Genomic DNA, 144,179 nt, shown 5'->3' on the forward strand with positions numbered 1-144,179 from the left:
GTTTACACATGTGCTGCACTGAGTGATGAGCTGCAGTCATCTGGTTGCTGCTTTAGTGCGCATACACAACCTCTGGAGACTTAATTTAGGGTCTGGCTGTGCCCGTTGCATTGAACAGCCTTTAGTTTTCTTTTGTGCCATTGTACATGTGCAGGGGCTGTGATGCTACTGATTGTTTTAGTTGTTTTTTTGTGATCAGTTAAGCACGCTTGAGAATTAGGTCAAGCAGGAGCTTGTGCTCTAAACCCTGGCTAGGCTTTGTAGAGAAAAATGGCTCATGAAAAGTTGGTCATGATCAGAGAAAAGGGACCCTGCAGCAGTTATTGCTAGTTCAAAGATCATATAGGGTAGCTTTCAACCCCTTGCTTGACGTATTCCTTAACATTTGCTCCACTACCAAGAAGTAGCCAACCTGTGTTCTGTGAAAATGTCTGCAGCCATATGCTAGGGCTGTGGAGAGTGTGCCCCATCCCACCCTTTTCCCCGCCGTGTATCATCGGTGAGTTGCATGTAGCTGCAGTCATGAACATGCACTTCAAACTGTTACAGGGTCTCTCCAAGAGGGTTTACCTTGCAGCAAGCTTGTCGGGCAAGCGCCGATGTGGTTTGTGAGTCGCATTTTAAAGGGACACTGAGGAGAAATTGAAGTTGGCTTGTATCGACAGAATACCAGCTCCTGATTACAAAAACGCCACTCATACTGACAACAAAGCTCTTGTAACGTAGAAAAGAGCAAGAACCAAAATACAGGTATCGCCTCCACAGGCCAAACTCGCAAGTACAAGCGTGATGAGATCATAGAACAAAACAGTGTTGCTAGAACGAATGGTTCTAGCAACACCAGGAACCGAGAAACCATGCATCACTGAGGCGCAGCCAATGCATGCGCAAATCTCCTTGACGTCGCCAGATGGCGCCACGTGCCCGGCTGCTACGCGCGCTCCTGAAGCATCGGGACAAATCAGCGCCTGTTTTCCGGCGGTAGGCGGGCTCCCGGTATTCCGCTAGCGGTAACAAGGTACACGGTATGCTAAAGGTGTCTATTTGCGAGAACTTCGTTGACGACTTCGAGAACGAGGTCCATCGTAACGCTGGCAAAACGCCAGTGCAAACGTAATCGAAGCGACTGTAGCGACGGCCGCAATAGCCGATAGATGCCTTCAACGTGCGGCCGGCGGTAGCTTTCTTTTCGGCTGCTGCTAGGCCGCACTGCTGGCAGCCAGAAATCACGGAGTCTGCGTTACATCATGTGCACGTCATGTTTCACGTCTCTTAGTCCTCTGTCGTCATAGACGAATCCCAAGTTTGAATCAGAGCGGCGGGAAAAACTTTTTCAACTTCGAATCCAAATTTCTTAGAAATAAATGCATCTTTCGCTGCCGGCCAAGTGGCAACAAAGCCATGACATGCCGAACTATCTGATTTTACTATAAAAAAAATATTAATAGTGCTCTCCTCAGTGTCCCTTTAAGTAAATTGTAGTGAAGGGGGGGGGGGGGGGGGTCAAGGCAAGGGAGCGGGGTTAATACACATTACTGGTGCCTTCATTCAAAATGTTAGAGCACCTGCGCCTGTGGCCGTCACGTCGTATTTTTTCGTTGCATCAAAGTGTCTGGTTGTGTTTCCTCTTGTCAAACTTACGGGTTGTTTCTACTGCTCATTTTGTTTGTCGCGCCCCTGGTTAATCGACGTTGTGCTAGAGCCTGGAGAGGGCGCGCTGCTTCGTTACTGTAGCTAAGCAATAAGTCCCGTCGGTGAACAGTGTGCTCGGCACACTTGGCGACCAATGCGGCAGCTCTCTTCACGCATAGCACGAATAGGCTCATGGGCGTTGACGCGCCAATTAGTTGTTGAATGGAAGAAATTGCGCTTCGAAGTGTGACGTCTGGGCATCGGCTCTTGTGCGCATTTCTTCGTTATGCATTTTATTTACTCCAATAGTTAACGAATACGAAGATTTGCGAACTGGGCCCTTGCCACTTGTCTCGCGATGTGCATTGCGACGGTGTGGTTTGCCGGAAGCTCAGTGAATATTTTGTCGCCGGCGTTATAGCCAAGCATTCGGCAGACGTCCGAAACACCATTGCTGTCACTTCATTCCGTGTTCCGGGTCTTCGAATGCCCGCAAGTCCCATCGCCTGTGCATACAGGTGTGCTACGTCCAACGGATGAAGGTTGGGCAAGTGCGCGAGGCTGCGTAGGCCGCGTGCTGCTAGTACTGCAACTTGTGATTTAAGTCTCGGGGGTTTTATCGTCTCCGTGTGTCAGCTTTAGAGTTCTCGCACGCTGTGTACTTGGTGTTGGCCAGTGGCGGTTCTTTTTGAGCGTCACTGGGTCCATGTCGTAGAATGCGCATGCCAGCGAGGTGGACCGTTCGATGCTGGCGTGCCGATGTTTCGGCTGTCTTCGTGTTACACAGGAGCGTCTGTTGCTAAGATAAACCCACACTTGTGCCGTCGTGTCTTGTGTGACCTACCTTTGTGTGGTCCTCCCGAAGTCGGAAGCGCTTGAAGGGCTAACTTCGCTGAAGTTTCGCGGCCTGAAGCAGTGGCACTGATGTGTTCAGGCCACTGCGCCCTGTGTACGTGTTTCATCTCACGATTCAGAGGTGGGGACGAAGAACAAACTTGGTCTCAGCACCGGGATCAGCCCGTTGACGGTGGGTCCGGTGCGTGCAGGCCCTGAGCGAAGCCCTTCTTAACGCGGCGCTGCACTAGTTCGCTACCTGCTGCTCTTATCAAAGTGATGTTGCACAGCGGCGATCTTCGAAGGCCGCCACAGAAGCATTCATAGAAGCCTCTTTTTTTTTTTTTAAGGTTCTTGAGCTTGAGCGCCAGATACCCCACTTCGTTTTCCTCGATGGCGCACGGGGCTGTCTCTCAAGCAGTGTGTGATTGCCGACTGTGCATTGGTGTCCGCCGGGGGCACATTGCAGTCTTCTGCTGCTTCCTGGCGGTGCCAACCCCTGCTGATTGTGCCGCTCCGTGCGGGTTGAGCTACTCTGCTTCCGTGCAGATTCCCGAGGGAGCCTCGGCAGATGTACACTGTTGTCGATTGGGGGGGGCTCGATTGTTGTGCGAGATGAGAATAAAAGTGGCATTCTGCTCTCTCCTTGTGGCTCTTTCCTCACGACTTAGGTTTTGTGTGCTGCAAGCTGCCCACCTTGAGAGCCACATCTGCTCATACGCGCGCATGTGCCATGCAGCTGACGTGTTCTTTTGGTCGCCACGGTGTATTTACAAATTTTGGTTGGTCCAGCCATGCCATAGCCTTGTGGATAGTTATTACCGCCAAGAAAAGGAGCGTTGGGCATTGCATCATTTTTGTGCTTTCCTACTTTCCTATTTGAAATGTATATCAGAGGTGCTACGGTAAAAAGCAGCTGCATCACTTTTTGAGCGATATTCAAGGATTCAAGTTCTATATAAGCTGTAGGTTAAGCATGCAAAGTTTTTTTTGTTTGCATTGGAAATAGTGACGTAATCGATGATTGAATCTTGCAGCATTGGAGAAGCTCGGTGATGACGTCACGGACAGGGAGATTTCAGATTTACGCTGCCTTTGCCCACAACCAGCCGTGCGTCGTAGGATGCCGCTAAACAACGTTACGTAGGCGCTGCCTTTGATGGCGTTTTTTTTTTTTTTTCCTGTCAAAGAAAGCGTTTCTGAATAGTAAATGTAGCGGCACTGCAGATTACATCGTCATGCCCCCCCCACCTGGCGCTTTGCGCTGCAGAAAAGCGTGACGCTGCCATTTTAATCGGCAATTGATGAGAACTCGAAATGACTTTGCATGCTTTACCTGCAAGTTAGACATGCGATGCCTTTAAGCTGGTCGAATTCTAAAACTTCTTCAGTTACCCTTTAAGAGTCGCAAAATGAAAACTGCACATAAAGTGACAACTTGCTGAGCTTGAGAGGACGTACCGTTTTTCATTGGTTTTGATTGCAAATCGGCCGAGAGTGAGGCAGTTGGTGTTCTTTTCAATTCTTTAACGTCCTTCACTGCCCTGTGAGTCCCCAAGCCTTTCCTTCATATCCTCCTCAGGATGTGCAAACAAAGCAGACTTCTTGCTGATGAGTGGCGGCTGTGTGTCGATGGAGGCGAAATGCAAAAGAAGCTTGTGTGTTGCGCGATCTCAGTGCGTGTTCAAGAACCCCAGGTGGCGAAAATTAATTTGAAACCCTCCACTACGGCACCCTTCTTCCTTTGTATCCCTCCACCTCTTCCCCCATGGCACGCTTGAGTTGTCCACTGAAAGAGAGGTTCTGCGCCTTTCTTTTCCTCAACCAATTTTAGCATGTGATACACTCACCACAGTTGACCGCTACAGTAATTGCCCGAGTACAACCCAATGTGTTTGTTCTTTAATTACTGAATGCAAGACTGTGAGATCGACATGGATTTGCTTCGCATGCCTGCTAATGGAGTGTCATGCTTTGTTAGAATTGCCTGTGTGTAGTAGGATACTATTAAAAATTAAAAAAAAAAAACTGCAGTTTGATAACAGTAGCCATGGTGTGCAGTCTTGTATTACTCTGCTGATCAAACACAACAGTAAGTGAAATCTGCCGCCGCGGTGGCTCAGCGGTTCTGGTGCTCGGCTGCTGACCCAAAAGACGCGGGTTCGATCCCGGCCGCGGCGGCTGGAATTTCTTTGGAGGAGAAATTCTAGAGGCTCGTGTACTGTGCGATGTCAGTGCACGTTAAAGAACCCCAGGTGGTCGAAATTTCCGGAGCCCTCCACTACGGCGTCTCTCATAGCCTTAGTCGCTTTGGGACGTTAAACCCCATAAACCAAACCAAACCAGTGAGTGAAATCTGCTTTTAAGCTTTAATAACTGACTGTATGGTCGCGGAGGAATTCTCTGGTGGTCCTGAAAGTGGGTGGAGCTTCACTGCAAGCTTGAGGTGCATCCGACTATAGCCATTCAAGCTATTGGCACAGGCATTGCAAGTCAAGTGCAGTTTGCAATTATGTATGGGTGACTAAGCTGTTTTGTTGCACCGCAAGGGCAACGGGACTCGTCTGTTAAAAATAAACTGCGGTTCTTTTCCGCTATTCAGTTGGTTAATCTTTCAGTCGCTGTTATCTAACCGACAAAAACTGCACCCCTCTCTTGTTGTTCCTCTAGTCTTCGTTTTGTTCTGGCCGCCACGGTAGCTCAGTGGTTATGGTACTCAGCTGCTGATCTGAAAGACTCTGGCTCGCTCCCAGCCATAGCGGTCGCATTTCGATGGAGGTGAAATGCTAGAGATTCGTGTACTGTGCGATGTCAATGCACATAAAAGAACCCCAGGAGGTCGAAGTTATCCGGAGCCCTCCACTGCGGCGTCCCTCACTTTTAAACCTCATAAAACCAAATCTTTACTTTGTTGTCTTTTTGCGCCCTGCTTATTATATTGTGAACTATTCTGCCGATGAGTTATATTGTTAGTGCCATCGCAGGCGGTAGTCTATGTATGCTCACTTTTCTGAGGAACATACTTTTTCTGCATTGACCAGTGACAGCATTTTTACTTTCTGACCCTCCGGCTTTGACACATCGGCCTGCAATCGAGGTCGGCTTAGATTCAAGTAAATACGGATTTCTGAGATGCGAGCGCACCTCGTGTACAGCCAATGCGTAGTCATGTAGCGGGTCATTGAAAACAATAAAAAAAAAACGGAGTGGGGGATTAAAGCAATGCCCGTTCCGCGCTGTTGGGACAAGGCAGGTGGGGATGCACGTGTTGGCGAAGGAAAGACTCGTTAACTAAGGAGGGGACCACGGCGGGTAAGTAGGGACAGGTTTAATGCTTAATATCTCTATTCTAATGTTTAAATATGCCTATTTGCTGCCTCTGGTGGTGCGCTTTACTAGGGTGTCCTGGTGTTTGGTTTCGCATGGCATCCTACTGGGTACCAGCCAAGTTTTGTTAATGGGTGCCCGTGCACTGCTGCTCTCAGTCAAACCTTCACATCATGATTTCGCGAAGTGGGCCAACGGCAGTGTTCACAAGAACTGGCCTTTTCTATTGGAGCAGTGTTGGCTGGAGTGGGAAAGGTAGCCTACTGCCTTCATTGTGTCCACAGGTTGATGGCAATGGTCGATTCTATAGATTTCTGTTCGTTACAATTTTGCTAAATGGATTTGCGCAATGGATCGTCAAACACCGAAATGCAAAAGACTCCTATGTGCTGGGCAACGTTGCTGCACACTGAAGAACCACAGGTAGTCTAAATTATTCTGGAGCCCTCTTCTACGATGCTTCTTTCTCCTTCACTCCTTTCATGGTGCAGGAGAGGTGTCCGCCAAGAATCAGTTTCTGTGCCGTTTCTTTCCTTACAGTAACCAATCGGCAATTTTCTTAGACGTGTGTTAAAGCTGCATTTCAGCTTATCCACGAAAGTTTGTGTTCACATACGGTGCATCTTTCGCTCAAAATGTGCGTGCAGTCTTAAAAATTGCCCTCTATCTAGGGAAGTGTTTTGCACGTTATACGTATATATCTCCGCCTCCCTAACCTGCTTTCTGATGTCCGGTGCTGGAAAAATGTAGGAACAGTAAAAATACTTGCTCGGGCATTAATGATGGTTGCTCTTTACGAATAGATTCACTTCATTTGGAGTAATTTCGCCATGCGTTTTATTCTTAACATGCGAACTGGTTCCATGAAGTCCTTCAGTGCGGTGCAGTCACGTGCACCTTGGTTAGCTTCAGGGCGCCCGTTCCTGGCTTGCGCGTCGTCATTGGCGTGAACGCTAGAACTATAACAAAGTGAAGAGCACGGCTAAGGATGAAAGTAGGGCGATAACTAATATTCGATTCGGTTTTTAGCTACACTATTCCTATTTTATTCGGGAGTGAAGCAACGCTGTTTTCGATTCGGTTTGGAAAAACTATTATTTGCACACCCCTACAAAAATACAATCCATACTGAACATAGTTATTACACGCAACATGGCAGCTGTCGTTATAATGGTTAATAAAACAAAACCTTGAGCAGCCGGCTTAAAGTCAGCAGTTCCCGTTACGGAAGTAAGTGATGCGGGTAAGTTATTTCACCCTTTGCTAGTCTGGGCAGGAATGAATATGAAGGTTTGGTTTAGTTTATGGACTCCATGCCCCAAAGTGACTCAGGTTATAAGGGGCGCCGTTCACCCGGAGTTCAACGTGCACTGAGATCACAGTAGACGGGCCTCTAGTATTCGCCTCCATCGAATTGCGAACGCCGCTGCCGAGATCGAACCCGCGTCTTTCCGGTCAGCAGCCGAGCACCATAACCATAGCGCCACCGCGGCGGCTGAATGAATATGATGGTTTGGTTTATAGCGACTAAGGCTATGAGAGACGCCGTAGTGGAGGGCTCCGGAAATTTCGACCACCTGTGCACTGACATCGCACAGTACACGGACCTCTAGAATTTCGCCTCCATCGAAATTCAGCCGCCGCGGCCGGGATCGAACCCGCGTCTTTCGGGTCAGCAGCCGAGCGCAGAAGTGTAAGGTGGAAAGTGGAGAAGGGTACGCTGGGGGCAGCCGAGTGGAGGTCGCGCTATGTTACGTAATGACTTCCTAAATGCGTTTAGAGACGGCCGTCATGCTTATAACGTGCACCACAACTATCTGCGACTGTAATGATGCGGTAGCAGGCAGATACCCCACATTTGGAGAGTTTATAACCGCGGCGGTTCACATTCCTCCGATCTCGTCATGCCCTCCGCCTACCTTCCACAGGTACCACCAGGCGGGTGGTTACCGTGGCTACTTCCCACCGGTTACGCATACTACTACTACTACTACTACTTCTAACTACTATACTACATCGACGTGAAACACAGGAACGGGCGCATAACAGCTGTCGCTGTAAAAAACCAACGCTGTGCCTGGAGACGGGAGAAGTCGCGGCGGACACTGCGTACGTGAAATGGACGCCTGTGTTTCGCATGTATAGTGTGTGCGTTGGATCGGAAGCAAGCTGCACAGGATTCACCATCCGCAGTATGCGCGGCGTAAAAATCACAGCCAAACAGGGGCCAAGTCGAGAGGCAGCAGCAGCATCATCTATTTGTTGGTGCGCGATCTGCGGCGTCGTCGAGCTCGTTGACGCCCTCGGGCCATAGCCCCGGGCGCGGCGCGCGGCGGATGGCGTCGGTAAGCAGTTTCCTGAGGCCTGAGATGCGCGTCTTAACAGCGTCGTCGTCGAGCACGTAGCAGCCGACGTCGTAGCTGACGATGACCTCGCGAGCGATGACTCCCTCGAGGCGCACGCAGCCGTCCACCTCTGTCCGGTGGTAGGTCATGTTGTAGAAGCGCACGCACAGCTGGGCCAGCTGCTCGGGCCAGCAGACAGGCGGCGGGTTGCGCCCTGCGAGACGCACGCGTTTTCAGGCTCTACACAAGCGTGAGTCAGCGGGTTGTAAGCAAGCTTACCGTACCGACCAAAAGAGGATTTTCAACGCGCGTGTTCGTGCTGCTAATGTGTGGTAAACAAGTTTACAGCTCTGCGACGGACACGCAACACGCGCAGTTTCACATTATGTTACTACAAGGTTTCACCGGAGTCCGTTAGTAATATTGAAAAATAGGTTTTCGTGACGCGTTCTTTGGTGCAATATTGTCACTGGCGGCCGGGAAACAGCCATCGTAACCAGCAAGCTGCTATATTTTTACTTGCTACAGTTAGGCTCCTTATTATAATTTGAGTCTTGTAGCCTGCTCTTAGTAATAAACATTTCAGTTTTCAGATGTTCGAAAAAATTAGTCTGGAGGGGCGCTTTGCTCTTACTAAAGCCCGCGGCCTGGTCAGCGCGCCTCTCAATTGCTGACGCATGAACACGTAGTGCGCGGGCCGCGGGCGAACGGACCGTCGTGTGAATCGGCTTTACTGTTGCATGCGCGGGCAGCTGCTAGGGTGGGGTCGGAGCGGTTGTTGTTGTTCTCTGTGCGGTGGTCGGCGCTGTTGTGACTGAGAGAAGGATGAAAAGGAAATTGCACGGGCCTGCCTACTGGCTCGAGCCAAGCCACCACCGCTGCCACGTGCAGAGAGAGAAGAGTTAAAGGATCAGAGGAAAGAGAAAAATGAAAGAAAAGACGCGCGTCGCAGCAACAACTGCGTCCGCCGGAGTGGACGCTGCTGAAAAAACAGATAAGCGGCCGAAGCCGCGCTCGCGGTCCCTAGAAATACTAGCTCCATATATAGACTGGTGATGACGTCATAGGTGACGTCACGCGTATGCGCAGTACATTCCGGTTACGACATACTACGCCGTTTGATGACGGCATTAGGCTTTATTTTTTGTTTTTCATTTTTTTATTTTATCTTTTTAAAATTCTTTTATTTGCATTTTTATTCTATTCGTTATTTTTTACGTTTTTCCGTTAATTTTTATTCCATTTTATTTTAATTTACGATGAGTTCAATGATTTTTCTTTGCGGCGTATTACACCACTGATTACGTCATCAGATTCTAGATACTAGCGCCACCTAGACGGGTTCTAGGTGGCGCTGCGGCGTATGGCATTCTAGGGCATAGAGTTCTAGGGTGCCTTGATGTCCGCGCGCCACCGGCGCTGGCCATCGAGGCACCTTATGGCATTCTAAAGCCCCTCAAACTTGGGGCTTTATGGCATTCTGGTGACATACGTGCCGCCGGCTTACGTGCGCCCATCGACGGTGAGGCCCGTGTGCAAAGCCAGAATTATATGCACTGCAGTGCCACGGAGAATCGCGTTTTCAAACTTCTAAGAACTGAAATGGCTATTTCTAAGAGCAGGCCACAAACATCTAGTCACAGTGAAGTGCCCGCTGTAGTTAATCAAAATTTAACCATTAGATTTTGTTAACAAGCTTACTAGTTAATGTCTCGTTTTTTCCCCCAAATTCTGCCGCACAAGAAGGCGGGCGTTCTTTTATTTTAACTCGGAATATTTAAAAATATTGTTGCCTCTGGCGCTGCGGCCCATATATTGACTTGCTGGTGGCCGTAATGTGCTTCACATATCAACGGCCGTGTTCTTTTTTTTTTTACCCATGGTTTAGCGTAGGCTGCGGTGCTGAGTAGCCACCAAATCGGTACGAAAATGCTCTTGACAACTATTTACTTAGTTAACGTTAACTTTTGACCCACTGCACCCCCTGCACGTAAAGCTTCATTCGCAACGTTTCCTGCGAGCGAATATCCGAAGTGGCAGCGGCTATTGCACGCTGATAAAAGGACTGCTGCTGCACGGCTGGCGCTCGCTACGGCAGCGGTTAGTAAATGTTCACCGCCATGTTGTTCCAAGTCAGTGCTGGTTCCGCGGGAATCTTGATTTTGGCGCCCATTGTTTAGAACATGTTTACGCTCTCTGAATAAACCTGCTATTACAAAAAATGTCTTGGGGGTGGTTTCTTTACTCTCTGCAACTTTTACAGTGAAGGCTAGAAATTTCGAAGTTTAGTTGGTTATCCTAATCATACTTCCAGGTGTGCCACGATGCCGCCAAAGTACTGCTTCATTTGTAATGCAGAATGTGCCACTCGCTTTCAGATGCTTCCGATAGCGTAAAACATCCTTCAAAAGCGCTGCAAGATCTCGTCTCTTGTATTCTGCAGGCGTCATCCGGCGCGCGCCGAGCGACGCACCAGACCACATACGTGTCACCACCTCACCTGACAGGGTCCGGTTGAGAACGACGCTGTCGTCGATGGAGATCGTAAAGCTCAATGCGTACTGGTCAGGGTAGTAGGTCAGGTTGCTGCAGGCTGCAAAACAGCGCCACAATTGCTAAGCAACGTAAAGGGCGCGACCAACATCCATCTTGTATGGTCGCCTAGTGCACAAGGCAAGGTTTTAACGAGTTAATTCAGACTGAGCGACCGACTTTTCAAGTGCTGAGAATGTGGGAAGTGTGAGTTTACAATTAGCATAATTTCAGAATACCTTACCTTTATTCAGCGATTTTTTTTTCCCCCGGGCTTTCGGAACCCAACACTGTAACCCAACTTAGGTGGGCCGTGAAAGCGGCCCGCAAATGGGCGTCGTCAGGCGGGCGAGTTTCAAAGTAGGTGCTCTTCTGCAGGTTTAATGATGCGCTTCGTTGGCAGAGTGGTAAAAGATGAGAGGAACGTTGAAGTTAACGCTGTGAAAGAAATTATGCTTTCAGGGGACCTTTGTGACTCCTTCCTACTCGAAACTTTTCGCTCAACCCTCGTGAATGAAACTTGAGTTGACGTTTTCATTAGTTCAGGAACAAAAATTAATGCTAAGCGCTTTATAGTGGTCATATGTAAGTAAAATAGCGCTAGATGTACCAACTTACATGTACTTACATATGATGTACCAACTTGCCCAAGCCTCCGCCTTAACATATTATAGTGGTCGTCCCACAGCGTTGCTTTGTGTTATTGTTATTCTATGCAAGGGCACCAGTAGTAGTAGTATAAAGCTTTATTCCGCAAAATGGGACGGGGTTTAGGGGTTGGAGTCTTGAGCAGCAGGTGGTGTTCCTAGGTACAGGATCCCATTGGTTCTTGCTGCCTCCTCGGCCCGCTCAACCAGCGCAAGCTGATTTTGGAAGTTATGCAAGGGCACCAGTTTTCTAAAATTCTGAGGACATGCTTATGTGGAGGAATGGGAAAGCATGTTTTGAGGAAAGGAAAGGTCTCGGAAAGCATGCACTTGAAGCTGCATATGTCATTGGCCCGAACCCCTGTCGTAAGCTAGCCTTGACTAAAACATGTAAGCCATATGCAGACAGAAATGCTCTGACATCACCCGAAATGCTGTACGACGAACGGGTGCTCAAAATTTTGGTGAATGTATTCGGGGATACTGCCACCACATTGAGGTCAACCAGTCATGACATCACTGGGATTTCGTCTGCACCTGCGATATCTATTGCTCAAACCAGCGTGGTCGCTTCGGCGGACGCGTTTTTGCGCCGCGCGTCTCCTTCCATCAATGCTCCTCTCTCCTGTCTGCACGTGGCAGCGAGAGCCTATTTGAGAAAACCCACGTCCACGTGTCAATAATCATAGCCAACAATTCTGGACAAAAGCATTTTTGAACGGGAAAGAATTTGTGAACGCAATTTTTGCACAAGGGTTTAACTTTAACAATCAATATATCCGCAGATCTTCCGTCGAAAGGCTTAATTTTTTTTTTGCTATTAACGTTTTTTCTATCGTCAAAAGCATTCCCCGATGGTTTTTTTTATGGAAATATTTACTCGATGCGAGCGACAGAAAAACTTTCAAAGAAAGACTTTGCTGCATATCAGAAGAATGGACCATTACCTTCAATATTTCTATAACAGTGTCTTACAATTTTCCAATATTCGAAACTTTTGTCCAAGAGTGTTGGACGTGGACCAGCATTTTGGCAGACCGCTTTCTTCGAAACGAGACTTTTTCAGGTGACCGTGAGATAGTCTGTAGTTTTTCATCGGATATTTCAGCGCCGCGGTCTTTACCTTTAATAATATATTTTCGTTTTCAGCTTCTAGCTTACGTAAGCTTAGCCAGCAAGCTGAAGGGATCCAGGTGCAACGATATCGGCGTTGTGCGTAGTGGAACGATTGCCCTTCGACTCCTCCGTAAGCAAAATGTTAAACTAATAACGAGCGCGACAGGTTTCTCATTGGAAGAGTGAGACAGAGAAAGAAAAAGAACGCATTTTTCGAGAACGAAAATTCGAAGATCACCACGCCTTGCCAACCACGGCATCTCATCCACGCCCCATTCCAATCTACATAGCGTGTTCTCAAGTGCCGGGTTTTTATTATTATTATTATTATTATTATTATTATTATTATTATTATTATTATTATTATTATTATTATTATTATTATTAACGCGAAAGCATTATATAGCTCAACCTTGTCAGCAGAACTTGCCCGCACGATGACGTCACTCCAGAAGAATGAATGAGTAAAAGTTTAATGATAATGAGGAATAAATTGATGAATGGTGTAATATGCCATGATGAATAATTATGACTTCGCACCATTATTTAGTAAAGTTTAGTTTATGGGGTTTTAACGTCCCAAAGCGACTCAGGCTATGAGAGACGCCGTAGTGAAGGGCTCCGGAAATTTCGACCACCTATGACATGCACTGATATCGCACAGTACACGGGCCTCTAGAATTTCGCCTCCATCGAAATTCGCCCGCCGCGGCCGGGATCGAACCCGCGTCTTTCGGGTCAGCAGCCGAGCGCCATAACCACTGAGCCACCGCGGCGGCTATTTATTAAGATGAGTCAATTAGTAAAGTTCAAAATTACAAAATAAAAGTGATGACATCAACACTAATTAGTGTGATAAATTAAGCGAAGTGCGTCGCAAGACGAGATGGTTTGCAAAAAATGAGTCGCGTGTCAATGTGATGACGTCATACAAAAGCCACGTGACAAGATGACTTGCAAAAAAAAAAAACGAAAGCCACATGTCGAGGTAATGACGCCACCCAAAAGTCACGTGACAGGATGACGCAAAATTTAGAGAGTGATGACTTCAATTGGTTATCGCAAAACGAACAGCCTTTATCAAAAACATACAGCCCAAGGGGTTGTCTTCTCAGACTTGTGGCGCGGCTGTCTTAGCATGCATATTTGGCAGTCCTGTATAAGATTGGGAGGGTTCAGGACACGAGTTCCTCCCGCCTTGGAGAGGTTATGTTCGCGGAGGGTGCTAAACGAGCCACGCTGCAGGGCTCCGAAGTGAGCCCGTAGGGCTGTATATTTCTGTCAAAGGCTGTACATACAATAGCGCCCTTCAAGGTTGCTGCTATTGCCAAATATATTCGGTGTGCAACGAGTTCAATATATGTGCGGGTGATTCAGAAGCAAAAAAAACAAAAAACAGTAACACTGAATGGGGCGTTAAAAGGGGGATATTTGTATTCGTGCATTCTCCTGGAGCAAGCGCCCTCCATATGATGGCGTTTTATATTTCTGAGCCTTGTATACTATAATCTCTGCCGCCGCGGTGGCTCAGCAGTTCTGGTGCTCGGCTGCTGACCCGAAAGGTGCGGGTTCGATCCCGGCCGTAGCGGTTAATTGCATTTCGATGGAGGCGAAATGCTAGTGGCCTGTGTACAGTACGATGTCAGTGCACATTAAAGAACCTTAGGTGATAGAAATTATCCGGAGCCCTCCGGTACTGCGTTACTCGTAGCCGGAGTCGCTTTGGGATGTTAACCCCCCCCCCCCCCCTTCCCCCCCCCCAAAAAAAAAACAAACAAACAAATACTGCTAATCTCTACGGAAAGGAGGGAATGATCCCAGCGGATCCACGTGTCGTCAGCGTCACAAGTTTTCGTCAGCCGTTGTAATCGAAAGGTTGAGGGTCCTAAAGGGACTATGTCCTGCTGCTAAGGCATTTCCCGTACATCGCAACTGCCCATAGCTTTGACACTGGACTCAAAACTACCGCTTCCTGCTAGCAGCTGATACTAATATCCTATTAATATTTGCCTAATATGGTATCTTTAGTGACCTGATCAGTGCTGTGTGAGGTCACTGACGACCCTTACAGGATACCTGCAGGTGTACTCATCACGGGCTGCATCTACGATTCCGCTTCCCTGATCACGACTTCCAGCTGAAGCTGAAAACATCGAAGTTTCTGCTTACTCTCCGTTACCTTCTCCCGTGGCCATGAGCCTTTCTATATCCAATAAAAGTCTTTTAACCCAACTCAATTCGCAAGCGCGCCGTACATTTTGTCGCTCACCTTTCTGCTTGATTCCAAAGCGCGGCGCAGAAATGTTGAGACAGCAGCCGCACTCGTTGCCGATGCACTCGCATCGGCGGCCGTCGCTGGGCCAGACCACGGTCTTGTTCGCCTCCTCTCCTCCTCGTACTTCCTCGGCCTCCTCTAGCTGCGACGAGAGGCCGCTCAATGGGTCGGCTCCCCAGGCTGTGGACGCGTTCAGTGGGGACAAAAAAAAAAAAAACGCGTCAAAAAGTTAATTTTCCTTTTCCTTTTTTTTTGCGCCGACAGACTCATGTGGTGCAAGCTCGGTCATCGGCTTGTGTGGAGAATCAGCGAGGCTGTCTGTGGGGTGATCCGTCTGCACGGAACGGAGCAGAGTCGAAGGCGCACTGCTCCTCTGTCGGAGGTCTCTGGCCTGTTTGGCTCATTTATCCTTGCATTTTTTGAACGCCGAAATTAAAGAACAACGATGATGATGATTAGTTTTAATGGCGTAAGGGCAGACTTGGCCAAAAAGTGCCATGGTGCAAGGTATTTTTCGAGTATATAAGGTGAGGTCATTGACCCATTCCCTAAGCATTTCGCCACAGGGAAGCCGAGCACCAGGTCAGGGGTAAGCTTGTACCCATTGTATGGTACCTGCCGGCACTGAGGATCGAACCCCGAACCTCCCGCAAACGAAAGAACGCCTGTAACTGAATACCATGCCAAAAATTCTCTTCATGCCAATTTTTTTTTTCTGTGCCTCTGCTCTCTCTACCGGTGCGCGATCCTCAGCTTTGCGCGGTGGTAATAGAGATGGCACGCGAGGGAAAGCAGAATCACCCAACAATACACGAAACACACTAACGTAGGCCTGCAGTCCAACATACCCAGAGAGTTCCAAACACGTTACCACGCCACACATTGCTCGCTGATATTCCAACAATTACCAGGGACGCTTAGAAAACCGCTGTGCGGGGACTACTTTGTCACTGATCACGCACTCTGGATATGCACGCAGAACGTCAAGCTCCCTTTCGCACCAAACCCGAGCCTCACGACGCGTGTGAGGAAGCTGACTGGCTGAACGCGCAAAAATCCCGATAGCTATGGGCAGTACAGTTCTTTCGTTCATTCCTTCGGCTATTGACGCCAATTGGTGATGCGTTCAATTCCTTGCTGTGGCTCCTTGCGGCATCCCTGCAACGAGCTATCGTTGATGGTGTTTGCCGCCACCGCTATCATTTAATGGTGGTGCTTGTACGATAAAGAAGTAAAGAAAATGATGCAAGACTGTATTGGTACCCTTTGAGGAAGCGTGCTGGGTCATTTCTACTGAGCTCCCAACACACGCCGCTGCTGCCACTTCTTTCGCTCCTGTGCAGCCTTTCTCACCTCATAGCAAGGAGAGCACGTCTTGAATGACTGCCCTTTAATCTCTTGGCTTTCGTATATGGTGTAGTACGCCCCTAATGTGCTAGAAAAATGTTTCACCAAAATTGTTGCGATGCTACGAAAAACTAGTTGCCAGTGGCCCAAGAACGAAAAAAAAAATTTTAATGTTTTACTGAAAGTATTTTACTCATGTTCCCACTGCCCGCGTTTTCAAGCATCTGCGTTCGGTATTTCAGCTCTTGTAGAAAGACATAATTTAGTTAGTAAGACTCTTGTTTGCGTAAAGGTGCGTTTTTGCTCTTAGGATGCAAGAAGACTGGCTGTCGCTTGCAACTTTGCACCTCTTGAACAAAATTGCGAAGTGCTTTGTTCACGGAAGCACTGACGACGCTATACTTTCTTCCCTAGTTGTCAGCTCTCAGAGGATGGTTTGTCAACCAGCTGTAGGTTTCTACTTCCAGGCGTTCAACCGCCATATGTTGCAAATCCGCGACAGCCAGCCAGAGAGGTTAACTGCGACCAGGAACCTCTTGGAGGTAATGGTTGGGGAGGGCGGTCCTGTACAACGCGCATATCTTGAATTTGCTTCGTAAAATAATAATAATAATAATAATAATAATAATAATAATAATAATAATAATAATAATAATAATAATAATAATAATAATAATAATAATAATAATGTAAAATAACGGACCAATTTGATTTTTTTTCATGCAAAATTTCTTGTAAACAAACACATGTAAACAGACGCTGCGTACTCCCCCCCCCCCCCCTCCCTTTCCTTAAATCTGCTCCGAAGCCAACGAAACAGCTTGAAAATTGAATACATCACTTTTATATGTTTACAGGTGGTGTTCCGAAGCTTGGATTGGGAACACTTGGGATTAAGAGTTAATGAAGAATACTTAAGTAATTTGCGGTTCGCTGATGACATTGTCTTGCTAAGTCACTCAGGAGGAGATGAGCTGCAAAGCATGATCAATGAGTTAGGCAGAGCAGAACGGTGGGTCTAAAAATGAATATGCAGAAAAACAAAGTAATTCAACAGTCTCGGAAGGGAACAGCAGTTTACAATTGGTAGCGAAGTGCAGGAAGTGGTAATGTCTACTTAGGGCAGGTAGTGACCGCTGATCCGAATCAAGAGAGTGAAATAACTGGAAGAATAAGAATAGGGTGGAGCGCATTTAGCAGGTTCTCTCAGATCATGAATGGCAGTGTACCAAAATCCCTCAATAGAAAAGTACACAACATCTGTATCTTACCGGTACTCACCTATGGGGCAGAAACGTGGAGGCTAACAAAGAGGGTTCTCCTTAAGTTAAGGACAATGCAGCGAGCTATGGAAAGGAAAATGATAGGTGTAACGTTAAGAGAGCGGAAGCGGGCGGAGTGGGTGAGGGAACAAACGCGGGTTAATGACATCCTAGTCGAAATCAAGAGGAAGAAGTGGGCTTGGGCAGGGCATGTACGCGTAGGCAAGATAACCGCTGGTCCTTAAGCGTAGCAGGGGGCGGCAGAAAGTTAGGTGGGCGGATGAGATTAAGAAGTTTGGGGGGTACGATGGCCACAGCTGGCAAAGGACAGGGTAATGGAGCCCTGCAGTGGGCGTAATCAGGCTGATGACGTTTATATTCACATCTGTGGATCAAAAGGTCGAGGATGACTGAGAGACGATGCTTTTTCGTTGGCTCAGGAGCAGATTTAAGGGTTGGGGGCACGCAGCGTCCGTTTCCCCGGGGCGGGGGGCTCATGTTTGTCATCCCTCTGTCGTTACGATACCGTACGCTAGCTCCGCACGCGCCGTGGCGCGCCCCTGCCGCTGCGCGTGCACAGCCAGCGTACGGTGATACGGTATACGCCTACGCTAGTACGTCTTCGCTATGCTAAACGTCTCTATTGTGGCGTGTACGGCCGTTCGACCTACAGTGGCTACGGCGCATAATTAGATCCCTTTGCTTTGGACACCGCCATAATTTGGCAGCGAAGGCAACGAAGTGCCACCGGCGATGGCCACCTGAAAACATAGCTGCATAAAGGAGCACTCTGACGGTTGCTTTACTGCACTACGATACAGACCTTTAAAAATAAAACGGTTCAAGGGCGCCTCCATATTGTACGTTAGGCTGTGCAAGGCAGCTGCGAAAACCAGCTCGTAGAACAGAAAAGAGCTGAGAAATATGCCCCCCCCCCCCCCCCTCATAAAAAAGGTTGCTGAAAGGGTCAGTGATTCCCTCCTCGCGAACCGCTCAAAATACCACTCTTCCTCCCTCTGTAATTGACAACGGACTGAGTTGCTGTCACGCAGGCAGTGTGAGGCTCGCATAACTCAACGGCTTACACAGTGGCATCGAGCGCGAATCTACTCCGGAAGACACGATTTGATATTGCTTAGACAGATGACTTCAAGTTCCTCGCTATACATCATGGGAACCCATCTTACGTCATTTCGCGTATGTGGGTAAGTTGTTAAAAGAATATTGCGAAGTCTTCATTGCATAATGCGATATTTTACCGATAGCATTCGTGCCAGAATAAAAAGGCCTGTACACGTCTTTTTTTTTGTTTGTCTTTCATGTTGGGTACAGGTGCTTTACATATATCTTATGCGCATGCGCCATTCCACACTCTCTAATACGCGCTGAATGGCGCGAATTTTTTAGAGCTGCAATCTTTGATAAGCTAGGTAAAAATTATCATGATTGAGATTGCCGGGGCTTATAAGGGAAAACCTCCGAATACTATTTCCAGTGCGGGCAAACCATCACAAGGCAGCACAAACGACATCCCCTTCGCATAACAAGGCTCTTCTTGACCGATAAAAAGCAACGATACAAACCACGTTTCGCCAAAGAAACGAAATAATCTGAAAAACACCCGTTCGCACAAAACACCGAACCGGCATCCGGATACCCTTGCAGCCAACCCCGACGACGAGATAGGCGAAAGGCGCCCAATTCGTGCCCACGCACCACGCGGCCCGAGTCCTGCGGCACGCGTCTTGGTTATCGTTCTGCCGTAGGCACCATGCGAACGTGCAGAGCCTGCCGTCAACTGTATTCAAATACCCAGGCTTTCGTTTTCGCTTCGTCAAAGCTCAAAGATGTCGATTTCAGTCGCCCCACACAACGCTTTGGGACGCTGTCAGTGGCGGCGACCGGCGAGCTTGAAAAGGGCAACGATGACGCCTGTCACCGCGTGGGGAGCCATTCCTCTTGCCGCCTGCTGAGCACAGGGTAAGCGGAGAACCCTTGGTCAAGTGGTCGCCGCTGCTGTGCGTCTTTCACATGGCGCAGCACCACTCGCAATGGCTTCAAAATTAAACAGCCGCGGTTGCCCTGGTGACGGGCGAGTGGCTGTTCATCTTCGGCGGGACCTGTGCACCACTTACAGCGACAGCAGGCGCTATACTTCTTACTGGCACACTGCAGAAAGTTTTTTTTTTTTTCGAGAAGTCTGCCATGAGGCATAAGTTGAGAAAGGGGGAGTAGAATGTAGGATATAGAAAGTTAAAAGAAGGGGTGGAGACCAGATTCGCCAAAGTAGTCGCATAGGCTGCTGGTGAACTGATTGTTCATAGTCCATTTCACATAGTCTCCTTCGCGGTTCCACCGCAGGCCCACCTCCCCGAGGAGCCGTTATCGAAACGTCCTGCAGTTGCTACTGGTCCTGCAGTGTTGTTGTGGCAGCGTCATTAGCAACATGGATAAGATAGTTCAAGGAGCCGAAGAGTGCTACACAAATCTGTACAGTAGCCAATGCAGTCAGTATATTAAAAGAGCGGCAGTAACACACAGCAATGGGTCATCCGTAGTAATGAAAGAGGAAGTAAATAGAGCATTAGGAACAATTAAAAGTGGGAAAGCAGCTGGTGAGGATCAGATAAGAGCAGGTCGGTTGAAGGACGGAGGGGAGATTTTTGCTAGAAAAACTATAGCCACCCTGTATACGCGATGCCTTATGACCTCGAGCTTGGAAGAACGCTAACATAATCTTACTGTCAGTTACCTATAAGGTGTTCACTAAGATAATCGCTAATAGAGTCAGGGCAACCTTTGATTTCAGTTATCCAAACGATCACGCAGGCTTTCATAAAGGATACTCTACAATAGACCGTATTCACACTATCAGTCAGGTGATAGAGAAATGTGCAGAATATAACCAACCCCTATATATAGCCTTCATAGATAACGAGAAAGCATTTGACTGAGTCGAAACCTCAGCAGCCATGCAGGCATTACGGAATCAGGGTCTAGAAGAGTCTTATGTGAAAATACTGGCAGATATCCGTAACGGCTGCACAGCTACCATAGTCCTCCATAAAGTCAGCAATAAAATTCCAATAGGGAAGGGTGTCAGGCAGGGAGACACGATCTTGCCAATGCTATTTACCGCCTGTTTACTGGAGGTATTCAGAGGCCTGAATTGGGAGCAGTCGGGGATAAGAGTTAATGAACAATACCTTAGTAATCTGCGATTCACTGATGCCATTGCCTTGCTAGGTCATTCAGGAGATGAACTGCAAAGCATGATCAATGAGTTAGACAGACAGAGCAGAACGGTGGGTCCAAAAATTAATATGCAGAAAACCGAAGTAATGTTCAGCAGTCTCAGAAGGGAACATCAGCTTACAATTGGTAACGAGGTGCTGAAAGTGGTAAATGAATACGTCTACTCAGGGCAGGCAGTGACCGCTGATCCAAATCAAGAGGGTGAAATATCCGGAAGACTAAGAATGGGGTGGGTGCATTTGCCGGGTTCTCTCAATCATGAATGGCAGTTTACCTCTATCCCTCAATAAAAAAACAATATAACAGCTGTATCTTACCGGTACTTACCTAGGGGGCTGAAACGGGGAGGATAACGAAAAGGGTTCAACTTAAACTGAGGACCACGCAGCGAGCTACGGAAAGGAAAATGATAGGTGTACCGTTAAGAGACAGGAAGAGGGCTGAGTGGGTCAGCGAAGAAACGCGGATTAATGACATCCTAGTCGAAATCAAGAGAAAGAAATGGGCGTGGGCGGGGATTGTAATGCGAAGCCAAGATAACCGATGGACCTTAAGACTAACGGAACGGATTCCAAGAGGAGGCAAGCGTATACCAAGAGGCGAGAGAAAGTTAGTTGGGCGGATGAGATTGAGAAGTTTGCGGGGAAAGGGTGGCCGCAGCTGACACAGGTCAGGGTTAATTGGAGAGATATGGGAGAGGCCTTTACCCTGCATTGGGCGTAGTTAGGCTGATGGTGATGATTCCACATTCATGTCCTGCGTCAGTCTTTCTTGTGTATGTCTCTCTGTAGCGCTATTGCCTTTTCAGTCTCAAATAATGCACCATCTAGCCCGAATTGACGTCCTTTTAAACCATCTACCACCGCCTGCGATATCAGGCTAGCAGGTCCACGGGGATCGGCCAAGGGGGTGCGGGAAAAATTGGTCGGGGCCATTGGCTGGCGGCGTTTCTTTTTGGGGCATTTGCAACTTAGCTCTTGACTTGTATCCAACTACAACAGTAATGCAGAGCACCCCACTCAGTTCAAACAGCTGCTCGATATTAGAGTCGACGCCGGGCACAACTTCATCGTCGCCGGCATATCCAGCGAGCAGTGGTACCCGTTCCGCAAGGTTCGCATTACCATCATGGATAGGGTGAGCACCATCTCGTGCTGATGGTTCTCCACCATTCTTACAAACGACTGCCACGTTTCGCTGCTGCTTGTTTTCCTGGTGCAGGTGATAAGCTCTCACCACTTTGTGTTCACGTCGCCAACGAAAGGACTCGCCGGAGCAGAAAACGTATCGGAACTCCTGTAAGGTCGAGTACAGGCTGCTGCTGGAGGTCGCTGTTCACAAAAACCACGGAGTTAATCTACCTGAAGCGCCTACACCACCCGGCCTCTTAGGCGTTGTTGTGCCAGGGCTTCTGGAAAGACTGCTTTTTGTGATCGTTCTTCGAGTAACGCCGGCTGGGGTACAGGAGGTTACAAATGCCGTCAACCAACGCGACGGCGTGACGCCATCTCCAGACAGAGGACGGAGGCTGCGGTGGCGTCTCCCCTTTTGTTATGGGAAACAGGGGTTCATGACACTTCACTGGGGTTCGACAATCGCTTGAGACTGCGACTGCCAGACGACACCGGGGGAAGACTTTTAGAATAGGATGACGGCATTATTGTCCTGCGTCTGCGCACTGGCCCCCTGCCCTATTCCTCTATGCCCCTAACCGATAGCGTCACCCTAATCTAAAAGGCCCTAAAGTCTTCATCTTCCCTCTACTGGCACCGGTGGAGGAAGCGGAGAAAGCGATTCTTTCCCACGCGGGGCAGTAGTAGTGGTTTAATAATAAAAAAGGCTGTGGCTAGAGTTCCGTCTAGACGGAACTACAACTTGCGCTAAAGTTCCGTCCAGACGGAACTGCATGTAGCGATGGGGTTCCGTCCAGACGGAACTGTATCTGACATACAGTTCCGTCCAGCATTATATGCCACAAGAGTTATGTCAAGACGGAATTAAAGCTGGCGTTAGGGATTTGGAAACCAGTTTGCTTGCAGACTTTTGCATGTCCATTTAAAAAAGTGGCAATCCTGTTCCGCCTAATGTGTGACAGGATATCCTGTTGCATCATTTTATTTTCCAAGCAGTCAGTGAGAAATGGCAATAGATCGAGTTTTGGCTTTGGTTTGTTGGTGCGTTTGCATAATGCTTGTTAACCGTTTGTGTACGTCTTAGTCTTTTTCGCGCTACGTGATCTTGCAGCACAAATAGCGACAGGGCATCGCATCACTTCGCGAAGAGTTTCTGCACTCTGCTTCTAACAGTGTCATTTTCCCGATCCTGCATGCATGCACGGAAGTTATACCTTCGAGGATGTAACTAAGCGCAGTACGCGGGCAGATATTTTGGTGACGTATACGTGCGTAGAGAGAACATCTGCATACAGCTTTGTCAACTGGTTATTCCAGAGGCAAAGAAATGCTTTATGTGGGTATAACTCACCCATTTTGTATAGTATGGACCGCACGGACGATAGACAGTTTTAGATTTACGTACGCAGAACCTTCACGCACGTTAACGTGAGCAGTCAACGTAGCGTACGCTCGTGTCGCTTCGTAGTTTTAGCTACACGTGCGGGACGCAAACTGTGTAGATCTGCCATAGAACCTAAAAAATGCGCTAGCATGCTTTGCCGCGTCATCTAGTACAGATAAAGAAAACTAATTTTGCTTAGACGAGCTGCTTGGAGCGGAGCCAGGCCAAGCCACAGTGCGGGCGGTAAACACTTTCCCCCTTTCTTCTGACAAACGTTGAGCGATTTCATTCCACCGAACTGTATGTTGCATGTTATCTTCAAATGGATTGCATTCCTTTACGTCCCGCATCATATTTAAATCATCGCTTTTCGAGAAGTGAAGGCGCGCTGGTGTCCCACTCATGTCGACGACGTCTGCGTGTGGAGCCAAGACGTGCACCGTTTTGCTTCTAGCCTCTGTAGTTTTGCTTTTCCCGTTGACTGTGCCGAGGGTCTCGCGATATCCCGCGAGGTTTTGAGCTTCGCGTGGTCTCGCGAGACCGTCAGCACACTCGTTGCTATGACGACCACAAACGCTTCTCCGTCAGGCTTAGGAGCTGTTGAAACGGATTTCTGTCTGGAAAACAAAAGCTAGTTCTCACCTAAAACTTCATGTGAGAGCAAGAATGGACGAACTGAAGGCAAATACAGCAGTTTACAGCACGATACCACGCCGAGAGATTAGCGACGAAGCTGTTATCGTTGTGAAGCGGGCGGGCAGGGCGTCGCCATCTTGCCAACGCCACGTACGCAAGCAACGTGAAGACCGCAACGCAAAGATCCGAATCTCGCGTACGTCCGTGCGACCCACACAGACACTTCACGTTCTGCGCATGCGCACTGGTGACCCGTAAGCGCTCTACTTACGTGAAGCTTCTGTGTACGTGAAACTAAAACTGTCTATTGTATGGACGGAGCTCTAGCTGCAGTAAATATTCCGTCTGGACGGAACTGCAGCAGCAGCAAATGTTCCGTCTGGACGGAACGCTAGACACTCCGAATAAAAAAAGGCATAAAGGAAGGAAATGATGTTGCCAGCCGCGACAATTGCTGTCTGATAGCTAAGGCAGCCGAGCTGCTTTTGGCGGAAATAAAAGGACAGGGAAACGATAACAGGTAGAAGTACAGAGGGGAGCGATAGCGAGAAAGGACAGGGGAGAGGTTTTTACCCTATTCATAACATTTACCAAAATACAAAAAGAAGTGAGCAAGTTTACGCCGCTCGCTCACGAGTGTCCAGACACTGTCCAAATTACAATCGCGCGCGAGCGACTACTGCACATATTTACAGCATAGAAACAGTGTACATACAAAGCCGCGCGCACGTAGCGTCCTGCTGTTAATGGATCGCGCGCGGCGCACTGCCCAAGCGGCCTGGGTGGGGCCGGGGGGCGCTCGGCCGCATATCCCACGCGTCATTTGCAGAACATGATGTTCTCCTCGTGGGCGGGTGACCTTCCTGGAAAGGGCCCACTCCAAACTGACCCGGATCATCGCCCGATTCCAGTGGAGATGCTTGGCAGTGAATTTCCGCCGCAGCGAGAAGTGCTGCATCATCGTGGCCCCATCGGCATCGGCACTGCTGCGAGAGAGCACCGGAGTCGCAGCCTGCAGTGGGCGGTCCCGGTCCCTGCCAGACATCACGTGCGTCCAGCCCATTGGACACTGGTGAAGAAACTGTTGTCCCCATCTAGGGACCTAGGGAGTAGATCGGCTTTAAAAAAAGCATGCGTGTGTTCAGCGATTTCTCTCGAGATCTTGCCTCCCTCATCTCTCTCCTCTCATTTTGACTTGTAATATGATTATAAATGGCTAGTATAACGTTTTCTCGTCTCCTCACCCTAACCACATCTCCAGCTTCCTCGCCTCTTCTCCGGCCCAACCACGCTACCCGAGTCCCAACAGCGTCAGAGAAGACGAGGAAGAACTTGTGCACCAGCTTCTGGTTTTTATCCACGCCTGAACGTTGTCCTTGCAGGAGACAATTACTGTTGTAGCCGCAGCGGTGTATCGCGTTGGCGTGTTGTCCATGTGCTTGGAATGAGCACATATCGCTACTCCTCTAAGGTTGGGAGGCGAAGGCTGGACATATGCAATGACATGGATGATCCCACTGCGAAGCACGCCACCACCTGCCGATGCCTTCACTAGGGTCTCTTCGAGGCTGAAGCTGAAAGACGAATTCTCGGTCTCTTCGTCTTTCAGGAGATATGGCCAGCGCTCAACAAAAGCCTTCTGTTCCTGGCACTTCTTTATCCACGACACATCGACGATTGGCATCCCTTTGCAGATGCACCGTCCTTTGAAACTTGTGAGCCCCGAGGTGTGTGCAAGTCGATGCAGTATAGTTGCAACAGCTCCACCCAGCTCCCTGACGCCCTGTTCCTCGTTAGCGCATCCGATACCCGTCAAGAGAGTACTGAGCCTGCGCTTCAGGGTGTTTGTTTGGCTAGGTGATGATATTGCTCTTCGTGGCTTCGCGGGAATGACATCAGGCCAGTTCTCCTACCGCTTTTCCCGCCTCGGTGGTGCCTCCTGGACAACTTCCTGTTTAACAACTGCTTCTTTCACCGATGCCTACTGGCACGCATCTCAAATTTTTTTAGTCGCAAGAAGTGAGGGCCGATGCGGTTTTACCGTAAAAATTTATCATTTGAAAAGAGGGGCCATAGCCCCCCCCCCCCCCCCCCCCCCCTCCTTCCACTGCTCTGCGGGTAGCTCAAACAGCTGACCTGTGGACAGAGCTCGCCGTGAAGCACAGGCCCGCGGACTCTTGGACAAGTGGGAGCCCACTCTTGAGGACCTTTTGTTCCTTTGTTAAAATTTGTTCCTCCTTCTCCTCCCCACTGTCCTCCTTCCTGACTGCACAAGGCGATGATTACATTGTCACTGTATAACAGGTACGGTGGGGATGCAACAAAGAAGAAGCAAAGCGTATAGCAGCGAGATTAGGAAGCGAACTTATCGCTCTACTTGGAAATCAAACCTAAGCTATGCCCGGGCAGAGTTCAGCTGATTAGAGCGTTCTGCTGTCGCGCAGTTGAAAGCAAAACACGGAAGCGCAGTGCTGCTATCGCTCGAAGCTGAGAGAACACCCTAGTGCAAGACACTTTGGTACGGGAAACAGGTCCTCTTTATGGTCGTAGGTCGTGTCTCCAGAACTGCTGCAATTTCAGTCGCATGAGAACTAAACACATATGAGGATTGTCTGCTGTGCTAAAAAGAAAAGAAGTTCAAGAAGTGACGCAAGCAAGCTCATGTATATACGAGGTCTGTTAGAAAAGTATCCGACTTTATTTTTTTTTTTTACGAACACCTGATGGATTTGAAACAAGCACGCTTGCCTACCTTGAACCTTCGTGCGCATGCACAAATTTTTTCTCCCCTGCTGATAGCGTCAGTCACTGGTACGGAGCGTTTGAGTGAGACAGTGCGCAGTGCTCTCGTCGGTTTTTTATTGCAAGGAAAATGGCGATGCGACAGGAGTAGCGCTACTGCATCAAATTTTGCCAGAAACTAGGCGACAGCCAAGTGGAAACCATTCGGAATATTCAGACGACTTGCGGTGACAATGCTACGAGCAGCACACAGATTAAGCAGTGGTACAATTGGTTTAAAGATGGCCGCACATCGCTACAGAGAGAGCCACGCTCCGGTCGGCCATCAACATGCCGAAATGACCAGGTCATTGCCGAAGTGAACGCTGTGGTGACGCGGGACCATCGTGTGACTATCCGAGAAATTGCGGAAGAGGTGGACATCAGCAATTTTTCTGAACATTCCATTATCACCGAAAATTTGGCAATGGAGAAAGATGCGGCGAAATTCGCGCCGAAGCTGCTCACGGTGAAGTAAAAGCAGCTTCGTGTTGAAGTCTCACAGGATATGCTGGATTCCACAAACAGGGACCCCGATTTCATCAACACCATAATCGCTGGTGGCGAGTCTTGGGTGTACAGGTACGACCCGGAAACCAAATCCCAGTCGTCACAATGGCAGTATTCCACGTCACCAAGACCAAAGAAGGCCCGCCAAGTGCGCAGCAATGTCAGAGTGATGCTGACTGCTTTCTTTGACTCCCTCTGTGTGGCACACCACGCGTACACACCCCACAAAGTAAACATTGACCAAAAGAATACTACAGGGATGTCCTCCGTCGCCTGCGTGGTGCTGTGCGGCGCAAGAGGCCGAAGTTGAGGTCAACAGGAAATTGGCGCATCCATCATGACAATGCTCCTGCACATTCCTCGCACTAAATTCACACTTTTTTTTTGCGAAAAACCAGCCTGTTGTAGTCCAACAGACTCCTTACTCTTTTAATATGGCCTCCTGTGACTTCTGGCTGTTTCTCAAAATCAAGGGGCCATTGAAAGGAGCGCGATTTCAGACAAGAGAGGACATTATGGCTGCAACGACAGCTGAGCTAAACTTCATTCCGAAAGGGGCCTTTTCGGAATACTTCCAACAGTGGCAGCACCACTGGGAGAAGTATGTGGAGTTCCAAGGAGACTACTTTGAAGGTGATTAGGTTTCCAACGCTCCAGTTAAGCCAGTTTTTTTTTCTTTGGCAAAAGGTCGGATACTTTTCTAACAGACCTCGTATAGCTAACACACAGGTCCTGCATGTCTAGGTGACGGCTGAACACAGGTCGCTGTAGAACGAAGTATAATAGGCATAGCAAAAGTACTATTTCGCTTTGATTCAGCCCTGCAGATATGCATCCGCATTGTACAATATCTGAGCAATTTAGTCATTAAAATGAACTCAGATCTCAAAGTAAACCGACTCCTAGGACATATATAAACACTGGCAAGCTTCGGTCATGATCAATCATCTGTCTTCTTGCCCAGCGCGGAATGGCAAGCCCGGAGACTCGTTCTCGAAGCTGCCCACTCCTACTTTCTCGGTATACGTGATACCCGCAGGCTTGGCATCTCCGAGAAGAAGAGGACGGCTTAGCTGGGGTCAGCGTGCAACACTCACCCTGCTCATGCGCCCGCGCCGAGCCAACCAGAACGGCTGAAGAGGCTAGGAGGGCCAGCAAGAGCACTACAGCTGATAGTGCCATGATGCCGGCGCGACTGTGGAAGACGCGCGCTGACTGTGGATATATCTAGCCTGTTTTCAAGCTGGCTGTTGCGCGCGTCTATCTATATACGTGCTGGGGGCTGCGAGCTGGGCGCCCTCACGATGCCCGTGTATCGGATGTCGCTGGGAGCGAGAGCCTTGGCCCTCACGCTCGAGTGCTGATATGGGGCCGCCGCTGCTGCCACGCGCGTCGGACGAAGCCGGCGGCGGACATAGGGCCTGTGCTCACAAAGAAAAACAGTGGACTCCCCTTCCGTGCCACTAATCTGATTGCTTTCAGGTTCGAGAGGAGAGCCACTTTGAAGCATGGTGACTTACCGGCTCGTCACGCACTCTGCCTGTGCTTCACCAGGAACATATGGAATCGTCGCTGTGTGTACCGGCGTCCAAGCAAGAAAGGAGAAACGCAGTGGATCACTTGCAAATACCCTTCACTGCTTCACCTCGCTATCTCAAGGGCTGTCGTAGTCAGTGGAAAGGCCCTACTGTTTCGATGAACCAATGACAATCTTTTCTGTTGCGTTCCACCGTCGCGCTGTCATTGCGCCATGTCGCCTTCCTATACGCGCAGCATCTGCGGTGTTCGGAACACTGGACCCGCAGTGGGGGCTATTGACGGAGTGGGCGACATCTCAGTGCTTTTCAAGATACCGTACCAGAAAGTGGGTTCCTGTTTTCTTTTTTTTTTGTTCCGGCAACGGCATGACATATTATCGAGTTTAATTGTTGGGGACTACAGCAGAGGCAGATGTATAATGAAAACGGCGCGACGAACGAGGACAAAAGTAGAACGCAAGCGACAGGGCCTGTGTTCTACTTTTGTCCTCGCGCCATTCTCACTAGATCTTCAAGCATGCATAGACCAGCTAGCCAAAGCAAGATTGGTTTGGTTTAGTTTATGGGGTTTAACGTCCCAAAGCGACTAAGGCTATGAGAGACGCCGTAGTGGAGGGCTCCGGAAATTTCGACCACCTGGGGTTCTTAAACGTGCACTGACATCGCACAGTACATGGGCCTCTAGAATTTCTCCTCCAAAGAAACTCAACCGCCGCGGCCGGGATCGAACCCGCGTCTTTTCGGGTCAGCAGCCGAGCACCATAACCACTGAGCCACCGCGGCGGCTAGCCAAAGGTCGGAATAGCTTTCGGAGATGCAGCCTCCCCCTTGAATCCCCGTCTGACACGCACACAAAGTTTAAGCGCATTTACTTCAGAAATAATTCCAGCCTGCTTCGCATGGCGTCCATCATCCCCTCCTTCTTTTTTCTTCAGATATGAATGCCGAGATTCTGACTATGCCTCTGATCAAGTAAAACTCTTGAGTTTTACTTGATCAGAGGCATAGTCAGAATCTCGACATTCATCTGAAGAAAAAAGGAGGAGGGTAAGCCATGCGAAGCAGGCTGGAATTATTTCTAAAGGAAATACGCTTAAACTCTTACGAAATACGTAAAACTCTTGAGTTTTACTTGATCAGAGGCATAGTCAGAATCTCGACATTCATCTGAAGAAAAAAGGAGGAGGGTAAGCCATGCGAAGCAGGCTGGAATTATTTCTGAAGGAAATACGCTTAAACTTTGTGTGCGTGTCAGACGGGGATTCAAGGGGGAGGCTGCATCTCCGAAAGCTATTCCGACCACTACTAGCTCCCATACCTTTCAGCACTTCTGATAAGCCGCGTCTACATGAATGCGACAGACGTGCATCACATTTGCGCACACACCTCGTTGAGGCAATGCAGCACCGTTTACAAGTATCTCATCAAATCTCGGGATACACTGGTGCCACTCATTGTAAAATCTGCGAGCGAGAGCGCAGCGCACGTGAAGGAAGTCAGCCGCTGCTATCTTGTGCGTTGTCTGCTTCTGCTATCAGGCAGAGCCGCAGGACTGCGGCCGGTGCAGATGGCAGGCAGGTGAGCTTTCCCTCAATTCAGCGTGCGACGCGCCAATTTACAAGCAGCGCGCAAGCCAACTTGCCCTTGTAGATTTACCCCTGCTGTGGATTAGTCCGACGCGGTTCTTTATCACCGCTGACATGAGTGTGATACGCCAAAAAGTGCATCCGATGCGCTACTGTGGCATCGCTTTTAGGGCGCGTTCGGAACGTAGGCGTGCTTAGGGCGCAGAGCCGACCGGGGTATTCAACGCGGCAGCGAACGAAGGCGCCGAAACCGAGCTGCCGCAGCCGATTCGGGCTACATGCCCCGAGCTGTTTCCCGTCAAAACCGAACGTCCGCGTGCGTTTTGGGCGCAGTCGAGGGAAAAGGGGCTTTCCCTGTTGAGCTGCTTGCGAGCGTGCTTCATTCATTTCTCCAGAAATAAACTATAGTCTCCTAGGCGATTCATGCGGCAGAGTATGCGTTAGCACTAGTGTTCCCTCCTGACGGTGGCGTGATCCAGTTCATCAATCGTCGTGTGACCCTTGGTGTGACACGCCACACCCCCGTTTCCACGCTGTATCCCCTCGCCACTCTCCCTACCCTTCGACTGAACGCGAGTGGCGACCGCGGTCGACCCTTCTTTCTCAGGCAGCTGTCCGCACTGTGCGGAGAAGTTTTCGGAAATCTACCCCATGGTGTGGGCCTGCCCCTGCAACCCTCCTATCCCCTTCACCCCAACCCCACTAGGGAGGACTGACTGCTCTGACCTACAGGCCCAAAAGACCCAGGTTGAGCGCGCCCGGGCAGCGGCCGACGCCACTGGGGTCCCGTACTAGGGGCCCCACCTAGTGTTTGGAAGGGCCGGCCCCTTGAGTCGGTCCAGTCATACTCCCCTGTACCAATAAAAGTATTTCATCACCATCATCGTTCTCGCCACCCGTCGCCTTCCACCGGAGGGTGATGCACCGAATCGCCTCTCTCCACTTCCCCCGTCTCCTTTCCTCTCTCCACTTTGCCTCATCTCCCCAGAGTCCTCCCACGCCTTACACCAGGGGTCTCAAAAACGCGGCACGTGCTCCGCATGCGGCCCTCAGAGCTGTGGCCTGCCAGCCCTCCAAGTTTCATCAGTTATTCCGAAAGCTCGTGCCAGCTTCACGAGTCAGCTTCACCATGAGACTTGTTTTCCAACTGAAATTGGCCAAAAAGTTACGTCGGCAGACGGTACTCATTCTTTGAGGAAAGGAAAAGAGGCAGGGGCCCCTTATTCAGCGTTACATCAGAAGGACGTCGTCAGCTGCCTTCAAGAACGCAGAAGGAGCGAGGCACCGGAATACCCTCTCTCTCTCTTTCACCCCTGCGCACCCCTAAACCGAACAACGAACCCACTCTCCACGGCACGGGGTCAAAGGCCCGCTTCCTTCCCTTTCCTGCGTAGCCTTCGCGGCAGAGCTACAGAAAGTTGTCCGGAAGCGAACGATTTCCTCACCAGAGTGGAAATCTCTGGTGTGGAAACTGAAAGACAGTGGCGTCCGAACTTTGCCTTTATTCCCGACTGTGAGTCACCACTGTTCGTCTTGTACGAGGTGAAACTATTGAGGTGGTAATAAAAGGAACGGACGATGCACTTCCCAGTAGCCACGGAACAGGTAATTTATTTATTTACATACCCTTAAAGATCTCATTGTCCAACTCCCGGGGCGCTCCAGCAATGTTTTGTTCATTCGGTGAAATCGCGTTGGGAAGACGGGACGGGCAACTACAGGTAATCAATGAAAAATGTGAGGACGCTGAGGGCAAGCAAGGCTATAGAAGTAGGCCGGTAAGGCTGTTTTTTTTTTTTTTGTGGGGATGGGGGGGGGGGGGGGAAATTGGTGTGTGCAGCCCTTGAGCTCTCACCTCCTTGCTGAAATGAGCACACAGGACGCCCATATACCATTTCAGTGCGATAGCACTATTTCACTAGCAATCCTGGAAAAGCCGAGGTTTGTCTGAAGCCTCTCACGTACTTGCAGAAGTAAAATAAATATTGCCATGTCTGGCTTTCAAAACTGCTGCGGCGCGAATAGATCAGCTTCGATGGCCACTGCACGACAGCACTATGCTTTCACCGCAGCCGATCACGCCTCGTGTTAAACTGCCACACACTCGCGCTGTGCATTGCACATCGTCGTCTTCATACACTTCCATCTGTGCGCAAAAGTCAAGGAATGAAACGTTTGATTTATGGGGGTTTAACGTCCCAAAGAGACTCAGGCTATTAGGGACGTCGCAGTGAAGGACTACGGAAGTCGCATAGCACACTGGCCTCTAGAATTTCGCCTCCATCGAAATTCCACCGCCGCGGCCGAGATCGAAGCCGCGTCTATCGGGTGAGCAGCCGAGTGCCATAACCACTGAGCCACTGCGGCGGCCGAAAGAAATGGAAACGCAAATAACTGGCTTCCTGCGTCAGAGCACCTCAATCGCGCTTTGAGCTACGTGGCGGTGGTGACAAAGAGATGTGCGCTGCTTGCGTTGACGGCGTTTTGGCAGAAACGCGGCACTGGAGCAAAAGGTCGCCGGCGTTCGCTGGATTCATTGGTGCTAGCGTTGACAATGTTGCAGACTGTTGATTTTGAGGAAAGGCGCATAACTGGCTCCCTGGGTCAGTGGACACTGTAGTCGTGCTTTCAGGTATGTGGCGATGATGTACACATGAAAAAAATCTGCTTTTGCACAATATTTTGTGCTTAGTAATGCTACACTGCCAGAAATTTTTTCCCACCCTTTACGACATTATTCAAGAAGATATATATTAGTACATGCTTCACCATACCAAACGCCAGTCGCTGATAGCCTGCTGTAGCTTGTTTGACTTCTGCCATATCTATTTCGATATTTTATACAGCCCTTGTGGCAGTAAGAACATAGGCTCTTTGCAGTGAAAGTTCAGTGTTGAAATGTCGCTTTCGAAAGATGCAACGAAATGAAAAGTTGAAGATTAAAAGCAGCATTTCCAACCTCGATGAGAACAGTCGTATTTCATTGAGTCGAGGGACAAGGTGATGCATTTAATCTGCCGCCAGAATGTGTCTATGCAGGAGTACAACGTGCGCGCCACTTCATGTCCTGTTACATGACAAGTACGGTTCATTAACTGGACAGGAGCGCAACGATAAATCGGATCAACAGAAGACGTCACTCGGAAAACAGTAAGATTTTTTACAAAAGCCTGCCAAAACAGCGGAAGAAACAGTGAGAGCAAGCTTCGTTATTTCCCATCCAAGTGGAAAATCTGCAAAATCTATCACCAACGGGTTACCTGCGAAAAACTGCTCGATTGAAGCCGCAGGCGCTACCTGTCCCAGCATGAAAAAGAAATTCCTTTCACCCAATACGATTGCAGAGAGGTTTACTGATATAGGCCACAACACTGAAGGTGCCTTAATGATCCGATCTCAGGACTTCGAAGCCTTTTTTCTCACCACAGACAAAAGCACTGACATTGCAGATGACGCCCAGTGTGCCATCTTCATTAGGGCCATAGACAAAAATCTCAATGTGACAAAAAAACTGAACTACTGAATATTGTTCTGATGAAAGGCACCACTAGAGGAGCAGACATCATTTTGCTGCTTGAAGAAGTTGTTGAATTCACCGGCTTGCAGTGAGAGTGGATGGTGTGTGCGGCAGCCAACGGCGCTCAATCAGTGGTCGGAAGGAGAAGCGGTCTTATAGGACGTTTACGAATGAAGAATGAAGGGCTCGGAGTCAGTGGACAGTTCGTGGCGGTGCACTGCATCTTACTCCAGGAAGCACAATGCAGCAAGACACTGTGAGTGAAATCTGTCATGGACATTATGTACGGCGAACTTCATTCGTTCAAAAGTGCTCTACCACTGTCAATTCACCCTCTACTGAAAAGATTTACTGACCTCAGAGAGGAAATCGACAGCTTCGTGAAGGAGAAGAATAAGCCAACTGCTGAGCTTTCAAAGAGAAGTGGCTTCATTACCTTGCTTTTATCACAGACATAGATGACCACCTGAACATTCTGAACGTAAAACTTTGTGCATCCCTGCAAATTTGCAGATTTTGCATCCCTTATCGCTGCTAAGTGTTGTCAAACCTCGAGCTAGCGGCATGCTGAGAACTAAAGGGTAATACGGGATACGAAAAACTGTGCAAGTGCGCTTTCCCACATAACAATGTTGCCCAAGACAAGATAGCCGACAATGCGTTTCCAGCTGAAACAAAGCAAGGATGACTAGTTGTTTGAATCTTCCAAAATACGTTCCACATATTCTATCCACATCCTTTGTGCCTCTCCTGTAGCCCTCACAGTTTTTTTATACAGAAGTCGGCCATCTTATCTTTGGAAATAGTTATGTGGGAAAGAGCACTTGCTGAATTTTGAATACCCCCTATTACTGCGATTAAAAATAAAACCTCTTCCTGACACGGCCAATTATTTTCTTAGTTTATTTTAACACACTACAAGATTGATGCTCTTCAATCTCCCTCCCCCCTTCCCTTTCCTCCCCCCCCCCCCCCCCTAAAAAAACCCACCATTTTCGTTAACCACCTCCTCACTTTTTGTTATTTTTTGGCTTCTGACCCACGAGAGGCGTTTTTTCAGTGTGGCCTGCATAGTGATATGAGTTTGAGACCCCTGCCGTACACTTTTTCTGCTAATGGCACTGTAGAGGACGTGAGGCGGAGGAGTCACCGGCGCCGTGGTATGCAGGTCACTCGATGCTGCTTGCCAGTCACATGAAATGCCTCGCACCTCCTAGTTGCGGCATTCCACATCGCAACTCCGAACACTATTGTTTTGCGCACCATTTGAAAGAAACACGTTCAAAAAATTTGGTGCCTTCTTCAAAGGGTCCCTGAAAAGCAGTTTAGAAAGTGGCTGCCAAACGCGTGCGGCATGCATTATGTAGAGTAGATGCCACTGAGTATGCATGCTGTGTACAGGTCCCGTGAAGTGGGCCGATAATTTACAAATAATTTCTAAGCTTTCGCGCCTTGAGGTGGCCTGCGGTGTTGGGTTTTTGTGTGGGACCTCGCGCAATGAGTCACGCAGCAAAAACCGCAGCGAAGAAGGCAAGGTGCATGGCCAGCAGGAGACTGTGGCGTGTCCCCCTTCCCATGCTCTCCCTGTATTGTCTAGCTGAGGTGGGAGAGCAAGTGGCAAAAAAAAAAAAAGGAAAGGTTGGTTGGTGTGTTGGGTTTTATGGCACATAAGAAGCTGAGGCTATCATGTGCCAAACACAGGGTTGGAAAGACCTCACTGTTGTACGTGCTAGCAGACAACTAATGGTGTCTTCAGACCGTTTTTATCCTCTGACCGAGAGCGTGAACAGTAGCTAGCTATGAATCCGAGTCAAAGGAGGCACTGGACAGCCGAATATGAAGGCGCTCTCACAGCGGTCGGGACTCTGGAGGCCTTTTGGCTGGCACCTACTGCTAGCAACGTTCGGCGCACTTTATTCACTGCACATCATAACCATTCATCAATACACATCCATATTCCATCCTCACAACACTCACTCACAGCAAGGTGTTTGGTCGGCACTGCAACGTGCATGGCTTTAAAGCTTCATCAGTGTGGATACCACGAAAAACGTTGGCTAGCTGACACTGCCATAACCAACCATGAAAACACAGCACTTTTGCTGTGCATACGCATTTTTTGTGCTGATAAACACCTGCATTGCATGTGCGCAGCAAAAACGGAGCCGCAAAGATGTATTGTCCAAAATGCAGGTGCAAATACACCGCACAAGGCGCCTTGTGCTAAGCCTTTTGGTGCAGTCATCAACATTACCACATTGATCGCTGCTGCCATGCACCGCGAAGCGTTCCAAGACTCAACATGCTGATGAACTTCATTGGACTGAAGCTAGCGCGTAACTTCAGCAGAACACCAAAACACTCTCACATTGTCACTTCGCCGTCCACAACCGGGCGACCGCGCCGTTGTGCACTGCCGGTGTGCCGGCGACATGCTCATTCGTGAGAAGTACCCTTGTGACCTAGAGCGCCCGCTCGCTTTTTTCTCTTTCGAAGCGTGTGAGAGTGCTCCAAGAGAGAACTAACCGCATACAAAAAGAGTATCTGCTACCGACCAGCCGAATGGGAGGACTCTTATCAGAGCACTCCAAAGCACCCAGTCGAAGACACCAGAAGTAAACAACCAAGCCGGGTTGACTGGGTCATGCTTTCATAGGCAGAGTGTGGGGCCGGCCTGTCATACGAGTTCTCATTGCACATAGCATAAATCTGGTAGTCAAGTTTGAGGCTAGCTTGCGACAAGTAATCAAACCGAATGTCCGAGTGCTTCACTCGGACCTTTGTGGATTCAGCGTTTGTGGAATCAGCGTCCGGAGGTGCATCTTCACTTCATTTCTCAGTGTGCAACCTGCGTCAAAGTCAAACACTCATGATGACAAACTAATGCTTTCGCCTTCACAGTACGTAAGCAGTATTAAGTGCCCCCTGAATTTTTTAAACGTGATATCTCGTACTACGTATGCTAGATTAAAAATTTTTGTGCAAAGGTGATAGACAATGCAACATACCTGCCAGAATTCTGGCTTTTTTTTACCCTCGCTGGACACTGTTTCAGTGCTCCTTTGAGGTAACGTCAGCATAATGTGTACATGGTTCTAACGAGATAGCACAATGTATAAGGGGTCTTTTCAGAAGCGGTATGCCACGTTTTCTCTAACAACATATGTACATGAAATCAAACATGTACTTTATTACTTCCTAGAGCTACGAGGCCATAACAAGTTACCGTATCTTCTTTAACAAATTTTTGAGGGGATACTTCTTCAAAAGTGTGTTAGCTTGTTGGGAAGTCAGCTGTGATGCTTTTAAGCCTGGAGTCAGGATTCCCAAGGAGCCAGTAGTCTTGTACTCTGCATTCTTTTCCTGCAACATTAAAAGATGCACATGGTTACACTAGGTACAATGCAGAAAAGTCTGAGGAGCTTTTTTTAGACACCGAATTAAAGTTCAGCTATAATTGTAAGTTCAGCCACAGATCGTTGCTTTCAAAAAGTATCAAAATTAAATGGGCCATATAACTATAGTCGGATACAACTTAAGTCTGCAGTGAAGCTCCGCCCACAATCAGCCTCCACGCGCAGAATTCCTCCACGATGAAAAAACAGTGCACTGCTTAAGAGTTTCTTGTTACGTAAACAAGAAGCTTAGCACAAGAAAAAAGTTATGAGCACTAGAATTTTGTTACGTGCTGTGTTTGATATAGTCAAACATTAAAAAACTGGTTTCGTTTACTTTTTCGATTGGCCAGCGGAGTAATACAGGACGCCGCGGACCACGGCCCAGTGTTAGCAACTGCTGTTTTTTTAAGTTGTATCCTACTTATAGCATTTGAAAGCATACCATGTAACAGCTTCAAATGTGATGCTGCGGATAAAAACTTTCTGCATTTTTCTTGGTTTCTGTCAAGGTGGATTTGGCTCTTTTAAAAAAAAATCCTCATATATGGCTCCTCACATGCTCCATAGCAGCAATACACTGCTTTACACCACTAGGCTAGCCATATTTCTGAAGGCCAGACCAGCTGCAAATGGGTTGAATGCTGGACGAATACAAGTACTGATGCAAATATGTAACAAGCAAAATGAGAAACTCACAACGCCCATGAACTGTGTGATGTCAGAGTATGTTGAAAAACCCCAGGTGGTAGAAATTTCTGGAGCAGTTCATTATGGCGTTCCTCATGGCCCGAGTCGCTTTAGGATGTTAAACCCCCCCGAACCAAACCTAAACAATGAGCAATAGCAGGCAGCTTTCTGATGCTTCATGTGCTCCATTTGCACAGCCGCAGCTGATGACTTGTTTTTTAGATTCACGGGGGTTTAACGTCCCAAAGCGGCTTAGGTTATGACGGACGCCGTCATAAATTTCGATCACCTGGTGTTCTATTTGCAAACCCTCTGCCTCTGCTCTCATTATGGCATCCCATACTTGGTCCTGCCGTTGACTTTAAGCCAGCTGGATACCAGATCATTCTTGCAGGCTAGGACAATGAACTATAGTCCCAATATTTCATGGCACACTCAGAACTTTGGTTTCTGCTGCGGTACCTGAAGTCCACTAGCTTTGGAGATCATTTATTAGCAATTTTCATGACCTAGAGGGGGCGCCTCAAGTGATCCAACACGGTGGTGCTATGTAGGACTCCTTCCGGGGTTAGCCTAGGTAGAACCGTGCTTACTTTGAAATCTCATGATAAACTTGCCTTTGTTTGTGGATGGTTGAAACCTCATGTGAGCCAAACTGTCTCTTTTCTTAAGGGTGCAAAGAAATAAACGCAAGACACGGAAAAAACTGCAATCTGGCATTTAAAAACAGCTGGTGCTAAAAAATTTGATTAACCCCGCGCTACTTCAATTGTGAGTTTAGATCTATAATCACGTTTACAGGTGGAAAGTGAGAACGATGAGGCCGCCCTTTTTGGATGGCTGTTATCTAGTGAAATTAACCAGGCCTTGAGCTCTGGTTTGGTTTAAGGGGTTTAATGTCCGAAAGCGACTCACGCTATGAGAGACGCTTTAGTGAAGGGCTCCAGAAATTTCGACCACCTGGGGTTCGTCAAAGTGCACTGACAGCGCACAGTACACGGGCCTCTAGAATTTCACCCCCATCAAAATTCGACCGCCTCGGCCGGGTTCAAAGGCTAGTTTTCATACACTGCACTATCACTATATAAGATGCAACTTATAACTGTTGCTGCTTATCAAATGATAAGGGAAAGCAAAAGATGTTGACAACAAACTTCCCAAACAGTAACCTTGCTCCCTGAAAATTTTGCATTGTTCCCTATTGATATTGAGGGAGGAGCATAAAAGGAAGTAAGGTGGGGTGCGCACCTAAGCAAACACAGCAGTTTGCAAGAAAAAAAATGCAGGCTTGCATAGTTTTTCAAAGAACATTACTTGCAAGTGCCTTCTTCCATCCATTTCTATGACCTTCGAGATCATTCTTAGCAATGCACAAATATGGTAAAGACCCTGCTGCAGAGAGACATCCAGTGAAAGCTTTCAAAGAACACTAATAAACTCCATCCAATTTTTGTTCTTACTAAAAATTGATTATTTGGCCCTTTCTGACTGTGCTGATTGTCTTGCAGAGAAAGATGCATTCCTTGCTGGGTAAACTGGATTTAGAAATGGAATATTTATTAATGCGAAAGAATTTCTAGGCTATCTAGGTTATGTCGGCGGGGTTGTGTCACCAAAACGTGTCCGCAGCAGTTGTGACGTTCTCAGAAGAGGTAGCATCAGACGAATGGTTGTGATCGAAAGAGGATGATGCGAGGATGCTGCGCAAAAAAAGCTATGTCGATAGGATGACAAGTTAATTAATTAGAGCCAAAAATGTAAAAAAAAAAAAGTCGAAATAGCGCTGACGTCGATATAGTGAGTGGACGGGAAAACAGCCATGGACAGCAAAAAAGTGCGAAAATAGGCAAAGGAGTGAAAACGAAGTTTGAAATGAATTGAGATGTATTTGATCGAACAAAAAAGTTTCATTGACAGAGAGTAATTAATTATCAAAAACCATTGGATGGTTGAATAGGCTGGACGGTGATATAGTAAGAGGACGGGAAAGCAACCACGGCGCCAAATTTGAAATGGCTCCAAAATGGTTGATTGAGATAAAAGAAGGTATAATCAGAGAAAATAAATTGATCTTTAATTAAAGCGTAAGGTAATTACACTAATTCAGTAGTTAAATTAACAAACAAAACGAAAATGATAAAGAGAGGCAAAGAGAGGTGACGAGTGCTGGGGAGGCATCAATGCTTTCGTATTCTCCCAATGTGGGTTGCCGCAGTGATCTCTAATTTTTTTTCCCATCGCTTTATTCAAACTCAAGATGGCAAGACTGAAAAGGAGTAATGATCACTATTTACTAGTGAATGGTGTTGTAGCCTAGCCTAAAGGATGGTTTGGTTTGGTTTATGGGGTTTTACATCCCAAAGCGACTAAGGCTATCAGAGACGCCGTAGTGGAGGGCACCGGAAATTTTGACCACCTGGGGTTCTTTAACGTGCACTGACATCGCACAGTACACGGGCCTCTAGAATTTCTCCTCCAAAGAAATTCAACCGCCGCGGCCGGGATCGAACCCGCATCTTTCAACCTAGCCTAAAGGACCCGTGGCAGAAAATTGCCTTGCTGTTAATGTAGTCAGCTTGTGAAAATGGCATGCGGTGGTGGTACTTGTATTTCATTTTTTTTGCTGTTATCTACCGTATCAAAAATATGGTTTCGGTGAAATTAGTGTCTCTGTCACTAAAATGGTCATACATTGATACATGCCAACATCAATTTTTTCTTCAGTGTCCTTTTAATCTTATTTATACAGATTGAAACTAGCCTTTCTGCACGGACTGGTATACTATGTGGGGTTTCAAATCCTGAAGCTGCACGAAGACTACAAGGGACAGTGCAGTGGCTGGTTCTGCATCAGACCACTTGGGGCTCATTAAAATGCACTGATGCAACACAGCACATGGGTGTTTTTTCATTTTGCCACCACCGTAGTAGGGAATAGATTCTGTGACTTTGGGCTCAGCAGCCGAATATTATGGTATGCCCGGTAGCAACATCCTAAAGCTGCACGTGGGCCATGACAGACGCCATAGTGGAGGTCCTAGAATGATTTCAACCAGCTTGGGTTTTTCAATCAGCAGTGCAGTGGGTACCTTTCAACATGTATTGAGACATCTGCACACAATACCTATGTTTATTCTTTCTATCACATCAGCATGTGATCACTGCAACACTGACATTCGTTTCCTTAACTTGTGGTCCCAACCTCAGCACCATAACAACAACACTCAAATTCTGCAGAGGTTATAGCACAGAGCTCAGTTATGTAAAGATCTGCTTTGAAGCTGAAGGATATTGCTTCATAAAAATGCACATATCAGCTCATTCAATGCTAACCATGCATCTTGTGACACACAGTTATGTGCATACTTCTTGATCTCAAACGAAGTATGAAATGCGCAGATGTGTAGTTCTCAAGCAATAAAATTCTTCATAACAAAACAGAGTGAAAAAATAGAGACAAGAGACAAAGGAAAGCCACTACCATCACTATCCTTTCATTTTGTGCCCTCAACTTTTTTTGCACTGTTGTGTAATGGAACCAAACCCTGCCACATTGGATGTAACAAGGTACATGTCCTGCGTCCTTGGTCTCATTGAGCCTGCATCCTTGGTTCCAGAAGCAAAACTTGTCTGCAATCTGAATGATGGCATAAATAAGTTGTATTGTGAAGTGCTGTTTCCTGAAAACCCACCTGTTCCCTGACACTATGTAATGTGGTCACAGTGCGAAAACGAAGTCACACTGGACACACCTGTTTGTCCTGTCTCTCTTTCGTGATGTCGTTTTTGTGCTGTGACCATGTTACCTTGAACAACCAAATCGCCGTACTTCCAATCCTTGACACTATTTGCAATTACCTTGGCAAATGCCTTGTGCAGAAGACAATAAATGAATTGGTCTATAGACAACTTTCATCTTTAATATATCCTTTCACATGTATTAATACAATGATAGTGTTCTTCCATGTCTTTGGTACCTTTGGATCCAAAAGGCACTGCTTCATAATGTAACTAGTTTCTTTACACAAGATCCAGCTAAGCTGGAAACGAATAAGGTACAAGCATTTCAAATAGTGTACATTTATTGACACAAACATCCACTCACCAAGAATTTGTCGAAGCAGCCTTGAAATGCTTTGACTTCTTTTGAGCAGTTATTGGAATCATAATTTTTCTCGGCCAAACAGGAGAATAAGGTCATCATCTCTGACAGACAGGAAACATCTGTTATTGATGAGAAATTTACACGTGAACGTCAGCATTTTACAAAGCACTAACATCCATCAACTCCATTTGACGAGGTAGCCACACTGCAAACCACACAGTTTCAGTAATCAGCCCACTCCCTTGGGACTCCTTTTGGGTACAGTGCTTGGCAAAGCTCATTGCTAGTACAGTGACTGCTACAGATAAGTATGAAAAGATGCATATGCATGTGTGTGTGATTACCATGATACAGAAGATACAAAATAACTGGAAGCATAAGAACACTGTGCGTGTCCTCTTACCACAGAAACACTTTACGTTGCTTAGAGGGGCAAAAACTCGCTAGCGCTAGTAGATCACATGAAGTGCAACACACCTTCTTGTAGTGTGGTTATAAAATACACTACTTAAGCACTTGCAGCAGGAAAATGTAATAATTTCACATACCTTTTTGTTTACCTGTCTTTCCGGAGACTTTGTCTTTCAGTTGCATGGGCAACAACTGCCGAAACGGGATGGGTGGCTCGGCAGGCCGCCGGCCGTTGCCATGTAATAACTCTGTGGTTCGCATCCTGTTGGCCCGGGTTTTCTTATGGGAACAAGTTGTAATGATGAAAACAGGCAACAAGCGACGGAAGAAACAACATTCACTCACAGAAAGCTCACTCTCACGCAACCCACATGCCGCACGCGCCGCCGGCTCACCAACCAGAGTTTACGCAGTTTACGTTCAATGTTGCTAGACAAAAACAAGCCGCTCCGAAATTAAATCAATTTCTCGAGTGAGATGCTAAAAGAGCGTAAACTGAAGAATATGGTGTTAAATAAGGCAGACTAAATATAATTTAAAAAACGTATAAAAACATACTCAAACCACAAAAATGGAAATTTCTTGAGGTGCACTGGTTTTTATAGGTTTGTCGTGACCCACTTCCTCGGTCGCCCGGATAGCTCAGTCGGTAGAGCGTTAGGCTTTTAACCTAACGGTCCGGGGTTCGAGCCCCCGTTCGGGCGGGTTTGGTTTTGTTTTTAAACAGTTTAAGACCTATACCTAAGGTGACACGGACGCAAACCTGTTCTGCGTCTCGCGACATGCTTGAAGTGCAGTATTCTAGGCACTGTACAAGTGGAGCGGGCCCTACATTCGCGTTGCCTGGGTTCGCACTCGTGGCTTCAAATTTCGCAGCACGTGTTAGGTGGAGTAAAGGAAGCTCGTTTTGAGAGTTCGTGAGGGTATGCCTGGGGAGTAGTTTTATCGTCTCCGTGATTTTAAGTTCGTTACTTTAATGCGAAGTCATTAGATGTCCCATTAGAAAAAAAAAAAAAAAACCCGTTCGGCGCCGTCTATGGCACGAAATTCGGTTGGTGAGCACACCGGTGAACGATGTCGCTACACAAATAAGCGAACATGTGTAGTCATGAACGATGAAGCGTAACGCACTATGATCTAAGAAAGTCATGACACAGTTTTAACTCATGACTCATAGTCATTTTGCAGAGTGAACGTGTGTAGAGTTTGCGCGAAATATGCATAGTCATGCCTCGTAGTCATAGTCATGACTTATAGCCATTCTGCAACGTAGCATGACTGCACTTTAATGTTTTCGCATTCTCACACGTAAGCAGGCTTCTCAATGGCCCGTATGTCCCCAGGTACACAAACCGCAAAATATGCCATAGATTCGACAATGCGGATTTGTTGTATGGGGGTATAGTTTTTGTTACGCTTCCTACATAGTGTGGAGCATACAGAAAGACATTAATTCTATCTCATTAATACGGTATGCGGTTTTCAAATATGGCGTTTGTTTTCGATTTCATTGCAAGTGGCTCGCTACTGCTTGTTTGGTAGAAAATACGACAGAAAGGAGACTTCGTACGGAAATTGTTACTTCGGTTAAGCTTTTGTGAGCATATCTTGAGAAATATTTTGTGCTGCCTCTGGTAGCTTACCTTGACGCGTGTACGCCGCATTGTAGCTCACCAGCCGCGGTGGAATATTGATAATTTCAGTCCGCTGCTGAGCATGAAATCGCGGATTCAGTGCTCGACTGCAGAGGCTCCATTTTGGTGCAAATAAAATACAAAAACGTTCTTGTGCGGAGGTTTAAGTGCTCGTGAACCCCTTAAGGCGTTTTTCACACGATTGTGTACATTGAAAACTCCCAGCTTTTTCTCAGAATGAGTTATACCTAGGTACTGATTTATTTGCTCCAGGTGAATTTAGCATCCTTCATATTGCGCATAGGGTGCTTTCTTGTGCGAAGTAGAGAAAGCAGGAAATATTTCTCACAACAGTGCGCGTACCCCAGCAAACCGCAAACCTGCATGCCAGCGACGTCCCGACTGAGTCTAAACGATTACATCCATACGCATCATTTCTTAGCCGTCTAGTTCACCAGCCTTTTTTGAGAAAAGAACTAAAAACGTACTCTTGACGTTTTAAAATACGCATAGATATTATTCAGTGACACCTAAGGATCGAGAGAGAGACCTCCCACACCTACTCATTTTTTGTCGATCATATTTTCAGGGCACGTGGCAATCCTGGGGAATGGCTTTTAATCTATATTGGTTCGACCCCGCTGACGTATGTCTGCATTTTTTTTCAAGCACTTGCACTCATTTATTCCAGTTGGCTGTTAGAAAAAGCTGAAATTCCTTCAGTTGGACCCAAGCTAGGTACATTTTGCGCAACTATCAATCTAGGGTACCTCGCATGGATGTAAAGATTGGTGGTAAATATTTAAATTGGAGGGCACCGCACATAAACTGACAGCTGCTACCTGAGCTTATTGTTGGCTTTTGGCGCTAACTGCGGTTTACAACTAACAGAGCATTGTAGATAAACCTACTCTATAGCACACAGAATGAATGACTAGCCACAACATTAATTTAGTTAACTTTGCTAATCAGCAGTCTACCACTAGCCCTCATGAGGACACCCTTAATAGGGGGTATAAAGCATATGTGAAGGTGACCTGTTCAAATCAAGGTGAGTGAACTAATGTGTAAAGTGCTGGTGCTATGTAGTATTGCAGTGCACTTAAGAAATGTCATGCTGTAAAATGGCATGATGGTGTGCTACGGAGGATTCTCTGTTAAAGCAGCAATTCAAATTACCCGAAACTATAACCAAAGTATTCGTGCATGAAAATTTATCTTCAGGTCTGTGCGGTTTTCACACCTCCAGTGTGATAAATACCAAACTGAATGAAATTGTGATATCATCTTTTACTGTCACGTAGGCTCAGTCATATTTATTTCCCATCATAAGTGTCCAGGCCACGAAGACTGCTCGCGTACCCACAGTGATGTAAATCCCATAAACATCTCGCTCACGTATAGCTGGAACATCTGTGAACAGATGTAAAATATCCAGTGTATATAAATATCTCATGAACATCCATGTAACGTTTTATGTTTTTCTGGGGTGGTATCATGTTCTGCGGTTTTCTGGGGTGGTAGCACGTTCTCCGCAATTTTCTTGCTGACAATTCGCCACCAGCACTAATGTCAGTTTTTTTCAAGGAATTTCTAGCGTCATGCGCATCTTAGGAAAACGTAACGATTGACCGATACCAAGTATGCTGATTTCACAAATCGTAGTGATTTAAATATTACTGTAGTTTCCCCCTATTTTGGTAGTTTGTAAGAAATATTGCTCATGCATGTAATATATATATATATATATATATATATATATATATATATATATATATATATATATATATATATATATATATATATATATATATATATATATAGTTGCAGCAGGTCTTGTCGTTCAATGGGCCAGGAAGACTTGTAGAAGAAGGGGTCACAACTTTGCAATTATCTTCATTTAATACCGACAGTTTCGAACGGAGGACCGTCCTTCCTCAGGGTATACACACGAATGAGTGTTCATTCGTGTGTATACCATGAGGAAGGACCGTCTTCCGTTCGAAACTGTCGGTATTAAATGAAGATAATTGCAAAGTTGTGACCCCTTCTATATATATATATATATATATATATATATATATATATATATATATATATATATATATATATATATTTGTTGTGTGGGTCGCACTGCCTCTAATAATTTTTTATGCGTATTTTTCTGCTATGTGCTTTGTGTTTCCCACTTACCTGTTCTGTGCCCACCCCTATAAAAGGGGATGTATTAACAATGTATAATCACTCCTGAAGAAGATCGGTCTTCCGATCGAAACTTCGAGTCGAATAAATATGTTTCCTTTAACGAAGCGTATACTTCGCTATATATTCTTGTAAGCAGTCAAGCACTCCATGCTTTCGCAACCTATATATATATATATATAGAATTGATAAATGATACCTGAAAGAGCTGAGGCACCGCAGGAGTTCGTCATTTACTTGGAACAGGAAAGCTTATGTGTAAGCATTAACATGGAATATCTCCACAATACTGGATGACGACGCTGTATTGCTATGCTCTGGCCTTAAAAATTAATACTATTCATACGAAAGTGCCAGTAAAAATTTGGCAAAACAGCAACGATTTTCAAAATGTAATAAAGGACTGTAAACAGGCAAGGAGTGCTTCTGTCAAGGCCAAGTAATCACGGCGGATTCTGCAATTACAGATAATTAGCAGGCGAACAAGAATGGGCTGGAGTTCATCTGGCTATCAATGTAAAATTATGAACAGCAGCGTACCCCTGCCCCAGGAAAGGAAAGCATTAAACCGATGTACCGAGTATAGTATAGTACACACCGATGAAGACGAAACTTGCGAGCTAGTAGTGAAGTTGGAAATTAGGCTAAGAAAATTGCAGTGAGCAATGAATGTAAAAATGATATGTGCAACGCCGAGGAAGGGAAGCAAGGCACCTACGTCGTTGTATACTGAGGGAAAGTGATTTTTCTGCGCTTCACGACACGTCAAGACGGTATTCAGCGAGAGCAATAGTATCTTTCAGCTTGTCCAACTTTCACTGACCTCGGCCACTGACTTCCTTCCCGAAGTTCCAATCGAAGCTTGTAGGGTCTGCTCGCGGGCAAGTCAAATCTCGCGCCGCTCACCGTGGGTAGTCTCGGACCCCTTCTTCCCGAGTGGTGGGGCGGGGGGAGAGAGGCTGGGAGAAAGCCTTTATAAGGCGAGACCGGAGAGGCTCGCGGTCTCTTGCTCTTGGACCAGCCCCGCGAAAGGACCACCTGACCCAGCTGCCACGACGACGACCGGCCCCCCTGATGTGAGAATAAACCCTTTGTACAAAGTCCTGCCTCGAGTGACTGCCTGTGCGCCCCCGCGCAGAGGAATTGCCCACAAGCTTCATGTGGAGAAGGCGCACCCAGGATTGGCAAGAGGCGAGCACCCTGAAAAAAATATACCTCCCACGGGAGGTGCGGCATCAAACTGATCGTATGAACACTATGCATAAGTCTAATCTAAAGCGAGTCAGAACCAATGCATTATCACTTTTCAGAGATGTCAAATATACAAATTCAATTAAAGCATGGCTTCCAAAAGCAGACTTTATGAAGAAGGAACGTCTCGTAAACGTCAAGTAGTCGCGACGACTCACCGTATTCTTCACAAGATGCGAGTGATTACGATTTTGAGACGAACAAGATGATGGGCTGAGCCTCGTAGATTTTTTAGAGCAATAACACTCACAGAGTGATAACAGGATCCACTATGTATATTGGAGCGGATATTTATTTAGTGTGCGAATTACAGAGCGCAAATGACAAAAACCATCAGAACAGCGAAATAACCGCAACGGTGCAGCCACACATAATCAGCCTGCCATGGTGCACTTTTTCGCACCGTCGCGCTTGACATCATTAGTACGACCCCTCTGATGCTAAACACAATTTTGTTCAGCTTCAAGTTTTTCGGCTGAGAAAAGCTGCTCACTTGCCACGTCGAACAAAATGGGAAAAAATTGCGAACTGCCTCATTATTCGATTGCACCAAAGAAATGAAATATTCAGAAGCTGAGTTTAAAGCCCCTTTCAGAGAATTGTCATTCGTCCTGAAGCTTGCGATCTCATTTTATCGAGAGCTTCGCCCAAAGCCAGAGGATTTAAGCCGTTGCTCCCCTGGGCCCAGTAAGATTTCGCTCTATACAGGGCGTATCAACGATGCCCTCCAATAGCATTTAAAAAGAGGCTTTTTGAGATATAAAGGTGACTTTTGTGGCATAGTAACACCAGTGGTGACGAACGTTAGAAAACGCGTGAATCGTGTTAACTAGTAAGCTAGTTATTGCAATTTTAACTTTTAACGCACTGTTGCAATGCGATATTCTGGCGCAACCGCTTTCATTTCTCTTGCCTTCCGTCTTCAGTTCGCAAGCAAACAGGCCGCCCCAATTGGTCAACGGTTCCTCTTCGTAGTTGGTCCAGTGTAGAAACTGAAGACAACGCATATTCGAACAGCCTTGTGCTCTAAGACGTGTACAGAGAGTGGAAAGTACGCCTGTGCTTGCTTTTTCACGGGCGCCAGATCGACCAATATTGGCACAAGCAAAAAAAAAAAAAAGCCAAACAGTGTGGAGATAGGATGCTTAAGGCTCTTTGACGTAGTTGGCCAGAGGTGCTCCTGTGGCGGCGAAACAAAAGCGAAGTTTGCTAAGCTTCTCTTAAGTGCGTTTCGTCACTGGCCGGTACCTTCCTTGTTGGCTCTGCTGATTGTCTAGCACTATAGCGCATCGCACAATCACGTAGCGCTGTCGAGTGGAAGGAGGCGTGAAATGCGCCGCTCGCCTGTTCCGGAAACGCGTGTGCTTGCGATGCTACTTACCTCTATATATGAGCGAAGTTAAGACTGCCGATGAGGGCGTAGCGGGACACCATTCGCATGAAGCTTCTTAAAGCACAAAGAAAGAAAGAAAGAGAGAAGGAAAGAAAGAAAGAAATAAGGAAAGAAAGAAAGTAAGAGGGAAGGAAGGAAAAAGAAAGAACCAAAGAAAGAAAGGAAAAGAAGGAAGAAAGTAAAGAAAGAATAATGGATGCAAAAAGCACCACAGAGTCGTCAATCTTCAACCACCACACCTTTTATTTACTGATACGTTTGTCTATGTACATAATCTTGTACAAAAGTACGGAACACACAAACAAAAACAACGACGACGAGCTCTTTAGCGGGATATGGCTGTTTTGGGAAGCGCAGACTAAGCATGCACAAAAGCAGCTGACAAAAAAAAAAGACATCTGCACGTAAGAAGGTCCGTGGCTGTCATACGTTGCCTCGATCGAAGCGAATAAGTATATGACGTATGCTCAGACTGGTGACCCAGCATCCAAAAAGACATGTCCCATGTTCCGGGAAGGTCTGCGCCTTACAGTGTACCAAATCGAGGGGCTTCGCAGAGCGTATATATCTTCACTTACTTAGCTTCAACGACATCACTTATACGACAAAAAGAATAATGCGTACTGCAGACGTAAACACATGCAGCACAACACACAGAGCTTTATTTCAATGAGTTAGGAAAAAGTTTTGCGTAGAAACAGCAATTGAAATTGCCGATTTGTGCGACGAGCATTAATTAAGTCTAGCACTTGCGCGAGTTGCAGTTTGCTTCCTCTCACGCGAGTATACCACTCTGGCTATCGGCATGACATCCTCAAGCACACATTGCTTTTGAAAAATAACAACCCCTGGTCCCATCCCTGTAGAGATCAACGTTGATAAATAAGTAGCGCTGTATGTTCTGCCTATGACGCGTCACGCGGCATCCTGTCATGGCCAGGAAAGTATAGTTCGCACAAACTTCGTGCGTTTCCCGCCAGGCCAAATGCGCGCCGTTTAGAAAAAGGCAATATGATGGCACACTATATGGTAATATGACGGCCTTAATACAGGTATAGGGACAAAAACCAACGCGATGTAAACTTAAACGACAACACTTTTACTTCAACCACAAGTGCTCGAAAAGCAGAAAGGAATAGCACCATGACGAGCCCGACAGAGACGGCTGTTATCACGAGGCACCGTCAAATTTCACTGGCTCAAGAGTACACGTCTTGGTCTGGGTGTTTCATTTACATTTCAGGCGTAAAAGAACGGTTACACGATCGTCGGAACACCTAGCAGGTCATTTTTGTGCAGAAAAAGCAAGTAGAACTGTCATGCTTGACAACTTCATCCGGTGTGTAGAACAGCGAAGACGGACGTGGAAAAAATTAAAAAAAGAAAAAAATCAGAAAATGAGAATAAACACGACCTGAACTGTTTTAAGGGACACGCAGCGCAGCTCCTTCCTTGTTCTGCGTTGGTTGACAACCATGAAACCTTGCCTGGGAGCCAATTAAGAACAACTTGCTGCTCTGCGCAGTGGTGTTTTCTCCCTCTTCGCCTCGTCTTTCGCCTCTGAACGCAGTTTGCGCATTACACCATGCTGACAGAGCCACTAGGTCAACAGCACATCTTACCGGCAGTAAACTCTGTACGTGCACTTTTTATCACTTCATTTACTGAACCACACTGCAGCCTTTTAACAGAAGGGAATGTTGCACTGAACGATTCCTAAGAACTTGTTCAGAGTAAAATCCGCCGCAGGTATGCGGTGAGGCCCTGACCAGCGTCCGTCGGTTGATAATATCGGGTGACCGAGTCGCTTGTTTAGTCTGGCACACACACACACACACACAAAAAACCTTGCACGCATATCAAGACAGATGGGACGCTTGTGGCGCTTAAGTGAATTCTCTCGACCCTCTCGACTATGCGCTTTTCTTGCACCACGGCCGGTTGTCACGCGCAAGAAACAACGGCCACAATTTAACGCTTGACTTGCAGCCCTCTGGAGTGTTCCATTGATCGTCGGGGACAAGAGTGTTTACGTGCTCCTTTTCCTGGGGTTCTATTTTCAGCTTGTCGCAACAAACACGTCTGTTGTGAAGTGGGGACACTTCATCCGCACGCTTCCCCTCACAACACGACTTTGCTTAAAGCAGGAATGGTGACCATCGAGATGTCCTCTGTGTCGCTACACGGTCGCGACACGTGCAACACTGCGTGACTGAGTTTTTCAACGATTCTTACTCCTCAGTTATGGACTAACAACTTGGCTTCTCGTCCTTTCTAGTGTTGTTGCAGCCTTGTGCACGCACCTTGCGCTCTTCAGTTTTCGAGACATTATCCAAAAGGCCACTGTGGACTTGCTTCGTATAGAAGCAGATATGCGCCCGCCTTTACTATCGCACGCCGCTGAAATTGTGATCATGATGCTGTTCCAAAAGTGATGGAAGCGCATGACCAGGTCAGTTGACGGTTGCACGCCGAAATGCACAAACTAAAAAAAAAGAAAGTTCGGTAAATATTATGTTCTCTCTTATTGAATATCATGCAGCCTTGCCCTCAGTTCCGCAGCAGTCCTTGCAGCGTTTGTGCAGTGCTGGACATTGTCATGCTCGCATGTCGGTGCACAAACCGTGCACCCCTGGTGCATATACGGAGGGCGCCATCTAAGACATCAAGTCCCGCAGCTCCTGCAAACCTCTTCGTGGCTGACTTGACGAGACACATTGGCGTTCATGAAACACTGGGAACAGTAGCTGTCTTGCTTCGGGTTTACAGGCAATAAATGAAGCACTAACAGCGTTAACAAGCTGCGGGGATCGGTAAATCGGAGAGCACAGCGCAGCACACGCAGCGTAAACCACTACAAAGTTTGAGGGAGTCCGCAAGCGGAAGGGATGATTGAGGGGTAGGGGAGGGATTGGGGTGCGTTCAGATGTGGCCTAATACATTATTAGCCTGACGGGCAGCTCGTTGGTGTCGCAGACACATCGGGCACACTGGGTTGTCACTGTGAAGCGTCACAAGAGCAGCCTCGCGGCGTTTCTTCTCCGCAGCCACTCGTTCGCACCGGAGACCACCTCAGATGACGGGCAGACCAAGCAGCCGTTTCACAGCTTCTCGTCCGCGCCGGCTTCGATGTTGTAGTAAGCGTGCTCGGGGAAGTTGTCCAGGTCTATGTAGCCAGCGTTGAGCTTGATGAGCTGGTCCAGGTCGGAGGCGAGCCGCGAGAAAGGCGGCCGCTCCTTGGGGTCCGGGTGCCAGCAGGCGCGCATGAGCCGGTACAGCTCCCAGCGGCAGTGCACCGGCTGCGCCATCACGCGGCCGTCGCGCACCGCGTGGATCACCTCCTGCGCGCTCAGGCCCGGGTACGGCGTCGAACCTGCGGCGGCGTCACACGGGGCTAAACCACAGTCCTTGCTGAACGAAAGGCGAGCCGATGCATGCCGCGGGAGAGCAGGCAGTTAACCTTCAGTCTAAATAGCACTAAATAAATGATAATTATTATTAACACCACGCGACGAGTGGTGTGGCAACTACAGTACGTTCACTTTGCGGTTTTGATAAGGTTTTGATCGGTAGTGATAAGCGACGGCTGTAATCGCCATTGTACCGATGCGATTGCCATAGGTATGAGGCCATAGCAAGTAGTTGGGGGCAACAGGGGGACGGAGGGGGGGGGGGGGAGGAAGGGGGGATAGCCATTCCTAGATCGCTTAGCAACCCTCCCTTCTCATCCTAGCTTGGTGTCGACAGTCGTAGTGGAACGCATTGCACCAGTGAACACTGGGCACATGCGCTCATGTGCATATGCTCTATGAACACGTATGCTATTGCAAACGCATGTGCATGCGCGCATGCAAGTTTCTATTCCAGAAACCGCGTCGGATATAACATCTTTGACACGCTTGGCATGTCTCTTCTAACCTTTTCATTCCACCATGGTACTACAGAGTACGGCACGCGCTGTGTCAGCCCGTTCATTTTTAGAGCGAAAGCTCTACTTCACGACCGAAGCTGCAAAAGCTGTTTCACCGCTGAAGCATGACCTTGAATTGACCTTGTTAGCGTAAATAAAGTAAATAATTAGAATAAATATAGCCGCGATTGAGTTTCAAACCCGCGGCGGCGCGAACAGATCAGATTCGCTGGCCTGTGCACGAGAGCAATTAACTATCACCGCAGCCGATCACGCCTCGTGTTGTTGTTGTTGTTGTCCTCTAAATAAACTACAACAGGCTCTCGCGCTGTCCATTGCATGTCGTCGTCTTCATCAGGTAATACTGCTATCGAACTAATATTGTCGCCAGACGTGCCAACGACCCATCAAAATGTAACCGTGAGCCAACCAGGCTAAACACATGCTTTCGCACGTCTACTCGGTTGAACTACATTAAAACCCTACCACTTTCTTGCTCACCGGTATTTTGGCTACTGCACCACTTTCGACAACGCTATGAAGCGCCGGCACAGCGGTGATAAAAGAATTGTCATTTTGAGGTCGTGAGTAGGTAAAGAATGGAAAGCGCAGCAAAAAAATTGCTTTCGGGATCTTGCCTGTTGTGTTAGAATTCGCAGTGAGTTACGGTTAATGAAGCCGAAAAATTTACATTTAACTACTTTGTCTAGTCACAATGTCGGAATCAAAATTTGAAGCCCATTAGCTGGATCAGACCTATACTAACAAAACGGAGATGTTTGGAAACAAGATCGTCAACAGTTTCGTATTTTGTACTAGATCTCACCTCGAAAGAGCCCATTGCCACATATCCTACTCACCAAGGCAACGCTAGTTTCCTAGTTATCATTTCAAAATGATGGAAAGTCTCAGCCGCACACTTACGATTAATTTGTTGCACGCTCGTATTAAAACAGATATGCAATAAGATGCACTACACACAGCCTCCCGTTTTATCATTCTGGCAGCCAAAATGCGTAGTTAAAGAAAACTCACTGCTGTAACCTGTACTTCCTTTTCCACACATTCTACATTGAGTGCAACAGCATTGTTGACACCCGTTATCCTACGCAGAGCGAAGAAAAATAAAGCAACAACAACAACAACAACAAAAAACTCGGCAGACGCTCGTAAGTGATTCTCTTGTAAACGGTGATTAATTTCCGTAGACGGAAGAGGCAGTGGGCCTAATCGGTGCCCACGATGTAGGCGTTGTTTTAGTAACCCCCTTCGTTATCTGCCCCGAACGCTTACACGTCTGCACGGCGGGCGGAAGCTCATTGCTTCGTCGTACCCCTTCCGCAACCTTGTAATGAATGATACATTGTTCTGTGCTTGTAGCTCGTGCGGTGCGGCAACTCTACGCCCTTCCCGCAAGCCAGATACGGGATTGTGCACGGGTCGCTGGACGCGATTCTCTATTCGCTGACCTGAACTGGGATTGGCTCAACTGAGCCTATAGGTTTTGTCAGTTTGGTCATGAAAGGCTGAAAAATTAAGGCTTAGTTGTGGTGTTACCATTTTCGCGCGTCTAATGCACGAGCAGCATAGCAGGAGCTCTACTGCGCTGTTCGAATACTGTTTCCGAATGCCTAGCTTCTTTAAAATGCGTATCTACTTTGTTAACATTTCTTGTATATGGTGGCGCTGTAATTTAGAGCTGCGTGAGTTGCCTGAAAGGCTCCACCTGTCTTGCCGTTGCTGAGCGGAAGTTGCAGAGCTGGCGCTGAGCACGCCGTTTTCGGCGGTCGCCACTAAGGAATTCCAAGTAAGGACACAGCACAAGCGCGCATCAGCTACCGAATATGTGGCATCAATGCAGGGAGACACGGCTCAGGGAGAAAAAAATAGTTCGTGCGATGAAGCCAATGCAGTGATTGGAGTATGACACCACACGGTGTTAAGTGGGGCATTGCGTGGCTGTCTGAGTTCGGCGGATGCATCGCGCTTGCATGCGTTACCCAAAGTGACGATTTCCCACAGCAGGATGCCGAAGGCCCAGACGTCCGACTTGGTGGTGAACACCTGCAGGTACAAGCACTCCGGAGCCATCCACCGCACGGGCAGCGCACCCTTTCCAAGCCGTCCGATGAGAGTAACAGGGGAAAATAGAGGGAAAAAAAGAAAGAAAGAGGAAAACTTTAATTGGCACCTGATGCAATGGCATTTTGACGAGTGAAAGTGTAATAAAACCCCGCCGAGTGCAATCACACTGCAAAATACCGATGGAAACTATAGCGACGCAAATTTGCTCCCATCATTTTGCCGGGCAAGATCTGCATGAAGGCAGAATAGAGAATGGAAATATATTCGTAATAATAGTAGTAATAATAAAAAAGAGGCAGCGTGAAGGATATGAACAAAACAAAGAGAAGAGAAAAGAAGTCGTATAATGGTGTCATCCCTGGTTCTGTCCGTGGTTTTGCACTGGCTGTTCCATGGAGAAAGCTTTTCCCACCACCACTGATACCAGTGCGAAGTGCGTCTGCCTTTGCTGTGCAGACAATGTGTGCACCACATGGCAGCCACAACGTGTAGAGTGCTGTGCGCAGCACAGTCGAGACGTTGTCTAAAATTTCGCCCGCTACCTTGCACGGTCCCCGAGGACCAACCGGATCGCCCATAAAAACAGACTCACTGTCATCGATCTTTGGCGACAGCGCAAAGTCGTCACGAAACATGCAACATTTTCGTCTTCGTCAAAGCAAAGTAACTTTTCTTTCTGGTGTCCTGGATCGCTCGTGAGCAAATTTGCCCGGAGACCCACCCTACATGTGGCCACCTACGTTAATGATATTTTTTTCATTTTTTTTTCATTGCAACGGAGGGAAGGAATGGCTTTCTCCGCTGCAGCAACGCCTCAGCTGATGAAATGCATGATTCGCAGAGTACGCTGCATATGTATCTTTTTTTGCTTTAATTCTGTTTTGGGTACACATTTGGGAAGACATCGATCGCATATAAGAAGCACTAACTTAAAGTCTTCTGCAAGTCCAGCAGTGCAGATGCATCTACTCCTGGAGAACACCACGAAAACGATTTTTTTTCTGCCCCGGCAGAGCCCCCAACACTATAAATTTGGGTTACATGAGGAGCCCATTGGTAAAGTCTAGGTATAATGCAAGGTTACTGTGCACTACTAAAAAAATAAAGAAGATTGAGAGTATTAATTTCGGTTTGTAATCTCACTTGTGAGCGGCCCGCACTATTATTTCGATTTTTTTTTCTCAAACACAACAGCAGGTCACAGGATGCTGAAAAATCCATGCAGCGCAAATAGGAAGGCAAGAACACGCATTTAATCGCGCAACTTCCTCCAGCACTGCCTAGCTAACGCCGAACTGCCAGAATAGACTCCTGGCCCTTATTTCTATGAGTAGAAGAGAATACCAGCGCAGTAATAGAGATAGGCATGTTTAATGCTCGGGCCAATGAGTGCTCCAGAGTACCTTGGACTTCTGCTGGTAGACGTCCGTCTCGGAATCCCGGACGCTGCGGGAGAGGCCAAAGTCAGCCACCTTGCACCGGCCGTGCTCGTCCACCAGTACATTCCGGGCCGCCAGGTCTCGATGGATGACCTGCATGTTTCGGAAGCCTCGTTCATGGCACGTAAATGGCCCTAGTTTAACTGTCGTTTCCGTACGACGGTGCGCGACAGCAACCGCGGAGCGCGGGAAGGTTCCCAGCTGGCTGCTCGCTCCGCCAAGATGCAAGAAATGACGAGGGACACTTTCAGCATTTATGTGTTGTCTATGATGGGTAACTGCATAAAAGTAAGCTGTTTGCTCGTTCAACTTATAGTTTCTCTGGAGGTAGCCTACTTTTCCGTGGCTGACCCTGCACATGCGAAAACGCGCAGTGACATCACAACCCCGAGTGAACGTCTAATTATGTGCTAGAGAGCAACTGCACGCTCTAGAATGCAAAGCTCGTGTAGAAACAGACGAACGGCTTCTTTTGAAGCTGAGGTCGAGCCGCTGCGCAATCGTCATGCAATGAAATTTCCCATTTCGTGCCTTGTTTCCTCCTATGCATAACCTTTCCAGGTGAGTCATCGATCCCGTAGTCTGTGCAGATCAAGGACATGTGGCAGTTGACAGTTCGCGACCTCCGGGTCTGTACCCTCTGCGACCGCAGCGCGCGAGATCTTGGCACGGCTGGCGCGGGGCTTGCGTTGCGTTCTCTTTTAACTTTGTGTCGACTACTTGGAACCGGAGCTTAGGTAACGAAGCGCGGCATCATTCTAGAGTGCAAGACGGGCAGGCGCTGCCACTGACGTAGGGTCATGGTCGGGTCTGCTGGCGACACGCCCCGCGACTTTGTTGGTCGGCCGGATATCCGATGGACACGGTTGCATGCGGCTGTCCTAAATGAGATTGCCATAAAACCTCGGCCTGCTCCGGCTTGTTCGGCAGTCCATATCGCGCGCAGCTCGCTGTCTCGGGTATAACCTTTCATAAATGCGAAACCACCAAGAACGTTTCTCGTGAAAAGCATAATGTTCTTTATTTTTTCTTTATTCAGAGGTTACCCCGCAGCGCCCATAGGCGTTACAGCAGGGGGGTTACAGCATTGAAAAAAATAAATCCTCGTGAGTACAGCACACCTGCATTTCACTGAGTCGATTCCATTCGCCAATTGTTTTAACAAAAAAAGAGTTTGCGTAAGTGCCAGTCCTTGAGTGATACTCACGAATTTTGAGACTATGGTCTGTGCGCCTGGAAACATAGTGAGGCTCTTTCAGATAGGTTTCTCTATTGATACCGGTTGATACCGGTGTTTTCTCTTTTGGCTGTTCTCCTAAATTGCGTCCGGCATAGAAATGAACATCCTGGCGACAGATAACTTCGAGTTTACGCAAGCCATAACGTGCATTATTAGCAGGAGTAAGCCTGCTTACAAAGACAAATGCAGCAGCAGTCGCATTAAGTGCGCACCGAATGGGCTGCATCTTCTCAGGGTATCTTTGGTAGCAGATGACGATGACATACTGAAGACAGCCAGAGTCACTTAGCTGCGCTTTTCCTGGACACTGTGAATCGAAATCTGCTGAGGCACTGGTGTGAAAAACAAAAACAAAACAATAACAACAAGAACAAAGATTTTTGCTTTCTCGATTATGCGAGTCTGTTGATTGTGAAAGCTGCTTGCTACAAGTATGCCTGACACATGGCTGAAACGTGTGACAGAGAACAAACTTAACAACCTTCGGTTTCTTTCCACGATGCATTCATGGGGCAGTAGGTGACAGCGGTAGTACTTATAAAGTAGGTTAATTATGTAGCATGTGCCATGTAGAGCTTTTGTCGAAAATACCAAGCATATGACCGTTAAGCTCGTAGTCTCAGATCTTGCGTACACACCCCGTTCTTGTGGATGTAATCCATGCCCTGAGCCACCTGCAGAGCGAACTGGGCCAGGTCTCGTGGTCCCAGGCTGCCGTCGTCCTCAGGCTCGTTGTAGTAGGCGCCGCGGGAACGATGCTCCCGCAGGAACGACTGCAGCTTGCCTCGCGACACCAGCTCCATGATGAGCAGCAGGGGCTCTGCACGGCCCCGACGGGCAGTCGCACGCTTTATATAGAAGATTATCCCTCTATTTCAAACAAGAACGAAAGCCTAAAAAAATTTGAAAGGAAACTACCATGGTTTTCACTTGGCCATACAGATTAGGTTGTACCGGTACTGGGAGGAGAAAATGCAACATGACCATTGAGGCGGGCTGTTACCAGACGACAATGTCGTCTCACGTGACTGTGCGTTAAATGTATCACCACGCGAACATCTGGTCACGTACTCAAGCGATAGCATCTGGTGGCCGCATCCAGACTAGGCTAAACCTATTGACTGACGTTGACACTACATGTCGCATGCAGTGCGTCGCGACACCTTCTGGTCGCTTGTCATTCTACCGCGGAAGAAGCGCAAGTAGGGCGGCTGCCATTCCAGCGGAGCATGTCCAGTGTAGAGGTGGCTGTGTCGTACTCACCATCCAGCGTGCAGCATCCGAGAAAGCGTACGACGTGTGGGTGCTTGCCCAGCATCCGCATGAGTCCCATCTCACGCACTAGGTCACGCTTCTCCTCGTTGCTCGCGTACTCTGCAAGAAGGCTACCGTTAGGGGAAGGCAGCAGAAGGACAGCGGATGGGCGGGCACGCGAAATGCGCACTGCATATACCCTCCGGTCGGAGCCATTGTTTCAGCACTCACGCCAAGAAACAAGGTACACCTGAAGGATGCGAAGCCGTACCACGGCGTGTTTGGGTTACTACCTTCTCATTAGTAGGAAGTCGCGTACGTTATCTTGGAAAGGGACAAGCCGTGAATGTGAATTCTTTTACATTCTGTGGGAATTATATGACCACTGGGAGGTACTAACAATGTAGCTACGTTTACACCGGATAAGCTACATTTATGCTAAGTTCTTTAATTGCTTTAAAAAAAAAGAGCGTAGAAAGGGATGACTGCTGGGAATGTTCGCCATGTGGCCAAGGTGGTGAGTGCTCTCGAGAATGTGCCCCGTGCAATCATACGATCAGGGAAGTCTTGGGCTACATGGGCTTTCGAATGTGCGATGTTATTAAAAGAAATGTGGCGGGTGGGCGCTGTACAGCTATACCGCTGCCACTTTTCCATGGAATAAGGCGAAAATTTGGCACTTTTTTGTTTAATTCCCGGTTCTGCGGGCAATGTGCATATAGAAATTTGGCGACAATTTTGTGGCAGCCTCGTTTTTGAGTATACAGAGTTTTATTTAGTAAGCATTTGATGCCGTTCGTGTGGTTTCGTGTGGACGACGCGATAGACCCTTTGAACGCGGTGCTGATCTCTTCGGGAGTAAAGGACGTGCTCGTGGTATACGAGGTCTGTTAGAAAAGTATCCGACTTAATTTTTTTTGCGAACACCTGATAGATATGAAACAAGCGCGCTTACAGCAACCGACCTTGAACCCTCGTGCGCATGCACGAATTTTTTCCCGCCTGCCGATAGCGTCAGTCGCTGGGAAGCAGCGTTTGAGTGAGGGAGTGCGCAGTGCTCTCGTCGGTTTTTTGTTGCAAGGAAAATGGCGGAGCGAGAGGAGCAGCGCTACTACCTCAAATTTTGCCAGAAACTTGGCGATAGCCAAGTGGAAATTATTCGAAATGTTCAGACGGCTTTCGGTGATGATGCTATGAGCAGCACACAGATTAAGCAGTGGTGCAACTGGTTTAAAGACGGCCGCACATCCGTGGAGAGAGAGCCACGCTCCGGTCGGCCATCAACATGCCGAAATGACCAGGTAATTGCCGAAGTGAACGCTGTGGTGATGCGGGACTGTTGTGTGACTATCCGAGAAATTTCGGAAGAGGTGGACATCAGCAATTTTTCTGCACATTCCATTATCACCGAAGATTTGGCCATGGAGAGAGTTGCGGCGAAATTCGTGCCGAAGCTGCTGACGGTGGAGAAAAAGCAGCTTCGTGTTGAAGTCTCACAGGAGATGCTGGATTCCACAAACAGTTACCCTGACTTCACCGACGCCGTAATCACTAGTGACGAGTCTTGGGTGTACGGGTACGACCCGGAAACCAAATCCCAGTCGTCACAGAGGACGCATTCCACGTCACCAAGACCAAAGAAGGCCCGATAAGTGCGCAGCAATGTCAAAGTGATGCTGACTGCTTTTTTGACTCCCTCTGTGTGGCACACCACGAGTACGCACCGCACAGGGTCAAAGAATGACTAAACAGTACTACAGGGATGTCCTCCATCGCCTACGTGGTGCTGTGCGGCGCAAGAGACCGGAATTAAGGTCAACAAGAAATTGGCGCATCCCTCGCGGCATTGCTCCTGCACATTCCTCGCATTTGATTCAGACTTTTCTGGCGAAAAACCAGACTCCTGTAGTTCAACAGGCTCCTTACTCTTTTAATATGGCCTCCTGTGACTTCTGGCTGTTTCTCAAAATCAAGGGGCCATTGAAAGGAGCGCGATTTCAGACAAGAGAGGACATTATGGCTGCAACGACAGCTGAGCTAAACTTCATTCCGAAAGGGGCCTTTTCGGAATACTTCCAACAGTGGCAGCACCACTGGGAGAAGTGTGTGGAGCCCCAAGGAGACTACTTTGAAGGTTATTAGGTTTCTAACGCTCCAGTTATGCCAGTTTTTTTTTCTTCGGCCAAAGGTCGGATACCTTTCTAACAGACCTCGTATATCTAACCTTGTCGTCTCGCCTTCTGTACCTGTCTCTTCGCTGTCAGCCTCTGCTCCATTTTATTTCTCCTCACAATTGATGTCCCGGTCAGAGCCGCATTTTTTTCATCTTTCTTTTTCTATTATCACTCATGTTCAAATTCTTGTATTCAAGCGAGCCTTTCCGCAGAACACCGCTGCTGTTATGGAAGCCGCATTTTTAAGGTGTGGCGAATACCGACCGTGCATTTCATGCTCCTGTTAACTAGCGGCTGTTCATTGAAATGCCCTTTTAAGTATTCATAATTTGTCAGAAATGTTATCGACAAAAGTTTTGCGAATCTGTAGTACGTAAGTCGTGGTAAGGTAGCGCATGTTGATGGCTATTACCCGTTGGAGCGCTGGCCTGAGGCACGAAAACAAGTATCACCATTCGCTTCGGACCACTCGAACCAGTCCGTATAATACGGTGTGAGCGCAATCAGGCAAATGAAAAGAGAAAAAGAGCACACACGCGTACAATTAAGGAAGAGCAGTTATACATGTGCGTGTTCCCTTCAAGTTGTCTTTCCTAACCAGAGCTTCATTAAGTGGTGCAGTATTAAAACATTAGGTCGTTGCTTCGAAGTTATGATAACCGAAGAAATAAGGCAAAAATTCAGGGGGCACTTTAACTGTCTAAAGTGTGTAGAGGCGAAAGCGTTTTCCGCACCACTTTGACTGCCTATGTGGCACTCGGGACGTCACCACTGAATGACGCCACACCTAATTAATGAATAATTATCAAGTAACGACTAATTGCTGATTAATAACTAATCACCAATCAATGGCTAATTACTGATTATTGAATGATTACTAATTAATGGTGCTCAAGCTTCGCCTTTAGGAGTGGAACGCCACAGAGTGTTGCAGCGCTGCCAGGGAGTCCACGGAACGCCATCGCCCGTTCGGCGCGATACCTTGCCCGTTGGAAACACCTTTGAACGCAACGCATTTTTGAGCAAAAGAAATGGCGAAGTAATTATCTGTCATCTTGGTGCACACCCAAACCGCACCGTAAAGGAAGGGAGGAAGTGGGAGTGAAGGAAGAAAGAGAGGCCGTAATGAAGAAAATGAAAATTGTATTTGAGGAAAGCAACTGACGGAGTAACTGTCTCATATATCTCGGTGGACACCCGTCGTCAGTTTGATTGACAGCTATAGTGTGACAGATTTTTGGCCGACAGTATGAGCCATTAAAGGCTTTAGCCTTAGTAAAACGGCAGAGGGTAAAGAAAGCTCTGTTTGCAATTTCAAAATTCTCTAGCGAGCTTCTCCGCATAGTCCGGCCGTAGCAGTCGTGTAGTGTGGAGAAGTTCGCCTCTCAAGAGAATTGGGGAGCTGTGCTATGGAAACTACGCGATAATGGTGTGACTTACAGCTCAAGGAGATTGCATAACACCAGTGAACGCGATTAGGGGAAGGAAGATGTGATAGTGGATAGAAAAAGAAAAAATGGGGTTGATGAAGGAATGGGCAAAGATGGTGGATCCTATACTTTGTCGCTCTAGAATGTGGCAATGTAGTAAAAGCTGCATGCACGCGTCGCGAAATCAAAGGCAGTATCCCCAAAGCTTATCAGTCTGCGCGTGCATTACTTCGGCAATTCTGATAGGCCGGAACATGACAGTCAAGGCCCCAGTCAGAGACTCGTCCTAACTTGCGAAAGTTTTTGAGAAATCGGCAGCTGGTTTGCTGGCGCTGGCTACATGTTCCACAGCGCTGCCACACTTTTGTGAGGCCGAGAAGAATTAAGGAAACATGAAGCTCTACAAGCGAGGTTCTCCGCACAGCACACTGCAATTATAAAGAGGGCGTTGTGGTTTGTGGCGATATTAGCTTGCGAAGTTTGGTTCCCTTGGCGCATGAATTAGGTGCGTTTTATTTTTTTTTTTTCAAGTTAAACTCAGACAGTTTGAGGCATCTTCTTCGTGAAGCTTGAAGCTACTTGATTTGAAGTTAAATATGTCCCACTACACCATGCATCACTTTCACTAACCGAATTATATGCCTTATTCGCTGCAATGAGAGAAAAAAAAAAGTTATGTAATTGGACTACTCTAGACGATTGAGCTCCTCCAAGGGACATGTGGCCTCATGCTGTTCGTGTGTGAAGCAGACAATGTTGTGCAAGTGAGCTTCTTACCAAAGCAGGACACTATCCCGGCAGTTAGAGTAAGGCAATGCAGAGAAGCTTGTCGGCGGAATTTTGCACATACCCCATTTAATCAGCGCTAAAATGTGCAGATATGGGGGACTTCTTGTGTGCACGTCTCCCATCATCTGACAGTGCCAGCGCTGTTCCTCACATAATACGCAGAAATCACGGCTTTCACTGCTGGGTTCAGATTTTCTGGGATTAACGATTGAAATTTTATTGCAGACGAATTCACCAAATACTATTTTTCGGTTAAAAAGCTAAACCCTTTGCACCGAGCGTCGGTGAAGGCATCAGCATTCAATACGGCATTCCCACTACCTCGGCGGAGAAAGTCACTCGGCAACGTTAGCGTGGCCACTCATATACCTAATATACCCAGTGTCTTAAAAACTGTGGCACATTGTGCAAGTTAACGCTGGCTTTTTATTGGGCGTCTCTAGTGAGAATAACCGCTTTTCACTGCTCAACGCTTCGTGCTAAACGAACGAAGGAGCTGCGCGCGTTCGCACTTTTGAGCATCTGGTCATTTCAAGCATTTCAGTCAGATCTCTATAAAGCGTCTGTTACGCGTTACTGCCCAGCGCGGCGAACACAATCTCGCACCCAAACGCCGCACAGGGATCCGCGTTTCTACCCCACCCCTTGCCTCCGACCTGAAATAATTGCTCCCCGCGAAATCTTTGTCAGAGCAACAAGCCCTCACAGGCGCCCCTTAGTGAGCGGTCCTTAGAATAACGTAGTTTTCCATCTCTTGAATAACCAATGATCAGAGAGACAGAGAGAGAAAGAAAATGATTTCGTGCACGGGAAGTATTAGTTAAGTGAAGAGCGCAGGATATTTCAGAAAGCTGTTCACATGTAAAGAATAATTGGGAACGGCCAGCATTTCCAATTTTTCACTGGGTACAGTGCTCGCGCGCCAGACCAAAAAAAAAAAAAAAGAAATTACGAGTGTGCTTAATTATTGTTATGCGATGACAGTGCGTTAGCATTAAGTCTCCTTAATTTTAGTTGGTCCTTTTTTTACCTCTTGTCTTCTATTTGTATTTGATTATATACTTTGCTGTGCATTTCTTTGCTCATTAAGGTAATTTGCTTAACTTTGGTGAGTAAACTGTCGATAAACCTTGCTGTGCTCTTTGCGGAGTCATTCGTAGTTATTTTAATTTTTTCCGAGTCGTTCTTAGTAACTTTCATTTTTGCTGAGTCATTTGTTGTCATTAATAATATTATCAGTTTTACAGTAATTTTTGTTGCAGGGCAGCTACCTTCCTCCTCTTCCTCTTCTCACCTACAAATAGGGAAGGGGGATTTCCCTCCCCCCGCTTTGCCACTTGCCAACCGTGGCAGGTGGAAAGTGTACGCAACGGTACGCCGCCGGACACCGGACACTTTTTCATCGCGGTGGGACATCTAATGCTAACGCGTCAAAATTCTTATGTGCAAGCGGCTGTGTCAGTCTGGTGCTTTAATTTTCGGCCATCTCCTAGACTTTGCTTCCCGCGCACTTTGCACAAAGCCACCGCTGTGTAGCTCAGTGGTTCTGGCGTTCGGTTGTTGATTCCAAGTTCGCGGGTTCGATCCTGGCTGCGATGGCATTCTCCTATGGAGGTGAGCTATAAAAACAGCCGTGTGCTGTGCGGTGTCAGCGCACGCTAAAGAACCCCAGGTGGCCGAAATTAATCCGGAGACCTCCACTACGGCGTCCCTCATCGCACACTTGTCGCTTCGGGACGTTAAAAACGACAATATAAAATGTTCTTTGATTACCCTTGTAAAAAAAAAGAAGAAAAATAATTCGCAGGTGGCTAGAAAACTGTTATCAATGAGTTTTCATAACCGGTACTGAGTTGCGTTAAACTCCACCTCTCAACGGGGAAATGAAGCTTGGAATGCTGAGTAGTGCTTCAGAGAACACCAGGAAAGCGGCAACGGATGGAAGGCCGTCGCTCACCTTTGAGCGTCTTGACGGCAACCGGCGTGGCCCTTTTGGAGCCGTTGAGGCCGTACGCCGTGCCTTTCCAGACGCGGCCAAAGTTGCCCTCGCCCAGCACTCGCTCCAGCCGCACGTCGTCGCGGGGAAGCTCGTCCGGACTCGCAGCCACGGGAGCGCTGGCCCGGGGCGGCGCCGAACTCTGCGCCATGGACGCGGAAAGGCCTGCAGCGTCACTTTCGAGAAAGACGATGAGGTATTCACAGCTGCTGCAAGGTGGTGCTTCGACAGCCGCGCTGTAACCACGCAGCAGCACTCTTTAAAAGTGGAGGCCTGCATCGCGCGCTGTGGAACGCCTTTCGACACTGACGACGCGAGCCGGCAGCTCACTCAGATAGTGCCAACATGCATGACCAGCTGCTGATCATGCAGTTACAGTTTGCCGTTTCTAGAAACAGATCTCAATTACTGCGCCGATTTAATGTGCTGCGCTAAATAAGTGCGTGATGTCAGTGGATAGGAGACAGCCGTCAAATAAGGTACAATGTTGCTGCAGCGCATCGCTGTTATGGCTGGGAGAGACATAAAAACACGCGAACACCTGACCATCTCTGCTCGTGAGATGCGGAGACACATCTCAAGCTGCGGCTGGCGACATGAAATGCGATTGCTTTGTAAACTGAATGAGCAGTTCAACAGAATTAAATTCGACCTCTCTTCTACTTTCACGGTCTGCTTGTAAAAGCTGCTTTACAAAGGCTGAGGAGATCACTGCATGACACACCCTGCTGCCAGATTAAAGATGAGCTTCCGAAATACTGCAAAGAGTTTGGAATTATGCGATGACTTGCAGACACTGAAACAACATAAATAAACGGATGAACACTGAACGAACAACATGAACGAAGCACTGCAGCAAGACTATTAGCGAAATATTGCAGCAGGAAGGAGCAGGTTGAACAACCGATGCCAAAACAATATGAATAAGCAAAAAAAAAATACTCGTAGAAAAAAGATCAACGTACTCGGAGTGAAAAAACGGCTTATAGGGCTAATTTGATATTTATGGTAAAGTCAGCGGTTCACGTTAGACTACGAAAGAGAAAATAGAAAATAGGCACGACAGAAAAGCATGTTCTTGGGGATTCTGGCCTCTGCGTTAAATTTCGTCTCTGGCTTTCAATCAGCATTTAAGGAAGGCGCTTTATCAACCTCTGCATCCATTCGAAACTTGATTCCTCAGCTTAACGGTGTATTGTGAAGGCAGCTGAAACGCTCTAGGACGGGGCAGTGGTTCAACATGGGAAATTGCAGATCACATGACCTTTTCTGAGCAGTTTCAGTCAGCGTGCGTCAGTCGCAGTCTTCTAATACTTGGTGCCAGCGCCAGCTGCAGTACATAATTTCCAGGGGGTCATTTCTTTCTTGAAACACTGAACTGAGAGGCCACTAGAAATGACCTATAGCAAGAGTCACTGCAAAATTTCGTGAGCACCGCATTCCTTTTCCCCAAGATATGGCTGCCTGGGCCAATGTTGCCAAAACAGCGAGCACAAATATTTGCAGGGAATGACATTGAGCGACGGCAAAAAAACATTGCTCCAATTTCTTCTGAGTGTTCGTTCACGGTATCGTTCGTTCACAGTGGTTCTGCCAACGCCGCATAAGTTTATTTTCTCATTTATAATAACGACGTTGCGATGGCAGATACGCAGGGCACCACTGACGCGATTGTCATGCTGGGAGCGCCAGGCAGCGGCAGCCATATACATTCCAAATTTGTGGCGGGGAGAGGGGGATTATGGTACTCCGAAAAATTTGTCATTGACTCTACCTATAACTGAGCGCACGACGACTATTCAAACCGATGACCGCGGGAAACAGTTTAGTGGACGACTGAAGCGGAATATTGAAAATGGGCCCCTCATGATCTTCCAGATCTCACAAGTGAGGAGTCGATACAGCAGTAGCAAAGTTGGGAGCCCATAGTTTCATTTACCTGACTACACGAAAAATAAAACGATCCGCATGCTTTATACTTTCAGAGACGCATTAGGACAGGCAATGTGTGTTCTGTGCGCAAGTGTATAGCGCACTGACCGTGGGCATGAGTTCGCTGATGGTCTTGGCGTACATCTTGTTGTAGGCATCCTGGATGTAGCTGTACTTCGTTGGTGGATCCTGCGCCGGCGTCTGCTTGTCTTCGTCGTCTGTTGCAGGCACTTCCGTTCTTTCCTTGTTCTGCAAGGTCCATTGCATCTCAACCGAGTGGGCGCGCACCACGTTGTGCAACCAAATCACATATATAAACCACCGCATGTTACCGCCTACACAGAACAGATCTAATAGAACCACAGTGAAAACAAAAACTCTGCTGTTAACGATTCCGTTTGAATCCCTATAGAGCAGCAGTTTTCTGATGCAAGGATTCTGATGCGCGCAAGAGTGCGTGCATTACTATTGCGATGCATAGCACTGCGCAATGGTAACGCACAAACAAAACAACAGGCTTGAACAGGCTTGATCGCGACAACATAGATTTTGAAATGAAGTATCACAACATCTGTTTAACGATGCGTAGAACCAGGCACGCAAATTCTACACGATGTCTTCTCTTTCTTTGTCACAATACAGCCGTGAAAGGGGGGCGGCCATATATCAATCTCGATTGGCCACCAACTACTTAACATGCGAGACCTGGTAATAACGTGCTTTAACCGGCTTCCTGCATTTTCGTCTAAAGGAGTATAGAAGAACAACAGTGCGAAGGAAGCGCCGGGTTAATAGATTCTTTCGACCTGAGGTTGGCTTGAATCGAGTGATAATGGTGATCACACAGAAAAACTCTTCACGAACGTGATTCGCTAGTGACACCAAACGGGGTATCAAAGAAAATGAAATCTCATAAAGTCTTGGGCGCATAAGGCCCTTCCACTTATGCACTTCAATTTGTAACATTTTCCTCATTTATTACACATTACTTTGCTAAAACCAAATATGAAGGTCGGGTAAATCGGCTGTGTAATATGCATAGGCACTCAAGTGAATGCCAGCTGCAAATATTCTCCTTTTGAACATTATACTCGCTCAAAGCGTTCTACGTGTTTCGCTGGCTTCACGTCACATTCGTGAAGCATTTGGTACTTTTCCCCTGTATTCTCAGTGACGAGCCTGCACTGACCTCCTTGTTCTTGGCGATCATCTTGCGCACGCACCAGATAACCGCGCCGGCCGCGGGCACCACTCCCACGATGGCCACGATGTAGACGTTGGTGCCACCGCTGGTCGGGTTCTCGAAGTCGTACTCGGGACGCCGGCCTGCGCACGGCGTCGTTCTCCGGTGAGGACGTTTCTCACAAAAACAGTTGGCAAAAACTAGGGGCGCATTTCGCGAGCCTTCTTTCCACATTCCATTATTTTTCCCCATTGGGGAGCCCCACCTTTCGTACTAGAGCGAGCGAACGACTTTGCTCGCTGGCTACCGAAGCAGCCAATGATGCACAAGCAGGAGAATTAATCGGGAATCACCACAAATAACGTCCCTTGAACATAGATGCATAAGAACGGACGCGACATACATACGTGCGGCATGTGCATATTAAAACTTCTCAGAAACCCCCGGAACAGTCCGGAGCCGTGCGGTGAAGGCCCCATTGCACTCTAGCGGTATGTAGATGCGCTAAGTGTGGTTTTTCCGTACAGAGCGCAAGAAGATCGACTCATAACCCACTTTGGAGACCGCTCTGGACATTCGCGAAGACGTCTAGAAAATATAGAAAAGCTCCGCACGAACGTCACGTGTCCTCTTCATCTCTGAGATATGTACAGGTGCCCCAAAAGTTTTTTGGAACACAGAAGCCACGAAAAAGTTTAATTTTCTTGATTCCTGGAGGTACGTCTTGATATTGAGGAATGCATATGGGCAGGTAGCGCTGGGAGGTGCAGATTACGGCCTTAACTTTGTGGCTGCATGTTCATACAGTGTCACGGAATTAATAAATTTATGTGGCCTTCGCGCTCCGAAAACTTCGGGGGGCACCTGTACATGTGCGACCAAAACCATACAAAGCACGCTTCGGCGTTTGAACTTTTCTCACACGTAATGTAGAGAAATAATAAGGGCTTTTCGACTTATATGCGAACGCTGAAGCGGTATACGCTAGCATATTAAAATGAGTACGCTAGTACTCATTTTTTCCGCGCACTGTCTCACAATGAAATGCACTCCCAATAGAAGTTTTTTCCGCGCATGATGCAAATGTTTTCGAAGAACGAGTACGAAAAGCTCTGGGTTGATGTTACTCTTCGCTTTTTGCTGATTCATTTCTTTTTCTTTCTTTTTCTGTGTTTGCACTGCATGCTGCGCGTTTGATTGCTTTGACTGCTTTGACCTGTTGATTGCTTATGATTGCTTGTGTTTTTTTGTTTGTTTTTTTTTGTGATTGCTTGCTAATGGTGGCGCTGAATTGCGTTTACTTATGACCTGTATTGCCCTCCTGCTTGGTCTTCAATGACTGCAGTATGTTTTAAATAAAAAAATAAAATAAATATGCATTAAACACCTTCTAATTTTAGTTAGGTCCGGCGTGAGAGGAGATCGAGCGCCTTAGTGTGCTCCGGATTTTATGGTCGAGGCTGTACGTAGCGCGAGGCGAGAATACCTGCCCCTGTTGGCTTAAATGGCAATGATTTCTTGAGAAATCATTCCGCACTTTGTTTAGGGCATGAGTAACTTGATGCAGAAATGCGCGCGTTTTACGGAAGAGCATGGAATCGAGCTGTATGCCCACTAGAACCCGTGTAAAGTACCCACGCAGCTGCGTGCACTAACTTGCGGCGATGCGCATTTTTGACGTCGCCTCCTTCAAATGAAAGCGGAAGACTTCACTATTTCCTCCTCGAACGCGAAACGTTGCCAAGGGCAGTCCGCCCTTGGCAACCCTTAGCGAGTCGCTGTGGGCAGACGCGTGCGAAATCGTAGCTTTTGAGCGCGATGCGCCTGTTACAAAACGTTTGCTGCGAGCACCTCGCAGTTGAATGTGCATCTTAAGGTAAAATAAAAAGAACCGACGAGAACGCCGCGGGCGTCGCTTCAGGCTGACACCGCTACTTGACATGTATTCCGGCACATGTATTGAATGGTGGACCGGCACGCTTCCATCACGTATCTTAAGATCTTTCCTCCTAGTCGCCTATCTTTACTGAAGCCAGACAGAGGCTTTTGGGTGCTGCAAATCATACTTAGGAGTAAGGGTGACGATTAGGGTTTGTGCAGCCGGCTACCGCAAAATATAACACCAGAACATCCTTCACGTCCCTCTCGATTCATTCAAACCTGATTTCGTCGTGGCGGCTTTTCCCGAATCACGCGCCCGAATATATTTCCTATTAGCGGTGGAAAAGTGTTTCTTTACAAGGCAGCTAACATGCGACTCACTTCTGTCGGGTTCGGGCCCACGCGCGACCAAGGTGCCCGAATTCTCCTTAGGAAACCCTTGCTGCTGTTGATCCTTTCTCTCGGCGACGCCGTCATCTGGACGGATCGTCACCGACTCCATTGCTCGGAGTGCTTCCATGCGGGACTCTTCTGAGGAGGTGGGACCCAGAGCTGCTGGACTCGAGTCGTCATCTAAGATGGTGACATCTTCTGCGTCGACGTCTGGTCGCCGCAAGGGCTCATCTTTGTCCATCGGCGTGGTTGACGGTGTTTCGCTCTTGGACTTGTCATCGACTCCACGATGTTCACTGGAATTTCTCGTCGCCTCTTCGAGCTCAGTGCTGTTGTCTGGTAGCCGCTCGACCTTGACTCTGGCATCGGCGTCTTGTCTTGGAACGGAGTTGGCTCCCTCCGAGCTTTGCGGCGCCTGCAGCGCTTGGAAGGTGCCGATCGGGGATGGCACCGACGTGGCGGCGATAACTGGAAAGAAATACAACAAGGCAGTTAATACTGGCGACAGACGAATTCAGGCAGCTGAAAGATAAACAGTCAACCGTTGGTGCTGCGAGAAGCTGATACGGTTATGACATATCGGTCACAGGCGCCCAAGCAAATGATGGGCTAGATGCACCAGCAGCTTCTAAACAAGCACATAGCGCGGGGCTCACTTTGACAAAAAACAACAACAAACAAACAAGGAAACAAACAAGCAAGGAAACGAAAAGCCGTCAACTTCACTGCCTTTCATTTCAAGTTACAGTACAACCTTCACCGCGGTGGCACGAATAGTCACTTTTTCGCCCGCTGGTAGCGTTAGTCTAGGGCACCTGCGACACCCCGTGCATGCTCGTAATCATATTTCCAATAGCAGGAGTAGTATTGAAAAGAATAAATGAAAAGTTTGCAGACTCTGTTAGCTCACACGCTTGGGTTCATTTAGCGCCGCCTGGAATAAGCAAGGTGTAGTCGAAATTGTATATCGTCGCCTTTAACAGTCAATCACTCGCGCTAAGTAGCATTTTTATCCTGATGGATGCCAAGAGCGACGAGATACTACTCGATGACGTGCAGAAACCCGCACTGAACGCCCTTCTCACCACGTGCGTGCTGTTGCCGAACAGCGCTTTACTGAGAAGCTTTTCTTTTTTTTTATCAGACACACTAGTCAACTATTGTCATCAAGCTTGGCACCAAGGAAGCTGTATCTCAGGAACCCCATCCGAGCAACTTCTTAGCATGCCCTAAAGAACTGAAAAAGGCATCATGTTGGTCCGTCAGTTATCGAATAATTTCGACGAAAAAGCACAAGCGATACCGCTGCCGATGCAGATGGATGCTTTAGTCGAAGTAGACTGCTAAATGTGGCCGTTGTTTTCGTAGTAGCACGTACATTCTTTATCAAAACTAACGAGTATGCTATGACCATTAAAAATGTGGACTGGAATAGCGGCGGCGTACGCCGGGGTCGCCAACTGTCTTTGGCTGCGAGAATTACCTGCGTGGCGTGAACCTGCGCCATCGCTGTCCTCCTCTTTGATGATCATTACTCTCGTGTAAGTGTGACACTGCAACAGCAGCCTGGTTGCTTTTGGCAAAGATGGTACGTGCAGGTGTGGACAGAAGAAAACGAAGCACAGCGTGGTGTTTTAACGCTCATTTCACGTAATCCCTGGTGCAGACCCTTATGAAGACACAATGCTGCCAGATTTCCACGGGACAGGCGTGATTCCACCAAGAACAGAATGACTTGTTCCGTTTACTTATGCCCGCACCTGCGCTATGTGAAAGCTTTCTCAACTGATATTCGCACTTGATATATACTGTTCCCTTGATATAGTGGCTAATGGCGAGCCTGATAGAAGTTCACGGTTGTGTTCCTCCAGAGTGCTAACATACTGACATAAAAAATGGCGGTACGATTCGACGAAGGAGGCAGTAAACAGCAGAAAGTTAATGCTAAAAAGGCTATAGACTTATATAAACGGCTATAGACTCATCGTAGTGCCTCGGAGTGCCGTAGATGAGCCCTAAAACATCTATTCGGACATGCTGATAGACAGTAAAATGATTCTGCCTCTAACCGAGACCCCTGACGCTTCTATAGTCGGATACAATTCAAGAACGAAGCGGCAAATGCCCCTCAAAGGAGCACTTCCAGCCAATGGCGTCCACCTATTCTCCCCCTTGACCGACCCCCTTGGACCTGCTAGCGTGAAATCGCATGGGTGGCAGATGGAAGGGTAATAATACCCGTGGCTTAATAGGATTAACCGCGGTGACAAGCAAATCGATCGACGCCATTGGCTGGAGGGCCTCCTTGGAGGGGCATCTGCCGCTTCGTTCTTGAGTTGTATCCGACTACAGCTCTACACAGCACAATTGGCGCAGCGCGCGCATGTTCAATCTGTGTGCGTGCTTGCGATCCGTCTCCAACTGCATGCGATGGTTCAGCAGAGCTTACGAAATGAAGTTTCGTGGTAGAAAGCTTTTACAAGGCTGCTAGGCTGGCTGTATATAAGCTTTGTCTGTACTATGTGAGGTTCTTCAGTCACCTTGTCTGAGCGGTCTTTTGTGCACAGTAAACGCACGCGTTTGGCTTTCTGTTTTCAATGTATGGAACAAATTTTGAGGGTGGATATGCTCCTCATCTTTCCCTGCCCCCTCGGCCCTTTAATCCTCGTGCGCTGCGTTTGTTCACGCACTCATGTGGAGGAGCTAGAACTTATGCACCAAACATATATTAACCACAACAGCAATTATTGCTCGGCTAACCAAATGAAAAAAGAGCGAAATTTACTGAAGCATTTTCCGCCCTTAAATGCGATCCATATGCTACCTGTTGTGCAGCCTGCCTTCGTTGCTTTTTAAAAATAACGCGGGTCAGTTAATATAATACGGCATACAAATGCAACATTCGCAAGTTTAGGCAAACATTTCACCCGTATGCACTCGCCCCAAGCTTTATTGGTTGAAATTAACTCCTAATTCATTCTATCAGTTTCGTGTGAAGGCAAGAAACTGCTTCTAATGCTGTGTATTCCACAGGTAATCGAAGCTTCGAAGCTAATGGTGGCACCTGGCCGCCGCGGTGGCTCAGTGGTTATGGCGCCCAGCTGCAGACCCGAAAGACGCGGGTTCGATCCCGGCCGCGGCGGTCCAATTTCGATGGAGGCGAAATTGTAGAGGCCCCTGTGCTGTGCGATTTCAGTGCACGTTGAAGAACCCCAGGTGGTCAAAATTTCCGGAGCCCTTCACTACGGCGTCCCTCATAGCCCGATTCGCTTTGGGACGTTAAACTCCCATAAACCATAATGGTGGCACCTGATGAATGTGAAACTTGAACTGATGGACTACTGCGTTAATCTTGCAAAATGTAACCTCTTGCATTCCGGCAAACATGCACGCACAGACTACGCCTGAACCTCAGAGTCCCATGAGAACCGCTGTCTGGCCGGGCTCGTCTCCAGCTGCCTAATCAAGCGGGAATTGTGAAATCACTTGACTTCCCTGAGCGCGCGTGGCGAGAAATGGTGTTGGTGCTTATGCATACATATGTAGTACCACGAGCGGCATCGCGCTGGCGGTCGCGGGCAGAGGAGTCCATTAGCGCCAAGGAGAGTGTCGCGTAATGAAAGGGCGTACGCGCGCGTTCTCGGCGAGGTCGTCGACGAGGCGTCCTTCCCGTGGATCGCGCGGCCAGCAGCCGTTATGCATGTACGCATACCTCCGCCCGGGAGACAGCCTTCAACAATGCCGCCCTTCGTCACTTGCCTGCGCGCGCCGGCTTGTGAAGCAAAGCGCCAAGGACCCGGCAGGCCGCAGCACCGCTGAGCTCGTTTACCCGGCCGAGCGACACTAATGTGTACAGTTGCCCACGCGCTTAACACGAACGGGCCGCATTTCGATGGAAGCGAAGAGCAGAGACACGTGCCGTTGAGATTTCAATGTGCGCTGAAGATCCCCAGGTGTTCGAAATGGATATGGGCATGGGCGTCCGGAAGGGGGGGGGGAAGGGGGGGGGGGGCGGTTGCCCCCCCCCCCCCCCCTCTGGAATTACAGATATTTTTTATACTCTAGTAGAAAACAACTACAAACCTACCGCCTCCCCCATCCCCGGACATCGGGTGCCCCCCCCCTTCCCCCGGAAAAAGCTCTGCGGACGCCCTTGGATATGGGTACCCTTCAATAGACGGTGCCCCTCGCAACCCACAGCATTGTTGCGGCACATATGAATTAATTAGGCATTAAAGAGCGGACTTGAAGCGCCTTTCCATTTTTAACACACTTTATGAAAGTCGAGTTTGTTGTCGTACAGGTATATAGTGTCGCTATGTTGCGTTATGGCATTCCCAAACCTGTCGATGTTTTCTAGCTGCATGAGCGTGCCTGCTCCTTAATTATGGCAACTTGAAATAAGCCTTGCGTGTTAGCTGGAACAGGCTGGCTTTAGCATTTAGCATTATAGGGAACTAAAACGACGAAGCAGCGATTATATCCCAGTTTTTCATGCCTCACGTGACCTATAATAACTCTTTGACGTCACAGTCATCGTTCAGCTGTTGAAACCGAAACCAAAACAACACGAGAAAAATTCGATTATAAATTAATTAGTGGTCGTAGGAGATTACATCGTGGTAATCTATGTATACCAATGCTTTACGCATCATTACAAAGAAGAAAACACGCACCCGAAAATTAGATGCCAATACTCCTTTAATCAATCTCGCTTGTATCTCCTTTGAAGAACTAAAAACAGCGCTGCGACGACGGACAATACGGACGGGGGCGCTGTTTTTAGTTCTTCAGTGATGCACCAACTCGTTCAGTTTTCGGTTCTTCTTCTTGTATCTCTTTTCCAGGCGCTGTTATATTTGTACTTCTGTGGGGGCATTTCGTTTCTCTTGTTCGTGTTTCATTTGTTGCGGATAGTACGTCACTTAAACATGCATGTGATCCCCACGGGTTATTAATGCAAAAACATTACTAGTCACATTACGCGAAAAGCTGGCGGCATGTGTGTGTTCTCGCAGATGGTACAAAATTCCCAGCGGTGGCAAGAAAAGTAGGGCGACGTCACCAAGAGGCCGTAGGACGCACACACCGAGCCGAGCACCGCCATTTCAGACAATCATACACATGTCGTTCGTCAATATATACCCCCTCTGGCGCCAGTTTTCCCGACTATGTTTGTACCAAAATTGTGACGCAACCATTCGTCGTACACCGTTGCGGGTGGTGTCACATGATTTCTATGATTTCTCGTTGCATTTAGCGTACGTCTCTTAGTCAGGTTGGAGGCTAGCTCGAGATAGGTATTCGAACCGAGTGTCCATGTGTCTCATTCAGAGCTCTGTGGATTTAGCTTTTGCGGAATCAGCGTGCGGAGGCGCGTCATCGTTTCATTTCTCAGTGCCCAACCTGCGTCGAGGTCGAACGTTCACGATGACACACTCATACTTTCGCCTTCACAGCAAGTAAGCAGTCTTAAGTGCCCCCTGAATTTTTCACTTTCCGCTAACAACGTGGCCAAACCACCAAGAAACTTAATCTGCGTGGCACGCTCCTCACGCTCGGAACTTCCACTGGCCTCAACACACTGCGGGCCACCTGTGGGCTAAGGCTTCTGTTTCTTTCTTCACAAATTGTTTCCGCTCGGAAAATAACTTCATATGGTTTCTCAATAACTTGCTGTTATTCCTCCTTTTTATTAGTTTTTACCGTATTCCGAAGTAATGTATGGATGGCGTTAAAAATAGAATAATCAATTCGATGGATTGGCTGAACGTAAAAGTGCCGAGCTGGGTTTTCCAAAACTTCTAGTCTTGGTTCTTGCCAACTCCTTGCCCACCTTTAGTGACTCAGTAAAATGGGCGCTCCCTTTTAGATAATAACTGATGACTGAGGGCGCACTAGCCTATAATCGCATGAAAGCGTAACCAGCGTCGTCCGTCATGTTTAGTTTATTTATATATTGTACAATTTTTGTTTTATCTTTGCTATGACAAGTACAATTTAAAGTGCATCTCGCGAGAAGGTCATGTTCATGGAAATGACGTCAAACATGGCGGTTCGCCGGCTGTTGACTTGCGCTTCTTCTAATCGTGACAGCGGCATGACATAGGGGAAGTGAAATTTCTCGTTATGTCTTGCTCTGAGTAAGGTGCAGCACGTAGAGGGATTGCACTTCTTTAGGTTCACAGCGACGCCATAAGGTATAAACTGACCGGGGGGAAACAAGCACCTCCTTCTGATCAGCTCTTTTCCGTACTCCATCATTCGAACTTAGTGTTGACCTTCTTTTCTGGCTTGCTTTGCTTTGTTGCAACTGCTTCGGCTCTTATTATTTGTGCGTGAAAAACAATCGCCAGAACGAGTCTAGCCGCAGCTAAGAAGGAGAGCAATCGGGCAAAGCCGAATACGGCGAAAAGAGGATTAAGAAACGTTCCGTTTGAAGAAGTCCGCATTACCAGCCGACGACTAACGAACGCGTGTGGGACGCGACGAGTGGGAGCACTTTACAGCGGCGACAAACAGGCAGCTCGACTCTACCTGCCGGATCCACGACCGTCTCAGACGCGAGGCGCCGGCTGGTTCGGCTGTTTCTTTCGATGTACGAGACACGGGCTGTGTGTGACGGTCTTAGCTGTTGTACGCTGGGCTTGTAAGTTAGCAAATGCACGAGACCTTTAAGCCAATAAATCTACAGCGCGTGGCTGTGTGCGCCTGTACCGAGGGAACAGATGTTTCTGTTGCAGTATTTGCGTATGCCGGCATTTAACTGGCATCCGAATGAGTTCTTCGTTTATACGTCACTCGAAAATATTGTTAGCTTAAAGGTCTGCGCTTGAAATCGTTCATCCATCGCTGCCGTGGTTTTAGGAGAGCGAAGAGCGCCTTCTGCTATGTCCGTGTTGTTGAATATACACCTTTTGATCGAGAAACATGCTTACTACTTGTTACTACGGCCGCCGCGGTGGCTCAGTGGCTATGGTGCTCGGCTGCTGGCCCGAAAGACGCGGGTTCGATCCCGGCCGCGGCGGTTGAATTTCTTTGGAGGAGAAATTCGAGGCCCGTGTACTGTGCGATGTCAGTGCACGTTAAAGAACCCCAGGTGGTCGAAATTTCCGGAGCCCTCCATTACGGCGTCTCTCATAGCCTCAGTTGCTTTGGGACGTTAAACCCCATAAACCAACCAACCTACTTGTTACTACGTGTGATCGATGCCAAAACGCACAGGTTTTAAAGGACTGCATTTTGATCGTCGACGACTGAATTCTGACAGTATGGTCGGTAACTTCACCGTCCATACGCTGCAACACTGCGCACACTTATCGCCGCTATCAGATACAAACCAAAGTCCATGACCAAGTTATATTCGTTATCATTCTTGACCTTGGTTTGTGCGCCATTTCAAGGCACTGGCGAAACAGCCTCATGGCCTCGCCATTGCCGCGCGCCTGGTTGCTGCTGCAGACTTCTCGAAAATTCGCTGCGCGTCGCACGTGTACGTAACACCTGCAGCGACCGCTCGTGTAGTGCGGCTTCTTTATCGCCGTCGCGCGCGAAGTGGTTGCGCCGCGACGCACGAGCAGCGGCCCCGCGGCTCCCACGCGGCCATTTGGAGAGCCCTCCGAAAGGTGCGCGCCCACGCGTTCCCCGGCTGGCTGGGCCTCGCGCACGCCCTGCCAGGCAGGAAACAAGTACTGATAGAAAGCGCAAAAACAGCGCGTAATACGTTCCCCTATCGGGCCATCTGCTTGTCCCGTACACAGTGCTCGCGCCGGTGTAAAATCCATCCGCCTCGATGGCGGGAGTGCAGCGCTCAAATCTTCGGCGCCTAACGCTAAGGCTGACGCCCACGCTGGCGAGAGTTGCGTTACGACAGCGTAACACAGTCAGCGTCGTCATCGATGTGTTCCTGCCGCCGTTATAACGCTCATATACGCGTTTGGTAATATGCGCACTCAACCGAAGCGCGTGATTTGATCACCCGTGCTCCTTGAGCTGCCAGGCGAGCGAGCCAAAGTCCCACGTCGCGGTACGCGAGTTTTCTGGCACCAAGCGTTGATTTGAGATCCTGCTTCTTTTCCCACCGCTCTGTGCATGATCGCACTCAGGCTCTGACATAACGATTTAACTTCACGAAAGTTTTCACGCCGTCGGAGACCTTCGAATTGTTGACAGACTTCGGCGTGTAGCCGTGCGTCACAGGCTTTCTGAGCTCCAGGAACAGAAAATCGCTGTTTCGCCTTTGGGAGAACGGAAGTGGTCGCTGGAGGTAAAGGCACGCCAACTCTCAACTGCCCGTATGCGCCGTAAGAGCCAGCTTATGAAATGAATCGGCAGTTCACCTCTGCGAGGACAGGATTGAGATACATTAAAGAGTTGCTTCAGTGGTGAAAAAAATATGGATCCCTGCCGATAACGTTCGCCTCAAAAATGCAACAAGTACTACAAAGCCGAACTTCTTGCCGCATACTTCACAGGTAGGCGAATACGTCCACACCCTTTGCTTTATGGGGCAGTTGGAAATTTCTGTCATTCCTACCAATAAGAGTTAAATATTTGTACTTGGAACGCTGCATTTTGATTCGCTTTTTATCTCGTTGATTTACTTTAACGTGACTTGCTGCATTGTCGCTGTTTCACAGTAAGCGTGCTCGTCCCGGAAGGAAAAACAATAGTTGGACAGAAACTTTTCAACGCTTAGTCTAAAGTGTCAGCAAGGAACAATGCAGCCTCGAAGAAAGGTACAGTCTGTTAGAAAAGTTTACAGTCCACCGCGCAGTTCATTCGAACTGCGCGGTGGACTTTTGCAACAGACGGTACCTCGGGTGATCCCCTAGATAAACAACGGAAACCTGCACGTGGCTGTGGTAAACACTGCGCCTAGGCTCGTGTTGGCGCCGAGATAAGCGGACACAACTGACAGTATCCGCACCTCCTCCTCAGCAGGCAGGGTTGCACGCAAACACTGCGGCAGTGAAGTTCATCCTTCCGGTGACCGGTCAGTGAGTGGCGCAACGCGTCGGCGATCTTGCCCGCGCGTACAAGAGTGAACAGCGAAGCGTGTAGGAGCGTGGGAGTGCGCATGTAGTCGACCTGTCAACGGCGACGAGCGACGATCTCGACAGCTACTCGTACACCCGTTTTTTGACCGCTGCGGGTTGCTCACATCCGGCGCATATTATTCTTCATCATGTGCGCTGTTGAAAATGCCGGAAGTGTCACCACGGCGACCGAGAGCAGAGTGGGAGAAGCCTTAGGAGCTTGGAAAGCGCATCTTCCTACGCGTTATAATAAGGATGGTTGCCCTGCAGAAAAACAAGGCGCGAAGCACCAGGCAAACTATTAATGCTCCGTAACGCAGACGGGCATCTACATAAAAGCACGAACCTTCGAGGGTGCATGAAGCACGAGCACCTTCGACTTTGAATCCAGCGATCGGAGTTCGACTCTCGGCGGTGGGAAGTAAGGTGTAATGAAAAGCACTCTGGCCTTCGCATCCAACGATCGGAGTTCTAGTCTTGGTGAAAGCTACAACCGCGTTTGACTTTTTTGCTTGGGAGTAGCGATTGGGAAAATGGTTTTACATGTGCTTCGATGTGTCGTACGCGTACCGGCGTTGTCAGCGTGTTCTAGAGGATTGAGAAAAAACCGCTGGGTTTTGGCATGGCGAGTGGGACGTCACACATCAACACTTTCCTCGTTCACAATAGTTAAACTTGACGACTCAGTATCTGGGAGTGCCACTTGGTTCGTACCGTGATCCCCACCCGTACTGGGTGTGTGAAGAGGAGAGGGTGAGAGAGAGAGAAAGCGAATTCGTGGCAGGGCAAGCCATTGTCAACGTTCTCGCGCCCTTATGGGTGCAATGTCTTCCTTGTTGCGAAGACGTGATACTTTATAGATGTGCTTTCCGCTCCGCGTGTTAGATTCCAAAAAATTCTTCGCGTCCGTCTGTCTGTCTGTATGCTTGTCTGCCCCCCCCCCCCCCCCGCCCACCCGCTTGTCCGTCCGTCCGTCCGTCCGTCCGTCTGTTCGTCCGTCCTTCCGTCCGTCTTGTCTGTCTGTCTGTGTCTGTCTGTCTGTCTTGTGGCAGGCTGCTCAAGCAGACTCCAAGCGATCTATAAATGTACAGAATGACCAGTTCTGCATATATGGACATTAACCGATTATCGCTATCCGAACTTCTATTCGTGGACACTGGATCTGAACATTGGAACCGAAGTGAAAACCGAGCTGCTAGCGCACCTAATTCGCATTTGGCCTAACTACGCAAGTCGAGACTATCATTTTTTTTATAATGGCGTTCCTAAAAATTGCAACTTTTAACTGCGTAAGCTTGATCGCATGCAACAGAAATAATGACTTATGAATCTTTTTCGACAGGAAGGCACAGACAGGAAGGCACGAAACAAAGCTTCCGTAAAGCGTGCAGTTAGAGAACATGAATTGATTTTTTCGGAACCATTTTCATTTCTCTCCTGGGTACTACCACAGCTCTGGCAGCGCAGTTTTGACTTAAAAGAATGAAGCCTTGCTTGTTTTTCCGGAATGGGACAGGGACCGTGTCTGACGTGTGTGCAGCGTCGACATGTTCTTTCGCAACGAGCAGTATAAGCTAGTTTCCTTTCTTTTCTTTTCTAACCTTGTTTAATATTCTTTGCAAACCTTAGGCAGTAGCTGGGTACGCCTTGTCCAGCTATTTTTGCAGGAGATTTTAACTGCGAGGGACTGCTCAAAGAAAGACCGTCAGATTACAGCTTAGTTGATCTTCGAAAGCTTTTTCGGGACTGCGATTTGCAGGACACCACAGGTTTTGCGTCAACGCTAGACCCAGGATGCTCACATAGGAAATGGGATTGCCTCGCGAGGCTGGACATGTTTTTTATTATTTTTTATTTACATATACTGCAGGCCAATGTTTTGGCCCAGGCAGGATGGGCCTACAAATTTAGAACACAACAAGAAGAACATAATGCCACGTTTCCACAAGCAGCCACTAGGCGGCTGCTCTTCGCAAGTCGCGTGCACCGCCTCAGTTGCTGCCCGAGCCACGCCCTCTGAGTTATGCAGCAGCAGTGTTACGTAGCCGTTGGGGCTCGTAACCGAAAGGCTTTAATGGTTGACGTGGACGGCACCGGAGAACAAGCCAAGAGCACCCAGAGGAGGCCGGAACCGATCTTCTTCTTCTTTTCACTCGGCGGTGCACGCGACTTGCGAAGAGCAGCCGCCTAGTGGCTGCTTGTGGAAACGTGGCATTATGCAATGTGAGAAAGAACACATGGGAAACAACACATTTCTTAAAATAACAACTATATGATGAAACTAATATTGGGTAATAAATGGCAACAACACATCTCATGTATGATAAGAATGCGAAATGCATGACAAATAACTCTTTTGGAAGGAAAACAGGATATGTTAAGTATGCAAAATATGGCTTTCTAGTCCTTTCACAAGATCTTTGCTTTTAAAAATGTTGCGTGGTAAAGATTTCCATTCAGCGATCGTGCGGGGGAAAAACTATATTTAAATGTGTTAGTGCGAGCGAAGATTGGGGCTAAGGATTGTTCGTGATTATGCCGCGTTGTCCTTGTACTAGCATGTTTAACAGATTCTGGTATGGGTAACTTGATCTTTCCGGAAAGACCGTTATAAAGAAATGCAAGACGGCTAACTTGCCTTCGCGCTGCTAATGTAGGGATATTATTGAGCTTTCTTTCTCCTTCCAGTGCCAGCCTATTTTGTTTGCCTTGTTCTCATTTCCCTGTGCCACGCTGACTAATCCTCTTATCTGAGTTTTACAGGTCCACCCAACGCCTCCCCCGCGTCGCAGCCCCTTCAAAGCCTTTGTTCATTACACACCACCCGGATATAAGTTTTTCCACTATAGCAGCTTAACGAATCAAGATTCACCTCCCTCCCCTTCCTGACACGCATCCCCTCTCACACCACTTTCCTTCCTCCAACCGGGGCCTTCCTCCTCGGAGCGAAGGCCCTATTTAATCCCTGCCAATGATGAACGCTTTGCCCAGACGAAGACAAGTCCTCTTGTCGAAACGTTGGCTCAAGCAACCTGAGGTTTTCCCCTCCCTTGTTGATTTTGTGATCGCCAAGGACCATCTACCACACCCTCTCTCTACCATTAAATTAGAAGGGGAGTCTAAACGTTTATATTTTCCAAAAATAAATCTAACTGCTTTTCTTTGAACCTTGTCAAGTTGCATAATATCTTTTTTACAATGAGGGTCCCATACAACAGAGAACTACGTGTCTAGAGAACTGTCATCGTATGATGTACGCTGCACCATGACGCCCGTCGCGTTTTCGAATCATGGGTTTGTCACAGCAGTTTTTGACTTAAAAGAGAAAAAAAAACTGAAGCCATGGCATTTATGGAAGCTTAATGGAAACCTTCTAGATGAAGAAGGCTGCACGAATATTCAGCCGATCATCGAAAACAAAAGGATAAACAGAAGCATAAACGCGGTGGCATGGGAAGAGGCAAAAGAAGAGTGCAAGGTATTTTTGTTCCCGAAAGGTGAGGAAAATCCGACAAACAAAAAGAAAGAAAAGCTAGCGCTGATGCGTACGCTTCGGAGCCTTATTAAAGTGGAAAACTAAGATCGGGAGTCATTTGCTGAATAAATAAAAGAGTGCAAAGGCCAGCTGTTTTCAGTCATGGAAAAGGAGCAACAGGGTACTACGATACGGTGTAGATCAGATCTTCAGCAGCGAGACGAAGAACCACCTATATATTCAAAACAAAATGAAGACAATGGGGAGAAAGGAACAGAACAGGGGCGTTGCAAGACTGCAACAGCGTCTTTACGAAGCAAACTGACATTGTTAATGCTTTCATACAAGCGTATCAAACCTTGTTGATAAAGAAAACGAGGCGCGCGACCAGGAAATTGTCTCCAAAAACGCAGCAATGCTGGCTAAGATAAGCAACGAAGTTAAGGAGAAAGCAGACAAACAGATCCCGGAAAGTGAAATAGAATGGGCTATACGTAAACTCAGGCCCTAGAAAAGCTCCAGAGATAGACAGACTCGGAACAGCATAATTTAAGAAATAAGTTTCGAATTAGTGCCAGTTCTTCCGGATGTATATGAGGACGTTTTGAAGCGAGGCCTGTTACCGCCTTCTATGCTACAGGGCCTCAAAGTCCTATTACTCAAGAAATACATAAATGCAGTGTCGACTTCCAGTGATTTTCGGCCTATTTGCCTCTTTACTGACTACAAAAGCTTCGCCAATCTTATCGCAAAAAGGCTTGGCATTGCTCTTTGATCAGTTGTGGGTAGACACCAGAGATACGGCACCAACGGACGGTGAATATGTGAGCACCTGCACGCCATGCGTATTCTCTGTGAGTAGACGTCAACGGATCATCCGCTGCTGTTATTCAAGTAGATCTCAGCATGGTGTTTGATAGAGAAGAGCATTCTTTCCTCTTCGAACTTTAGAGTTGCAACGTCGGTGACCGTCTCTTGAAATACGCCGAGATCTGCTACAAACAAGTAACCGCACGCCTCGTAATCAACGGAGAGACCTCACCGGCTATATTGCTCAACAAATTGGTCAGGCACGGCTGCCCTTTGTCGCCGGCGCTGCTCGCGCTGTACATAGAACCCCTGCGCCAAACTATTCTGAATGACAATGGAATGAGCGGATACAGCTTCAGGGATCATGCACTGAAGGTGCACACCTATGTGGACGGCCTCATCCTTGTGTGTGAATCTCGAGAGGAAGCTTGTCGGTGTGTTCAGCATGCTACTGACTTCACTGCAAGGTTTCTGATGCAAAAATGAATCTGAAAAAGTGTGCGAGTGTGTGGTTGGGCGTCTGGGACTCGAAACCATCGTGCTTCTTAGACATTCCCTGGTCAGACCAAGTCAGCAGCTACCTCGGTGTGTACTTGAAGACAGCGCCTGCAAGCGGGACACAGCTCTATTCTTCTGAATAGCCTTGCGGCGAAAGTGCACCAGTGGCACAGAAGGGCCATCTTACTGGTGAACAGAGCGTTTGTGTGCAACTCAGTGTTTTTTTCCAACTGTCTGGTACCCGGCACAAGTGTTGCTATGCATGCAAGATCACGTTAATAGAGTTAACCATCTTTGTGCGATATTTATCTGGGAGTCACGCTTTGAACAGATGAGGCGCAGTAACCTGTTTCTGAGTATGACGAAGGGAGGCCTTGGACTAGTGAACGTTGAGGTCAAACCAGAGTTGCTTCTTTTTGCGGATAGACGCAAGCTCACGAATAAGGCTGTATTTTTTAAAACCAGGAGGTGCATATTTGGAAGAATGACTCAAAACTGTACAAGGAGACACAAATGCATGGGTCCTTAGATTTTACTGGGAGCTACAGCAGGCGGTACGCTTCTTCGAAGAACGCATCCCTCCCGAAATACTGAAAAAAAGTGAATAGGAAAACTTTTTACTGAGGCACCACTGACATAGTTTCTCCAGTCCCACTGTACCGGACCCGGACAGGATCTCATCTGAAATCTGACGTGCTCAAATGCCGTATAAAGTACCGTGTAAACATTGCGATCAAATATATTTTCTTCACGTTTCATGTAGAGGTGCTGCCTGTCAAAACGTGGATAGTGAACAAGAGTTTTTATGTGCCTTGGTCGGTAGACTGCGCCTTCTGTCACTTTCCAGAATCACTGCACCTCATGTCTTTTTGTTTTTTTACGAACGCAGCTCCCTTCTGACACAAACTACGAACAATTTTCGCTGTAGATATCTATCCGAATTGGAATGACTTCAAATTACTTAATGTTATCGAGCTCCCAATGATTAATGCGCGGATTTATTGCTGCTTATAGGAGTGTACTTAATACATGGCGGTTTTGCACAGACCACTATATTTCAGTGGATAATGTAAAATCAGCATGCGCCCACTTCTGTAACGCATCTGCGAACACAAGCCTCTGCTCAGCTGCAGCGATAGTGAACCTGCACAAAAATTTAAAGTGACGCACACGCGCTTGCAGAAAATTGCAGAAAAGGATTCCGGGCTTTCACCCAGGAGACCCGGGTTCTATTCCCGGCGTCGTAAAGAGAGGTCATACGGGGTAATGGTGAACACTCTGGACCTTGAATCCAGAGATCCGAGTTCGTGTCTCGGTGAGACCTTCGTCCATGTTTGATCTTTTTCTTGGTAGTAACGTTTAGGAAGCAATTTTTTTGTGTGGTGCGCTGTTCCGCACGTGGTCCTGCGTGGTCTAGTGGCTAGGATACCTGGCTTTCACCCAGGAGGCCCGGGTTCGATTCCCGGCGTCAGAAAGAGAGGTCATACGGGGTAATGGTGAACACTCTGGACATTGAATCCAGCGGTCCGAGTTCGTGTCTCGGTGAGACCTTCGTCCATGTTTGATTTTTTTCTTGGTAGTAACATTTAGGAAGCCAGTTTTTTGTGTGGTGCGCTGTTCCGCACGCGGTCCGGCGTGGTCTAGTGGCTAGGATACCTGGCTTTCACCCAGGAGGTCCGGGTTCGATTCCCGGCGTCGGAAAGAGAGGTCTCATGATATAAAGCTGAGCACTCTGGACTTTGAATCCAGCGATCCGAGTCTCGGTGAGACCTTTGTCCGTTCTGTTTTTTTTTCGCCTTGTAGCAACGTTTAAGAAACCAGTCTCTTTTTTTTTCGTCTGCCTCAGTAGTGATCCGGCGTGGTTTAGCGACTGGAGTTCATGACAACTGTTGAAAGTGGCCAACGGAACATATACACGAGAGAAATCATGATCAGCCTGACTACGCCCACTGCAGGACAAAGGACTCTTCCGTATCTCTCCAATTAACCCCGTACTCTGGCAGCTGCGGCCGCGCTATCGTCTTAAAATCTCATCCATCCACTCAACTTTAAGCCGGCCTTTGCTACGCTTGACTTGTCTTGGTATCTAGCCCGTTACTCTTAACGACCATCGGTTATCTTGCCTTCGCATTACATGCCCTGCCCAAGGCCGTTGTTCTCGATTTTTTGCTAGGATCTCATTAACCCGCTTTTGTTCCCTCACGCACTCTGCCCTCTCTGTCTCTTAACGTTACGCCTATCATTTTCCTTTCCGTAGCTCGCTGTGTTGTGCTCAATTTAAGTTGAACCTTTTCGTTTGCTTCCTTGTTTCCGCCCCATAGGTGAGCACCGGTAAGATACAGCTGTTATATACTTTCTCTTATTCCCAACTGTTCCCACTGCAGGCCTCTGAATACCTCCTGCAAACAGGCGGTGAAATAGAAATAAGAGAAGTTAAGAAGTGGTTCGAACAGATGGATGCTGATATGTATAAAGCGGCAGTCGTAAGGTGTTAGACAGAAAATCTGTGGGTGGTTGGGCTTAGCTACAACACAGCCTTCACAACTGAATCTCAACAACATGCACTCAACAAATAACTCGTTCTGAATTACTGAACGAAAATTTAATTGAGATTTACCGACTAAATTCAACGAGTGTTGAATTAACATTGAAAAACCTTTGAGGTAACGAAACCTTTACAAAATATAAACGGAGACTGAAAGCTCATTTCATTAAGGGTTTGTTCCATGATACCGTCGAGAAAAGTCTGTTGGGTCACACTAGAGTGTCAACATCGATAAACAAGCGCAAGTTCATCGGGAAGTTTTAAGACAAGCGCAATTCTGCCTAGAGTGTCCACGGAGGAAGTCCTCCGTAGCGCCACCATATTGGAGAAACTGAGGCGCACCCTCTAGGATGTGAAAATTGTCACCACCATGCGAATCATAGCAACAGAAAAACGCCCTGGGGGTCAAGGCCTAAAAAAATATGTCTTCGGAGCAGTTTTGTGGCCCATGTTTCCCATTAGTTCACATGAACTGCGGCGTATTAGTTCCTTTTCTTTTCGGTAATGACAGAAGCCCTTTTGTTATATTTTTTCAACTTGCTCTCTATTTTGTTCTACGTTAACTGGCAGAGCATTGTTACTAACCGCACCAATCGTGCACACAACAAAAAAAAAAACAAGAAAAAGCTCAGAGAAGCATGACTTTTTGCGTATGCTTGTAAGTTTAAAATTAATGGCAGCGCAAAAGCGGCAGTTTATCGCTTTCTTCCGCATATTCCTTTCGGTGCTAAGGCAAGTACGCAGAGTTAAGGGCAACAAAGGCATCGTACGCGGAAACAGCAGTTATTTCGTTTACTATTCACAACTATTCCTTTCTTACGGCAAGAAAGTTATTCATACTGTGTAAAAGACGGTGCCATGCGGTGTTGTCTGTCTGGGCGGATTGAACTCACACACACACAAAAAGCATGCAGCTGATATGCTTGGACCGCGATGGAAGCCTCATTATGGCGCAGAGTACCATTATCGCATTCATGTCCATTCATTTCTCCACAATGCCATCCAATAAGCTTCTTAATGTACCTCGATTTCCGGCATACAATTCCCGGAGTAAACATGTTTAAAAATTAACATTCTGTCCTTTTCTGACTATCTATACAGGTGCGGATTTTCAATATTGGTCATCAAAACATGCCCAGTCCACTGGATTCTCACTATCACACAGCATAGTTTTTTCGTTGTGGTCAAACTTTCACAGTGCTTCTGTCGCTATCGCGCAGTTCATTGGTTTTATGCCGCATTTACTGTTGTTTACTGCCACCTTGATGTCAAACAGTACTGTTAGTCCAACTTGTCCTTGAAGTGAATATAGCGCACGTGATTGATCACAGGCACCTGGCTGCTATTATGCATGTATAATAAGAAAATAGTGAAGCATGTGCGTGTAGAAAAACGGCCGTGATGCCTTCGAAAAGAAGAGCGTTCACCGCTCTGTGTCCTTCTTAGAGGTCAGGCGGGAGGATGTCGCAAAGGACTGCGTGTTTAAACGGCTGGATGGTGATGCTGTTCAGGTACATCGCAGCCTCTAGTTGGGCGAACCACCCGCCGACGCCTGCAGGCCGGAAAGCTGGGAGCGGCGGGTCGAAACTTGGATGCTGCCAGCACGCCATGCTAGACGCCGCTGCGATAGAAGGCACGGTTCGCCGGGTCACCACTGTTGAGGATTTGGCGGGATGGCAGCGGAGCACCAGAGAGAGACGACCAGCATGGCAGGCTTCTAGTACCGAACTGCCCGTGCCGGGCGTGCGCCCGGAGCACGCGCTGTCCATCTTTATTTTCTTCTAGCGCGCGCTGTAACGCCGATCTCAGCGCCGGCGCTTTATAGCGTCGCAGGGCGCTATAAGCTAACGCCGTTCCTACAGGCGGGCCCTACGGACTACGTACAAAATGAGGATAATCTAGTAAAAGATTTTTTTTTTCTCAGGCAACATTGCAAGCCCTGCAGTCTACACACAGGTGCGGACAGTAGTCCGGAAGCTACGGTACCTATAGTGTATGGTGCCGGCGTGCGCGCGGATCGAAGGCTTTGCGCGCTGGGAGCTGAATGTGTTTCTCATTTTTCTCCCGGCACCATTTGACGTTCACTTATTCAGGCATAAACATGAAATGAACGTGCTTAGAAAGCGCGATATCCTCGCGTGCTTTTATTAGCGCGTAAGTATTAATGGTAACGCTGCTCACGTAATGAGCTTGTATGTCTTCGAAGCGCGGCATTGCGCGCCTGCCAAATCTCGACACGTTTACCTATCCACTACCATCTGTATGGCACCACCACCAGAGGCATGTGTATCGACACGTCGATGCATATAAAGTGTACTCGCAGCCTACAGAACCTTGACTCGGCGGTGCGGGGCGAAGCAGCGGCATAGAGTTTCGTTTCCTCGCTCCCAGCCATCGCGTATTTTATGCCCTCCTTCCATGTCTCCATCGTTGCCGGCGCCGCCATCTGGGGGTGACTCACTCTCCTTGCATCCACCGTCCGCGGTAAACAGGTCTGTGATTGAGTGAGGGCTGTGTTCTCGGCGGGCGATTGCCTTAGCGCATTTTTTTTTTTTCAGAAGAGGGTAAGAAGGAAGAGGCTAGTTTTTGAGCGGCGCGTAAGCGTTTTTATTGTTGGCTTTTTGGCGTTTCGTACACAACGCGGAGGTGATGAGTGAGAGGTTCTTTCTTCTCCGTTCATGGGACGAAGAAAAAGGAAGAAATAAAGAACAAAGGGGAATAAATAGCAGTAAGCGATCCATCAACAGCTGAGGTGTTGCTTGTAATACACTGCTTCCTGACTGGCTTCTGCTGCCATCAGAGGTCGATTGACGTGCAGCAACATCTGCCGCCGGCTACACTCTGTAATATGTACACACACACACACACACACACACACACACACACACACACACACACACACACACACACACACACACACACACACACACACACACACACACACACACACACACACACACACACACACACACACACACACACACACACACACACACACACACACACACACACACACACACGCACACACACGCACACACACGCACACACGCACGCACGCAACACACACACACACACACACACGCACACACACACACACACACACACACACGCACGCACGCACGCACACACACACACACACACACACACACACACACACACACACACACACACACACACTGCAGCACCGCGTAAAAGCAAAACTGAGAGGGGACTGTTCTGTTGATGCGTCCAGCAAAGAAAAGTCGCCAATAAACGGTGCATGATCGGCCCTCGTAAAAGCGCTCAGGGGATGCATATTAGTGCGAAACCACTATCCCGATCGGAGATCCTCGAGCAATGTCTTGAGATGTTTGTGAGTTATGCCAAGAGAATAAATAAAGAAATGCCCCGCCGTGGTGGCTCAGTGGTTACGGCTCTCGGCTGCTGGCCCAAAAGACGCGGGTTTGATCCCGGCTGCGGCGGCCGAATTTCGATGGAGGCGAAATTCTAGAGGCCTGTGTACTGTGCGATGTCAGTGCACGTTAAAGAACCCCAGGTGGTCGAAATTTCCGGAGCCCTTCACTACGGCGTCCCTCATAGCCTGAGTCGCCTTGCGACGTTAAACTTCCGTAAACCAAAGCAAACCAATAAATAAATAATGCAGCGACTGGGATCCGAACCCGCGGGGGTGGCAACAGATCAGCTTCGCTGGTCAATGCACGAAGGCCAGTGCACGAAGGCTGCGGCAATGCCATCGCCGCAGCCGAACATGCACCGTGTTAAACTACAACGCACTCTCGCGCTCTGCATTGCGCATCGTCGTGTTCATCAACTTCCATCTGCGGCGCGAACAGATCAGATGAGCTTAATCTCGATCAGAACTTAACCTGAGTCTAATATTGTCGCCAGACGTGCCGAAGGCCGAGCAACGCAAAACCATGAGCCAATCAATGCTTTCGCACGCCTACTCGGTTTAACTACGTTAAAACCCAGCCATTTTTTGACAAGTATGCACAGGGGGCCTAAGAAAGTGAGGCGACATAACGGAGGATGATAATATCGATGGCAACATGGCAGTCGTCATCCTCCGCACTCGCGTTCTTGACACTTCGCTCTTCCTGCAGTAATCCACGAAACTCTGTCAACAACACAAGAAATAACAACAAAAAGTTAACGAGCAGCAATACTCTTCGCAATTCCCACCTGTGGGTCACCGAGTACGCATTTCTGCCGCGTTCGAAGTATCCAAGCATTCATCCTAACCTCAGTTTGCTTTCCAGCAACCTGAGAGAGATTTCTCCTTGTCGTTTAGCCACCGCCACACAAGACAGGTAATTTTTTAGGATTACCAGTGATATAATATTATTGCGTTATTTCGACTTCACACAAAAAAATAACATTGAGCATTGTGCGTAGCTGATGTCCTCTTCAGTCCTCGCCCCTGACACACATAAAAAAAGGAACAGTTCTTACAGTCATAACCTGCGTAAAACGTAGTTTTCGTTGAGTTCAAAGTCCGTGGCATTTAGCACTTCTTGCAATACGTAATTTGCAAAAACGCTATGTTTAGCGTGATCGGTGACGAATGAGAGCCAAAAGTTGCGCATCCGTTGAAACGGACGCGCTTCAAAACAGAAAACACATCGTTTTTGCTGCCATGTAATGTTTTACTGAAGGGAGCATTGAGGAGTGAGTGGTGCGGTTATGCATTGTGCCAGGACTGCTGGCAAGACGGCGTTTCCGTCGAGTAATGCCGGCCAGTGCACGGGAGACCAGAGGGCTGACAACAAAGCCGTCATAGCCGCGACGTCAACTCCAGACAGAGGCGGCGGCAGGGTCTTCGCTTTTGTTGCAGGAAGGAAGGGGTCCTTGCTCACCTAGCCTGCAAGCACATTCGACTGCGACGGTCAGACGGCGACGGGGATTTGACTTGTACTGGCGAGGGGGACGGCAGGGGAGGAGAGAGGGAAACAATCGTTTCCCACGGCGGCACTGCAGACAGAAGATAATGACCTCCTAGGATGCAGGTGACCTTCCAAGAAACGACGCTGCAAGTTGACCCTGGTCACCGCCCAGTCCTCTCGAGGCTCTCTTGCCTTCCTCATCTCTCTCTTCTCATTTTGACTTATAACCTGGCCATCATGTAAATATTTTGTGCAAGACTCTCTCGTTTGTTCATCACAACCACATCTCCAACCTCATTGTCCTTTATACTGCTGGACCACGCTCAGAATAAAGGTGTTACGTCAGATAAGATTCGGAAGCTGTCACACGTGGCTGTGACATGCATAATATCGTGACCCTTGGAAACGATACCACGATGTGATGACAGACGGTTAGCGTGCTTTAACGGAAACATAAAATTGGTTCTTCGAAGATGCACTGAGTGTATCTGATGTTGCGTCGCCTATCCGCCATCAGAGGTGTGCTTAAGTCAGTCGAGTCTTGTAACGTATTCTTGTTGACAGTGCATAGCCTCGCATAGAATTGGTTGCAGACACAGCTTCCATTATTGCGGTCTTAATTGAAATCTTGTGCGCTCATTCGTTTCCACAGTGAAAGAATGCGAAGAAAAAAACGAATATCCAGACACCCTGTATAGTAACTACAAAGACCTCGTCATTCTGTATCTGAGAACGCGGCTAATTTTAGCACACAACAAAGCAAGGGAAAGGGAATGAGAAATAAAAATACATAACACTCTTTTTTTCCTTATTGTTGCTCGTGGGCAGTATAATACCGGTGCCTACGGTGAGCCGGTTAGACGCCGTCGACCTATATCCCTTAGCACGCGTATCCCGTGTCACGAATCGCACACTTTCAACCGAGCACTCGCTCAGCAATTATCCCACCTGAGAGCACCGATGCCGCCGACTGAATACATTCTTCAGACAGCATAATTGCATCGTGCGAGCTACTTCGCGATGATATCATACCAGGAACATGCCAGCTGATTAGAAGGCTGTAATATAGCGGATGGAACGTCGTCTATATCAAATGACAGTACTTCCTTCGTGTCTTCTGGGAAACACGACGAAGAAAATAGGCGCCATGCTAACACGTACGTCGTCATTCCCTTTGTTCTTCGTTCCTCTCTCGTACACCCTTTCCAATCTGAGCTCTTCAATCCACAGCTCGCCAATGTCAAATGCTCGTTGGAGAATTCCGCCGTCGCACCTGCTGGAAAGCAGCCAATTTCTTTTCTCACGCGGACGGTAGGGCTCCTTTCTAATTTTTTTTGTTCGCTGCCTTCGCGCTCTGCGTGCGTGCGTGCGTGCGTGTGCGTGTGCGCAAGCTGTTGTGTATGTGCTAGTCTGCGCACGCGTGTCTACGTGGTCCCGTACACAGCGACGCATAGCCATGCGGAGCCAGTTCCGAGTGGCAGCGCGTACAAAAGAGGCGCGAACGAATACGCGAGTCGACGTGAACGCTCCGTGTATACGACACGCGTACCGCCGTGCGGTCGGCCTTGGGGCAAAGCAAACGCGCAGCGTGCTGCCGGTCGCCGTTCTTTCGTTAGACAAATATTCAACGACGAGAGACGGTATACATACGGCGCCAGAACATGGGACGCGCACGTCCCGAACAGTCCGCTACACGCGGTGCGCTGCGCCTTTGCTTATGCAACGCGACACCATGCAGACGGTTTGAATATGGCTTTGCCTCGGTGCTAATACTTCTAGCGTCGATTTGTTAAGCTGTGAGTAAAAACCCAATAAATGAATTCCCATTGCGGCCTCTCCTGTGCCGGGAGAGCGTCGGCTGGTTGCATTCGGACACACATTCGAATTTCGGTGAAGGCGAAATTCCAGAGGCCCGTGCTCTGTGCGATGTCAGTGCACGTTAAAGAACCCCAGGTCGTCGACATTTCCGGAGCCCTTCACTACGGCGTCCCTCATAGCCTGAGTTTCTTTGGGACATTAAACCCCCATAAACCAAACCAAACCAAACCAAACCAAACATTTTCGCTTTGTAGGTTTATACGTGGGGATGGAGTCATTCATGGATGAACTTGGGAAGTAGGGGGCGCACAAGAGGGGAGATAGGACGATATCGCGCAACAGGCTGCTACATCTCGTCATTCGAGCACCTCAGCGCGCAACTTCATCACTGATCGTCTTTGAAGAAGTACTCGCTGCCTCCTTATAGCAGCGTGAGAGCCCCGGCCCCCAACGAAAAAAAAAAACGCCTTCGGACTGCAGACCAGTAGCCACCTTCACAACACGCAACAGAAAATAAGACCAGATTGTTGAAAATAAATGGGGTCAAAGCCAAACCAAACTGTTCAGTAAGTTAGGAAGACGATTTCGGATACCGTTTTTCTCTTGCATGTAGGATAGAAAGCAGTATAGGACAAAGCGCAATTTAGTGAGTTTGGTCATTTGCAAGAGACGACACTCAGTGCGTAAGGACACAATATTTTGTTGACAGAATATAACACAGCCTGTACAGCGGCTGCACATCTAGAGTGACCCTTTTTTTTTTTCGGGGGGGGGGGGGGGGGGGGTGACATTGAATGATGAGAGGTGAATGATTCTTTGCTTTGTTTTCCAATATAATCGAGTTTTATTAAGCGTTTACTGTGCTCGAGGTCTCTCCGGTAAGAATCTCTATTTTTCTTCCTCTATCTAACACGTGCACTCTTCGCACTACTAATAAAGATGAAGAGCTGAACGAATTTTCCTTCTAAGATTTTCGTGTGTAGTACAGCACTGTTGGATCGGCCCCATTTCAAGCTTCTTAGTATCCGCTCACTGCTCCGCGGTTTTCGTCATTGAATGCATTCTGACGGGCTAGTTTGTGCGTGGTTAGAAGCGCACGCACGCACGCACAGAAATACCTTCTAAAAACGCAATTTATTCATGCGACCGCGAGGTACGTGCGTTCTTCCTTATTCTGGCCGTTATGAAAAGCCTGAATTTCCTCCCTTTCAGTTGTTTTTCTTGTCCTGTCAAGGAAAGTGTTTTTCTTTCTTCACTGAGCCAAAATGCATCCGAGATGTAACAGTTTAGGCGCTGCAGCACTCGCCACGTGGACTGTAGCGAAGACTGCGAGGAGCATGTCCGTCGACACTGCGGGGAATGTTATACCGCATAAATCGTGCGCTGAGGCAGCCAGCCGCGGCGCATCATGTTTATAAGCTGTGTACTGAACGAGCAGGGTCATCTTATACAGAGGAGACGACAGACGCGTGCGTCAGGCATGCGCACGCTGTACAGGCACGCAGGTCGGTGATTAATGTGGGCGTGTACCGAGGTTTAAAAGATGCGGATCTGTGGGTATCTGTACGGCGACGTGTTCAGTACAAGGCGTCATTTTTTCTTCAGTGAATACGATGTGCATTTGGTGCATAAAGCACTCTCAAAAACTCAGGGAGTGGAGCTGCTTACTAAGGAATAATTCCCAGATTATTTGCCACTATTAGGCTCGAAGAAGTGGTCGCGATAGCCGTACCATACCGTGACCTGTACGGTCAGTTATCGCGTTATGGTGATGTACGGCGTTTTATCCTATGGTGTCCATGTTTTCGCGAAGACCGCGAGACATTGCTGAGAGATTTAGGAGGAGATATGTGCCACTGAACAGCGTGTTCCCTGAAAGTTCACGAAGTGAGAGGCACGCGGTAGCAAGGCTGTTTTTGAATTTTGTACAACACAGAGTTCATCTGGGGCAATAGTAGGAGATACATTTCGCTTAAAGTGTGAATCACATGCGGATCAGTGGCCGACATCATAATGAAAGGCTAATCCTGCCCGTCCTTTGCAACCTCCACAGCCACCTCCACATTCACCGCCCGCTGTTCCATACCTTCTCCCTTGAAGTTACTCCCATTCCGACTAAGGTCACGTGACTGCAGATGGTAAATTCGCGAGAGCACCCTCTGCCCGGTATACGTGCCCCTTATGGCTCAGCCCAACCTGCCTAACGTTTTCTTTTGGTGCAAGAGAAAGCTGAGTGTTCAAATACTACATACTACGCCATAATTCAGCGGTCGTTGCATTCTTTCTCGAGTTCCCCTACGGAGTGCGCCGAATGTCTCTCCACTGAGTGTAGACAGCTGGCAGTTAGAAAACGCACGAAAGAAGCTTTCAAACGAGACGCGTATCGATAGTTGAGCAACCATCTTGGTAAAGTAACCTTATTCAACGTCTGGCCTGATCGTGACTGTCACTTTGATATGGGCGGTCGAGAGCCGGCAGAGCTTGGGCGCGCAAGCAGCCGTTCGCGGCATTTGATAACTGCACCATTTCGCATATTAATTGCCTCATTTGTGACTGTGTCGAAAGACGAACATTAATTTTAAATAGCTACGACAGTCGCCGCAGCTAGTGGCGAGCCTTATATGAGATAATGCTGTCGCTGGCACGCAGTACGTGTCGCGTACCAAATTTGCCTGAGAAAAACATTGTTGCTTTGGTACTAAATAACGGACGCAGCCATAAAGAAACGAAGCTTCTTGATGGGATTTTGCGATGAAGATTAAACACCTAAAATTCTGTTACGCCGTGAACAATGGCACCGCATTCAGATATCTATCATTTTACTATCTATTACGTGCTGCGCTGCATGGTGGAAGGGAGTGTTCCGCGTTAATGTTAATACTGCCGTGTAAATTTAGTCTAGCTGGTACTAAACTGCTAATTTTTCGCTCTTTCGCAGCGTGAATTGGATGCTTGCGTTTCAGTCTTCTGTTGAGTTATGCATGCAGTCTCCAGTGCAGAAGTCATTTTCAGCTTGAAAAGTGCTTAACCTAGATTTTTAATGTTGATGACAGAACTCACAATAAGATCTACTTCAGATACACTGCAAAAAGCATCTTCTTAAATAAGCTATGCCTTGAGGTCTTCATGCCACAACTTCTGACACGACCAGCCTTAGCAACTGAACCTTATGTTTACTGGTCATCTCAGTGTTGAATTGCACCCACTGTACGGAATTTTTATCGACTTGGCCCAGAGCTTCGAGATACCACATTTTCAAAATATTAAAGAGCCTTTAAAACAGATACTACCACGAATCATTCTTTTCTTTATTGTTTCCTCAGATAAAGTCCGAGAGGGGCTGAGGCTAAATGCGACAGAGCACCTGACAATGACCCCGGCCCCCTTGCACAGTGTACACAAAGCGAAAATAGCATAACAAAGTTCGGTCAAACAGTCGTCCTAGGACCAGGCAATGCGAATTAATACAAAAAGATACTAGTTACTGTCAAAATAACATGACATTACAAACATTTCGACTTTTCATGCAATAGGGTGAGAGGTACAAATAAACAAAAATAATTGAATGGTACATCGGGAACATAACGCTCACAACATTAAACCAATGCATGCACCACACACTAGTTTTGAATCAACAGTTCCTACACCATCACGCGCAACCACAACATTCATCGCGAAGCCAGGACACAGTAGATCAGATCGCAGTTTGTAGGAATTGACAACAGCATGCAATGCAAGAGATAACATGGGTTAAGCCTTTTAGAATACTTGCAGTACGAGATCAGAATGCTCGAGATCAGAATGGAACGAGATCAGAATGCTCTCATACTGCGATACACTATTCGATTTTCAGCCGCTTGGATAACACAAGCTGGCAGAGAGTCCGCCCTTTTTCCATTGTACGTTCCGGCGAGAGGAGGAATATGCTGCCATGATCCCTTCCCCTTCCGCTCTCACTCGTGAAAGCAGTCTTTTGAACTGCGTGTAGGCTTTTTTTGACAGTGAAAAATGGCGGATCGCCGCCAGCGAGGTATGGGAGCGGTCGACTAACGGTGAACTTATTCGCTCTATTCGTTGCATGATAGTTTTTATTTGGAGCGCGAAATGATAGGTAATTAATCGTCAATGCGGGCGCGCCCAGAGAAGGGTTGCCGAGCAGCCATTCAGGCGTAACGTTTCGGAACGACCGGGGATGTGCAAGAACACAAATTCGTGACCGCTTGGCTGAGTAAGTCTCTGCTCAACTTTGTCGCTTGGTTGAGTATGTATTACTGTGTGGGCCTCGAGAACACTCGATTTGCTCTTGGGAAGTACGAAATGCTCAGGGGTACAGATTGCGTTTCTTGACGGGACGGTCCTTGCAGAAGTCGGCCTGTTCACCTCGCCGGTGCAGTAAAGCTTTTACTTCAGTTTTACTCACAGCCGCGGCTCATTCTCTATGGCGTACGTAGAGCTACGGGGAACGAGGTCGCGTGGATTCAGCCCTGGCCGCGGCGGCTCTATTCTGATGCGGGCGAAATGCAAAAACGGCCATGTATTCTGATCTAGGAGCGCACTAGCGCACTAACTGCCGGTTTGCTCATTGTCCACATTGTTGACCTGGTACACATACACAAAAAAGGTCAACATTTCTGAGCAATTTTAAGGTTTATTATGTTTGCAATTTTTGTTCAGTACTGGCAGCAAACGTGGAACTAGGGAACACGACGTAAAATGAACAAGCAAAAAGGGAGCAGCGAACTAATGGAACTAAATAATCTGAGACAACTTACGCGCTGTTTTGTTAAGACAGCGGTGAATGGGACCCAAATATCTGTAACTCAACCACAGAACAGTCGTAGCGGTGTAAGTGGAATGCTAAACAGTGGTGCCTAACTTCTGCTGTGTCCAAAAGAAGGCATCAAATCATAATCGTTGAAATTATAGGCGTGTATCTGCAGAGCAGTGCGACTCATTGCCATTCACGGAAGCCCTAACTCCGAATCCGCAAAATTAGCTGGCAGGTGTGTGCTGGACGGTCGTATAATCCGCTATTCATGGCGTGAAACACGAGTATTACGGGACCACAAGCCTTATTTCAGTTATTTCTAACGAGCACATACGAGTGTCTCATATTAGTTTGTTAAATTAAATTTGTTTACTTACCTCACTTGCCTGTACTTATATTGCTATATTAAACATAACATTATTTCTTTAATTTCTTAGATGATACTCCTAGAACGACATGCAGAAATACACCCCATGCAGCCTTGTTGCCCGGTTCTGCTCCTTCTGCCGATCTTTACGTGCGATCACACATTGACTCGTAGGCCTTGTTTCTTCGAGCAGTGGCCTGAGCGCTCAGAGCCGAGAGTTTTACACGAGAGAAAAAAGTTACCGCTCTCTTCACATTGAGCCCAATTCGCTTCAAGCTCTCTGCGAGGAAACGGTGATGTGCATGACCTTGATCGGCCTGAGCAGTACTTGTATGTGTTCCAGTCTCTTTGAAAACGTTGTGCGTGATGTTTTTTTTGCTTTTCGTCCAGTATTTAATTGGAAATTATTTCGAAACTTTCAAGTTACATAAATCCTCTCTGCCATTAACGTGAAAATAAAGAGGGGATGGCGCCTTGTAAAGACGAAAACAAAAGCTTTCTGCGGACAGCCGGTGAAAAACTATGCACAGACGGGACTTCACGGCGCTAAGCTTCAGCATGAAGGGGCGCACGAAACTTTCTTCTTGTGAAAAGGCTAAACGACGAGAATGAAGTATACTATGACGGCACTAACTAAGCCAAAGCAGGAGGTTCAGTCAGCCTGCACAGAAATTCATTTAAGATAGCGCGCGCACACCGACGCACGCGCACATACCCAAAACAACAACAACAACAAAAACCTTTCGTATCTTTAGTAGAAGCACAAGAAATGGAAACTTGGTGTAACTTGAAACTGTTCACATTGTCAGAGCTAGCAAAAAGGTTCTTAGCTTCAGAAAACAGTATGTGAACAGTGCCAAACGCAAAGATTTCATGACACTAAAAGTTTACAACGTGTTCACAACTTTTTTTTTTTGGCACATAGTACATGCAGATGATGTTAAACGTGCGCAAGCATCCGTACTTACTAAGTTTCTACCGTCACTTTTCCATGATACACACCCTTTACACTCTCGTTATTTTAGAAAAAGGGGAATAGGGAAGAATGTTCCCTTCCCCTTTCTCTGACCCCTGCTTTTTAGTCCTTCCTGTCGGACATACGCACGTAATCGTAATTGCGAAGCCGATCATCATTCATCACGATGTCGGGAGGTCTGAGAATGCTCTGCTTTCAAACCGCTCTTTCCAAGAAGTCCGCATACGCTATACGCACTCACCTGAGAGGGTTGTCACGGCCAAAGCGACGACGAGCCAGCTGCGACTGTCAACTGTCCTCATAAGGTACACCATTGCGCTGTTGGATGCTGGCAGTCAGGATATGGAGAAAAGCGGCCTGGTAAAGTTCACGCACTAGCGGGATGCTGGCGAGAGCACATAGGCAAGCGCTGGCGCACGCACGCACAAGCAGCAGCTCAGCCGCGCGAATTCCGCGCACGTCCTGAACAAGCGGGCAGACGCGTCATTCAGTCTTGCCGCTTCATCCGGCGCGGATGCCGGGCTCTTCAACGCCAGGCCGCGGCCTGCGTGGACTCGACGCATAGGTGGCGTTTAATCGGAGATGGTGCTGGTAGCGACATAGTCTCGAGCAAACCCCTCTGGCGCCTAGTTCCGGAGGAACGGCGGGCGTCGGACTTGTCGTCTTTGCTGCGCCGACTCGTGTGCTGCTGCTGACGGCGGCAGCGTCGGCGGCGGCAGCGCGTGGGCAGACCGGGCGCCGCCTTCTCCGCGCGCGACGAGGGCGACTCGAGCTGGCCTTCCGTGGCGGCACCCTTCCCGTCGCGGCGAAACTCTCCCCGTAACCCGGATGACGACAGCGCGGCGGCTGCTATGTGCGCCGTCAGCGATTACTCGTCCATGACATACGCAGGTGGTCGCCGTGGCGCGTCCATAAGTCCCTGCCCTTGTGATTGTTTTGCTGGCACCGTTTATTGCCGTCTGGGATGACCTTTCGCACGAAGCAGGCGCATAACCGGAAATTTTGCTTTCCGGCCCTCAAGGTCTGGCAGCGGCACGTTGGGGCTGAACTGAGACTTCGAGGCGATCGAGAGCTGAGGTTGTGTTTGTGTCGTCAGTGTCAGTATGTGAATCCCGATCGCCAGCTCCGCTAGACCAAATTCGGTGCTCAAGAGCGACTCGCAAAGTTGTTAGCTGCTATCCGCCGAGAACATGCAAGGTTCACCTGATGGCTGAGGTATAGTTAGATTTTTGAAACAAATAGCTGCATCATGGATATTTTTGCGGAGTTTACGACGCCATCATCGTAGTAGCAGTAGCAGTACATCACAACACTCAATGACGTCAGCACTCCGGCATTGCGTGACCTCCATGTGAGCAATTAGAATAGAGTTTCGCTATGCCTGCTTGTTGGCAGAATGCCGTATATGATGCCGAGTGCTCAAGAAATAGGTCTCAGAAATGGGATCATAATTGAGGTTGGGTCGGAGCCTGAGGTTGGGCCGGACGCGACCTCTGGCGTAAGGTGTAGGTTTAGTTTGCGGTGCAGTCATAGGTGTCACTTCTGCGCCCCCAAGTTTAGCGAAAAGTTTGAAAGTCATTTTTTTTAATACAAAGCTTCCCACGCCACTCCACGCTCGATACCTCTGACTTCACGAGTGCTTTCAGTCAAACTCTGCATGAGACAAAGAAGGACCAACTTGTCTCATCTCCATCCCGCCGCCGCTTCATGCTTCACTCAACTGCTGTGGTACATGCGGGATGTAAATCACGTGGCACAGCACGAATCGTCGGCGCCAAGGCTAATCATTCTGAGGTCTTCAATTAGTGCGCCTGTCCTTGCAGTGAATACAAAAAAAGAAAGCTTGCAGACTCACCACGACACACCAACGAGTGCACAATACAAACTACGAACACTGACGAAAACTCGTTAATACCCGCAGATGAAAAACAGCAACAAGGAGGAGAAGGAACTAGCAGCACAAGAAGCAAAATACGCCAGCCATGAACTCACACCGCATGAGGCCATCTTTTTTGTGGGAAAAATGGGCACCTTTCTTATTGTAAGTGCGCGAATTGGTTACACACTGCGCAATGCTCTAAATATTTTTAGATACAAGCCACGTTAAATAAAAGAGTCATTGCCTACATCTAGCTTCTCCTGATTAAGGAAAAGGCAATTTCGAAACGGGTCGGATGCGAAAGAAAAAAAAAGACAAAAAGCGCCGCTCGCCTGGAATACGGCACGCGTGGTAAAAGAGTGCTCTGTTGGGAAGAACTGCATACCCATGTTTTATATACCTGAATTAGTTCAAAAGATAGGAGAAAGGGAGTACGTCTGGGCGCATGCATGCACATGTGACAGTACAGAGCAGGGGAGGAACCATATGCCACGAAAGCTAGTCAATTTCAGCATTCGAATTACAGATTTATTAGCAACTGAAAAGAAAGGCACGTCAAATGCAGCATAAATGGGCTACGTCATTCACATAACAAAGTTTATTAGCAGTACATGGGACTTTAATGTACCTGAAACACAAAGCAGTTTCAGCATTCACAAAACAAATTTATTTGCGACAGACTTGTTTGACGCATCAAATAAGCATAAGTAGGTTTCAGCACTTAAATAGCAGATGTATTAGCAACACATGGGGTTGAGAAGTACTTGTAGCTGGGCGTGTTGGTGCCTGTTTGGGAAAGAAAGAGGGGCGCAAAAATACGAACACGGGTGTAGTGAGGGAACGGCGCGAGCACTGTACTGTCCACAAGCTTGGACGAAGAGCGTTTATATGTATAGCAGTTTCTTTATGCATTCGCCAAGGCGCGGACTGCACAGATTCACGTGTTTATAGATACGTGCCAGAAAAAAAAACATTTCACTCGGGCAAAGAACCCCTGACGTATCACTAATACAATCATTTTCTTGTTTCTTGATTTAAAAGGACTCTGCAAGTTAACGTTCTGTTTCGTCACGGCTTACCACTAACCCTTTACAATCCGGGAGGCGAGGCTTGCAGGCGACACGATTCTTCATCCAGCAAGGCTTGCCAGGGATCTGGAAGATGGGAACCTTTTATTGGTAATGAACGCTTGTGTTCACATAGGCGGTCATTGAGACGTCGTCCTGTTTGCCCGACATAGACCTTTGCTGCACGTAAGCGGGAGCTCCTTTTTTTGCAGTCCACGTGGGGCGTTTGGTGTCTTACAACGCACCCAAGCACTTTATTTTCTCTAATGCGTAAACACAGGCTAGAGAGCTTTCGTGGAGCAGAAAATACCCCGTCTACCCACACTTACAGTGAAGTGTTAATGAAAAGTCGTGACAAAACAGAGCGTGAACTTGTAAAAGCCTTTTATATCAAGAAATGAGGAGATGATTGTATTATCGTCAGTGGTTCTTCGCTGGAGTGAAATGGCTTTTCTTGATACGCATCTCTAAACACGTGAATGTTGGCGGTCCGTGCCTCGGTGCATGGGTAAAGAAGCTTCTATACCAGGTATTGTATAAACACCTTGTATAAACGCTCTTCGTCCAATAAGGCTGGTTGATAGTACAGCGCTCGTCCCGTTCCCTCACGACGTCCGTGTTCGTATTTTTGGGCTCCTATGTCTTTCCTAAACATGATATGGACACGCGTCAAAGCAATTACCTTTGTACCCCCCCCCCCCCCCCCCCCCCGGCCTTTTTATTTAGTGGCAAGGTAAGTGAAACGTTTTCAGAAAAAGGGCACATCAAGAACAGTCCTAAGGATCGCGCATTATAATCTTTCCACGCGGGAATTCCTTCACAAAGCACCCACAAAGAAGAGGGTAACCCTGCGGATGCTGCTGCACTCCCTTCATCTGAGCTCCTTGTAATGAACACAGGACGAGTGTCAAATCTAGACAACAATGCAAAAGAAGTTGCGTGATGGGCGGTAATATGCGACTATCGAGTTTGAAGTTCAGACTACGGTGATGTAGCGCGAACCTAATCAGCAGTACAAGGTCGTTGCGGTCGTCATCATCAACATCACCCCAACAACTTCTACTGCAGGGCAAAGGGCTCCATAATCCCTCCAAATAACCAAGTTCTGTGCCCCCTGCGGACATCCCATATCCCAGCAGACTTCCCAATATCAACAGCCCACTTGACTCTCTGGCGCTCTCTGCTACATTCCGCTTTCCTTGGAATCCGGCTACTTCGTTGCTTTAAGAAAGCATCGGTCCCGCGTTGCGTGCTCCGCCCAAGACATTTCCGCCCCTTTATTTCAGGCATCATCAACGCGATTGTGTGTTTTCCACGCTTCTTTCTGCCTGCCTCTTAACGCTACACCTTTGATTTTCTTTTTCATAGCTCGGAGTGCTGTGCGGAATTCAAGCCTTACGACAGCGCTGGGTAGACCACTGAAGCCCTGATCGTTTTTTGTTAGAACCTTTACTCGCACGGCATCATGGACGCTTTCTCAGACAAAAGCAGAAGTCCAGTGCTCGAAAGAAATGCTATGCGCTGCACAAAGCACCCAGACTTCTTTGGGAGCTACGCAGTTAACCAGAAATTCCGCATCTGGCTGTGAAAAAAAGGGGATGTAAAACAATACATGAACAGATGTCGGCGCCAACATGCAGTCTTTGCCCTAAGTATTCATGCGACGGGGTTTGCTTCTCAGTCGTATAGCAGAGCCCTTACGACAACCCTAAAACCCGAATGGTCTCGAAAGGTGAGGGCAAGGGATTTCCTTACCTTACACAGATTTAGAACTTAAGAGGTGCCATTAGTGGTCCGCTATGCGACAAACAAACAAACGCCGTTGCCTAGTTGCTTTTGGTAAAACGATACGTGTGATGAATGATTAACTGCGCCTTGGTGCCAGTTAAAAGCGCCACACCTACGTATATCATCCAAGACCAGCGTCTGGATCGCGCCAGGTGCCCGCTGCACGACGCCTTGTTCTCCAGCGTTTCGCACCCTTATTACACACGTATCTAACAAGTTTCGCAGTACGACTCGCTTTCACACTGCAACCACGCCCAAACTATAGCCTGCTTTTCTTTTCGTGTTCTTCGCGTTTGAAATGGGCACCGGCGACGATTGCAAACAAGTTGCACAAAAACTGGTATATCGAACGCGTGTGTACGCAACCAGCGGACAGGTTGCACTCAGCGCACCGGGTGAAGGTTATACAGCTTTCACGCTGCGTTCACTGTGTACTAAATAAACGCACCCCGCTCACGTGGGCCTCGCGCGTGGGCGGCGAACGCGTGTGCCCACCGCAGTCGACCCATTTGCGCGCCGCGCTACAGCCGGTCAGCTGGGGGAGCCACTTGTCACTGCACGCCCTGAGACCGGCAGCCCTTGACGCCGTGCAGTGAACCTGCCGCGTCGCCGCCAGGGGCCGGGCCCCATTGTTTATGATCGCTCGGAGCTCGGCCAGGTGTGCGCGGCCGCTGCCCCCGTGGAAGTGGCGTTCGCGGCACGATGATCGGCAGTGCATTCACCACGCATGCATGTCGGCCTTCAGACAATGCTTACGTCTAGAGCTTCTCAGCTGGAATCTATGCGTGCGCGCGCGGGTATCGGGGTTGTGCACTGGAGCAAAATGATCGAGCGCCTTGAAAGCCTACCGCATTTGCGCTCAGTTTCTTGGTCGTATGCCCGTTTGCGTTTGCAGCGTGCAGTAAATCAGAGCAAGGAAGATAGCAGAATCATGGGCACCCTGGCTCGTCCTGAACTGACCCTGCTCCAGTGCAACCAAAAAGAATTTGTTCGGAAAACAATGCTTCTCATCATGGTCCTGAGCCAGTGCCACCTCACCCCAAGGACGGTTCTCTTTGTTTCAAGAAATGCTTCGGCGCGGCAGACAACGACAAGACGTAGAAAACACACCACATCTACGTCTTGTCCTTGTCTGCCGCGCTGAAGCATTTCTTGAAGTATGGATCGCCAACTCCCTTCTAAGCTATAGTTCTCTTCGTATGTTGGCGCCGATCGCTAGCCACATGGGGGGGGGGGGGGGGGGGGGTGCAGGGATATGCACGTAACGTAAACGTTCAGTGCCTATACATCGACGGGGGCGCTTTCCTTTGCAGAGGCGCACTCAGGTGCATCTAAGCGGCCAGCGTTTGAAGGCTTTGAGAACTCTGGTACAGTCGTCCACACACTTGCTTGAGTAGCGCGCTCTGTTGTGTATTTATACCCACTGCCACTGTCTGGTGGGCAGGATACAGCTTTCAAAGATATGAGGAGTTAAGCACGATCCATAGAAATGTGCATGCAAGATAAGGCCAGGTTCCGAGCCCTACAGAACACTCGTAAATGACACAAGTGTACTCTCCGGTGCCGTCGTCCGAGCGCTCTAGTCAGGTGTGTGAACGACTGTAGAAGACGGTAACCTTAAAGGGCATTGATAACTTGCGCAAAAATATGAACCACCACAGGACGCGATGTCATGAATACTGACACGTGCCATGTCTGCGTACACTCTAAACGAGGGTGTCGATCCGGAATTTTTTCGAGTTCGGTTCGGATTCGGGTTCACGCCTTTTTGGTGCAGTTCCGGGTTCGGCTCCAAAGCGACATTCGGTTCCGGTTCCAACCGGTTCAAACGAGTTCAACCGGGTTCGGGACAACAAAAATTTGAACGTGAATGGGTTTTCTAATTAACCTTGTTGGTGCCTTATTTTTCTTTTAGAGCGCAAATCTTTGGCGCCGTTTCCTGCGCTTCGCGGCGTCGCCGTTGTCCCTCGTAACCAGCTCCACAGCCGGGGCAGCGCGCTGCTATAGCTGCGCGCGCTCCTGACGCCATTTCTACCGCACGCCTAAGCCAAAACGCACAGTCGCCGCCGTTCGCCACTGCGAACGAAATGAGCTCAAAATTATTTTTCGCTTACTATGTTTGTCACGGATTTCAGATTCTGTGAGAATGTGGGAGGTCCAAGTCAGATCGTGTGTTAGGCTGATTCCTACGTATTTGTATATGCATATGCTGTAATTTGATGGTTGATACGACTGACGACGATGAAATGAGACAAGAGTTGTCTTATTAGCAGTCAAGGAGATTAACGAGTTAGAAAACCAATTTTCAAGTGCTAAGTCATTTTGCAGAAGGAATGAGTCACTGTAGTTAGTGATGCTCCGGTAGATCACGTAGTCGTCAGTAAACAACCGAGCAGTCGATGATAGATTATTAGGAAGATCGTTAATGTAGATTAAAAAACAGTAGAAGACCTAGAACGGTACCTTTTGGCATACCGGAGGTTAGAGGTCGTGGTTGTTAGCGGATACGAATTGCTGGCGGGTAGTCAAAATTTTTTTAGCCACTTGAATACAGAGGGGTAAGTTGAAGAGTGATGACATGTATAGACACAAAAAGCATTACTGTCTGTGTTACCGCCGAAAGTGCATGTAAGCATGACATGCATTCCAGGAAAGACGCACCTAGGTTGGCTCATAAATTAACCGTGGAAGCCGCATATCTGTATTTTAAAGCGAAAGCTTTACTGCTTGCACTTTCAGCCTATGCCGTGGCGCGGCGGTGCCACCATTGACCTTTAGTTGACCTCTGTGTGACGTCATGTGTGACATCACGCCGAAGAGAAGGGCGACCGACTCGCGCCGTCGCAAGCCTGGCGGTGCCACCACCGGCGCCTAACTCCTGCGCTCTCCACTAGGAGCGCAACAGGTGCTTTGTGACGTCACGCCGAAGAGAAGGGCGACCGACTCGCGCCGTCGCAAGCCGCGGCGGTGCCACCACCGGCGCCGCTCTCCGCTAGGAGCGCGATTGTGGCGTTACGCTGAAGAGATTAGGCTCGACTCACGTCGCTAGAAAGCAGTAGCTGTGCCAACCACCGGCGGCTTAACACTGCTTCGCGATCTCGCGCCGTCCGTGTGCGACGGCAGTGCTATAGCGGTGCACATGAACGGCGGCCTGACTGGACTGGATTGGATTGGATTAGAATAGAATAGATTAGATTAGATTAGATCAGATTACATTGGATTGAATTGCATTGCATTGGATTGGATTGGATTGTATAACCGATGCATCGCCACAAGTCTAACCACAAGCACCACCACCAGCTACACTACCAGCTGAACCATAGCGCAGGTACGGATATTGCTTTCGCAATTACCGGGCTTAACCAAGCTAAGCCACAGCGAATTTTTTGAAAAACACTGTAGAGCAGCAGAAGACGAAAACACAAGGAACAGTGTTACATCATTTATTGCCGGAGGCAGGGTACAGTCTGGCGGGATAGCCGCCGTCACGTGATACATGGTAACACAGGGGTGCTTGGCCCTAAAGATTGTCCCGCTATAACACTCCTCCCCGCTACGTCACGAAGTCCTTCAGATACGCGGGACGGTTGCGTTGGCGCTGCGGTCGCTGGACTTGAAGGGATGCGCTCACTTCACGGTCCTCACCACAGGAACCAGATTCGGTGCTGGGCGTTGCAGCCTCCTCTCGTATTTCTCCTTGGTACCGTCTTCCAGGGTCATCTGGGCTTGAAGGAATGCCAAGTTCGGAACACCCTGCCGGTGAAGCAATCAACGGTTCCTCCTCTTCACACATCCCAGAAGTGGAACTGTCCAACGCGTAGCTGGCAGGACGAGTTCTGAGTTGATCAACATGACGACACATCGACGTCCGTTCTTGGTGACGACCAAGTACGATACTGGTCCAGTGACAGCATCCACAATGCCCGGCAACCACTTGGGCCCATAACGATAGTTGCGCACAAACACTCGATCCCCCGATCGTATTGCTACTTGATATGGGGCACAACAACGTACACAAACTTGTCCAAAATGTATCGACTGCAGAAAAAAGCTGTAAGAATTGTTTCAAATGAACCCAATGACGCACACACAAAACCTCTTTTTGATGACCTTAGATTACAACCATTACCGAACCTGTTCAATGCACTTCTGTTAAAACGTCATCATGCCTTTCATCTAAATAATGACCCTTTCCTTGAAAACCTTGCGAACCTGTCTCCATTTGCGAAAGCATATAGCACACGAAGCAGTCAGACATGGAAGATTCCTCACACCCGTACTAACTATGGCCGTCAAATGCTGATGTACACACTACCACACGCTCTTAACTCTTCTGATAATACGTCCAAGTGATTTATCAATCAGTGTATGTGTAATTACGCAAGACATTAACACTTGCAATTATGAATCCGCAATGTTATCCCGATCACTTTACGTGTTTTTTATGATTATGTAAAGCCGTCGCCATATATATACTATTGCTTTTCTTTATATCGCTATCTCTTTTTGTCCACTGCTGTATTGCTCTGTGAACGGGGTGCTGGCCTTTGTCAAGCCGTTACAGGCTTTTTACTAGCACCCCGTAGCATCACGAGTTTTGTAACATCATTGTTGATGCTAAATAAATTTGAATTTGAAATAGTCGCACTGCCTGGTTACGGCGCTGCATCACCTGCTCTTGTTTCTGCTGCCCACCGGACTGCAGGTCAGGATGCAGGCGCTCTAACACAGTTGAAAATTTCCTGCCCATTAGCAATTCGGCTGGGCTCTTGCCTGTTGTAGCTTGAGCCAGGATATGCTGGGTCATTAAAAATCTAGCCAGACGTGTGGCGATATTGTCTCCAACCATGCGCTTGAGTACTTCCTTGGTTTCGCGCACCATCAGTTCTGCTTGACCATTCGAAGAAGGGTGACATGGGGCAACAGTCACATGTCGGATTTGATTTCGGCAAATGAAGTCTCTGAACTCCTCCGAACAAAAGGCAGTTCCATTATCCGAAACAACAGTTTCTGGAATGCCATGAGTAGCAAAAAGAAAACGAAGCTTCGCACAAACTGCAGCTGCCGACATGGAATTCATCCGGCGCACTTCCAACCACTTTGAGTGAGAGTCCACCACAATGAGGAAGACATTGCCTTGGAAGGGCCAGCAAAATCGATGCGTAGTCTTGTCCAAGGATGCTTGGTGAATCCCCAAGGGTGAATTTTTGCAGCTTCTGGCTCAGACTTGGATTCCTGACAACGTGCACCGTCCCTCACATTCTGCTCAACATCTGTCAATTCCTGGTCACCACACTGCTCCTGTGGCGAGCCCCTTCATCTTGACAATTCCTGGATGAGCTGTGTGAAGAATGTCCATGACGTACGGTCGAGCTGGCTCCGGAATGGGCACACGACTGCCCCACAGCAAACAACCTTGATACACCGACAGTTCATGCTTACGGCTCACAAACGCTGCAAACTCTTCTGATAGCTTTCCCTCTGGCCAGCCATGCTGCACCCAATTGCAGACTCTAGCCAACAGCTTGTCCCTTGACGTAAATCTTGCCACCTTCCTAGAGTTCCATGTTACTTCCGGCGCTATTTCCAGCATTCCTACTTCCCAAAGGCGCTGCTTCTCTTCCTCCGGTTTAGTGGCCCTCAGTGGTAAACGAGTGAATGCGTCAGCATTGGAAAGCTTCTCCGCTGGTCGATACTCAATTTCAGTCATATGCCGATAGCATGAGAGTCCAACGCAGCATCCGTGGTGATAGCACCTGGGGAATGGGCTTGGCATGGTGCAACAGTCCTAAGAAAGGTTTGTGGTCAATCACAATTTTGAAATGCCTCCCATATAGAAACTGATGGTACTTCTTTATGCCAAAGCCGATGGGGAGCGCTTCTCGGTATGTCTGGGCATAATTCCGTTCCGCCGCGCTCATAGTTCTCGATGCATATGCAACCGGTCTCTCGCTGCTATCTTCACCCACATGACTCAACACAGCACCCAGCCTATACAGGGACGCGTCACAGGCAAGCACTAGGGGCTTGTTAACATCATAGTGCACAAGAACATGCGATGACTGCAGCAGATTTCTCCTGGCGAAATGCTTCTGCCTCGGCTTCCGTCCAACGCCACTCGCGAGCCTTGGCCAACAGCCGGTACAGTGGCTCCATGGCATGAGCTGCTCCTTTAAGAAACGTGTTGTAAAAGTTCAGAGCTCCCAGAAAGGCTTGAAGTTCTTTTTCATGTCGACTCCGGGGCCTCGTGAATAGCGCGCACCTTGTCTTCTGTCGGCTGCACACCTGCAGAGTTCACGCGGAATCCCAAGTAACACACTTCCTCAACACAAAATTGACATTTGTCAAATTTTAGTCGCAGTCCGTCTTCATAGATTCTTTTGAGCACTTCTTGCAAACGAGCATTGTGCTGCGCCTCATCCTTTCCACCGATCAAGATTTCATCCAAGAACACAAAAACACCATCAATTCCATGCAACAGTTCTTCCATGTACCTGTGAAAAATAGCCACTGCCACACCAAATTGAAGACGGGTTCCCACTGCACTACACGATTGACTGTGCTCTTGTAGTCCCCGCAGATCCTTATCGATCCATCTTTTTTTGACAGCTGGAACGACAGGTGTTGCCCACTTCGAGTGCCGTACAGACTGGAAAATGCCTTGGCTCCCAACCTGTCCAGCACTTCGTCGACTTTCGGTCTCAATACATACGGTACTTGTGGCTTCAGAAATCGCGGCGGAGTTGCCGGGTTCACCTCTATGCGTACAGGAGGCCCTTTACTTGACCCAAGTTCAGGCTCAAAGACTGAAGAAGACTTCTTGAGCAAGGCCGTTGTTCCCCTATTGCCAGTTGGACTCGGCTCGCACACACAGTGAACAGCACTAAGACTTATTCCCGTGGACTTGAACCAGTCCCGACCGAGAAGTCCGATACTAGCAACCTTAACCATCCCCAATCGCAGGCGATGTTCCTGCCCCTTGAATTCCACCGTCACGGTCAGTTCGCCCAGCACTCGTAGTTACTTGTTATTATAAGCACGGAGATGAAGACTACTTAGGCGCAACGCCCTTTTCGATATTCGCAGCTTCCGCATAGTCTGGTCGTTGATGACTGAACACACTGCCCCCGAGTCCACCTTCATCTCTAGGGGACTTCCATTGACGCGCACTTCCACTCTCACGGCTGGCTCGTCACCAGACAGCACGAACAGGTCGTAAACGTCCGACGTAGCATTCTTGTGGCGTCTTCCATTGGCCCGTTTTCTGTTCGGAGAGTTGGGTTCAGCCTAAGAGCCTTCCTCCTGCATGCTCTATGTGCCCTCGTTGCTTCCAGAAGTGGCACTGCACATTAATTAATGGACAACTGTTTGGCGAATGCGCACCCTTGCAGCGGAAACATCCGCTTGTGCTCCGAGGCGAACCAGCCTGCTTCTGGGTACCCTCCTTGGCTGTCACTGGCGCAGCGACCTTCGTAACACTTGGGCCGAAACACTTCCCGCTCCTGCAAACTTCAGACGATATGGCACTGCCGCGAAGTTGCTCGGTCTGTCGCTGCGCAGATTCCATTGCAATGGCTTTCTCCCGAGCTGCCGCAAACGTAAGCTCCGGCTCCGCCAGCAACCGACGCTGAAGAGTCTCGCTTCGCACCCTGCACACCAGCCGGTCGCGCAACATGTCGTCGAGCGACGCACCGAAATCGCAATGTTCCGAGAGACGTCGCAGTTCTGCGATGTAGTCGGCAATTGACTCGCCGGGCTGCTGCTGACGCGTGCCAAACTTGAAACACTGTGCTGTCGCCGACGGTCGCGGCGATAAATGGTTTGAAAGATGCCTGACGATCTCATCGCAGGCCACCGCCGACGGCGCATCCGGAGAACGAAGGCAGCGAACGATGGCATACTTTGCTGGGCCGCAAACGCTGCAGAGCGTTGCTCGCTTCTCGTTAGCGTCGATGTCGTTTGCTTGAAAGAAAAATTCGAGGCGCTCCAAATACAAGGGCCAAGACGTCGCTTCCGTCGGAACGAATTCCCCAATCGTGCCCAGAGCAGCTGCCATTTTCTCTACCGCCATTCGCTTCGGCTAGTCCTACGCCTAATCAGGTCTAAATTTCGATCCTCGTCGCCAATTATATTGCATCCTTTATTGCCAGAGGCAGGGTACAGACTGGCGGGAAAGCCGCCGTCACGTGATACATGGTAACACAGGGTTGTTCGGCCCTAAAGATTGTCCCGCTATAACAAACAGAAATGAACACCACGGGCGCTAACTTCCAGCAACTTTTATTCTTCACGCGCAGCATATTTATGCGCCAGAGAAAAAAAAGATGTGATCATTTGAGCGAATATTGTCGATTATATAGAAATGAAAGTTCTTTATCGCTGAGGAAAATAGAAGATGTGCTTACACACGTGCGACCTAAACTATTTACCTTTTCAGCTTCGATGATCTCACGTGTTATCCTTTCCCCTAACAGCCCATTTTCCCATAAAGTGGCTTTCAATTTTTTGACTCGCACGAGAGAACATGATCAACTAATGTTCCTCCTCGTCCGTTTCTGACGTTGCGAGCATGTTCCATGAAGCGCTCGTTTAAGCATCTTCCCGTCTGGCCGATATGCTTTTTCCCGCATGACAAGGGAATCTGATAGACGACACCTTCCTCACACGTGACGAACAGATTCTGATATTTAGTTTTGCATCCACGCGCTTTGCGCTTAGTTTTTCCTAATTTGCTTAACGTAGCAAGTTTCTTTGGGGCCGAGAACACTACATTTGTACTCGCCCGCTGACCAATTTTCTTAAGATGGTGGGAAACCTTGTGTAGATAGGAAATTACAACAAAGCTTTTCCGTTCACAAGGAACCTGATGTGCATGACATTGTTTTTCCGGTTTGAGTTCCTTGAGCAACTTTTTCGCAAGAGTCACTTGAACATGATCGGGGTATCCAGCGTTAGTCAAATCAACCTCTTTGAGTGCTGTCGAAAACTTTCACTCATCATGCGCGTACATGATTTTCGCAGAGCATTTTGAAAACACAGATTGCCGATGGCCCTTTTTAAGCAGTTCAGAGTGCGCGGAGTGAAACGGCTGCACAGGTTTGTTGCTTCACAGCTGGTCGGCCCTGCAAACGCGATTAGCATGAAAGGTGAAGTTAACGTCTAAAAATCTGATGGAGTTATTTATGGGCAATTCATTCGTTAAAACAAATGGATTAAAACTCTTTCATGATGGTGAAAATGCTATGAGCCTTTGACTCTCGTGAGTCGGCGTCGCCTTTAACATGGGTTAAAAAATCATCAAGAAATCTAAAGATGTTGGTTACGTCCAAGCTAACAAGGTGACTGACAACAGCTTTGTCACGTTTAGAAAAAACAGGTCCCTTATAATCGGGGCTATGCACGACCCGATGCAAATCCTTTCCTTCTGAAGCTGTGGTTTTCCATTCCAGTTTACAAAAGTCGACCGCAAGTAAATGGCTCAGCGATAAAGTACTTGCATTTCTATGTAATCGACACTATTCGCACAAATGATTACATGTCTTTTTTTCTGGCGTATAAATAAACTGTTCGTGAAGAATAAAAGTTGTTGGAAGTTAGCGGCCGTGGTGTCCGTTTCTGTTCTTTGTGTTTTCGTCTTCTGCTGCGCTACAGTATTCTTCAAGACTATAAATCAACAAGCCCACAAAGCCGCACTACTATCTCTAATTGCCAGGTCTGTTGGTTCGTGAGGATGCACCTCTTTCGCTCGCTTCTGTTCTTAATCCGAACCAGTCCGCATGGTCTCCCTGGCTGATTTCACGACTTCAGGGACCTCCGCCATCAGCGGCTATTTGGTGTACAGAGCACTTGGCTTCATTGGCCGCTTTTGGTGCTTTATGAGCTCCCGCGACACAGACGCTTTCTTTTAGTGCCTGGGAGCCTGCGCAGCGTCTCTCGATTCTTTTGCTATTTGACGCACCATAGCGCTTGCCCGCTCTTTAGCGGCCTTAGCAAACGTCTGTTACGCAGAACGAACAGATGAAACCTGTAAAGGGCGCTTATTCAGAACAGAGCGCGCTCGAGAAACTACCAGTTAGCGGTCGGGAAAAAAGGCAGGGAAGGTTCTTCTTTTGGGCACAACCGTGGTTCTAATCTCACTCGGGGGTACATGTAGTGGGATAATCTTAATATTTTTCTGGAGGAAACCATTCGCAAGAAAAGCTTTAGGATGTTTCGGATAAGTTCTACTTTATGTTCGGATTTATGTTTCCCCTAATGTTCAGGTTGACGTTTCCCGGCGATGTTCGGTTGAGTTTGCACAGAATAAGAACTAAGCACATTTTACTTGTAAAAGTGTTTGATTCAATAGTAACATCGGCATTCACACAGGCCTTGTGCAATCGGGGTGTGGTGAAGGTTATAGTCAAAATGCAAGAAAATACTCGTAGGGAATGAACAGCGCGGTCATTGTCCTTCTCTGGAACAGTTATAAAATAAGAATCAAGAAAGGTGTCAAGCATTGGGACAAGGATCACTGATCAAAGATAACAGTTTTAAGATAGTTTACCACTCTTATTATTCACGGGTTTATAAGAAATAGTCGGGTGGTTGAATTGAGAAAATTCGGGGATGACAGTTAATGGTGAGACCACAGCGCATCAAGAATTATAATTTGACGTGGTATCGAGGATCTACACAAATTGCGACATAGAACAGGTTTCCTCCGAAATATAGGTTCTCACCCATCTAATGGTGGCAGGCATGTTGGTCGGGACCAAGACATTAATTTTAGACACCTTTGTGAAAAATTTCGCTGAGGTGGTGGAAAAATTTCTTTCTGTGAGCTTGTCCTGCAGTGACTGTTTTAGCTTGCGCCTCTTTGATCACCATGCTTTTAAAAAGCAACTGCATCACTTTTTGAAAATTTCGCAATATTGAACGATTCAAGACTGCATAGGCTATAGGTGAAGCATGCCAAGTGTTTTTTTCACTAGCATTACAAATAGTGACATAATCGACGATTTACTTTTACGCTTCTCCTCAAATCAGTAGAGGAGTGCGGGGAAGTTCAGTGTGATGCCACGGAAGGTATGATTTCAAATTACCGCTGCCGGCAGCCGCACTCTGCCGCGCCTCGTTGGATGTTGCCAAACAACGCTCGGAGGCCTTTGCTTTCCGCGGTGTTGGTTTTTTTTCTTTCTTCAAAGCAGGCGTTTATGCGTTGGAAATGTACCGATATCTTCGATGACGACATCAGGCGCCCCCCACTTGGTGTTGTGCGCTGCGGAGAAGCTTCAAGGCCGTGACGATTTTAATCGGCGGTTACGACACCATTGCAAATGCTAGCCCAAAAGGGCTTCGCAATTTTTACCTGCCAGTTTTACACACTCGACCATTTTAAGCTCTATGCAGCTCGATTTCTCAAAAATTATCCAGTAGCCCTTTAAGGCTTGCCACTCTTTCGGCACGGAAAGCCCGTTTTCGTGGATGAAAAACTGTCACTGATTTCTCACGTTCTTAGCAGCCGTTTAATTAATCATGACAAATGTCGATATCCACCCTGCCGGTCAAAGCTTAGGAAAATTTAGCAAACTAGCAAACCCCGACTTTATGCTCGATTTTGGAATCCATGACTCATATGTAGTCCTCGCCCCTCTAATCTACTGATACGTAGCTTGATTCACTGTCCCACCCTCTGGCCGCTCCTCGCCGCCCACATCCGACGCATCCAAGGGACACGTGGCCCTACTCTGCCACCGCCGATAAATAGCGCCCACCAAACGGGCAACTAAGAAGGCTCGGACTTGAGCAGAAAAATAAAAGTTATCTCTCTCTCTCTCCTCTCAATTGCCGAAAGGTAATTTTCTTATACGTATGAAATGACGCGCATAAGGCTATGATACCGACTTCGTGCTGCATACATCCTAGTGGAGATCAGTGTTCCATCTTCTGATTGCTACACATATATATCAGCACGTTACAGCACCATACCGTAGAGTTACTCGAAGGCCCGCCCTACTGCTCTCCCAAGCATTCAAGTTATGAGGGAAAGCCGCAAGTCTTGAATGCTGGAGACAGACCTGGTGCTGCGGTTAAAGCGAGTACAGGGTAAATCGGATTGCCTTTGGCTGCCGAACTTCCTTTATTAAAAAAAAAAAAAATTGCTGTCTCAATGCATGACAAAGCTTGCGAGCATTGAGTCGCCTTCACCAAGACCTGTCTAGATGAGTTACGAACAAAAAACTCGCCATGTGGATGTGTGGCGCCATCTGTTGCAACCGTCATAAATCACAAGCGTTTTCTTTTTAACAAGTACCGAACACCTGCCGTAAGAGTGCGTGGTTTCGGTAAGAAAGGATCGTTTTCGATGAACATGTGCTCTCAATCAAAATGAAATGCCACAAAGAACGAGTACAGTAGGTGTAAGAGGTGCTAAACGATGCGATCTCATTTGATCAATAGAGGCGCGAGCGGCGCATGGAAAGCGAATGCGAAACCCTGGGAACATGTACTACAGTAACTCTACCATAGGATATTAACTCTATGACCATAGGAAAGCGCCAGAGACAGCTTAGCTCATGGCTTAGCTGTTTGGTACGACCATTCGCTTTGACCGAAGAATATTCCAAGTGCCGAATATTAGCAAGAATATTAATTTTGTATTCGATTCAGTTTTGCAGTATTCGATGCGTATTCTTTTCAGTTTTCTCTACTTTATTTGATTAGTTCTGGCAAAGTACTTTTCGCACACGCCTGCTTTTATTGGTTATGAAGCTTCTCCGTAACGCTTCGAGGGGCGACCGCGTCGTGGCCCTAGGTGCCGTCTAAGGGTAAAGGGACACGAGCAGACAGCAGGGTTGTGAGTGAGGGATGTCGTAAGTGCTGGTATGTATTCCTGACCGTTCATTCGAATTCATTCCGAATGTTGCGACTGGTATGTTGTGTGTATGTGCCTCGAAGGACTCCTAAGATCTGCTTTGTACCTGGCAGCCATTATAGCTATAGAGGAACGCAAAAGAAGGTGTTTTTGCCTATAGTGACATCGAACGGCGCGAAAAGTGGTAGCAGCTGGCCACACCGTGGTAGTGAAAGCAGGAGGGGGTTGCGTTCGCCTGTGTGAAAAACATTTCGATGCGAATGGCGTCGTTCATATCAATGAATAAGTTGTCCAAGGTGCCGCTGTTACGTCGCAGCACGAGATACCGAAGCATAAGCCGGACGCCGTCCCGGAGTTGTTCGACGGCCTCCAGGCGTAACTTTCCAACCCGAAATCAAGACCAGTGGTGTTCCAATCAGGGAATACTTCCTTTTTTTTTTTCATTTAAACTGAGCGGCACAGTTTTGGTAAAAAGAGAAATTTTACTGAGGCTCAGGCAATGTTTAGAACCGAAATTGCTCCACTTCCTGTTTCAAACTGCTACAGGAAAAAAAGGCGTGGAATAGGAATATTTTAGAAAGAATATTCAGTAACGCCATCGAGCGTCACTGACCGAGACCTGAGCCTATAGCAGAATGGGAACGAGAGCTCTCAGCTGGTTGCAAGGCAGTTAACTGCCAACGACGCAGTCAGGCAGAAACTTTCGTTAGAAAATCCACGAAAAACTCCGGTTTTTCGTCGAGCAAAGTTCAAGAAATCCATCGCTCAAACAGCTCTCATTTTGTGCGAAAAAAAAAAGAATGTCGTGATGCACCACGACCAAGGTTGAGTTGAGCCCAAAATCGGTGGGGAGCGGTTCTTGTCAATCGTTCCGGTTTGGGTTCCATTCCAAGATGGCGAAAAAAAATATGGGTTCGGTTTGGTTTCGGTCCCGAGTAAAAATACGGGTTCGGTTCCGGTTCTGAACTCTGCTCTAAAGACGAATTATTCAATATAAGTCTAAAAAGGGAGCAATCTGTATTGTTGCGCGCTGCCTTTTAAAGGGCAGGGTATGCTGCCAAAGCCCTGTGGTCGACTTCTATCACTAAAATGCGGAATACTTACGACTGGAAACAGAAACAAATTCCCTCTTCAAAACAGGCGAAGTTGTAGCAGTTACGAATATTTTGACCGAGGTTTCAATCTCCTCCATGTGATAACCTGAAGACCTCCGGCACCGCGTTCCAAGAGCCTCCTTCCATTGCTTACTGCATCAAGCTACTGTACTTCTCAGTTGGAATATGCCTCCATTGTCAAGAGTAAGTACTTTATATATTTTGTGATTGGAGTCTACTCCAGGACTTGGGCAGCATTCCTTGTCCCTAAAAGGGAATGCGGTAGAGAAGAACTTAGCTCCTTTGTACGCCCATATAGGCTAATTCTTGTTTAGAGCATACAGAATATGGTTTTCAAGATGTTCATTACGCATTTCCAGAGTTTTTTTTTATTGGGGCTTAACGTCCCGAAGCAACTCAGGCTATGAGGGACGCCGCAGTGATGGGCTCCGGAAATTTCAGCCACCAGGAGGTTCTTTAACGTGCACTGACATCGCACAGTACACGGGCCTCTAGAATTTCGCCTTCATCAAAATTCGGCCGCCGCGGCCGGGATCGAACCCGCTTCTCTCGGGTCAGCAGCCGAGGGCCGCAACCACTGAGCCACCACAGCGGACGCATTTCCAGAGTTAATAAAATGATTTGGTGTGGCAGATTGCTCTCGTTTTTTTTCTGTACATATATATTTCCCATCTATTGCTATTTAGTGCTATTTCTAGGCATTTACACTTGCCTCAGCGTTACAGGAATTTCGGACAATGGTTAAGTTCGCTTGATTTGCCACCACGTGGCGTATGACAAGGAACTAAAGGCTGTACTTTTTTGTAGAAAAAATAAACAGGCCGGTAGCGTAGGTTCGATCCACCCGAGAACCTCTCGTCTGTGCGATGTAGTGTCAGACCACTCGGCTACAGCGCGACGTTTTTTTTTCTAACAGTGTATTTATTAAGACGCTTCTTTACAAGAATAGGTTATACACGATTTTAGTTTCGATAGGCGGGTGCCGACATGTTGGTTTTACCCGAGTGCCACCTACCACCGACGCCGTCATGCAGCTCGTGGGCTGCAGACGGAGCAGCTTGTGCTCTCTGGAAGTGCCATTCGCTCGATTTATTCCTGCCAAGCCTAGAAATTGTGCGTGATGATTCACCTCGTGTTCATCCTCGTGTGTGCTATGCCATTAGCGCCCGCAACAACAAACCGGGAGCAGGCGAACATGCTTCGACGGTGCGAACGATCAGCATCGGAGGGTGCTATACTCGCATTTCACGTGTGTAGTTTTTGTCGCCGGTTGCCTGTAGGGTTAACGTGACACGGTGTTGTATGATTGATAAACGAAAGCGAAATGTGTTGATACTCAAAACGGCTGAGAGCGAACGAATTAACGCGGTCTCTTGATTTTAACGCGACAGCCTTAAGGTGCTCGGGTTGCAGAAAATCCGGCGTCGCCGTCAGCGTCTTCGTCGTCGTCTTCGTCGTCGTTGACCGTGAGAGAAATATCCACGAAAAGTCCCCAGAGGAGCAACCTAGGAGGCAGGTGGGCCACCTATGACACGTAACCTTGTGGCGTCATTATACCTGCCCACCGGATTGTGAGCAAACTGCGCGCCGTGGCATGTGGCAGTTCATTTAATGATTGGTCACGAGAGGTTGCTCGGGAGGAGCAACTTTGGTCTCACAAACCTCACCGATGGCAGCACCTGCCATCACAGGGCAGGGGCGTATTGCTTAACCGCTTCACCACTGGGCCAGCCATGGTATGAGGGCTTCAGCAAAGCGGAAAGTTGGGCAAGTTGGATAACGTTCATGATGTAAAAAATAGCGCACAGGGAACACACGGGACGGAAAGTAAACGACGCAGACAAGCGCTAACTCGCAATATTGCCCCAGCCAGCAAAAGTTCTGAGGCCACTTACGTCTGGTTACGTAGAGTAATGCAAAATCATGTGTTTTGAGTTAAGGAAACTTTCTTGAGGAAAGGGCGCAGTAGCTCTCATATCTCGACATCTGGTTGGCACATCAACCGCGCCTTAAAGCATGCAACTGAAGGTGCATATGTCATCGGTCAGAACCCCTGTCGAAAGCTAGCCTCCAACTTCACATCTGCACATCTCGATGTGCATTTCAACCGAGCCTCAAGGGAAAATGTAGTCCCAGAAAGCACGCAATTGAAGGTGCATATGCCATTGGTCCGAGGCCCTTTCGCAGGCTAGCCGCTAGCTTGAGTAAAAAATGTAAGCTACATGCAAAGAGAAATGCTATGACACCACTCGGAATGCTATACGACGAACGGTTGTTCAAAATTTTGTTGAATGTACGAGGTCTGTTAGAAAAGTATCCGACCTTATTTTTTTTTGCGAACACCTGATGGATATGAAACAAGCGCGCTTGCACCAGCAGACCTTGAACCGTCATGCGCATGCACGAATTTTTTCCCGCCTGCCGATAGCGTCAGTCCCTGGGAGGCAGCGTTTGAGTGAGGTAGTGCGCAGTGCTCTCGTCGGTTTTTTAGTGCAAGCAAAATGGCGGTGCGACAGGAGCAGCGCCAATGCATCAAATTTTGCCAGAAACGGGGTGACAGCCAAGTGGAAACCATTCGGAATATTCAGACGGTTTCCGGTGAAGATGCTATGAGCAGCACACAGATTAAGAAATAGCACAACTGGTTTAAAGATGGCCGCACATCGGTGGAGAGCGAGCCACGCTCCGGTCGGCCATCAACATGCCGAAATGGCCAGGTCATTGCCGAAGTGAACGCTGTGGGTATGCGGGACCGTCGTGTGACTGTCCGAGAAATTGCGGAAGAGGTGGACATCAGTATTCGAAGATTTGGACATGAAGAGAGTTGCGGCGAAATTCGCGCCGAAGCTGCTCACGATGGAGCAAAAGCAGCTTCGTGTTGAAGTCTCACAGGACACGCCGGATTCCACAAACAGCGACCCCGACTTCATCAACACCATAATCACTGGTGAAGAGTCTTGGGTGTATGGGTACTACCCGGAAACCAAATCCCAATCGTTACAGTAGAAGCATTCCACGTCCCCAAGACCAAAGAAGGCCTGCCAAATGCTCAGCAACGTCAAAGTGATGCTGACTACTTTCTTGGACTCTCGCTGTGTGGCACACCACGAGTACGCACGCCCCAGGGTAAAACAATGACCAAAGAGTACAACAGGGATGTCCTTCGTCGCCTACGTGATGCTGTGCGGCGCAAGAGACCGGAGTTGTGGTCAACAGGAAATTGGCGCATCCATCACGACAATGCTCCTGAACATTCTTCGCACTTGATTCACACTTTTTTGGCGAAAAACCAGACCCCTGTAGTTCAACAGGCTTCTTACTCTCTTGATATGGCCCCCTGCGACTTATGGTTGTTTCCCAAAATCAAGAGGCCATTGAAAGGAGCGCGATTTATGAGAAGAGAGGACATTATGGCTGCAACGACAGCTGAACTAAACTCCATTCCGAAAAAGGCCTTTTCGGAATACTTCCAACAGTGGCAGCACATCTGGGAGAAGTGTGTGGAGTCCCAAGGAGACTACTTTAAAGGTAATTAGGTTTCCAGCGCTCCAGTTATGTCATTATTTTTTCTTCGGCCAAAGGTCGGATACTTTTCTAACAGACCTCGTATTCAAGAATTCTGCCACCACATTGAGGTCAACCAGTGATGACTCGTTGGGGTTTCGTCTGCACCTGCGATGTCTGTTTGCTCAAACCAGCGTCGTCGCTTCGGCGGACGCTGTTTTGCGCCACGCGCCTCGTTCCATCATTCCTCCTCTCTCCTGTCTGCACGTGGCAGCGATTGCTACTCAGCTCGGGTGTGAAGTCACCTCTTTGGTGTGACGTCATCACTCTATAAATTTTGCATAATCTTGCCAGATGACTTTGGTGTGACGTCATCACTCTAAATTTTGCAAGTCACCACGTCACGTGACTGGTGAGACGTCATTATTTTCATACGTGACTCATTTTTGGCAAACCATCTTGTGACGTCAGTCACTAATTACTTAGCCTAAATAGTCATACCAATTAGTGATTACATCATCACTCGAGTTTAATATTTTTCAAATTTACTAATTAACTCATTTTTCTTAATTACACTAATTTCTTAAATACTTTCACTAATTAAATATGTCACTTCATCAGTCTTCATCATGGCATATTTCAGCATTCATTAATTTATTTCTCGTTATCATTAAACTTTTAAACATTCATTGGAGCGAGTCATCGTGCGGACACATTTTGCGGACACGTTTTGCGGACAAGTTTGAGGACCCTTTAGACAAGTTCTGTGGGCTCCAAAATTAATGCCTCTTGTTTGTTGCCCCACAACCGGCAAAAATGCACCCAAGGTGAATACACATCTTCGCAGTGCTTATTCACAGCTACTAAACCGCCGCCAGAAGACGGCATCCTCAATACCGCAGAGGCAGAACCCTGAACAAATTGAGCCACTCAGTGCTTTGCAGCATGAATCGCGGCATGGTAGCTGGGCGGTCGCTTTCTGCGCAATTAAAACACCCCGAGTGGAAGAAGCACAAGGTACCAAATTGGGTACATGATGGGTGTAGAAGGGCAATCCAGCCGTGCTTTGCGCCCTGCACGGCTGCAGATAGCGGCGATGGTCCAATAACGCCCTCGCATTCTACTCATAAAGGCGAAGCTTAAGCGTCCTCCGAGTTTTTCACCCTCCGATTCAGTCCCTAATGTTTTGGTGCTGCTACGTTTTAGTGTGCGCGTCTGCGCGGCTCACGGCGCGGGCGTTTACAGCAAGGAGGTTGATATACATTCAACATGCCGCGCTGGTCCGCGCATGCGCCCGTGCAACAGTGATATAACCACACGCTATTCACGTGGTGTGATCACGGGGGCACCGAGTCTCTCCTTTTTGCTCTTTGTGACTATGCTTGAAGGTTATCGCCAGACGCTGCCGCCTGAGTTTTTTTTCCTCCATGGTCGCAGCCCCAGGCAGAATTTTACACGCGCTACACACTGTGGGGACGCGCTTTACTCGTCCCCTGTGGTTCGCTTCCCGGCAATAAACCCTCCTTAGTTGTGTTTAACTAACAGGGGAGGGCGCTGGCGTCGCAGCGCGACGAGCGCCACGTATGACGTGTTTGCTGCGCGCGCGCGGGTGAGAGACGGTGCTCTTCTGCTTGAGGACGAGGAAGCGTGCCGACATTCACGCGTGACGCTCCGCTCTTTGTCGGCGGGCGCCTCGTGCATGGTGGGAACATGTTCCCGCCAGCCGGTCCCGTTCGGCCTCGGAGTTTCCCCTTGCCCTAGCGTGGACGAACATTCGCTCGTAGCCGTGCTGGTGAGTCGGACGTCCTCGATTCCTGAGCGTATTTTGTTGCTAGCTGGCGTTATTGTTGTTGTAGCAATAAATGCCTTGTTTGTGTCAGCCAGTGTCGTTCCTTTGTTCCCTCAGAGCAAGGCCCGCCGTGGTCAGCGTGCACTCGGTAGCGTACGCGACCATGGTGTGGGGTCCAGCGGTTTGGAACTGGGTGAGCCGCGGTTAAACGGATAGAACGTATTTATATCTCCCCAAGTAAAAGCCAACAGCACTTGTCACGAAATTCGGCGCATTTTTGAAAAAAAAGAAAAAAAAACACCGCCGTGCGAACGCTCGCCAGTGTGTGTCGTTAGAAAAACGGGAGAAGAAAACTCCGTAGAGCGCCTAGCCTTGTGTGTGCTGCTCCCCTTTCCACCATCGCTCGCCGACACGGCGCCAAGGAATTACCTCAGCCCATGACATCGAATCTTCTGGAATGCCGGAGTCGTTTCTGCTCGATGCTGACGGAGAGGGTGTAGCCTTGCGTGTGCTAAGAGGTGCCGTCCCCCTCTCCACTCGCGGGTCGGCGACGGCGCCGCACCTGAAAGATCTCGAAGCAACTCGAAGCCACTCCCGGTGTTTTGACCAATGGGGACGCGCGCCCGGCGCGAGAAGGAGAAGATTGGACAGCCGATACTGTGTGTGTGTGTGTGTGTGTGTGTGTGTGTGTGTGTGTGTGTGTGTGTGTGTGTGTGTGTGTGTGTGTGTGTGTGTGTGTGTGTGTGTGTGTGTGTGTGTGTGTGCGCGCCTGCCTTGGCGCGAAGAACAAACATACGCAGAGGCTGCCTTTATATGAACGGTGTTTACCGCTGTCGGTCAGCCCGAGCCGCCGTTTAAGCTTCCGAGAAGCGCGCCCGCTCGACTCCTGGGACAACACCACTCGCTCAGCCACGTTCCGACGAGGCAGCGCGCGCAAGTCTGCGGGACAGCACCGTCGTGAACATCTGGTCGTCGGACTGTCGCAGTGCCCGGTGAACAAACTGTTTTGTTTGTTGGCCTCTCTGTTGTGTTAGAGTCCTTTAGGTGCACTAATTCATTTGTATTGTAATCTTTCTCGAGCGTAACTTTGGACGAGTTGCATTGTTTTGTTAATCACTTTGTATGTGCTCGTACGGGTGATTGTGAAATCCTCTGTATCATCTCTTTGCTGTATAAAGTTTATTTTGTTTGTGAACCTTTGGCTCCGACCCAATCTCTGGCTTGCCACCGGCGAAAACTGGGCACCAAACGACCAAACCTCTTGTCACTTGGTAGCTGGTCTCCGCTAAGCTTGCCACGCTGAATCAAGGGATCTGCTTTGTGTCCGACACCGCTACGCCCACACGCTCTAAGGGTGTCTGGGAACGCACACTAAACTGCGTGAAGTGGTGACAGCACCATAAAAGTTACGCGTCAACTCTCCGCGATTTCAGAGCATCTCATCGCTCCTAATTGCCGGTGCGTTCCCCTCTGGCCTTCACGCGACCGCTAGCGCCACGGCATGGGAAACACTGGCAGCGTACAAAGCTGTCCCACAGTGTTACGCGGAATCTTCACGACCAGCAAGTCACTAAAGGACACTGCTTCTACTTTTTGAACTCTATCGCTGGCAGGATCAGTTATCGCGCCTGCACATATAAATTGTGTTAATTCTCCATAAACAGTCCATCATTTGAAGACCAGCGTTTATATATTGCGTCTGTGCTTTATACTTTGTGTTGCTTCTAACTTCGAAAGCGCAGAAAATATGTACAATATTATTTTATTTGCGCTGCAGGGACGCCATCGACATGCACTTCGTTTGAACTGTTTTGTTTGATTTCATCTGCATTGCGATATTCCGTTCGCTTGGAAAAAAAAAATTGGGAGAAGTACCCTGCAATTACCCTGAATTAATTTAGAAAAAAGATCCGTTTCGCCTGAAACATGAGCAGCCACGCAGGCATTGCGCAACCAGAGCGTGGAGGCAGCATAAGTAAATGAGCTCGACACACGGACAGCACAACGGCCACGGGAACAATAATATCCGTCAGGTAGACTGCCCGAGATGACCGAATCTCTCTGCTGTAATAAACTAGATGCTTAAAATAGGCATTCAACTTCTGGATTTGGAAGAGGTAGGTAGTGATGAACCGCCTAAATTTAAATAACACAGTGCCAAGCAAAAATTACCGGTTACAAAAAAGCAGCCACAGCAGCATAATAAACCTCGGCGTGAAAGCTCCGACAAGTGTCTCTTCTTCTTGTCTCGTGCTGGTTTCTTTCCGTGCGGCTGCGTGGAGGGCCTGGAGGCCCCTGTAATTTTTGGTCGCCACTGTGTCATTTCTGGTTAGGTTGTCCGAATCTGTACATGAGCTAAGAAGAACAAGTGAACAAACACATGCACATTAGACGATGACGTTGCCCTGCTCCGTAATTTAGTGAGGAAACGAGGCACGTGATGAGAACTTCAACAAGCAAAGTACAGCAGTAGGCTTACAATATGAAGGCAGCAAAAGTGACATTTAACACTATGAGAAGCGACCAACAGATTACAATGGGTATAGTGAGAAGGTGCACCTGTGTAACGATCAAGTTGTGACCACTGACCGGGCCGTAAAGGAGAAATTATCAGAATAATAATGGGTTTGAGGGCGGCGTTTATTACACACACACACACACACACACACACACACACACACACACACACACACACACACACACACACACACACACACACACACACACACACACACACACACACACACACACACACACACACACACACACACACACACACACACACACACACACACACACACACACACACGCAGACGCGCACGCACGCACACACACACACACGCACGCGCACACACGCACACACACACACACTAGCCCGCCACTCTAGTTGGCCGCTGAGCCTCTCCATGAGCTATGTGGTTCACCAGTCACCACAGACAGAGCGTGCCACACAGCGTTACACAGTCCACCCGCTCCATAGTCTCCGTCCATGATGTCGGGTATGGGCGGCGAGCTTGGCGGCCGCAACACACAGGCACAGGCGGCGAAATCATGGAAGAGACGGGCGGGTGGCGGCCGGCAGGGCTACAGTCAGCGGTGAGGCAGCATGGTGGTGTTCTGCAAAGGGGAAATAAATTGGGACTGATTAGAGAAAAAAGGTATTCATGGAGCAAATTTTGTCCACGAGTATACTGAAAATAAAGCGTGCCTTTTAAATAAGGCTATTTACCCTTGTCTGCACAGCATACCCACTTATCAACGGTGGATATTACGGCTCTCGTCAAAACGAGCGTCATTCGTTTCACCACGAGTGCACCCTTGCTTGGAGGTTGTTTGTTAAATAAACAAAAATCAATTCACATTATCGGCCTTCTTTACGACATTCCGTCCGTACCGTGGTTTTTCGAAAATTTTTTGCTTCCAAGATTAAATGCAGCTTTTGCATTGACGCGAATTTTGACAGAACGCCAAGTACGATATCGGTTTGGTTTATTAAGTTTAACGTCCCAAGGCGACTCCGTATTTCAATGGCGGCTGTGCTTGTCCATTGGACATCGTATCGAGGATAAATCAGAATGCAATCTTTTGTGGAATCTACTGCATCGCGAAAACATTGTAATGAAAAAATTAAAAGACGCTGGGAAAGTCTCATACACTCTTTGCTTTTTGTTAGCATACGCAGAGTTAGCGAGCGAAGCCAAATTTGTGAAATGATCGTCTCAAGGTTAAGCCCCCCCACCTCCCTTCCCCTCCACGCTGTTTTACGTCGCCACAGGGGCACACGCGGTGCGGCTAGAGGTTACATGGGGGTTGGACTCTTTTGGTTATAAAAAAAAAAGCGATGAAAGTACGCCGAATTCAATTTTCGAAATTCGGTTTTAATCGAAGGAGGTCAGTATTCTTGGCATCCACGGCACCGCTAATTGGCTATTGAGTGGGAGTTACACTCAGTCAAAGGAGAAGATGAACAATGTGAGGAAGCTAGGGGCGAAGTGAGACGTTGGATAAGCGTGGTTGTGCGTTTTGTAGCAATTGCTGCTGCTTCTCACGCCTCAGCAGACAGGGAGGGTCCGCATCCACGGCTTCAGCCAGGAAGCAGTGAAATGTTATTTCTTTATTGTCATCACCTGCTAATGGTAATTCCTTGGCTAAATGGGTTGCGGCACTGCATATAAGAACAACGACAAGATTCTATGCATAAGCTTCGCGAAGTGTCATGTTCTGGCTACCCCGTCCGTCAGCGGCAGTTCCATCGCTGTCGTCGTCAACACGAACACGCGGTAGCTCACTCGAACCTAACCATAAAATGATGGTGTTCTTGTTTGATGGCTCCACAGTTTACCTCCCGTTACTTATTAATGGCGACAGCATTTCCTGCTACAAGCACACCGCTAAGCAGGACGATGTGAGCGTCAGTTACAGGTAAATCGACTGCTCGCGCTGACAGATAGAAAGTGAAATATAAACTCTAAGGGGCTTTTGACCGCACAGGAATGTCGCTTTATATCACCGAAAGAACAATAATCAGTAACTCAGGAGTAGAAAACAATATTCGCCAAAAAACCACGAATCGTGCGTTCTCAAATACACGCCGAAAAAAGTCCGCCACGTTTTCAAAAACAAAAACCGAAAACGGCAACCCCTGTGTTTAGTCCAAAACAGTGTTTACAGGCAGGGGGGGGGGGGGGGGGGGTCGCGTACGACGAGGGTACCAGCAGGGCCGTCGTCTGCTGCAGCTCAGCTGTGCTATTGCGTCAGTTTCATACGTTGTTGTACGACGGGCTGGTTTTGTACGTGCCTTGTAAAGTAGTGGGAAATACTCTAGCCTGGCGAGATATTCATATTTCTAAATGTACACATTTCCTACAGAACTGGACGATTCTTGCGGTGAGTAAAAAATTTTGGTTCGCGGAGAAGAAATGAAGCAGCGACGAGGCTGAAGAACGGATATGCCTAAACCGATCTTCTAAAGCTAAGCGGGGGCTTCTGAAAAAAGAAAGAAAGAACAAGAGAATTTTTTTGTAAGTATCCCAAGCACTGCTGCACAGAATGCAAAACTCAAGCGGCTGCGTTCACGGCTGTGCCGTTCTAAACGATCGTGCGTACAAATGTTTCTTCGCTATGCGCCAAGGGATCAGGCAAACAAAAAGGAAAGCATCCATGGAGAGGGTGCACTGGACCAGCGGTTTGGTTCTTATATGTCCCTGTCTACGAAGAGTGCGGCGAGAGGAGGGAATAAGCCGGGCCGTTAACCGCTTCATGCTTTTTCGTCTAGCTTGAACGAGCTGCAGAGAAAAGGAGAAAACCGCCTTTCCTCCTATTGCCTTCGCTGCCCTGGGGATCGAACCCGGGACCAGTGTCTATATGGGGGCAGTCACTCTACCAATTACACTAACCTGCACGGCTAGGAGATGGTAGGGCGAGAGCGAATTTGTCACAACTTGAAGTGGGAAGTTCGCAGTGGGTCTAAACATCGTGTCAAGTTACCTTCGTCAAAGCACACTTCGCACCAAAGCGAAGAGCGACTATCGGCCAGGCTGGTAGCACTGAGTATAGTTCTGAATTTAACCCGTTGGAAAGTTACCGGGATCAGAAGAGAATAGTGTGCGTTTCAAGAGCGGTCGTGCTTTTGCGATTTGTGTTGCCTCATTTTGCGTAAAATTATGCATGATGCTCCTACAAATGACCCACAACCGTCGCTTTGACACAAAGTTAAATATTCATCGTCCTGTGGTTTACGTGCGAATATTCAGCTTGATTTGATTGTGTTTCTTGCAAGAAATATTCGTGATGTCATATACTGCGCTTCGGTGCATGTACGAGCAATGAAGCTATTTACCGAAGTGCAAAGTGTGTTTGATGATATTCGCACGTAGTGCTGTTGAAATGTCGGGAAGTTTGCACACATTTGTAATAAGGGGTTGGTGCAAGTTGAGCTATAATCCCTTCAAAATATTTTACATAAACATTCCTTTGCTATTCCGGAAACGGCGGGATTGCAGCAATTAACGTTACCGTGCAGACAAGAAACCTGCTGCAGTTTTGCCTTCGTTATAGTTCTTAGCTAACATTACGCAGAGGTTTCCCCAAAGCACGACACGTAGCCCGCTGAAAAATACTGAACGAAAGAAACGCATCGTTGAATCATTGAGTAGGAAAGTACAGCAACCAAAAAAGACGGGATTCTAATTGCCCGAAATGCTTAGCTCTTGCGTACAATTCGTCAGATCATGTGTGAGCATCAGCTGTGCAATGATTTGCATACTGCTCCCGCGATCGTGGTTGCTGCAACTTTTATTACGGTAGCAAAGCGTGGAACGGAGGAATTAATGCGACGGAAATCCACAATGATTAAATTACAGTCATTTAATGTTATATGCGAGCTTCTTTTCCTAACATGGCCAGTGACAGACATTGCTACTCTGATAGGCACCATTCTGCGTGGTTACTCTACGCCTTTTCTTCTGATAATGCACTTGTTGTATCAGCCGGGAGGTGTGAAGGCTGTCAACCAACAACTGCTTAAATAAATCCCGTCCAGAAGCACTGCGACTTGCTGAATAGGTCATCACATGTCTCTGCCCCATCCATGTTTGTGTATCGGCGCTCACCTGCATAGGTATACATTCGATGATGCCTGGTGGCACTACTGGAACCTAAGAACACTTGACACACGAAAAGCTTGATAATTAGGATGTTTCCGGATTGCGATAATAGCAAAAATAGTTTGCTCTTAGCGCATGTCTTGCCGTGGGGGGATCAAATTCTCCATTTTGTTCATTACTTTCATCACAATTTTTAAATGGCAGCTTAAATCAAGAAACTGCTCACCGAGTCAGATATGCTCTATCTAATTTATTACCATTCTTTCATAGTGTACGTTACCATCCCGGTGTGCAGCAGTTCCGCGGCTGGTCTAGACCTGCCTGCCTTTGACTGTTGCAAAAGCATAAAACGTCTGAGAGGCTTACGTTCAACCGCCTTGCAGCAGAACGCCATTCGAATGGGATGCGTTCGAGAAAATCATGCCAATAAAACATCCTGTCAGTGCCTGTGCCCTTCAGTACCTATGTTCTCTCCTCTCGCTTCCAAGACATACTTTTAGAACTTATCCACATGCTAAAGCAAGCGTTAAAAGATGTTTAAAACCACCAACACTTAAAGAACCGCTGTAGGATAAGTACAAAACACCCGCTAGTTTCCGTGTGGTACCTTCAGCCTTGTACACCGGTAAACCATATACTTTCTTGACGATGCCATTTCGGGCAGAGATCGGATTTAGCCTGATTTTAAAGAAATCTGTATGTTGTACTAATTTTGGGTGAAACCGGGCTTTACGCAAAAATGAAGAGTTCTAAATATTGCCACGAATGTTTGTAGTGTTTGTTGATTCTTCAAAGCTGCCGGCACGCAGCTTTATGGCTTTTTTTGTGATGCAAGACGCGCCTAGATTTATCTCGATTGATCGCATCCAGGCGGAGCCGACTCTACGTTGTTCCAGAGTGTTCTAGTAACTTTCTAAGCTTTGTCTCGAAAGTTCGCTATCAGCTTTAAAAAGAGCACGGCCGAGAGCGGCGAGCATTCTGTTCGACGACCGCCGAGCACGCTGGTTGGTACGCCGCCGCCGAGTGATTCAGTTCTTTGCGGGCGCAAGTCAGCCCAAATAAAGAGGTTCGTTTCGAAGACATTCTCGCTGTCTTTCCTGTTCTCCGGACTGCAGTCACCACTACGTGACATCTGGTGGAGGTGCTAATGGATGTCCCTGTCGCCCTCACCTCCTGGGAGCCGTCAAAGCAGCCCGAGCCATCTCGAGAAGATCACGAGAAAGCCGCAGAAGTCGTCCCAACCGAAGGCGAAGGGCGAAGCAGCCGTCGTCTCCAGAGGCGTCCACCAGAATTCGGACTGCTACCGGACCACACGCGAGCGAAGGACTCCACAATTTCGACGTCAGCCATGGCTACGGTACCAGTCCCCATTATTTTACACCAGCCCCGACTGCCGCCGACGTTCAACGCTTCACCGGGCAAGGATCCTAAAGAATGGTTGGAACAGTTTGAGCGTGTCGCCGTGTTCAACAGTTGGGACGACCAGACTAAAGTGAGCCATGTATTCTTCGCCTTAGAAGGACCAGCGAGAATTTTATTCGAAAACAACGAAGCTTCTCTAGTGACGTGGAAATTATTCAAGCGGGAGTTCCTGAAGACCTTCACGAGCATCATCAGGAAAGAAAGAGCCCAGCTGCTTCTACAGTACCGCATCCAACACCCGAACGAGTCAGTGACCGCATACGTAGAAGACATGAAACGCCTTTTTCGACGAGTCGATCCTGACATAACAAAAGATAAGAAGGTGGAGCTTTTGGTGCGTGGTGCTAAAGAGGCACTTTTCGTTGGTTTGACCCGCAATCCACACAAGACCGTCGCTGAATTTACCAGCGAAGCAGCCACCATTGAGAAAACTTTGGAAGTACGAGCCCGCCATTTCCCTCGACAGCTCCAAGCGACCTCAACAACTTTCTCGGATGGCGCAGCATTCGGAGGCAACCTGCGGGATGTCATCCGCTAAAGTGTACGGGAAGAGTTGCGTCGCCTATTAACACCTTCGAACCAGCCTCAAGTTGCGACCCTTGAAGAATTCGTGCGCAAAGAAGTGCACACATGCGGTTGGCGCCCCGTCATCTTCGCCTCCAGCTGAAGCTCCAGCATTAACCTACGCCGCTGCAGTACGCAGTCCTCAGCCGCAACGAGAGAGCCGAAGCCCGCCTCTTCGACGTAAACCAGCTGTTCCCGAACGCCGCCCCCCTGCCCCCGCCCGCCCAGCCTACGAACGACTCCCAAGCACCAGGAAGTGCGACGCCTGGAGAACTTCCATTGCGGATAAGCCGGTCATATACTTCGCCACTGCCCGTACAGACGCATCGGCCTGCGAGATTTCGCCATTAACGCCCCACGACCGCTCCCCGGTCAGCGAGCGCGGGAAATCGACGACTACCTGCACAGAGGGGAGTGCGTGTCGTCAAGCCGTCTTTCCCGCTCGCCGTCGCCGTACACCGCACGTTTTGCACCTCGACAACGACACGAACCGCCTTCGAAACGACGCCGCCATCAAGAAAAGCTTGGACCACACGCCCCACCCACAATTCACGTACCAGACGAAGCCGTGACCCGACGCCGAGGACGACGTGCAACGCCAGAGCCAGGATATCCGACTTAGAAGTGGCTATCGACGGCAGGAAAGTCACCACTCAAGTCGAGACAGGAGCCCATTATTCGGTGATGCTATTGTGAGACATTCCAGCGGCTAAAAAGACAGGGACGAAGGTAGACGAGACAAGACGAACGCCGGGACGCCGGCGTTCGTCCTGTCTCGTCTACCTTCGTCCCTGTCTTTTCAGCCGCTGGAATGTCTCACAATAGTACTACCAACCAACTAGCCCAACTTTATACGCTACGCTATTTGGTGATGAATGGATCATTCGCTGCGCAGCTGAGGAAAGTAACGACCTATTGGGACGGCCCGCAAATTCGCACCGCAGGGGGCCACCTCATTACGCCATAATGACGATGCACAGCGCGAGTGACTCTCAAGGGACATGCCTATCCCGCGACCTTCGTAGTGCTACGGCAATATTCCCGCGAAGTGATCTTGGGCATGGATTTCCTTAACGAGCATCCGGTGATTATCGACCTCCGATCCAAGCTGATCACACTTTCCACGGATGAGGCCATCCCGTCGATGAGGACTCCGGAATATCACGTTGCACTTAGTGTCCTGGAGGAACAAATGAGTGTTCCACCCCGCTCAAGCGTCATCGTCACCGTAGGCGCCTAGGAAGCGAATAACACTGAAGCGATTATCGATGGGAACATGCAGTTGCTTCTCGACCGAGGAATCGGCATCGCAAGAGGCATCACACGTTTCCGCAAAGGACAAGCCGAAGTACTGCTGTCTAACTTCAGCGAAGAAAACCGGCACGTTAACAGAGGAACGACGATTGCTTTCCTCGACGAAATATCCGACGTACGAGCTTCTACGAAGCTACAGCGAGTGCTTCTCATCATCGCCGAAGGTCCGACAAACGCCGATTGCCAAGCATCGCATTACAACCGGACAACGCGCCCGACCTCTCCTCCAAAGCCCCTACCGGGTGTCGCCGCGAGAACGACAAGCCATCCGGGACCAAATGGAAGAATTGCTTCGCGACGACGTCATCCAAGCTTCAAAGAGCCCCTTGACCGCACCGGTTGTTCTAGTGAGAAAAAAAGACTGTACACCTCGATTCTGCGTTGATTGCCGCCGCTTGAACAGCATCACAAAGAAGGACGTCTACCCCTCCCTCGCATCGACGACACACCGGACCGGCTCTGCGACGCTAAGTATTTCTCATCGATGGACCTCAATAGCGGCTACTGGAAAATTGAGGTCGATGAAAGAGATGGCGAGAAGACCGCATTCATCACTCCAGATGGCCTCTTCGAGTTCAAGGTGATGCCGTTTGGTCTCTGTTCCGCACCGGCGACATTTCAGCGTGTAATGGATACAGTGCTGGCAGGCCTGAAGTGGCAGATTTGTCTGGTATATTTAGATGACGTCGTTGTCTTCGCCTCGAACTTTGAGGAGCACCTAAAAAGGCTTCGAACAGTACTAGACGCAACCAAATCGTCCGGCCTAACCTTGAAAGCAGAGAAGGGCCACTTTGCTTATGAAGAGCTGCTGTTTCTAGGCCACATCGTTAGCAAGGAGGGAGTACGGCCAGACCCACAGAAAACAGCTGCTATCACAATGTTTCCGCAACCAGCCGATAAGAAAGGTGTGCGCAGATTCCTCGGACTGTGCGCGTATTGCCGACGATTTGTCAATTACTTTTCGCGCATCGCCGAGCCACTGACCCACTTGACAAAGGCAGACGTGCCATTTAAATGGGAAGCGCCGCAAGTGGAAGCCTTTAAGGAACTTCGGCGTCGTTTACAGTCCCCACCGATCCTCGCGCACTTTGATGAAAACGCCGAGACTGAAATTCATACCGACGCATGTAGTGTGGGCCTAGGCGCTGTCATCGTTCACAAACTGACGGAGTGGAGAAAGTCATCGCATACGCTAGCCGTTCCCTGTACAAAGCCGTAGCTAATTATTCGACAACCGAGAAGGAGTGCCTTGCCATCATCTAGGCTACGTCGAAATTCCGCCCCTACCTGTACGGACGACCATTCAAGGTGGTCAGCGATCACCACGCGCTGTGCTGGCTTGCCACTTTGAAGGACCCCTCCGGCCGCCTCGCTTGACGGAGCCTGCGTCTCCAGGAGTTTGACGTCACCGTCGTTTACGCAAGCACTCTGACGCCGACTGCCTGTCATGAGCCCCTATAGATGCACCGCCGCCGGACAACGACGAGGACGCCTTCCTGGGACTCATCAGCTCCAGCTCATTTGCACAACAGCAACGCTCGGACCCGGACCTGAAATGCCTCATCGAGTACTTGGAAGGCACGGTTTCTTCACCCCTGCCTCGTTCAAGCGAGGATTGTCTTCGTTCTGTTTACAGAATGATGCCCTCGTGAAGAACTTTGCAGCGAACAAAACAGCGTACCTCCTTGTTGTACCTGCAAGACTGCGCGTAGAAATTCTTCAGGCTTCACACGACGAGCCGACAGCTGGACATTTCGAGTTTTCTCGTACCCTCCACTGTATTCAAGACAAGTATTACTGGCCACGAGTGTCTGTCGATGTCGCACATTATGTGAAAACCTGCTGAGATTGTCAGCGACGGAAGACCCCTCCAACCCGACCAGCAGGATTTCTAAACCCCATTTAACTCCCCTCAAGGCCCTTTCAGCAGATGAGCATGGACTTGCTTGGCCCTTTCCCGAAGTCAACATCTGGAAATAAGTGGATCATTATAGCGACTGACTACCTGACCCGCTACGCCGAGGCAAAAGCCCTACCGAACGGAACAGCAGCACAAGTCGCCAAATTTTTCGTGGAGTGCATTCTTCTGCGACACGGCGCCCCCGATGTGCTGATCACGGACAGAGGAACAGCATTCACGGCGGAACTGACGCAAGCCATCCTGCGTTACAGCCAAACCAGCCACCAGAGGACAACTGCATACCATCCGCAGACCAACGGACTGACCGAGCGCCTCAACAAAACCACCGCCGATATGCTCGCCATGTATGTCGATGCCGAGCACAAGACCTGAGACGTTATCCTGCCGTACATCATCTTCGCATACAACACCGCAGTGCAGGAGACCACCCAGATGACGCCTTTTAGGCTCGTCCATGGCAGGGAGGCCACGACCACGCTAGAAGCCAGGCTGCCCAATGTTACCGAAGAATATAACGTCGACGTCGCCGCCTACCTTCAACGCGCAGAAGCCCGAAGACTTGCCAGATTACGGATCAAAAACCAGCATCGGACCGACGCCAGACGCTACAACCTACGAAGACGCAACGCGGAATACAAGCCAGGAGACCGAGTCTGGGTTTGGACGCCCATTTGCCGCAGCGGATTGAGTGAAAAACTTTTGCGCCGCTATTTAGGCCAGTACAAGGTTCTTCGTCGGCTAGGTGAACTGGACTATGAAGTCGTCCCTGACGAAATGACTGCATCCCAGCGGCGCCGCGAACGACCAGAAGTTGTACATGTCGTCCGTCTAAAGCCCCATTATGCGCGCTAAAGCACGTTGTGTTTTCACCTCTGGTGTTTATTTTTACACAATCCGTTTTAGTTGTTTGTGGCCGTATTATGTAATACAGCATCGGGTCGATGCTTCTTGGAGAGGGGAGTAATGCCGCGAACGTTTGTAGTGTTTTTTGTTCATTCTTCAAAGCTGCCGGCACGCCGCTTTATCGCTTTGTTTGTGATGCAAGACGCGCCTAGATTTATCTCGATTGATCGTATCTAGGCGGAGCCGACTCTGCGCTGTTCCAGAGTGTTCTAGTAACTTTCCAAGCTTTATCCCGAAAGTTCGCTATCAGCTTTAAAAAGAGCACGGCCGAGAGTGGCGGGGATTCTGTTCGACGACCGCCTAGCAGGCTTGTTGCTACGCCGCCGCCGAGTGATTCAGTTCTTAGCGGGCGAAAGTCAGCCCAAATAAAAAGTTTCGTTTCGAAGACATTCTCGCTGTCTTTCTGTTCGCCGGACTGCAGTCACCACTACGTGACACTATATTTCAAATCAAACCAAATGCCTATTTTCCATGTGTAAACAAATACATAAAAGTCCTGTGGAAAGAAACTGGTCGAGGTCAAGTTGGCTGGCCCGCTTTAAGCAAGTATTTCCGAACGAGTAATTGGCTGCCGCAGCCTCGCCCTCGTTGCCCATGGATCAGCTATCCATTAAAATTGTAGTTTGTGGTCAAGTAGTATTAGCTTAAAGTTAACTTAAATATTCCAAGCGAAATCGCTGTTTGACCAGTCGATTACGGCACTATGAGCGCCTCAACTATGTTGCATGCCCGTCGTCGGAAACGCATTTATCATGTCGCCGTGAAAATGTGTTAGCATCGAAATGACGTTTCATACTTTCCCATTCTGTGCTGAGACGTACTCACCAGGTATTAACTAACGACCTACTTGGCGAATGCGATGTGTAATGTAAAAATTGTCTTGAAAACTTTTATTTACACAGCGGGTCTCCCGGCATGGGAGACATCCAGAATCACAATACAGCCTTATAGTGTGGTTCGAACAATATAGGCGCTGTGTACACGACGGCCACGCCGCTGGTGGCGGCATTGATAAGTACTCACGGGAAAGGAGTCGTCGCATCGTCCACTAGCTGTACGTTTCAAAGCAATCGTGCCAACGCGAATTCGTTTTGCCCAGATCTTGCGTCGGGATGTTAGCAACACATGCAGCGAGTGCACCGCGACACGATCTTAAAGACATGCTCAAAAACAATTTCTTTGAAGTTGGATGTTCATCCACTTCCTAAAAGTATCATATATGCTATTTTGTTCGCAGATCGGCCAGCAACACGACCTGAAGCGCAGAGTTTGATCACATTTCGCTTTAAAACGCAGCCACCACCCCCGTGATTGACCTAGCGTTGAGTGCGGGAAAAGTGCAGAAGAAGAGAAAGCACGCCTAATTCATAGCGTTGCTCTGCATCATGGTCTGCCCATTTCCCATGAGAGACTACTACTGTATATTTTATTGTTACTAATAATGCAGATGCACACCCGGTCTTGAGCGTCTCTCACTGCTTTAGGCAAACGGACGCCGCCTTCGCAAAGAAAGAACGCCCGTGTCTTGACCTATCTTATGACTGGCGGCGCCGCAACACCCCTCAGGGGCCCCTAAAAGTTGCTTTTTTTAGCCGCTACGATATGTGTTGTGGCGTTGACATCGGCTTAGGAGCCTCCACTGCCAAGAATCGCCGACATTTCGCTGCCAGCTCCTGAGTTCGCTGTGAGAAGCGTCGCTGCAAAAAGTTTATTGTTTAAAGTCCGGAAGCGACTCAGGCTGTAAGGGACGCTGTAGTGAAGGGCTCCGGAAATTTCGACCACCCGAGGTCCTTTAACGTACACTGAATTCTCACAGTACACAGCCCTCTATAATTTCGCCTCCATAGAAATTCGACCGCCGCGGCCGGGATCGAACCCGCATCTTTCGAGTCAGCAGCGGAATGCCATAACCACTGAGACACCGCGGCGGCCCAAATAATGAAGGTGAATGAAATGAGGGCCGTCGGTTGTGAAAAACTGATTTCAGGCGTTCTTGCAGTCTGTCGTATGAACATGTTTGGGAGATTCGGGTCACCGTTATCAAAGCTATTTGCAAGTAACACGGTTCAGTTACAGTGAAAAGAAAAGGCAAGCAAATAACTACGATGCAGTGCAGGGGTACGCGTACACGTGTATATGCTTTCGTTCGCACTTCCCCGGCGATATCTGGGGATAGTATACGGGAAGGGTGGGCGTCGATAACATTGAACAATCCACGTTAACAGTTAATGTTATGCATAATAGTTAAGGATGTCTCGTAATCTTCGTTTTCGGGTAATACCCAGTTTCCTGCAGTCGGCAGTTACATTCGGAACGCACCCGTAAGCGAGTGTACGCACACACACTCAGACGCACACATACAAGGCTGAATTCAGTCTTGTATCACATCATCCAAAAACATATACTGTTCAGAAAGGAAAAAAATATCTTTAGCAGGTACCACGAATCCGAGATTACGGTTTCGACACTGCAGTGTGAACAGTTTCGTACGCCATGGAATTTTTCAGTCACTTACAAGATACAATTATGAATTTATTAAAAATCTAGATGCGAATTGTACCAGCCTTTGCTTTTTTAAGTTTTCAAACGAGGCGAAAGAAAAAAGCATTCATGCTGAGGTTCTGATGCAGGTGCGGAAACGCAACCAAGAGCCTAGTTTGTAGCGCTGGTAAAGCTATTGCGGGTAAAAGTTCTGTGAATTGTCGTGCACATTTAAAAATGCATATTTTTGCATTGCATTTATTATTTTTATTTTTGAATTTGCAATTGGTTCATAATTTTAAACTTTCATGTGTATCTTGTTTGCGTCGCCTGGTTAACTACATGTGTATTACTTGCGCTTTGATTTGACTTTGTTTTTTTTTTACTTGTAATCACGTGATTGGGTGCCGCACGTCTAAGCTCTGTTATGTCGACGGAGTTTAAAGGCTGACAAGTCACTTGTTTGGGGGCTTTTACATCAGGATTCTCATTTCTTCAATAAAATAAAATAATAAAGTATAATTTTGTTTTTAAAAAACTCGAAGTTATTACGAATGAATGTGAATTTTTTTTTTCTGCCGGAGAGGGACAAGGGTAGAGGGCTATACTAATAATTACAAAGTCCATATCCTAACTTTCAAGTTTTAACTAACTTTTATCAATCGACGATGTGATTCAGCCCAACAGGAACAAATGAAACACCGCAGCCACCTCTACAAATGCTGTAGAAGAGGTCTCAGCCCCTACCATTCGACACAGCCGGGCAAAAATAGGAACAGCTGCAGGTGCATACCTGGCTGCTGAGGCGCGGTAACCATCTTCCGGGGAGGCTAACGGCGAGCACGCCGAGGCCGGCCTCGAGGGCGGCCGCGACCAGGCTTCGTCGCCGGCTCTTCGCAATTCTCAGCCTCTGCCGCTCCCTGGCGGCCTCCATCAACGGCGGCAGTGGCTCCAGCTTGAGGAGCCCTTCCTAGTGACCTGCATGACGTTCAGGCAATGATATAGCTGTGCAGGGCGCTATATATGCTGCTACGTGTCTTATGTGCTTTCAAAGTTTTCCACCGAGGGAACTAGGTGTTAGTGTCAGAGATGTCAGTTTCTCAAAAGAGCCGATAGTTTCCTAAAGATTCGAGGCATAGAAGCCAGTTTTGATGTCGGGACAACGAAAATGTCACGCAGCGATGTCTTAAAGCGCGGTTTGGTACAGGACAAAGATTCCACAATGAACGCGAAGGACCTTGTCAAAACCCTGAATTACAGGTTTAGAAGAGGCTCAACGAAAGCTAGGCGGTCCAGCGAAACGATTCTTGGAACTATAAGCACTAGAGAGTCGGTGCTGTTCTGAGATTTTGCTATCAAATAAAGGATAATGGAAGGTCTTTCCTTTGCGCTGATCATTCCGTTTTATCATCTGTGCTCTACTCATCTCTCCTGCTGGTTGGGAGCTGTACGGTGTTCAGCTCGGCCGTTTTAAACAGTTAGATAGTAATAACTTCTTTTTTTTCTTAGTCTTTAACGCAAGTATGCCAAAAGCTGTCCTGATGTAGCACAGAAATGTAACACCTTGGCCCACAAAGAGCGAATAAGAGAAGAAGCCAAACACCTGACATAGAGAGCAAAGAAAGGCAGCTTGCACAAAAAAGAACCGGTTCTTTCTGAAAAGCGCGCAGAAAACGACAATTAGTGCTATGACTTTGCGCCTCGCAGCCTTTTTAAATGCGGCAGTATTAATCACTGCGTAGACGCCTTGCTATATTCTTAACAGTAGTCTTATAGGGGGCGTCCAAAACCAGGCTTTCAGAAACAAATGTTGAACGGTACATGAAAGCTGTTGTACGTAGTTTATGTAACCAGGTAGCGACAAAAAGTGAGAGAATAATTTTGGTCGATCGCGTGGTTAACTAAAATCAGTTGACAAGCATTTTAGCTACTGCAGTAAGCACGCAAGTTCATATCCTGAGCATAGACACGCTGGTATTGGGCTTTTCCATTCGCTACAATTCTAGCACGCCGAGGTATTTGCCGCCGAACTTCCAGCCTTGTCCGCGTAGCTGCGCATGCAAGGCGGCTACGATCGGCACAAAACTCCCCGTTGTGCATTGCAGCGTCGAAAATTTTGTATATTTGTAAAATGTGCTTCTATGTTTCGCAGTTATATATGCGCAGGTATTTTATATTAGTGAAAGAGAAATACGTCTTTGCAGAGAAATTTTAGGACGCATGTATGAAACGCAGGCCATCGACGCCATTATGAATCCTTTCGCCGCAATAATTCTAACACATTGCCTTCCACTGTAGCGTAAGATATCAGGCCGCTTTAAGTTTGGAGTGTGAAGCGAGATTTTTCAGAACTTTCGTCTAGCTTGTGTTTTTTTTTTAGTATTTGGTAACCATATTTGCACAAGGAAATGAAATCGAACACTGATGAAAAAGCGGCCGTTTTTCGCACAGAAAGGAACAGCACCCAGCGCGTGTCATGCAGATGCCGTGCCGGTGTCTGGCAAGACGTACTTACCGGCGACTGCGGCCCTGTCCCCTGCGCGTGGGGCGGCCTCGAAAGGCGGTGGGGACGGCTTTTGGGGTCGCCGCGTCTTCATCCACATCAGGGAGCTCGGTACTGGAGCCAGCCGGCTCCACTGGACTCTCATCTTGGTCTGGGCAGGCCCGCCTGCATGGTACCCATATACGGAGTGCTGTGGCGTACCATACTAGCACATGCATAATTTATTTCCACATATTTGCAGCGACAATTGCGAAGAGCCAGCTGCCGTCTTGTCGAAAGAGGCTACTGCTTCATCGCAGTCAACGGCTGCTTTAAGAGAGAAATAATTATTTTCAGGTCAGTTTCTACGCACTGTTAAAAGAAAGGAGGGGTGGAGGGGGGATGGTGGTCTAACATGGGACTCACTTTGTTTCTCCACCATGTCTGTTGCTGAAGAGAAAAAAAAAACGAATTCCGCGCGCCGCTTACTGTATCTTTCCGAAAGAGAAATCTTTCTCAATGCTGCCTGCAAGGGTCAGTAAAAACCCGAACTCACGCTGATGTTTTTTGAAAATGTATTTATGAATATTTTACTCTAATCAAGGAACACATTTAAACTATGTGCAGCCATGATATTTGTCCTGTTTGTTACCAGAAGCGAGAGAGGTAAATAACTAAACGGTCGCTATAATGGCGCTTTATGTGGCACTGATTTGTCGAATACTGAAACTTCACAGAGCTCACGGCAGAAACTGTTGCTGTCACCTGTCGTCAAACTCCGCACTCACGCGCGTGTTTCTGCCCTGTATGTCATTTAATATCTTCCGTTACGTAAAGTGAAAGCGCAGGGAAGTCGAGCCTTTCAAGCTTGCACCACGGCTGTTTCCTTCGCTAGGCTGATTAGAACACAGCAAGGTACAGTCTTAATCGGGTAGCACATGAGTTACAACTTCCAGTGAGTAATTGGGTCTTCGGTGTCAGTTTTTAAAAATTCTACTTGAATAGGTAGAACCGTGCGCAGAAACAAAATACACGGGACAACGTTTTAGTTAAAATTATATAGTTTTGTGGGGAACATTGTTCCATGTATGTTAAATCCGAGGGTAAAATAGCGATTAATTGGGGGAAAAAATAGATGGATGGATGATAGGAGCGTCTCCTTTAAAACGGGATGGTGGCAACTGCCACCATGCTGGTTTTTTCTTCCTTTATTTTTGTTTAAAGATGCAATGTGTTACCAAACTGCCACCTCGCGGCCATCGCTGCAAACTTGTTCAGGTGCGTAAGGGACATGCCGGTAGAATTTTTATGTCCCAGCATACGCTTGTCGGCGTCATGCAGGTTGAGAATGAAACGAGGCGGAAAGCGTGATAAAGGACCAGAGCGAAGGACCAGAGTGGCTGCCAGGCTCTCCAAGGAAGGGCGCAAAAAGGCGCTCGCTGGTAAGTAGGGCCAGCCAATTCTAATGAAGGCCCCTAAGCCTTCGCAAGCGCGCCCTTCCTTTGTTAAATCAAGATAAACAGTTGGAAGCCGGCTTACAGCGCGCCACCAAGCTAGTGGCGCTGCGTTTTCATAGGACAGTAGCTCTCGCATGGCTCGCAGCTGTCATATCAACGCCGCATGATGAGCTAAAGTGCGAGCGAAGGGAAGGCTGCACCTTCGCCAATGGTATGCTTCCTTTGTTACCACGAGCAAGGATGCGCTGATAGCGACTAGCTGAACCCAGTCGTGTTGAGTTACTAGATATTCAAAGGGGGTGTCAGCGACGATCTATAAAAGCCTCCTTAATGAGTAGAAATTAAAGCAGTGATGGCGCTAAAAACTGTATGAAGTTCAGTCTACTTGGCGTTTGGATGGGCGATTGTTCCTAAACTTGTCAGATGTAATGGAGGCTCTTTTTTTTGTTTTCTACTATCACTGTACGTTATCTTACAGCGAACATTTCCCTAAGCCATGACCTCGTCGAAAAAGGGTTCTTCCATTGTGACGCCGTTATGGCCAGATGTTGCAGCTGAGGTCTGAGATAAATACGGCTACGTTCTCAGATTGCACCCCCGACGGTTTGCATAGCATAACGCCTTGGTTGGGGACCAACTTCGTAGGAACTATACCTTTGCGGAGATATACATGCGGCACACCCAGTCGCTATAGGCCGTCACAGTAGTCGGAAGTGTGCGAATTTCAAGTTGAGACTTCTGCTGTGCTCTGTGTCTGCACAATAGAACTTTCGAGATAAGTACTTCTGTTGTGGAACAGCGCAGAAGACGAGGCACAAAACGAAGAAAAGACGACACGAACGCTGGATGGTCGAGACAAGCGTTACTTTACACGGACTGGCTGCGTGTGCATTGTGGAAGTGAACCGAATGCACCTGAATGAAGACATCTCCGTTTGCAGCGCTCGTGTCGTCTTTTCTTCATTTTGTGCCTTGTCTTCTGCGCTGTTCTATAATGAATCGTAACCAACCTGCCCAGCTTTCTGTCCCTAATAGTCCTTATCAAGGGTGCAATCCGCCAGCAGGAAGATATGTAATGATATAGTGATGCAAGTTCTCTGTTTGATTCAGAAAGGCTCGTCGATGTGAACCCCCACCCGCATAAGTACAAATTTAGGCAGGGGAATATGCATCGCAGGAGGTTCACCGACACCTCACACTGTCGGGAGCTCCAAGAACGTGCATTCCAAGGGGGTAATAAATGCTGGTAATCAGCGGTAGCTAGGAGGGTTTCACGGCACAGGGAGGAAATATGCTGATAACGTTGACAAAGGAACACTGCCAATAAAATAAGGTTAGAGACGCCATATGCAACACACAAGCCGAGAGCCTAATTTGCCGGGAAGCGGCCACCTCGATTGAAAGTACAGTT

At 48.1% G+C, this 144,179-nt stretch overlaps 3 protein-coding genes and 3 non-coding genes across 8 annotated transcripts; 3 read left to right on the plus strand and 3 right to left on the minus strand.

The window, feature by feature from the left end:
• Positions 1-8,025: 8,025 nt before the first annotated feature.
• Positions 8,026-28,491, minus strand: LOC149352468 (uncharacterized). 2 transcript variants are annotated; one of them, XM_089581646.1, is made up of 4 exons: positions 28,114-28,491; positions 14,703-14,888; positions 10,639-10,731; positions 8,026-8,352 (listed from the first exon to the last, which is right to left on the minus strand). In XM_089581646.1, the coding sequence occupies exons 1-4, from the start codon at positions 28,196-28,198 to the stop codon at positions 8,045-8,047; spliced, it is 672 nt and encodes a 223-aa protein (XP_089437772.1). In that variant the 5' UTR covers positions 28,199-28,491; the 3' UTR covers positions 8,026-8,044. The 2 variants fall into 2 exon arrangements, with proteins under 2 accessions (XP_089437772.1, XP_089437771.1); XM_089581645.1 differs by lacking the exon at positions 28,114-28,491 and adding an exon at positions 24,615-25,775.
• Positions 28,492-36,471: 7,980 nt separating this feature from the next.
• On the minus strand, positions 36,472-42,689 carry LOC149352469 (uncharacterized). Of its 2 annotated transcripts, XM_089581647.1 has the most exons (4): positions 42,396-42,689; positions 41,848-41,966; positions 36,884-37,020; positions 36,472-36,505 (listed from the first exon to the last, which is right to left on the minus strand). In XM_089581647.1, exons 1-4 carry the CDS (start codon positions 42,517-42,519, stop codon positions 36,487-36,489), a joined length of 399 nt encoding a protein of 132 aa, XP_089437773.1. In that variant the 5' UTR covers positions 42,520-42,689; the 3' UTR covers positions 36,472-36,486. The 2 variants fall into 2 exon arrangements, with proteins under 2 accessions (XP_089437773.1, XP_089437774.1); XM_089581648.1 differs by lacking the exon at positions 36,472-36,505 and having other exon boundaries at positions 36,824-37,020; positions 42,396-42,688.
• Positions 42,690-42,889: 200 nt separating this feature from the next.
• TRNAK-UUU (transfer RNA lysine (anticodon UUU)) lies at positions 42,890-42,962 on the plus strand. The gene has a single exon. It is a non-coding gene; the product is annotated as a tRNA-Lys (tRNA).
• Positions 42,963-48,963: 6,001 nt separating this feature from the next.
• Positions 48,964-100,394, minus strand: LOC149352471 (tyrosine kinase receptor Cad96Ca-like). The gene is made up of 10 exons (XM_089581649.1): positions 99,864-100,394; positions 70,433-70,912; positions 68,177-68,313; positions 67,096-67,236; positions 65,017-65,197; positions 58,676-58,786; positions 58,051-58,232; positions 56,137-56,265; positions 54,649-54,760; positions 48,964-52,111 (listed from the first exon to the last, which is right to left on the minus strand). The coding sequence occupies exons 1-10, from the start codon at positions 99,934-99,936 to the stop codon at positions 51,840-51,842; spliced, it is 1,818 nt and encodes a 605-aa protein (XP_089437775.1). The 5' UTR covers positions 99,937-100,394; the 3' UTR covers positions 48,964-51,839.
• On the plus strand, positions 85,668-85,740 carry TRNAE-UUC (transfer RNA glutamic acid (anticodon UUC)). The gene has a single exon. It is a non-coding gene; the product is annotated as a tRNA-Glu (tRNA).
• On the plus strand, positions 85,895-85,966 carry TRNAE-UUC (transfer RNA glutamic acid (anticodon UUC)). Its single transcript has one exon. It is a non-coding gene; the product is annotated as a tRNA-Glu (tRNA).
• Positions 100,395-144,179: the final 43,785 nt, after the last annotated feature.

The sequence above is a fragment of the Amblyomma mixtum genome, chromosome 3 (assembly GCF_055824585.1).
Source record: "Amblyomma mixtum isolate Tamu chromosome 3, ASM5582458v1, whole genome shotgun sequence".
Lineage (NCBI taxonomy): Eukaryota > Metazoa > Arthropoda > Arachnida > Ixodida > Ixodidae > Amblyomma > Amblyomma mixtum.

Bases quoted from the DNA above. Each gene is read 5' to 3' on its own strand.
- LOC149352468 (XM_089581645.1), bottom strand. From the start codon at position 24,819: ATGGGGACAACAGTTTCTTCACCAGTGTCCAATGGGCTGGACGCACGT. The intron at 14,889-24,614 runs GTCAGTTTGGAG...ACGCGTCCACAG, and splicing joins GGAATCGGGCGATGATCCGG to CCTGGGGAGCCGACCCATTG. The intron at 8,353-10,638 runs GTGAGGTGGTGA...TGCGTCTCGCAG, and splicing joins TCTCAACCGGACCCTGTCAG to GGCGCAACCCGCCGCCTGTC.
- LOC149352469 (XM_089581647.1), bottom strand. From the start codon at position 42,519: ATGCGAACCACAGAGTTATTACATGGCAACGGCCGGCGGCCTGCCGAG. The intron at 41,967-42,395 runs GTATGTGAAATT...CATCAATAACAG, and splicing joins AAAGACAGGTAAACAAAAAG to ATGTTTCCTGTCTGTCAGAG. The intron at 37,021-41,847 runs GTGAGTGGATGT...TTAATGTTGCAG, and splicing joins GCTGCTTCGACAAATTCTTG to GAAAAGAATGCAGAGTACAA.
- LOC149352471 (XM_089581649.1), bottom strand. From the start codon at position 99,936: ATGGTGTACCTTATGAGGACAGTTGACAGTCGCAGCTGGCTCGTCGTC. The intron at 68,314-70,432 runs GTGAGTCGCATG...CGCCGTGCGCAG, and splicing joins TGGGCCCGAACCCGACAGAA to GCCGGCGTCCCGAGTACGAC. The intron at 65,198-67,095 runs GTCAGTGCGCTA...TCCATGGCGCAG, and splicing joins TCAGCGAACTCATGCCCACG to AGTTCGGCGCCGCCCCGGGC.